The sequence below is a fragment of the Orbicella franksi genome, chromosome 6 (assembly GCF_964199315.1).
Source record: "Orbicella franksi chromosome 6, jaOrbFran1.1, whole genome shotgun sequence".
NCBI lineage: Eukaryota > Metazoa > Cnidaria > Anthozoa > Scleractinia > Merulinidae > Orbicella > Orbicella franksi.
Genome location: NC_138150.1, coordinates 237,181 through 375,537, shown reverse-complemented (window position 1 = coordinate 375,537; position 138,357 = coordinate 237,181). Strand labels below are relative to the sequence as shown.

General features: G+C 39.1%; 19 protein-coding genes across 22 annotated transcripts in view; 13 read left to right on the top strand and 6 right to left on the bottom strand.

Moving 5' to 3' along the window:
• The window catches only part of LOC145489958 (stabilizer of axonemal microtubules 3-like), a 4,413-nt gene extending 3,464 nt beyond the window's left edge, over positions 1–949 (top strand). Inside the window, exons 6-7 of the mRNA XM_081469050.1 lie at positions 60–166; positions 274–949. Of these exons, the coding sequence (XP_081325176.1) occupies positions 60–166; positions 274–368 (202 nt within the window). The 3' untranslated portion in view covers positions 369–949. The remainder of the gene's footprint in view (positions 1–59; positions 167–273) is intronic.
• A 146-nt stretch (positions 950–1,095) lies between these two features.
• Positions 1,096–6,640, bottom strand: LOC145489954 (E3 ubiquitin-protein ligase TRIM45-like). The gene is made up of 5 exons (XM_081469045.1): positions 5,383–6,640; positions 4,209–4,851; positions 3,855–4,052; positions 2,851–3,408; positions 1,096–2,570 (listed from the first exon to the last, which is right to left on the bottom strand). Exons 1-5 carry the CDS (start codon positions 5,986–5,988, stop codon positions 2,326–2,328), a joined length of 2,250 nt encoding a protein of 749 aa, XP_081325171.1. The 5' UTR covers positions 5,989–6,640; the 3' UTR covers positions 1,096–2,325.
• Positions 6,641–6,650: 10 nt separating this feature from the next.
• On the top strand, positions 6,651–11,186 carry LOC145489956 (neuronal acetylcholine receptor subunit alpha-7-like). Its single transcript, XM_081469048.1, has 9 exons — positions 6,651–6,858; positions 7,283–7,437; positions 7,884–7,928; positions 8,307–8,416; positions 8,766–8,967; positions 9,334–9,583; positions 9,961–10,163; positions 10,294–10,414; positions 10,886–11,186. The coding sequence occupies exons 1-9, from the start codon at positions 6,798–6,800 to the stop codon at positions 11,146–11,148; spliced, it is 1,410 nt and encodes a 469-aa protein (XP_081325174.1). The 5' UTR covers positions 6,651–6,797; the 3' UTR covers positions 11,149–11,186.
• Positions 11,187–11,244: 58 nt separating this feature from the next.
• Positions 11,245–15,517, bottom strand: LOC145489957 (skeletal aspartic acid-rich protein 1-like). The gene is made up of 4 exons (XM_081469049.1): positions 15,252–15,517; positions 13,104–13,648; positions 12,579–12,848; positions 11,245–12,356 (listed from the first exon to the last, which is right to left on the bottom strand). Exons 1-4 carry the CDS (start codon positions 15,295–15,297, stop codon positions 12,120–12,122), a joined length of 1,098 nt encoding a protein of 365 aa, XP_081325175.1. The 5' UTR covers positions 15,298–15,517; the 3' UTR covers positions 11,245–12,119.
• A 2,650-nt stretch (positions 15,518–18,167) lies between these two features.
• LOC145491229 (neuronal acetylcholine receptor subunit alpha-9-like) lies at positions 18,168–22,921 on the top strand. Its single transcript, XM_081470382.1, has 9 exons — positions 18,168–18,282; positions 19,110–19,258; positions 19,519–19,563; positions 19,897–20,006; positions 20,670–20,805; positions 21,146–21,434; positions 21,855–22,072; positions 22,174–22,330; positions 22,525–22,921. Exons 1-9 carry the CDS (start codon positions 18,231–18,233, stop codon positions 22,740–22,742), a joined length of 1,374 nt encoding a protein of 457 aa, XP_081326508.1. The 5' UTR covers positions 18,168–18,230; the 3' UTR covers positions 22,743–22,921.
• An 88-nt stretch (positions 22,922–23,009) lies between these two features.
• Positions 23,010–32,960, bottom strand: LOC145491232 (harmonin-like). The gene is made up of 21 exons (XM_081470385.1): positions 32,805–32,960; positions 32,615–32,682; positions 32,046–32,129; positions 31,640–31,699; positions 31,426–31,493; positions 30,431–30,504; positions 29,399–29,507; positions 29,226–29,250; positions 28,970–29,036; positions 28,676–28,782; positions 27,803–27,887; positions 27,647–27,706; positions 27,364–27,420; positions 27,045–27,255; positions 26,541–26,640; positions 25,809–25,905; positions 25,030–25,083; positions 24,653–24,740; positions 24,425–24,534; positions 23,935–24,044; positions 23,010–23,535 (listed from the first exon to the last, which is right to left on the bottom strand). The coding sequence occupies exons 1-21, from the start codon at positions 32,871–32,873 to the stop codon at positions 23,517–23,519; spliced, it is 1,722 nt and encodes a 573-aa protein (XP_081326511.1). The 5' UTR covers positions 32,874–32,960; the 3' UTR covers positions 23,010–23,516.
• Positions 32,961–33,048: 88 nt separating this feature from the next.
• LOC145491233 (protein ILRUN-like) lies at positions 33,049–38,391 on the top strand. The gene is made up of 6 exons (XM_081470386.1): positions 33,049–33,283; positions 33,414–33,423; positions 35,336–35,480; positions 35,707–35,904; positions 36,854–37,101; positions 37,767–38,391. The coding sequence occupies exons 1-6, from the start codon at positions 33,129–33,131 to the stop codon at positions 37,905–37,907; spliced, it is 897 nt and encodes a 298-aa protein (XP_081326512.1). The 5' UTR covers positions 33,049–33,128; the 3' UTR covers positions 37,908–38,391.
• A 990-nt stretch (positions 38,392–39,381) lies between these two features.
• On the top strand, positions 39,382–49,895 carry LOC145491228 (uncharacterized). The gene is made up of 2 exons (XM_081470381.1): positions 39,382–41,103; positions 44,470–49,895. Exons 1-2 carry the CDS (start codon positions 40,976–40,978, stop codon positions 46,043–46,045), a joined length of 1,704 nt encoding a protein of 567 aa, XP_081326507.1. The 5' UTR covers positions 39,382–40,975; the 3' UTR covers positions 46,046–49,895.
• A 70-nt stretch (positions 49,896–49,965) lies between these two features.
• Positions 49,966–53,209, bottom strand: LOC145491230 (arf-GAP with SH3 domain, ANK repeat and PH domain-containing protein 3-like). The gene has a single exon (XM_081470383.1). The coding sequence runs from the start codon at positions 50,985–50,987 to the stop codon at positions 50,319–50,321; it is 669 nt and encodes a 222-aa protein (XP_081326509.1). The 5' UTR covers positions 50,988–53,209; the 3' UTR covers positions 49,966–50,318.
• A 498-nt stretch (positions 53,210–53,707) lies between these two features.
• On the top strand, positions 53,708–56,034 carry LOC145491231 (uncharacterized). Its single transcript, XM_081470384.1, has one exon. The coding sequence runs from the start codon at positions 53,866–53,868 to the stop codon at positions 54,325–54,327; it is 462 nt and encodes a 153-aa protein (XP_081326510.1). The 5' UTR covers positions 53,708–53,865; the 3' UTR covers positions 54,328–56,034.
• Positions 56,035–56,107: 73 nt separating this feature from the next.
• LOC145490275 (uncharacterized) lies at positions 56,108–59,114 on the top strand. Its single transcript, XM_081469402.1, has 3 exons — positions 56,108–57,328; positions 57,798–58,317; positions 58,594–59,114. The coding sequence occupies exons 1-3, from the start codon at positions 56,211–56,213 to the stop codon at positions 58,906–58,908; spliced, it is 1,953 nt and encodes a 650-aa protein (XP_081325528.1). The 5' UTR covers positions 56,108–56,210; the 3' UTR covers positions 58,909–59,114.
• Positions 59,115–59,711: 597 nt separating this feature from the next.
• Positions 59,712–64,376, bottom strand: LOC145490019 (uncharacterized). Its single transcript, XM_081469108.1, has 3 exons — positions 62,867–64,376; positions 61,438–61,957; positions 59,712–60,878 (listed from the first exon to the last, which is right to left on the bottom strand). Exons 1-3 carry the CDS (start codon positions 64,006–64,008, stop codon positions 60,543–60,545), a joined length of 1,998 nt encoding a protein of 665 aa, XP_081325234.1. The 5' UTR covers positions 64,009–64,376; the 3' UTR covers positions 59,712–60,542.
• A 2,255-nt stretch (positions 64,377–66,631) lies between these two features.
• On the top strand, positions 66,632–68,186 carry LOC145490959 (uncharacterized). Its single transcript, XM_081470079.1, has one exon. The coding sequence runs from the start codon at positions 66,912–66,914 to the stop codon at positions 67,380–67,382; it is 471 nt and encodes a 156-aa protein (XP_081326205.1). The 5' UTR covers positions 66,632–66,911; the 3' UTR covers positions 67,383–68,186.
• Positions 68,187–69,619: 1,433 nt separating this feature from the next.
• Positions 69,620–74,125, top strand: LOC145489232 (uncharacterized). Its single transcript, XM_081468176.1, has 7 exons — positions 69,620–69,705; positions 70,052–70,116; positions 72,014–72,262; positions 72,648–72,800; positions 72,981–73,208; positions 73,516–73,665; positions 74,043–74,125. The coding sequence occupies exons 1-7, from the start codon at positions 69,695–69,697 to the stop codon at positions 74,096–74,098; spliced, it is 912 nt and encodes a 303-aa protein (XP_081324302.1). The 5' UTR covers positions 69,620–69,694; the 3' UTR covers positions 74,099–74,125.
• A 2-nt stretch (positions 74,126–74,127) lies between these two features.
• Positions 74,128–83,199, bottom strand: LOC145489233 (uncharacterized). Of its 2 annotated transcripts, none has more exons than XM_081468179.1 (6): positions 82,870–83,199; positions 79,830–79,919; positions 78,644–78,703; positions 77,070–77,231; positions 76,185–76,269; positions 74,128–76,020 (listed from the first exon to the last, which is right to left on the bottom strand). In XM_081468179.1, exons 1-6 carry the CDS (start codon positions 82,900–82,902, stop codon positions 75,740–75,742), a joined length of 711 nt encoding a protein of 236 aa, XP_081324305.1. In that variant the 5' UTR covers positions 82,903–83,199; the 3' UTR covers positions 74,128–75,739. The 2 variants fall into 2 exon arrangements, with proteins under 2 accessions (XP_081324305.1, XP_081324304.1); XM_081468178.1 differs by lacking the exon at positions 82,870–83,199 and adding an exon at positions 80,486–81,515 and having other exon boundaries at positions 74,155–76,020; positions 79,830–79,938.
• LOC145489234 (myosin regulatory light polypeptide 9-like) lies at positions 81,527–82,825 on the top strand. The gene is made up of 2 exons (XM_081468180.1): positions 81,527–81,970; positions 82,398–82,825. Exons 1-2 carry the CDS (start codon positions 81,530–81,532, stop codon positions 82,500–82,502), a joined length of 546 nt encoding a protein of 181 aa, XP_081324306.1. The 5' UTR covers positions 81,527–81,529; the 3' UTR covers positions 82,503–82,825.
• Positions 83,200–83,235: 36 nt separating the features above from the next.
• On the top strand, positions 83,236–87,735 carry LOC145489231 (uncharacterized). The gene is made up of 2 exons (XM_081468175.1): positions 83,236–84,160; positions 87,395–87,735. The coding sequence occupies exons 1-2, from the start codon at positions 83,252–83,254 to the stop codon at positions 87,716–87,718; spliced, it is 1,233 nt and encodes a 410-aa protein (XP_081324301.1). The 5' UTR covers positions 83,236–83,251; the 3' UTR covers positions 87,719–87,735.
• Positions 87,736–95,902: 8,167 nt separating this feature from the next.
• LOC145489229 (uncharacterized) lies at positions 95,903–106,623 on the top strand. 3 transcript variants are annotated; one of them, XM_081468172.1, is made up of 10 exons: positions 95,903–95,935; positions 96,910–96,971; positions 97,939–98,015; positions 98,217–98,391; positions 101,019–101,168; positions 101,976–102,218; positions 103,203–103,352; positions 103,509–103,742; positions 105,002–105,166; positions 106,247–106,623. In XM_081468172.1, the coding sequence occupies exons 2-10, from the start codon at positions 96,932–96,934 to the stop codon at positions 106,312–106,314; spliced, it is 1,302 nt and encodes a 433-aa protein (XP_081324298.1). In that variant the 5' UTR covers positions 95,903–95,935; positions 96,910–96,931; the 3' UTR covers positions 106,315–106,623. The 3 variants fall into 3 exon arrangements, with proteins under 3 accessions (XP_081324298.1, XP_081324300.1, XP_081324299.1); XM_081468174.1 differs by lacking the exon at positions 106,247–106,623 and having other exon boundaries at positions 105,002–105,171; XM_081468173.1 differs by lacking the exon at positions 95,903–95,935 and having other exon boundaries at positions 96,356–96,971.
• Positions 106,624–110,270: 3,647 nt separating this feature from the next.
• On the top strand, positions 110,271–118,859 carry LOC145489905 (uncharacterized). Its single transcript, XM_081468985.1, has 10 exons — positions 110,271–110,343; positions 110,929–110,988; positions 111,465–111,553; positions 114,296–114,470; positions 114,633–114,782; positions 114,983–115,222; positions 115,525–115,674; positions 115,892–116,125; positions 116,445–116,609; positions 118,598–118,859. Exons 1-10 carry the CDS (start codon positions 110,286–110,288, stop codon positions 118,699–118,701), a joined length of 1,425 nt encoding a protein of 474 aa, XP_081325111.1. The 5' UTR covers positions 110,271–110,285; the 3' UTR covers positions 118,702–118,859.
• The last annotated feature ends 19,498 nt before the right edge of the window (positions 118,860–138,357 follow it).

The window sequence follows — 138,357 nt, the reverse complement described above, 5'->3', positions numbered from 1 at the left end:
GCAGTTAATACATGGTGGTACATGGACATGCATAAGTAAACGTTTTTCTTTATTTGCAGAGGAATGAAAACGCTGATGAGCGAATCTTACACGATGCCTCTTGAGAGAAAGAGATGGGAGCTATTTAGCTTGAATGTTCCAAAACCCTGGCACGCTCCTCTAGAAAGTAAGGACATACAGTGTATGGTAGACAAAGCCAAACAAAACCAATCCCCCATTACATGTAAAAAAAAAATCTATGGCTTATTTTTAAATTTGTTTGTTTTTTCTCAGGCCCTGGTCCTGGCAAAGGCGAGACTTTCCAAGTTCCACGGATGTACAACACTGAATATCAATTCTACGGTAGTGAAAAACCAGTAACAATTTGAACATAGAAATGACTTATGAAACTCTCACCAAGTACTTTTTAAAACGGAATTGTTCTTGTTGTCTCCTTTCAAAGTCAGCATAGATTTTAGTCTTTGCGGTCAGTAACTTCTGGAACGGAGCAGGGACAAACACAAGGATAGATGACTTTTAAATTTTTTTAAGAGACTTGAAATATGCGAAAAAAAAAACTTCATATGTCTTGGTTACAATTGGGTTGTATGTGTATAAATCGTCTTCATTTTTGGTCATTCTTACATTCAGAAATATTTAATTAATACCTGATATAGATAACAAACAGAACATACTTAAAGAAAAATTAAGTAGAGTTGTTCTGTTCACCCGTTCACCCTCGGTGTCGCTCAACTTGGAAATGCTGTTGAAATCTGTAACAAATTCCAGAAGGCAGCCTACGGTAATGAAAAACTTGATTATACTACCCAAGACACAGAAGACAGGGTCAAATATAAGTCAAGGTATCGCTCAACTATCTTGCTCTTATCACTGGATATAAAGGACGATGTTTTAAAACATTTTATTGTAAATAACATTACCAAGGAAAGAAACACGAATATAAAATAAAATAAAAATTATTTACAAGCTGTGTAGATTATCCGTTTAGTCCTACGTTCATCTCGACATAGTAACCAGTCGGATCATACAACTACATGTACATTTAGCCCTAAAAGGGTGTATACCCATATGTAAATATTAAACAAATGGTGCCCAGTAATCAATTCAGTTGACCGTTGTATCAAAATTTCCCCGTGGTTTCATGGAATCGAGAAAAATGGCAATTTACAGTACTACATCATGTACGCACCAAATGAACAGAGTGCACAGTGTATTGGAGTGTTAGTGTACTGTAGTCTTCATTTCGTGATAGGATACTAGCCCTTTCTAGTAACTGACGTTAGATGCAATTTATCCCCCGCACCAATCAGAATTTGAAGAGAAAATATACGTCACGGTCTAACTCGCGCAAAGGAGGTCGCGATTGGTTTTAAGGGACAGCATGTTTTAGAGCTGGTAGTATTAATCAATGCTCTATGTATAACTCGGTCACAGGAACTGTTTTCTCTCCTGTAGAAATAGTATAGTATAGTACCATCAGGCCTAACGTTTTCGCCGCCACTCTGCCGTTGAGGAATAGAGAGCAGGAACAAAAGTCTGGTCATTAGGTGCTGGCGATGACATTCATTTATCAGTTCATGTCAGTTTGTTTAGCTCAGAACTAGAACCTTACACGATATTTTAATTAAGAGCCAAAAGTCAATGGGTTAAACTGTCGGGAGCCAATGGAAACTAATCAATTAGGGGTTAACGATGTGAATACTAATTTTCCCGAAAGTTAACATGTATTAAAAAATGTAGATTTTCTGTTATGATAAATGTGGTGATACTAACAACATTATAATTTACAGTCAAATTAACCTACATTTTTCGATAACATATTATTTTTTACAAAAACTCCAATTTACAAGGATGGAAGTTCCGACAAATTATGGAAAATACGCTGGTAGGATTTTGCCTTGTCATAAAAGAACGGGAAATAATTTGAACGAGCCATCCAACCACGAAAAATCGCACAAGCACTTGCTTTCGTGCTGTACAGGCCCGTACACGTGAGTTTTTTTTCCTATTGGTATTGAGATGTTCGAAGATTAGCCTGAAAGTCGACACTTTATTCTTCAGTATGGAATTTAACAGTTCACGCTTCATATGTTTTATCGCTGACTCGGAGAGTTCATTATCGTTCGCTTGTATATCTGCATCTCTTAAATCTCAGTAACTAGGATACAATCTAATCTACCTTTCTTCAATAATTTGACCACTTTACAACGTTGCTGAATATATTGTTGAAGTTGCTGAAGCTAACCATAGACCTGACACTTTATATCAAGTCCAGTTCTCGCCTCAGGGGCCGGGCACGCCTCTCTTATAATCAGTTCAGTGTTTCTAGAAGACTTGTATTCTGTTGTTCCCGCTATCGACAACAACAATGTTGCCCTCCTTAGTTACAGCGATACCACAAGGATTTTTAAAGCAGCCTTCATCTTCGCCAAACGTACCAAACGCACTCACAAATTCGCCATTAGTATCAAACACTTGAATTCTGTGGTTGTGGTAATCGCACACTAAGATGTTGTCTTCATCATCACAGGCCACGCCCTCGGGACCGTCAAACAGGCCGTTTTGTGATCCTGCAGGTTAGAAAGGGCGATGCGATAGCTATTGGTTAAATTAACTATAAGGGAATGCCTAATTTGATTACCAGGGGCCTTACGGAAAAAAGAGGGGTCCATCGGAAAGGGGATGAGAACAAGAGGTTCGCCCTGGTCAGATATTTAAAAGGTAGCTCTTGTTATCGATTAATAAAGGAGAATGGCTGCAGCTTATACTAGAACGGAGAACTTCACGAAGAAGGGCGAGAAGCCTCATAATAAACATTCTGTTAACGCTACTGATGCATAAAATGTTCACCTTCCTTTCCAAAGTCGGATAAGTATTTTCCCTCCATGTCAAACACCTGTACCCTATCATTCACGCAGTCAGCGACAATGATCCTCCCCCGCTGGTTCACACACACGTGATGCGGGTATATAAACTGCCCCTTAGAAAAGCCCTGGGTTCCAAAATGTCGCACTGGCTCCCCGTTCATGTTAAATAACTGCACTCGATGATTATCCTGTTCCGTCACTATCACCAGTTCCCCAGCAGTGGAAAACACGCCGCACGGATGGTTCAACAGGCCTGGTCGCTCAACCCCATACACGCCGAATTTCCTGATGAATCGACCGTCTTCGTTGAATACTTGAACTCGATGATTGTTGCAATCTGCGACCATTATATGGCCGTTACGAGCGCGGGCGACGCCTTTCGGGTTTTTAAACTGACCCTTCTCCGTGCCCTCTGAGCCGAACTTGAACATGAAGGTTCCCTCAAAGTCAAAGACCTGCACTCGGTGGTTATTACAATCTGTTACAATCAGGTGATTGTTTTCATCATCGATGGCGACGCCCCAGGGCATGTTGAATTCACCTGTAATTTGGAGGAAACAATCAGCAATCAAGCCTTAACATTGTTAAGAAAACATTTCACACTAACTAACTGACAATAAAACGTTGACAGTCCAACTTGTAACAGTCTAAACATGTGGAAAGATCCAAAATAGAATGACAAACAAATTACGATTTGATGTTCTAACCAGTGACAACCTAGAAGCGCAGGACAATTTAAAGCATGTTTAAGCGTTTGCGAAAACAAGCAAACAAACAAACGAATAAATACATAAATAAATAAATAAATAAATAAAGAAAGAAAGAAAGAAAGAAAGAAAGAAAGAAAGAAAAGATGCAGAAGGGCTAAAAGTAGATTCTTCTCTAGACCTGATAGTGAGAGCACTAAGCTCTAAATCAAGTCAAAGTAACAGGTGACTTGAGATTTTAACTACTCCTTAAGGTTTCTGCAGTCCCATTATTCCTTACCTCCTCCAGACCCCTCGCAGCCAAAGCATGCCAGGACTTTCCCAACCTTAGCAAAGTCCATTCTTCCAGTCACGTTAACAGTGAAGGGACTGCCGTTGATATTGATGTTTCTCATGGTGATTTTAATCTGGTGTGCTCCCCGGACTATTGGTTGGTAAGATACCGTAAAGGTGCCATCTTCGTTGTCAATTACGTACGCTATCAAACAATTAGAAAATATCTTTTTAACGTATTTCGAACGATTCTTCATACCAAGCTCATAGCAAAAAAAAAAAAAAAAGCTTTGCAGTAAATTTGGCAAGTTGTGTGAACTTCTCTGAAAGCAACGAAAGTGAGAAACTGGGCTCTACTTACTTGGTACGGGATCTCCCTCGGGTGGGGCAATCTCCACGCTGATTGGTTCGCCTTTGCCGCTGTAGATCTCGTTCATTCTGTCTTTAGTAGTAACAAGAAACACTGCTTCCAATCCAGATTTGGCTCGATGAATTCCGACACCAGTGGCAAAACAATATGGCGGATAAGCATGATAAACCTTCACCTCACCGATATGCTCAATAGCCTTTCTAAACTCGTCAGCAGAGAATGTGTAGTCGATGAGATCATCCTCTAATGGCAAGTGCTCTAGCTTCGTGTTGTTCAAATCTTGCAAACGTTGAGTCATTTGCTTTTTTACAAGCATGACTTCAGCCTCGTTGCCGTGCCTGAGGAGACTTTCGGTAAAATCAATACTGCTGTTTAGATTCCCCAGCATCATCTCTAGCTCATCGAGTTGGATTTCCAGAGTTTTGGATTTCATACGGTAGATGTTGTTTACTTGTGTCAGAATTTCTTCTTCTCTTTCTGAAACGACTTCTCTGCATCGCTTGCAGTTTTGCATCACTTGCTGCCGAACTTCCTCCAGTTTACAATCGAGCTTCTGTTTAGTTTCGGCTACTTTTTCGATGGCCTGTTTTAATGGACCGATTCTTTTTTTCGTGTTCATGACGAGGACTCCAACCTGGGAAAAATATATAAAAACAATTAGCAGCAAACAACAAAACAAAGAATGTCAACTAACAACTTTAAATCATGTTTTAAATCTATGGGAAAACAAGCAATAACTTCAACTACCAAGTGAACATAATTTACCCAAAACCCAAAGGTGATTTCACATTTTAAAGTTACATGGGAATGCTAATTCGAGTCGAATTTAACAACTGGGGACAGATTTAAATTCAAGCTCCTGCTACCTGCTTACCTATTTTTCCTCAGTTAACTCACAATTTCTTTTTACTGGTGATATGTCAAAAAGCAATCTATAGTGTGTATATATTAGAGTCCTTGGTTACCGGCGTTGCATGCGCTTTCGGACGAAAGATTACAATATTTCACAACTGAATGCGTAGTTAGATCACGCCAGTTATTACATTTCCAAGTATTTTATGCGGAATAAAATGAAGAGATTCAGTTGACGCCGCTTAGATATGTACTCCAGTTATGGAGAAATATGAAATATTCTTTTTTATCTACTAAAAACTGACCATCCTACCTCGGAGCGATGTCTCTTATCCACATCTTTCAAGTAACCATAATGATGCTCTCGATGATCGATAATCAGGCACTCGCGGCAAACAGGCTCATCACAGGTTTCGCAGAAGTACTTCAACACATCGCGCTCGTGGACGGCGCACAACAGAGGCCTGTGAAGCTTCTCCTGGACTTCTTTTTGCGCTTGCAAGTCACCTAAGGCAATAACTTCATGTTCTTTAGTCATTCGAGTCCTGCGATGTGCTGCCACGCACTGCGAACACAGGAACTCCATGCATTCGATACATCTGGATGTCGCCCTGTTTTGTTCCTCGCAGTTTGTGCAAACAACTGGGTTCGAGTTACTCTTCGCAACCGAAAGAAAGTCCAGCATGTTGTTGATGAAGAAGTTGGTCGATAGTGCACCGACGCCATCTTTGGGCACGGAAACCTCGCATCGACACGTAGGACATATAATGGTGTTTTCTCCACTGTTGATTAGTCCTTGTAAACAATGTTGGCAAAACGTGTGCAGACAAGGAAGAACCTTAGGCGTCGTGTAGGTTTCCAGGCAAATTGGGCACTTGAGAAGATGCTCTGATAGTTTTTCGACCTCCACAGATGCCATATCCAAACGAAATAAACGACTCTTTACAATACGTACCACGGAATTACCCAGAAATTCTTTAGAGGATTTCGCATTTTAAAATTTCTTTCCTGGTCGCTGTCTTTGGTACTTCGGCGAGTGTGTAACACGGGTTCGTTCAGGCGGAACGATAACCACACGTTTATAAGTGCTACCAGGGAAGAGTTTCATACGCCCTTGACAAACAGGTTTATAGCGCAGTAGATACACCCGTAGAAGGAAAACAAGACGTTTTCGTTCCATTGCCACCTGCGGGGGCACCTGTTTTAGACTAATTCGCTGTCAAGAATCAAGTGAAGTTCGGTACCAATCGATAATCTTTCGGACTGGTCTGTAAAACTAACTCGTCAGCCAGTTGTACGGTACATAGGTTAGCCTACGAGCAGGCTACGCCGCGCGCACTTTTGCTCCAACGTGAGCCCGCTCTCGGGCTATACGTGGGTCTCTTAAGCTGTTGAGAATTTAACATTTAAACTCCAAGATTACAATCGACATCAGATTATGAATAAACGACAGAAACCATTCACTAAGTGAATACTATCCGTGCCAAAAATTTCTCTGAAAAACATCATTTTAACTGTATGTCGGCCAGTAAGGACAATTTATATACTGAACAATTTACAGACTGGCAGACAAGTAAATACTGCTTTCAATCACGAGCCAAATCATTATCACTGAAGGTGGCCCACCTGTTAGCCTGGCAAGAGTCCAAATGCGCGCTGCATATTTGAATGAATTGGGAGAATATACCTGAATATTTATTTTTGTCGTAATGCGAACGATCGAGTACCATGGATGCTCGATTTGTACAAGTGCTTGTTTTAATGTTGTTGTTTTGTTCTACAGTCAAAGGTAAGCTGTGCTTGTCTACTGCAGTGTTCTATTGAAAATACCTGCCCTGAAACTAAAGAGTTACCCTGATACCCATGCTTAGTTTTTGTTTTTTGTTTTTTCACGTTGCTGAAGTTCCATCAGGCGAAAAACATTATTCGAATTGTTATTTAATATCAAGGGATATAAGACAGTTTTTGTGTAAATCAATGTTGTACAAATGCCAAAAAATTACCAGCGTAGAGAAAAGGTCTAGTTCATTTGATAAATATTCGTTTTTCTCACGATCTGGCGATCCCCCTTCAACTGAAGAACTACTAAGAGCATTCATCCCTATCTATGGCCTTGTTCCTCAGAGCGCCGCTTGAAGACACAAATTAGATCGCCGCCTCCAAAAATGTAGCCAAACCATCGCCATGATTTAATTGAATGTTATTTTTTGCAGGTTTTGAAGCAGCAAATGCTACTCGTAACAAGCGAACCCTCATAGAAGACTTGCTCGACGCTAACAAGTACAACAGACGAGTTAGACCCGTCCTTAGGAGCGAGGACGCGGTTATCGTTACGTTTGGATTAGTTGTCAGAGAAATAGAAGATCTGGTAAGCAGCGGTTGTCTGTGTTGTAGTCTCATTCCTAGCTCCAGTGATTGTGTTTAGAACATGCACTGATCTGTGCATGTGTTCGTAACTCGGACGCAAAAATCGCTAATTACTGACAATATATAATCCGGCCTAAATAAGGTACTTGGTCAAAAAAATTCGAACAAAAAAAAATAATAACAAAGAAAAAGATACAAAAATTTTTACTAAACTAAAACAACGACCCACTTGTGGCTTTATAACAAAAACTTTCAAGCCAACTGATAGTCTTCTCATGCAAAAAACAATTTAAAGCCATCATTTTCTAACACATTTTTAACAAAATTGCTTAAGTAAATTAAAATACTTGTTTGCCTTCAAACTAAGCCATAATATTAATTGAGAGGTTTTAGAAACTTGTCTAGGTGGCATCATATTAAAACTTTTGTTTAAATTTACGTTTACAGGATGACAAGAACCAGTTGCTTATCACCAGAGCTGAAATAAGAGAGGTACTGAGATCTAGAACGACCATCACGTGAACAATATCTTCAGATTCAAGTTCACTTTCAGTTCTGTCAGATATAAACTGGTCTTTGATTAAATGAAACCTCACTTTAAGAGTCCAAAATGAAAGAGATCCTACGATACAATATTGACTCCTTAGACCGGCTTATGGAAATTGTAGAACGGACATTGTTCAGTATAGACCACCAATTTCTCAGTTGTTAAAGACGATACCATTTATCATTACCGTTTTTTCTTACCCAATTGAGTCGTTTGAGGCAATATCATTTAGTGAAGTGCCTTGCTCTTGACCAAACCTTCTTGCTCATTGACTGCACAAGAAGTTAATTATAAATTGATTATGAAATTCGATCTTTATTTAGTATTGGGTGGACCCATTCTTGAGGTGGAATTCTTCAGAGTATGGTGGAGTGAAGTACATCAGTGTTGATCCAAAAACGATTTGGATCCCTGACATTGTGCTTTATAACAAGTGAGTGAATTTTAACATTCGGTAGTTTCAATTGACTTCGCCTGTTGATAGTCTTTTCAACCTAGTGTTGTACTGTCAAGATTGGTGTCTATCTGTACAACGTAACTCCTAAAATGAACGAACATTCTAAAACTATATATTTCCAAATACATTTAAGCGCTCACCTTTTACTGGGAATTTCGCTGTTCATGAAGTGATCTTAAAGGCCCAGTTTCACCCTTAATGCATTGCGCGCCTCCCACTTCACTGATGAATTTTGTGCAGTCGAAAATTATCCGTGAAGTGAATCACTCCGAAATCCATTTTAATCCTGTTCATGTCTGTCTTTATCCATCCAATCATTTTTCAGTGCTGGAGAAGGCTTTGGCAACGGCATGACACGAACAAAAGCTGTTATCAAAAACAATGGTCTGATCAGCCTGAACGTGCCCACAATCATTGAAAGCAGCTGTAAGATACGGGTGGATAATTATCCGTTTGACCAACAGAACTGTGAGCTTAAATTCGGCTCCTGGACTTACGATGCAGCTGGAATAGCCCTGACCTTGGAGGTAAATTACCCAAGTAAATGCTATTATGTTTATTTAATAGATGTAACTTGAGAGAGAGAGTTTCCCTTAGATTAGAGAGGACGAAAACACTCTTGCAAAATAGGTTGATTTTTACATAGGTTTTGTAATAGATTTTTGATTACTGTATATTTTGGAGGAACACAAGTTTATTAGTTGTATAACTATTACGTGTTTTACCCTCTATAAACAAAGATCGATTGATTGATCGATTTAATTAATCTCTGAATCAGCGTTTAGTATATGCAGGATCAAAGCCATCTAGCCAGGAATATCGCCTGTTGTTTCACAAACTGTTTGATATCATAACCGGCTTAAAGTGCCATATATCATTTCTTATTTTGTCAGAGTCCGTCAGCAGACCTGACCGAGTACTCTCCCAGTGTGGAGTGGGAACTATTGGGGGTCCCCGGAGAATTTAATTCCATTATTTACACGTGCTGTCCTGACCCCTATCATGACGTCACCTACAGAGTGCAGATTAAGCGGCGGGCGTTGTATTACGCCATGTATTTGATAATACCCTGTGCCATGATTTCTGTCTTAACATTGTTGGTTTTCCTGTTACCTCCAGACTGCAACGAGAGAATGACAGTTGGTAAGGCTGTGCTGTGTAGTGTGTAATGAAATGGTAAATATGTAACGTACACTTTGAGTGGCTGCTCAGTAGCTTTATTGAAGTTTTATTGTGTATGGCTACGTTTGACAGCAATAAAAAGAAACTTTGATCACATTGTGTTAATATAACGTTACGCAAACACACGAGGGAGTTTGAAAGAACTGATAAATACTCGAGTTCATTACAATCTCTACACATGAAAGATTATTTCGCCAAGAAAATGTTAACGTAAATGCACCATAGACATGCGATTTTATTGCAATGCCACCATTATTACGAAGTGATGGTGTATTGCAAATGATTGTCCTACATCAGAATTGCAATCAGTTTGATAATGATCTGTTTATTAATCTTAGGAATGGCGATTCTTGTTGGCCTGAGCTTCTTCTTTCTACTTGTGGCTGAAAACATGCCAGCCACATCCGAAGCAGTACCGCTGGTGGGAATGTATTACACTGTGACAATGATTGAAGTGTCTTGTGCATTCTTTATGACGTGCTGGGTTTTACGTTTTCATCATCAGAACCCAACTGAGGGAGAGGTTCCCAAGTGGGTCAAGGTGCGTTCGTGGGATAATCTTGTTCAAAGGACCTAGCTTTTTCTTGAGATTTAGATTACTAGCATCGCCAGAAATTGCCTGATGCTCATTGGTTTACATATTTTATTCATTCTTACTCTGTAATCCACAGGTCTATCTTCTTGGTTATGGAGCAAAACTGTGTCGATTTAATTTCGGGAACAGTAGTTCTCAAAGCGATGCTTCACAGGAAAGTGACGTTTCTTCAGCAGAAAGTATCACCGGTCAAAAACGTAATTACCTTTTATCCAAATAACCATGTTAAGAAAATGCTTAACTCTTCTGAGCCAAAGAAGTGTGCACATCCTCGGCAGCTTACCAACACTGAAGTAAATTCTACTCATAATATGCACCAGTGAACGCAAAAAAACGAGTCGTGTTTTAATCTACCACGCTTTTATCGATTTTACTTAATATCTGTTGCTTTAAATAAGGAAAGTTGATTGCATGTAATATGTACAACCGTATTTTTTGCACTTCCTAAGCTCCTTATGTGCCACACAAGCCCTTACAATGTGATTCAACGTATGAAATAACAGAATTTTGTTCTTCGCAAATAAAAACTTATCATAATTGCCTTACGCATACATTTTTCCGTGACTGACAGCATTCCATATCGTTTGCTTTTGCAATATTTGTTTAAAAAACGATCTGCTGTAGCATTGTGCCAACCTAATTTATTACCAATGTAATTTACTTTCCAGTGAATGATAAGGAAATCCTGGTTGCCAAGGAAACAAACGGAATTAACCAATCAAAAAGCAGCAAGAACGGTGGTCACGTGCCAGGGGACAAGAAAAGCGCCAATAGGATCCTGGCTGATAACGTCCGACAGCAAATGATCCTGGAAGCGAGGCGGGACGAGTGGAGGAAGGCAGCCCTGGTGTTGAACCATATCTGTATTTGGGTGTTTCTCTTTGCTGTTGTCGTATCGTTCATGGCCATATTTTTTCAGGCTCCGTTGTAAAACAGAGAAGAAATTAAACGCTTTCAAGTAAGCCTCGGCCAAACTTCCTTAATAGCAACTGACTCAGTTGAACATTTTGCCAATGAACAGGGCTTGGCAAAAAATGTTTTGTCGATAAAAAAGAAAAATTTATTAAGACGAGCAAATTTAGGTTTGTTTCGAGAAGGAACTCATGTTTTCAAGCTAACGAGGCAAATATAAAGCCCTAACATCTCTGATATTTGGAGATTTTCTCATAAGCAAAAAACAGCACAGCTAAGTTAGAAATGTCATGAAATTATATTTATCATATGATTTGTTTTACATCGATACGCCGCTCAGTACTTAATATAAAGTAACATGAGCCTCAACTCTGTTTTGTATGCAACAGGCGATTCCCTTTTTGAGTTTAATAAAAGACCTGTTAACAACTTTACAGCAGATATACCGAATTGAATACTTGAATAATGTAATATGCATGGATATAACAATAATAATAGTGATAATAGTTACATTCATAATGTCATTTATTGGATATTTATTAAGTCTAACCATGGCATTTTCTAAAATCATAATTCCGATATAGCACTATGAGCCTTAAATATATGTGATGCCTAGGTTATATAGTTCTCATCAACTTAGAGTCTTTATCGCTAAGTGCATCGTTGAGGGGACTTAAAATTCGTTTCTACTAAAATTTCTACCTGATCCCCGTTGACATGTTTTTTTTATATGTCATACTCTATATTATAATTGCGTTTCTTCCGTGTAACGCAAGACGAAATTCCTAATAAGATATGCCCTTATGAGAAGCCCAAGTGTATAACAAGAGAAGCGTTCACCTTATGTTGGAATGCTTCCAATGCTTTTCGTGAATATACTGTTTTTAGAAGCGGGAAAATATTATCAGCCAATCAAAGAAGCACATTTAACACGGCGATAAAAAATTCTATGAATATGTTACGGACTAAAAGGAATTCAAATTCTTCGAGTTATGAAATAAATATGAAGTGCAAACTGGCAGTTAAACCCAGCAACAGCGCCAAGCCAGTATTAAGCTGCGACCAAGAGGCAGCGCTTTTACTTCTACCAACATTCACGCTTGGATCAACCATGACGTTCTGGTTGAATTTAGGAATGCGGAAAACAAACTTTTTCTCGCCATCCTCGAACTCAAATTTTGGGAATCCCAGCGGCATGGCAGTGTATTTATCGTCATCGGTAACGACCTGGAAAAAAAAGAGAGAAGAGAGGAAATAAAATTGGCGCTAAAACATAATTTTTAAACTTTTTGTCAACAAAGCTGGGCGTTACCAACACAAAAGTCAATTTGAGATAACTCGAACATATTTCAGCGAAGTTTAAGAGGTCTCGGACTGTGTGGACACGAATCCAGATTATCATCACTGCAATACAGTAGAAAGAGCCTTTTGCACATGCGTTCATCCTACCCATTTGTTAAGAACCATTTCGGAGTCTCCACCAATGTCATATATTGCTGGGCAGTCGTCATCATTATCACTGCTATCCTTTTGATCGTCAGCATCATCATTGTCGTTGTCTTTACAGATTGCTGGTTTAGCTGCCTTTTTACGGTCCTCATCGTCTACCTCTTCTGGTGATCCTTTGCTCTTTATTTTTAGTTTAAGATCAAGAAATTCTCCAGTTTTGCCCTCGCTGCAGTCTGCAGGCGTCCCGTCACAGAAATCCCAGTCACTAATCTGTCATTAGAAAGTCATAGATGTAGTGGTGGTCTACTTCGAAGTGACTAATTGCTTTTGCTTTCATGAACAACTTCAGTAGACAAAGATATTACAGAGTAAGAATGTAGGTAGGAAGAAGCATTTTGAGCAATGTTTATACATCCTGAGCCCTTAACACTGTTAACAATGAACGTAATCAGAAAATGAAAATCATAGTATCATAGGACGTATCACATATAACCCATGCTAAGATCTTGAAGTGAGAACACTTACCTTAATGTTGAACTTCACTGTTCCACTCTGCACTGCAAAAGTCTCGCTACCAAAGGTGATACTACCACCACGACGAAACAGGTAGACTATCAGGTCAAGAGTAGCCATTTGCTCGACAAGGAAAGCTGACATATTGACATTAATAGCAGGCAGTCCTTGTAAGCTTGACTGGCTGTCCACTTGAGAGAACGTAAACTTCACATCGTCGAGAGAATCCACAAAATGTTTCTCCAATTTACCAACGTCCATACCATCTACGTCTTTCTCTTCTATTTTTTCCACTTCAAATGATAGCAACTCCTCATTGCTGTCACTAAAGTCTTCATCGTCATCTTCGTCGTCATCATTATCATCATTATCGTCTGTGTCGCCATTATCATCGTCGTCATTATCATTGTCGTCATCATCGTCATCATCATCATCACGAACCATCATGATTTTGCCAGACCGAGACAGCATCCTAGTCGAGACATCACTTCCTCGGATTGTTTTCACTTCATCGTCTTTGATAACCTCGTCCGCCAAACATACCATCAGAAATAAAGCTGTTGAAAGAAAAGAGATTTACTCAAGTTATGGTTGTAGTAGCATGATTATGGATTCCTTAGGTCAACAACAGTTTAATTTATAAGCACTATACATTGACAAACAAGGGCCAATCTACATTCCATTCTAAGGCTAGTGTAAATATCTTTTAACGGTAAATTATTCAGTGCTGAGTGACACAAATTTGTTTCATGTTTACTCAGAGGAGGATGAGAGTGGGTTTTTTTTCTTCATTCCCTTCAGCTTCTGCTTGCGGCAATGTTTAAGAGCAAAAGAATATCGATCTTTTAAAAAAAATTAACAGTTTTAGATCTAATTAACGAGAATGTAGTATATTATAAACATCCGTGATCGAGTTTGTTTTGTTATTCTGTGTTTCCCATTTCCTCGACCATTTCCTGTCTATTTTTGTTTTATTTTCTCGTGATCCACAAAACAAAATCGACATCAAAATTTTAAGCAGCTGGCCAATATAAGTTACTCAAAAGTAAGTCATAAAATTACGACAATTTCAGTATTTCAACTTTTCTTTGCTTGTTCTACACTCTTCACTTTCCCCAAAGATTTCTCTGCTGATAGCGGTCTTCAGAATGATTGATGACAAAACATCTAAGGAAGTTCCAACGCTGTTGCGATAACAAAGGTTGAACTTTTCTTACCTTAGATATTAGCAACAAGAATTTATAAAATTCAAAAAGCAGACTGGACGACTGAAATATTTCCATGGAATATTGATCATGGGATAGCATCAGTGTCATTATTGATACAGCTTTTGTGATTTCTTTTTAAAATTCACAGCTGTTCTTAACGCTTCCAGAACCTACACCGCTGAGCGAAAAGTAACAGAAAATTTGCTAAGGTGGCCTCTAGTAATTTGACAATATATGAACTCTCCAAAACAGAGACCTGTGAGATGATTCCGGTAGTTTAGTCGAAAAACAGTGTCAGGATTAAAAGTGGATTTTTTTTTTTCTGCGTATTTTAAGTTGTACCGTTAATATATCTGCCTGGTTTAGCTTTTGATCAACAAAATTCACGGACCTGTTAATAGGAAACATTCTTAGTTCAAGCTTTCTCCACCGATCATTTGTAGAAAGACGTTTACCATCTGAAAATACTAGTTACGTTACAATACAACAGTTGCTAACTCAGACTGGCTGATCCACGTGGACTTCTGTCCTCCTCTAGTCTCTCTGTGTCCAGCAGCTTCTGTGTCCCATTTCATCGACGTTTGTTACCCTAATACCGAGTTCATTCGCCACAATTCTTTTCTTTTGTTCACTGGAAGCCTCAAAATAAAGTTGCCGATAAACCTATTGTGAGAACACTGCGTTTATATTTATTCGTCAAGCGCTTAGAATGAGTTCTTTACACAGAGCAAAGATGAATGTTAACTCTTACGATATGCTTCAATTCTGCTGTTAGTTATTTTTTCAAAAGCGAGGTAAATATACTTAATGCTAGGTCGCCGTTCAATTCGTTAACTGAAAGGAACAAAATATCCTAATCGTATTTGATGTGATACCTCTACTGTTACAAATTTGATCGAAACTTTATACCATCGCTCTCGACTTTTGTGTCAGTGCTACTAGTTAAACTTACCAATACACAGAAACAAACTGCTGCGGAATCGCTGAGCCAAAGCCATGACAGATAGGGTGAAATAAAAGGATGAGAGTTACTTCCTTTTATAAGAGAAGAACAAAGATAATTAGATTCGCTTTTGTGATGTGGAATTAGCATATGATATTAGACGACAGTTTTTATTTGCCAGTATAGGTCTTTCGCCACAAGTATTATTTCCGCTGCTCCCGGCTTGCTTGTAAAACTTGAAGTGTGTAGCGATGTGAAGTAATAACTGCCGCTGCCCCTGGATATTTCTGATTCCGTTCTCAGGATATTTCGCTATCTATAATCAATGTCTTACGGATCAATTCTTCGCGCGTTTTGTTTTTTTTGGAAGGGGGTAGGACTGGGATAGCTGTACAAATCCGATCATTAAAGAAGTTCTTTTAGTAAGCGTTAACCAAATGAAGTCCCCTCATTTAAAATATTGTAGATGTGTAAATGTTGTCTGTGTCTCTTGCGGTCTTTTTGAACCTTCAAGTGTATATTTTGTCTTTGTCGCAATTTTGGGCAAACACTTAAGGTTGCTTAGCTCCTGTTGCCAACGCAACGCTTCCGTTTGGTCGCTGTTTACAAATGCTGAGAGACATGAGGTGGAAACCCTTACTAGCATGTGGCGCAACATGTAAAGAGTGCTCTAAGAATGTTGATGCATTGTGATTATAAAGATAGAGCGCTTGTACAACAATAGGAAGTGAAAGTTAGGTTAATCGAGTGACAAGCTTGAACTGAGCAGTCCGCCAAACTTTTCAAGAACTTTATTAATTCGCTGGCGATTAGAAGGTGGTATAAGAAAAGAAATCATCTACAGAGGATAGCATTTTAAAATACTTACCACCAAATTTCTTAAAACTAATATGAAAGAATGCGCGAAACAATTTATAAGAAGAATTTACCGCGAATCTTGGCACTACTGACTGTTATAAGGATAAAGAGAAAACACAACAGAGTGTTGTTTACACGAGAGGCCACTAATTTTAGTTCTCGCTGTATGTGATGTTTTTCCATTCCCATGTCAACTGTTGCCAAAAAACAATGTAACGTTAATTTTAAATTACTTCCAGATTTGGACAATTTTTATCATCTAATTGAGGAGACTGAAAAACTAATATTGAGGCCCAAAACGGCTTGATAATTGTCAGTGCGTTATCAAAGAGACTTTCCTGGAAACAAACACTGTTTTTTTTTAACTCGATCAACTTGACGATTGATATCTTTAGTATTTGATATTGGATTAATTAGCTTAGTGGGTAGCTGTCATTGTATCGTATTTTTCTGTGCTAAAATTTATTTTAGACCGTTACTGAACGATGACCTCGAAAGAAATCATTGCATGGGGTTTTTTTACTTTCCTTTGCCGAAAACTTGACGTTATATTAACATTCGACTGGCATACCTCATTTCTAGAAACAGATAAAATACACATTGACAAATATCAATTGAATTGGTTAGACCAGAACTAAGTTATTGTGTATACTGAAGGTTCGCAGGTGCAATAATTCAAAATAAAGGCAGTCCATTATATTTTTAATCCTTTTCAATTGGAGCTTGGTTAAGCTTAATGTGGAGCTTTTTTTTCGGACGGTAGGAATACTTAGAAACCTCTTGAGCTATGAACGTGATAGCCCTCGGTTAATTGTTTGATAACATGACACAGGAGATGAGTTAGCCCATCAACAACAACAACAACAACAACAACAGCAAAAAACAAATAAGGATGTTAAAGATTGGAGAAGATTGAGTGAGAAATTATTACAAATGTCGAATTAATCTATAATTAAGGTCAAAGCTGTATACATTAACAGTGTATGATTTGGAACTTCGAATATCACGAACATTTTGTATTCCGATGAAAACAGCTAAGGTATATCAGTTTCTATGTTTTCTCTATAAGAGTTTTTATTGGGTAGATTTTAATTCCGAAAAAAATAAATTTGTCCGTTGCTAGATCCTTTGATTTTCAATGTATGATGCAATTATTGAATTAACACGTTTCATAATTTGCTTTCGCTTCTAATAAACAACAACAACCAACCATTTTATTTTGCCAGATTTCTAAGAAAATAATAAAAAAACAGCACAAAGACAACTAATTTGATTAAGCAAACAAATTACTCAGAATAGTAAGAAAACTAAACAAGCTGAGTAGATAGAAGAAAAAACTTATTTGCTTTACTTCGTAATGGAACGAAAAAGTTTACAATATTTGCAATAAAGTATCATACGGAGAATCGGCGAGAAATTAAAAAGCTGATATCTGGGATGTTTCATTGAGTTATATTAATTACATCGTTGGATGAAGAAGTTGACCTTGAATTTCATGGACAAACGTTAGTTTGAGAAAAGTACGTGCCAAGTTTCACACATGTCAAACACCGACGAAAAACAACAACAGATTAAATTGTTACCACGGCAACGTTAACGGGAAAGCGGATTCTCGCCAACCCAACTTGGACACTGACGGTTTAGAGAAGCTCAAAACACATGGAACCTGGCCCAACAATAACAGTGTTTATTTGGGAGAACGGTTATATATTTGAACACTATCACATTGGGAAATGAAGTCGGCTATCAATTCCTAGGGTAGACATATGAACATGAATTACACAATATACAGAAACGAATAGCTTAATGTTTTTAATTTGGGTTTAGACAATGATTATTCAAAGATGAAGGCATTTATATTAAGTTTTAATTAAATAAATGTTACAAGCGATGGCAGAGTACGTTGAATATTTAAATAACAAGTTCTAATCAATAATAAATCGTGTTTTCACTCGTTTGGTCGTTGCTATTTATTTGTGAACCATAATAGTGGCTTGCCACCTGCACTGAACAGCTCTCTCGAGCCATTCTGTTCATTAACATGCGGCGTTGAGCAATTTCCGTAACACGACTGTAGTAAAATATGTTTCATTCAATGCTTGTGTTTTTGGCGGAATTCTTGAAGCAAAAATGTACATTTTCACCAAGATGTATCCGGCTTGGCTTGTAATCGTCTTCCAAGGTAAGCGTGTTTTTACTGTTAAACTTTGTCCATCAATATTCATTCTTTATTACAAAGCCAAGATAGTGGTTTATTTCACGCACCCTGAAACAGCAAGCGAAAAATGTCTACTACCAAACATCTTTTCCTTTCTAAGGCTGACTACCTTAACACCAATCAATTCGTCATTGAGAATTTCACTAAACCGTTAGCAAGGAAGGTTGATTAATTTCCATATGCAATAATGACAACGAATTAACATGGTGTAAACCTGTTGTCAAACAGTAGAAAGGTATGTTCATATAGAGAGTAGTAACAGCGCATGTGACTATTCTTTTTAAATATGAAGGGATGGCATTTTCATTTCGCGTCTTATTCATATTTAGCTATGTATCTGTTGTGACGTCACATAGCAGCCATGATGACTAGCCAAATAATTGCTGCTTGATCATCCCAGATGAATACATGATAACCATTTTGAAAACTTCACTTAAGCTTGAAACTTTCAATTGAATGAGTGAGCAAAAAATCGCTTGAAAGCCAAACAGACCAATCGATACACAGTAAACCGAACTGAATGCAACAAAAACCCGCTCGGGGCCCAAGTTTTCTGCCTGTTACGAGGAATGAGAACCATAAACAGTGAGAGGGCAGTATGAGCCAGCTAATGAGTTGAGTTTGTACCGGGGAGCCACACGTTATCACTGTGTACTTCCTTCATATCATCGCGACTTTCGATTAATTGGCGATAAATTAACACTTGCTATCCGCGGGCCAAATAAAAAGAATATAAAGAAAGAAAGAATATAAAGATTATTGTTGTTATGTCCCTTTTGTGTGCTTTACAGGAGTGCTATGTTGCTACTGTCAAGAGGGAGACCTAACAAGATATCTTCTGAATACTACACGTTACAGCAACAAGTTTAGACCGGTTTTAGATGATAATGACACCATAGAAGTGAAGCACAGTTTGATTCTTCACCGGATTGTTAAAGTAGTAAGTAAAGCGCTCGAAGTCTCACTCTCAGGAGTAATTTCGCACCAGTCTCCACACGTTTGATCCCTTAGAATGGCCAATAGCACATGACTGACTTACTGGCTGGTTGGCTGATTGGTTAACTGGTTGACCAGCTGACTGACTGTCCGACTAACTGACTGACTGTCCGACTGACTGACTGACTGACTGGTGGTTTGATGTGATGTAATATTTTTGCTTTTGCTAATCAATATTATTTTTATTTTATCTCTGTTCCTTAGGATGAAAAACATCTGAAGATCGATTTAGATGTAAGAATTAAAATGGTAAGTTTTTTAACGTGTGTAGACCTGTTTATTCGAAGCCATATGAACGTTTTCTCTTTCGTTTAATATGTTATTATAATATGTATTATAATATGGATGTTATTATAAGAGGACAAATTAATTAACGATAAATGCGATTGATTTTCTTTTTTGGCTTTTTGCTGATCGCAGTAAATACATGATCAATTTATCTCATGTGTGTAACCATTGGCTTAATTTGCTTTGATTGGAAAGTGTTTTTATATCATAATATAATTTACCAGACATTACTAATCATTTACAATGTCTTGTGGGATATTTAATATTTCAGTTCACTGTTTTTTTTTTATTTAGCATTGGAGAGATATGCATCTGAGATGGACTCCTTCAAAATATGGCGAAATAAGACAGATTAACATAGATGATACTGATATATGGACACCGCGTATCATTTTATACAACAAGTAAGTTGAGTTTGATTGGGTGCACATGACAAACCCATAGGCTGATGATGGTGTTTCTTTTTGTCTTTTTCTTTCATGTATAAAACGTTTCAGCTACTGAGTAGCTTAGAGTAGCCAGACCCCACTCACTGTAAATAATCTGCATCGCACAGGTTATGACTACAGGCTTGATTTGGGTTCGAGATCTTGTTCCAATTTCCTTGTGACAAATTCTTTTGTTATTTTTCTCTTGGAAAAATTAGCATGTATAATAGCTACTCTTAAATTCGAGAAAAAATAAAGTTTATGTATGTGTATGTATGTAGGGTAGTGTGCCGATCTTGTGACTGAGATCACGCACTTGCTGTTGATCCTTGAAACGTAGACTGACTCTTAGGACGCCGCTGTCTTCGCTTGAATTTCTTTTACACCCACTTAACTTGTTCTGTATCTATTCAAGCTGACGCAAGTGAAGTAGAAGTTTTATGCACCGCATTAACGGTGGAAATTAAAATATGGCTTGAGGTATCAACTGAATAACTTAAGTGAATACAGTACTTATCTATATATCAATAGCAACTTTTTGCACTCGTTTCTTTTGACACCAGGAGAAACCGGAATTTTCCAACCAATCTTGCATGGTCAAACCCAATAAAGACTTTAGATTTAGTTTTTCTTCTTTAGTGCCGACTTTGATGATTCGGACACAAATCCTTTCAAAGCTACCGTGACATATGATGGGAATGTTTCGTGGGTTGTTCCCATGACTACTATGAGCTCCTGTCAAATAAGCGTGGAGAACTTTCCGTTTGATGAACAGGTTAGTGACTTGACGTCATATACACTAGTCAACAAATCAAGGATTGCCAACCTCAATGACTGAATGACAGGCAGACAGATAGACAGACACACTAACTGACTGACGGACGGACGGACTGACTGACTAAATGACCGACTGACTAACTGATTGACCGACTGACTGACTGACTGACTGACTGACTGACCGGCTGGCTGACTGACTGGCTGGCTGGCTGCCTGACTGACTGACTGATCAATTGATTGATTGACTGACTGACAAGACAGCTTCTTCGACGAAACTAATTTTAAAATACTAAGAAGCAGTAAGAAGCATTGACGGTTAAATCAAATCTCTTTTTCAGATGTGCAAATTAACATTCGGATCATGGAACTACGACATTACCAAGCTAAACATTAACGCAGCTAGTGACACTGTCTCCACTCAGCAATACCTTGCTAACGGAGAATGGCAGCTGATCAATGCTCGATCTGAACAAAGCCTCATGTCGCATTTCTGTTGCAAAGCGATGGTGTCTGGAGTGTCGTATGTTCTTCACATCAGGCGGCTGTCTCAATTTTACGTCACGAATTTCATCACACCGTGCGCACTGATCGCTGTGTTGACTCTTCTAGTATTTCTAATGCCTGAAGGTTAGGGATGTTTCCTCATATCCACTGCCTGCATCAGCTCCTAAATAGTGTGCGCCACCTTTCTGATAAGTCAGTATTCAGCCATACAACCAGTAAGCCAATCAGCTAACCAGTCAGTGAGACAGTAAATCAGTGAGTCAATCAGTCAGAGACAGAAATCAGTCAGTCAGTCAGTCAGTCAGGCAGTCAGTCAGACAGTCAATCATTCAGTCAGTATGCCAGTCAGACAGTCAGACAGTCGACCAGTAAGCTAATCAGCCAACCAGTCAGTCAGTCCGTTCGTCAGGCGGTCTGTTAGGCAGTGCGTCCGTTCGTCCGTCAGTCAGTCAGTCAAGCTAACTTGCTAGTCGGTCGTATAGGCGCTCTTTTGTTATTTTGGGAGCAAAGGTTTGTAACGATGTCATTCAATTTCAATTTCAGATACTGGCGAGCGGATGGCAGTCGGAGTAACAATTCTGCTCTCTCTTGCGGTATTTTTCTTAATGGTGGAGGAAAAAATGCCAGTTTCTGAGAACCTTCCACTGATTGGTAAATACTACTGCTCCACAATAATAGAGGTGTCCCTGTCACTTGCTGCAATGTGTTACGTGCTGCGATTTGTCCACAACCGGCCATGCGCATTGCCAGTCTGGAAACGGGTGAGTAAAGAAAACAGATAATATACCAGTAATGGACAAGCATGCAATTCAAAATAACTACCAGTACTCCTCGACGGTTCACTCTTGGTATTCGTTTTCAGAAATACATACTGGGCTACTTGGCGCGAATTGTTTTCTACAAAACCGGACAAGAAAAGGCCGAACAAGAAACGACGTCACACAAAAAAGCACAGTCGAACCCTCGGAATGAAGAAAACGAGAAGGTTGCACGGAGAGTAGTGAACAAGTGGAGAAAACGTAAGATGCTAATCACTGTTTGTACAATCACTTTAGCATGACGGGGAATGATTGAAAGTCTCTTAATGGCGTATACCTTGCGTCCAGTTAAATTTCGGCAAATCGTCCCTGTGATAGATGACTTTTATCATCACCAGTTACTTACCGTCCCCAATGTAATCTATAGAACTGTAATTGTTTACTTTATTTGACAGCGTTGCAAGAAAAGAAGTCTGAACTCCCTGTAGCCGAGTCCCGCGCGGTCAAAATCCTAGCTGACAACGTCAAAGAACAAGATAAGACGGATGAACTTAGAGAGGAATGGGTACTAGCTGCGAATGTCCTCAACAGATTCTTTATTTGGCTGTTTCTCATCTCAGTCGTTATTACTCTTATCGCTGTGTTTGCAGTGGACACAAGATTTGGAACTTAAACCTGAGTAATTTATCAATTTATTGATTATTTGTAATTTTTTTTACTTATATATCTAGATACAGTCTGGATAGATTCAGTACAGGGGAGGGGAGGAAAGGGGATATTACCCAGATTTTCACGTGCTGAAAGATGACTTCCGCTCGGGTTGTCGATACATAAATCACCAACAACAGTTCTTTTCAGAACTTCCCTCGGCCAGGTGACCACACTAAACGAACCAGAACATGTATATATCAGCACTCCAGGAACCAAACAGTTCTATATGTTCTGTTGAGTCCAACCATTTTATTGACATTCAGACAAGAATGATAAATATAACTGTGCATAAAATCTCGATATACAAATGTTAAAAACAAATAAATATACTTGTTAAATATATCTACAACATATATCTCCTTTTGTCTTGGCAGGCAACACTCTTCCTCCAGTGTTTTCCAGTCTGAAAGTAATACTCTAGATTTGAAACAAATTTACTTTGTGTAATGGATTGAAAAGATACAACACCTATTTTCTGTTTGATACAGAACTTTACGAATACTCATCGGTTTAGCGGTCTATCTATTTCGAGCCAGGAAAAGACTTCTTTGTGAACAGTTCTAATCATTGTGAGAATTTTCACGATAATTTTGACAAGACTTAATGAACTTCGTGAGTCTATATCTTTCTTCAAAAGTGATAAAATAAGTAACAACAAGAATCTAAACTAAGTCTTCATTTATATTTCCTTTTCTAACGCTCTGTCAAAGCGTTATTTGTGCGACGGGAGAATTAACTAAAGCCATGTGTCATACCTGAAAGAAAACCGAACAGAAATATATTAAATGAATAAACTGTAGTTAAAATTATACTTCATAGCACCTTCATTATTACAGTTCTCAAACGTAATCAAATCGACAAGTGACGACACTTTTCTTGTGATAACGTGTATCAATCGACTGCGTGACTTCCACAGGAAACTATTAACATTCAGTCAAAAGATGGGTCAGTTTGTTACGTAAAAAAAATCAAGTGAGCCAAAAAGAGTTTCCAGGGTCCTTAAGTGAGGAGTGTTTTCTTATATTTCAAGGAATTTCTTCGCTTGTTATGTACGATCAAAACTCTGCTACTTGAGCTCAGCAACAACAGCTCGCAGTGTTCACCCCCTCTACTACCCCCCTGCGTCAATGATCCTAGCATACAAAACTACTTACACCTCCACCCCAGTGACGGGATCTCGTTTCCTCACTACACTGCCACTTCTCAGAACTGGCCGCCGGCTCGCTCTTTTCAAAGAAATGGCCACGACGAGATCGATATTTTCCTGAGTGCAGCAATAACAGCAAAGACACAATATTATTAGATCTCATACCTTCACTCTCAAGCTCGATAAATTATCAATTCTCCTAACTTGTTACCATGGATATTCCTCAGTGTTAGTTCTGAGAACTTGATTTGGCATCAAGATAATGTCCCTTGGTTGATTATTCTGCGTACTCTCATAAGTTACCTTCTTGACAATGCACTGGTATTGTAAGGTCAAATTAGTTATCGATCACTCAGTCCAAACCGAGATCCAACGAGAATAGGAAGATGACAGTTCCTTTGTCGCGTATAAAAGTCCGTTAAATTTAAATGCATTTGCCCCTCTAAAAATTATTTTCCAATGGCTATTTATGCAAAGTATATTACATACAAACTTACTGAGTTTCTGTTCATGGCCTTGTTTAACTCCTCGTGAGCTTGTTGCACACTGACTCCAAGGAGACTGGTGCCCTCCACATTTAGCAACTGATCTCCAGGACATACTCCGCCTAAAAGAAGGAGCTCATGAACAGAAAACTGGGGAAGAATAGTCCATGTACTCAACTGGGCACTAGTAAGTCATGAAGTTTAAACGTGATTGGATCAGCGAGGGAAACAGAAACGTACCGTGTACAGCCACACAGCCATGTTCTTGAACACCTGTCACGTAAATTCCGCCATCGCGTTCCTCCAACTCTAGCCCTAACTCTGACACCTGCAGTTTAAAACCAAGAAAGAAGAAAATGTCAAGACATAAAATGTAGAAAACTCACTTAGCCGACATTCTCACTAGCAAAAAGGCTTGGGACTACGCTCGAGTGACTGGTCACGATTCATTTCAGGTAGGGTGGCATAGGCTTGGCGGATATAAGTACTATTGAACCCTTAAAACCGTAGCCGCGGCATTGTTCCAAGTACAATAAACAGGATTTTATTAGAGATCTCAAAAGATAAATACACCGGTCAGAGGCATTAACATTTCACAAAGGTCAGCTATTATTTACCTTTTCAATTGACAAAAAGTGAGCTTCTCTCCCCTCAAGCACGTCATCTTCAAACTATAACAAAAGAAAATTCAAGCGGGAAATGATCATCATAGTATTAAACAATTCACTTGCTGTTGTTTCTGGTTGTTAACCGAGTTCTGTACTCTGAGTGAACAAAGTAACATAATCCGACTTAGTTTCTGGAATCCTCTTAATTCATTAATAATTCATCGAGTTTCGACAACGGAAATCATGACGGTCTTAATTAGCGTAGGTTTTGACAATTTTGTTTCTCTGTTGTCTCCCTAGTTTTAGTTTCGATTGAGAAGATATATCAAACACTAAAGACAGTGTTTGACCACATTTCCAAACACCTTGAGGTTCGTCAGAAATCAAAATACTCCACTGCGCATCGTATTTTCAACTCCCTTCTCGATGTTTTGAAATGTGGTCAAAAACGGTCTTTCGTGTTTGATATGTTACCGCTGGGTTACTTTTAGCCTGCGAGCAGGTTGTAATGCGCTCCAGCACGAGCAAAGGTGACGCAGCGAGAGACGAGTCGACGAGTAAAGTGAGCCGATGAAAATCAGAGCTCTTATTTTCACCGGCTCATCTCTGAGGGTTTGACCTTTGATTGTGGCGCAGTGCCTGAGCCTGCTTGTAGGCTATGTTACTAAGTTAGGCTCACTATCCTTTACAGTGTGACATGTGGTGTGAGTCCCCGGTCAGTGAACTTTCTTGTACGTTTATGTAAGGAACATTGTGTACCCTGCCTTTCGGTTGACTTCATATAATACCTGTACATTGCTGGGATGCAAAGACGCGGGATGCACATCACTGACCACAGTTTCTTCATGGTAGTTTTTACTGGTTCCTGCAACAACAACTTGTACACTGAAATAGAGAAAAAAGAGGGCCAAACTTGAAACATTTTATACCATCCTTTTTCAGAGGGTCTATTTCAAGGTGACCTGGTACTAAACTAAAAAACAGTGTTATTAATCAGTGTCAAGTTTGCGGGTTTGCATAAGTTCTTACAATGTCTGATTACAACCACAATGCCTTTTTGCGTTTCATTCTTAGCTTATGATGCAGTTAGTTTTAGGAGGGTAAAGGAGAATTCAGGGCATAATCTTCATTCATTGTTTGTTATTTTTAATGGTAGCTGCCGGTTTCGCCTCATAGCAAGTTCGCCCCCACCGAGTTCGCTCCCACATTGACTCAACTTGATCAAGTTCGCCCCCAACCAGATCGAATTGAATTCTTGGATGATAACTTAAAAATAAGGTCGCTTTCTGAGAGTGAACAGTTCTGTTAACTCACACTAAAAGTACTATAATTAATAATCCTCTCAGCATTCAGGAAACGACAAACATGAAACCAGTAGCAAGACCAAGAAGATAAGCCGCAGTTTGCGACTCACTGATGAAAAGACATCTCAGCTCTCATTCAACTGAATCCTTCAAGGGTCTTCAAGATGCATTCAAACTCGCACTGAACTGAAATGAAACCGTGACCAGAGAACTTACGTTTCTGAAAACGCTGCTCGTTTGTGACTGTTGGGTGTAAGCTCTGAGCACTGGGATTTGTTGGACAGCTGACTGACTTCTGCATTTTCTACTTCCCTTCCTGAGCAGAAAATCACAGGAAATTAACGAGAAAGACTTTTAAAACAACTTAACTGCATGTTGATTATTATTTTGTGTACTATCTTAGTCCACAGTTGGGACTTATTAACGAGCAAATGATAAAGATCTCTCATGAGACTCGCATTTTATAAATTGTCCATATTGTAATCTACATTAACGTGGAGTAATAAGGGAAAGATTATCTTTCAACTTGTCGCTCGACAACGTTGAAAGCGTCATAGCGTGTATTACTAGTCAAGTTGTTAATCGTGGCATCACGTTGCACAAAGTTCACACTGCCGCAACTTGCCACATAGCTGGTAGTTAAATACGAGCAAAGATGTTTGTCAAGTTTCAATGCAACAGTGTTGCAAGACAAGTCTGATACAACAGGTTTAACTGTACCTTCAGTTGCTCCCTTAGATTTCTCATGCCCCTGATCATCCTCTTCACGTTTTGATTGCAGCAGCTGCTTGAAGTGCATCTGTTCTTTGGCTTTATCTAATCTTTCTTTTTCTTCCGCTTTTCGAGTTAGCAGCTGAGTTTTAATGGCAAATTCTGGTAGTTTGTCCTTCTGCTGTTTAGCAATTTCCTCCATGATAAACTGTTCTGCTTCCTGTTGCAAAAAATGTAATGCTTGCTTGAACAAAAGCAATGTATTACACCACTGGCGAAAGACAGGCCCCTACTTAATGCTCCAAATGTAATACAAATTACCAGTTACCTTGTCATGCCGGAGAACAAGTTGTAATTCCTTGAAAGACTTCAGCAAGTATATCGCCTATATCAAAAAGAGAAAAGAAAAGAGGTTTGAACTGAACAAACTTAGGTGGGGTGTGTTTGTCAGGTGATGGGTTGGGGGTGGGTTTGCCCGTTTTAACTTGATTCTACTCATGCTGAAGACTGGAGGACTGTCTGTATTTCCTCATCCCCAATGTTCCTGGATGGCCTTTTTAACACACCCACTGGTGTGAATTTGTGAATAGTAAAAATCTCAGTGAACTTACCTCTGAGTACCTTAGTTTCATAATATTCTTTCCATTAACTGCCACTATTTGATCACCGATCTAGAAAAAAAATGTTTTTTTACTAACTGAATGTGAGCACCACAACTACCAGAATGTTCTATGAGCGAGTTGTTGTTGTTGTTGTTGATAACTTACCCGTACACCAGTCTTATCAGCTAATGAGCCTGATGTGACGGAGATCACGAACAGCCCTTCTTTGCCTGGTATGCCATTCCGAACACTAAGAGAATATGACACAGGACAAATCAGGTTTGCTCACAAGACTGATGCTCTACTCTAACTAAATGAGTTCAACTCAGGCACTGTCTTGTGCTTTGAGCAACATTTTGAAAACTGCAAAACAGGATCAAATTTTGTAGAATCTTGAAAATGACAGGAAACCCATAAGGAAAAGAGATAAAACAGAAAGGCAATTAGGATCAACGAAATTGGATATAATATCCCTGGATAACAAGGATAATACTGTAACTGCTACAATTATTATGATCTTTAATCTTTCCTTAATCTTTCTTTGAACATCGTGAAAATTCATCAGGATTTACAAATTCAATAAATATACCTTATTTATATCTATACTACAACTTAATTCTTATCATTACAGTTCATATAATTAAAAACAATAGGCTTGAAGTGCTTTGAAATTTAGCAAAAATTGTGCCATCAACACTTATCTCTCTGACCTGTTAAGTTGTAGAATGCATAGCCTGTCACTCATGTTGTAATGCCAGGAGGTACTGTACATGTACTCAATAACGCAATAACGTACATGTATTTACAATTAAAGTCAAAACTGATAAGGAACCCTACAATAAAAAAAGCCATTGTCGAAGGAAAAAATATAATGCGCACATAAAAGAAACTGTACAGTGAATTTTTATTCACACCACTAGTAGTCATGGGTTTTCTTATGGAATTTGACTTGTTAATGTCATATAAATGTAACCTCCCTTTGGTATGCATACATGTACCTTAAGACCTTGAATCAGGGGTGTTAGTGGCAGTTCTTACCTACAACCAATTCCTTTAGGTCCAACAACCAATGTCACTTGCTTGTCGTCTGGAGCAGGTTCAAATCTGGGTTCATCTACAAAGTCTCCTTCTTTGATGAGATAATCCTACAAGCAGTCAAGGCAATACATGATAATGTACTGATGGGCATGCAACTTCTCATGCATACGACTGTACTTGTATGAACAAGTCTACAGTTATACATGGGACTATTAGGCTATGTACGCATACTGCCAGTCAGATCTGTTTCACATGCACTATTTTGTTTCTTTATAGATTGTTTTAATTACTCACCAGTAAATCAGGATGATAATAAACATTTTCTTTTCCCTCTGCAGTTTCCCAGCTGATGATATCATTTCTATTGGAAAAAAATTATAATTAATAAGTAAACAAATTTAATAACTTAAAAGTCAATAAATAAAATATTATTATAAATAAACACACGTTTAGCAATAGCTAGTGAACAAAAAAGTAATAATATTAATATACTAATTGTCACTATAAGAAGCATGTAGAGTGATGAATTAATGGTTCGCCAGGCACTCACATTTTGCATGGTACTTTCCCTGTGGCTGTGAATAAAAGAGAATTGAACATCATCAAACTCACTGAGTGAGTAGTCTTCATAATAAAATAATCAACTGGTACATTATTAAAGTGGATATATAATAATGTTTTTAAATAAACTATTTGTAATGTGTAATCAAAGGAAATTCTTACTTCTAACTTTCACAAGAAGATTTTTTTGAGACCTCAAGATGTTGACTACCTCTCCATGAGTTGATTCTGCAATGTACAATCCATTGATACTTAAAATCTCATCTCCTGCCTAGACAGAACAAGAAAGTAGGAACAGTATACGTAAAGGGAATACAATCTGTGGTGGTTCAACTGATGGCAATGTATACAATGACTAACTAAGGTTACTCCAAACATTTGCGGGTGTCATCCGGAAAAAAATGCGCATGTGCCTTTTTTTTGTGATGAGATCCCCACAAACTATATATCAATAGAAGGGTAACGATATGTAGAATTCGATAATGTTATATTCTGTTTTGCAGATTGATTTCCTCCCAGTGTTCACAGTATGCAAACTTGAGCTTCACAGGAAAGCGATAGTGTTACAGTCATGTTTTAGGTGCACATGTTTTAGGCCAGTAGTCAACAATAATGCACAAAACAGAAGGAAAGTGATAAGCCACAAAACAAAACGAAACTGAGGAGCAATTGCTGAAGTGTGATTACGAGGAGTCACTCTTGAAGAGCATGAAATCTTGAATTGAAAGAAGTCAATATAGGATCTCCGGATTAAGCCGTTTTCCGCGTAAAGGTCACTGAGGAGTCCATGCCTTTTGGGGATTATGACACCTTTACGGTTTATTAATTTTTATTAACAAATTTCTTTTTCCTGATCTCTTTTTTTTTCTTTTCCCCCCCACGTTACAATATTTTATTTTCACTTTCTTGGAAAATGTTACCTTAAATAATGAACTTTAATTTCCTTGAAAAAAAGAAAATTTGGCAAATGTAGCCCCGTGAAGGTTTGGAGTAACCTTCACTGCCCCATGACAATAATTGTCATGGGGCAGTTACTCCCTTTTAGACTGGTGAGTGGTGAAATTACTGATCACCATGTAGATCAAACAGGCTAAACTTAATACACTCCAACATAATTTAAATACTGAAGTATTGATTACAAAATTTATTAAGACAAAGTTCTGATTTAGAGCGTACATCTGAGCAGAAAAGTACCTTTAGTCCAACAATGTCTGCCTGTGAACCTCGTGAAACAAGAGACACAAAGATTCCAACTCCATGCTCCCGCCCTGTAACAGATTAACAATAAGGAACCTATTAGCTGTTGTCAGATGTCACTGTTGTGTTATCAAGTATAAATATTATATACACGGTTACCACAATAGAAATGCTGTTAGCGTGCTACAGATCTATGTGTTAAATTACACACACATATAAATTCTGTTAATTGTACCAGAATGCTCACCCACACAAAACCAGTCCTAATTAGCTTCCTAGATCCCCTAACTACCTTGAAAGCATGTACAATTTGTACTGAAAGGGCCACAGCCATTTGGCCTAAATAAAAATTGTCATTTCATACAGTGTCTGTCCAGTACTGACACCTACATATTATACAACAACTATAATTCCACATGCACATTGGATGCGAGATGCTACCATAACATGTAGATGGCTAATGAGGGGTGTAGCTTGCCAACTTGGCTATAATCGTCTCATATCTAATAAAAACAAGACTAGCGGAATAATTGTTCTATTAAAAACACCCCACCCCCCCCCCAAAAAAAAAACAGAAAACCAAAGTGACAAAAAATAAAAATGCCCTAAAAATATGCCAGTCCTATGCTTTACCATATTTGTAGAGCATATTATAGTTGCTCATGATTATACATGATGGCTAGAAGCTAATGAAAACTCTTTAAACTGCATATATCCAAAAATTCACTTTTTAATCATAGCAAAATTTAGATGTTGAGAAATCAAATATCAAATACAAAATCAAAGGAAACTTATGAACATCTTGTTGATTTCTGAATGGGGGTAAAACTATAACTGACCATGCTACAAATATCATGCCTCAACTGATTGTATTGTTCTGTAAGAATATACGGATCTCCTCTACAGAGGGTTGTTTGGTATGAACTTAATACCCCCCCTCCCTCCCTGGTATGAATTTTTTTGTGAAACACACACACATAGGCAAATTTTACCTCCACGAACACTGAATCCAATGGCACTGTTTCCAAAGTGCTCAAGCTTAATGAGCCGTATTCCATCACTGAAAAAGAGTTACTGGAAATGTCACATAATGATGATGATGATGATGATGATGATGATGATGATGATAATGATGATGATGAATTACAGTTTGATCTTAGTTACAGGACAGACAGGACTTATTGAGAGTAGTCACACCCCACACACCTTGGTAACTTGGGAATCAAATTCAGGAATGCTGTAGTGTCAGCTGGCTTTATCAAATACCTGTCATAAGTTAGAGTAGATATCAGTCCTAAAAAATAAGTTATGCTACACTCAATTCCAACAGGATTTAGTATTTTGTTGTCCTTTAAACCGCATGCTAATCTTATACTTCATTGTTTCATCATGCATGTAACTAACCCAAGTCTACAGAATTGACATACAACACTACCAGGGGTTGATCAAATTCAGTACAGTATATCATACAATGAATAATTTATTGACAGTGCCAGTTGCACTGTTGTGTAAATTTGGCGACTAAGATCAACTTAATCAAATTCAAGGGAAGAAGTTCCCCATAAATTAAGTGGAAGCAGTCAGGAACATACATGTATCAAGTACAACCTACTTCACTTCTCTGAATAGTGGATATCTCTTGGGAGTGTTGATGACAGACTTCAGATCATTCACAAGTTTTTGGAGTGAGTTGGACCTGATGTGAAATAATTTTAATCAATAATTTATTTATTGCTTAATTAACCATTAATAAAAATAACCAGCAAAAACATGTGCAAACTGTGTATGGAAAAAATATTGTGTAAAGGGTCAGGTTGATAGAAATTTATACTCAAATGTTAAGCAAAAAATAATTAGTGGTATAAATCAGTTAACTAAAAACTGTTCTCATTCAAAATTGTAAGTCTCCGTCAGGTTTGATTATTTCCAAGGAAGACCTCCCTTCATTTAGCTACATGTATGTTTTTACGGATTGATTTGCAATTGCTAACTGATTGCCATAAATTGTAAATATAGATAAATGAATGAATGAATGAATGAATGAATAAATAAATGAATGAATTGATTTAAGAATGTCGTAAATGTGTGTGTCGATCTGCACTCCAAATTAATGCAATCAAAACAATAAAGCTTAAGTGTTTAAGCCTAATTAAATGCTGGAACAAATAACTAGGCGCTTACCCCTGATAGTCCTGGAGAGCCTCATAAAAGGCAACTCTTTCTTCATCGTTCTCAATCAAGACTTTAACCTTGAAGAGTAAAGGATTAACTAAGCTTGTACGTGAATTTGGAGATGAATGTTTTAAGTCATATATCATCTGATATACAGAGCAGTCCCCTCAAACTAAATCAAAATTACAGGGTTAGTTACCTTATTTTTAAACTCTGTAGCGTGTTTAGACAAAGTGTATAGATTCTCCTGCTCAAATCCTCGCCTCATACTTTTCGAAACATACAAAAAAACACCAAAAAATTAAGCGATTTTGCAAACACCATTTCAAAATGTGTGGCCTTAGCTCTTGAGAAAAAGGCCTGGGTGCTAATGTTTGAGATTTGTGAAACCTTAGTATTCGTGGTCAGGGATTACTACTAAAATGTATGACGTCATCATGCTTGGCTTTGGCCGTTCGGAGCTTTTGAAATGCGTTGTTTAGAATCAAATTTATGACATTCTTAGAGAATTAGAAGACTTAAAATGGACGTAGACTGCGAGTTAGATGGCGATTTGTTGACGAAATTTAGTTGTCTGGGAACGACTGATCACGATGTCCTTATAAGTGAACTTCAAAGATTACTGGATTTTCAACTCAACCCGACAGGATGTGCTTTCTTCTTAGACATGACGAACTGGTAATTCTAAATTCTAACTTAAGTTTATATTTATTTTCTAGCGAGTGAGGTTATATTCTTGTGGATATTATAATTTGCAGAAAGAGTAGCTAATGTGAGATTTTGTTTTTTCCGCCATGTTCGTGTCAAGGAACCTCCAGGTAAGCTTTATGTAAATTAAACTCCACTTCAGTTCAATAAACTTTAATACTTGAACTTACATGTTGATATTCACGATACATAAAATATTGCAATTGGCTTAGAATGAAGACTTTCAGTTCAGTTGGGGTGTTAACTTTTGGCTAAACTGGCTTGTAATGTATTAAGCTTATGTCCAGGTTTTTGTCTCCTCTAAATACTAGTACCGTACATGTAACAGCTAACTTTAAATAATTATTTTGTGATCTAATATCAACCATCAACCATCAACCAACCGCGTCATTTACCTTGGCTAGTGTTATGTGGGCTTGCAACGGGTATTTGGATCTTTTGACAGTAGGGAGACATCTTTTATAACATACATGTTGTGTGCGTGCTCATTTAATTGTCAATTTACAATACTGTGTACATATACAAAAATCATGAACTTAATATAACTGATTCATGGTTTTATTTAACAAATAAAGAAGCCTAAGCCATGTATTACACTGTGATAAACCATGATGGGCATTTGAGAACACGAGGGAAATGTAGAAAACACGAAAAAAAGAAAAAAAAAAGAAAGAAAGAAAGAAAAGATAAAACATGAGCTGTAGGTGAGTGTTTTCTACCTTTCTCGAGTGTTATTAAATGTCCGGAGTGTTTTATCACAGTGTAAGACAGGGCTTAGGCTTCTTCATTTGCTTTATGATATACAGGTAGAGTAGAAACAACAAAGTGCACAGATCAACAAACTGATGCAATTTAATACCACAAGAGTGCTACATGTAACAAATAAAATGTTTTTCGCCATCTCTAACAAAAATATTGACTCGAGGTAATGTGGCGAAAAACAATAAAACACGCTTGTTCTATGTTTTATACTCTGATAAAACATAGGTTTTTGGGCAATCAGAGCTCGTGCAGGGTCCTATCTATATTATATTATAATATAAGCTTACATGACAAGAAAATTGCTTTGCTTTCATTATTCATAAAAGTTCAATTTCGTAGCTGAATTATGTTCATGTATCATAGCTGTACATTGTATTATATATTGTAGTTCATTTTGTGTGGTACAATTTGGCATGTTAATTTGTTCTAGTGTGTGGTAATATATGATAACATATATAAAAACATACATTTCCTTTCATATCTACAGTAGATGAAACAAAGGAAAATGGCAAATTGTAATTTTGAACCAACCCATGTGTTTATGTTATAGCCAGATTACAGAAACGATTCTCACAAAATTAACGGAAAATATATGCATGCCACGTCTGTGCATATTATAAGAGTATTTTTTAATCTCTCTTCTTTTACTAATTGTATTTTCAGAAGTATATGTTGGGGTGGGATTGGGGTTGGGGTCAATGTTGGCATGGCAACATGGAGATAGCCTCTTTGACCCTACAGCTTGAAAGGTCAGCTTTCGTATTTCAAACAAGATAGAGTTTATTAATTCAGTGAAATGATCCTAACTGGTACTGACACTCATAGGGTTAAAGAGGCCATCCACTTAAGGTGTCCTAATCATGAAGAAATTCCTGAAGCATGGATACCAAATATCAAGTAGCACAACAGCCAGTCAGTAACAAAGTGAACTTATGAGGAAATGACATCTAATGGTCAGAGTAGTATGAGGATCAAAATGTAGCAATCACAAGAAACCAACAGGGTTCAAATAGTGACTTGAAAACAAGGAACTCATTGCCTAATGAAGGCTAACAGTATTTAATTTGAAAATTGTGTTCAACTCCTCAACAATGTAGTGTTCAATACTCCTATCCTGATCTCAACTTTAACATTACTCATCTGACTTTTTGATTGTTCAAATTTAATAGAACCGTGTAGAATACTTTGAAAGATACTATAAAGGTGTGAATTCAAAATGATTTATTACATATATTCAATCAACCTTTGTTGTGTTTGTAGGCAGCAGTAGGCGCATATTATGATTTCAATGGTTCTCAGGACAAGCTTCCAACTATGTCTTTTATCCGAGATGTGACAATAGGAGAAGGGGAATCAGTTCAACCAAATACAAGCTTTGTGAAAACCTGGAGAATTCAGAATAATGGTAAACATAATTAGAGAATTTATTCACAAATTGTGGAGTTTGAGATCATCCTGCAAGTCAAATGTCATTTTATATGGTGGTTAGTTTTTGTCATCCGACATACACTGTTGTTAATCAGAAAGTAATAGAAAACAGTTCAGGGTCCATGAATGGCGTTGTTAGGTGGAATAGATAGATATTTGGACAGTAAATAAACTGTTTAACACAACTTTATGTTTGTCTTTAGGAAATACTGCTTGGCCATCTGGAGTGTTTTTAAAATACACAGCTGGAGATCAGCTGGGTCCTGTAAATTTGGTGTCTGTTAAACCTTTGGATGCTGGTGAATATTACGATCTAAGTGTCAACATGATTTCACCTGGGAAACCAGGCATGTATCAGGGGCAGTGGCGTATGTGCCTGCCATCAGGACAATATTTTGGGGGTGAGTAAATTTTATGGTTCTGTTAAATGAATCTATTCAGTGTCTTTCTCTCCTTGCCATGGTTTGTTCATGCTACATGTATATTCTTTTTTGTCAAGTCTGCAAACTTGTCTTTATAGTTTGTTAATTTTAACTAATGTACACGTAGAAACTATAGTCATTAGTAACAGAACCAGAGGCTACGTAAGGAAAAGTGACCAAAATTGGCAAATTGAAATGCATCACAAATTTAAGATATACTTTACCTGGTAGAAGTGAAGCCTTGGTCAACAAATTTTGGCTCAGTCAAGCTCAACATTTCTTAGCTCAACTTTGAACTAAAGCCACTTTTTATGCTTTTGTTTCATTGCAAATATGGGTACAATCAAACCTCCAGTTGTGACTGCCTTTCGTAAGCAACCACCTCTCCTCAGCCACCAGTTTTCCAATTGAAAGTACCAAAAGTTTCGGAGTCAAATCACCATACATGTATTTGGAACCTCTTGTAGGCGACCACCTCTCATAAGTGACCACAACCGCTTTTAGAACTTAAAGTGTGACATTTTCTTTTCTTTTCAACCTCCCGTAAGCGACCACTTGACAGATAATAGAATGAAAATTGGATAATAAGTTGTTGTAACATTAACCCATTCCTGGGTAGTACAAGAGACAGAATTGTTTCAGTGGGAAGTACCAGAGTTTTCTCTAGATTAACTTTTCACTTGAATAAAACATGGGCGAGTCTCTGCTCTTACCATATGCTAATGAGGTAAAATTTTGACCCAGTATGGTCTATTAGCTCTTGTAAGCAACCACCTCGCATAAGCAACCACTTGGGCTTGACATTTTGGATGGTGGCTTATGGGAGGGTCGACTGTATCAACAAAGAAATAATCCACGCTACTGTTACTTTAAAGTTTACTTTGGTTGCAATGATGATCTTAAAAATTGTGCTGTTAATTTTTTGCAGATGTTATATGGGTTATTCTGTGTGTAGATGAAGGAGGACTTTTAGGACTGACACAGCAGTTGTCTACCTTAGGAAGAGAAATGAACTCATATCCAGGATCTAATCCTGCATCACCCTCTGCTAATCCCTTTGGACTTTCAACTCCCATTGGAACCTCTCCACAACCTATTTATTCTGTTCCCCATAACAGTCCTGCTAATGGAGTCTTACACATTTCACCAGCTAGGAGATCACTTTTTAATTCCATGGTAAGTACAGATAATAATGGAGAATGAAACTTGAATTTGTTAAGCCTATGGGCATACCAGTCTGTGCTCCATGTATAACAGTATTCATTGTACAGACTGTAGGTTTATATGAAGTGATCAGAATATTGTTTCTCCTACTTATGAATTGGATGTTAGTACACTTCAGTATTTGTCAGATTTATTTGGATCAATCTGCAAGGGATGCTAGTTGCTGTGAAGAAAAAGTATAAAATAATGTAACCAAAGAAGATTGGAAGTGACTCCACTCAAATCCTGGTTCATTTTTCAAATTGGAATGGAGTGCATTAATCATAACGTTCTTTGCCTCTTTCTAAATGAAAGTCTGAGTAATGTTGACTAAGAACTCTTCATGTGCAAATGTACCAGCATCACCAACCGAAGACCAAGGAAGGGCTCTTGACCAAGCTATTCTAAACCAGACAGGAGAATGTTTTGCCATGATTCACTTGCCAGACATGTCACCGCACTCCGTTTGAGAGTTCTGTTTGTTAGAACTCTATTAACTCTGTAATACAAAACAGTTCCCATGCTTGTCTGCTTTTTAACCTGATGACGTTGTACAATGTACTTACTCTATTGCCATAAGGTATTTAAGACTATTTTTCTCACAAACGTTGCCTTGTTTCTTCTTTGTTTCTCTACAGGTCAATGGAGATCATTTAGAGCCTCTTATTAGTCCTAGCATACAAGTTGGTTCAACATTAAATAGCAAAGAAGAGGAGAGTTTAGTAAATCAGTTAAGAGATGCATCACTTTTACAAGATTCAGACCCTGATCACTCATGATGCATTTAGTGCCACAGTTTGTAATTCTATTGAGTAAAATGCACCCTGCTTTACAGCTTTGATGTGCTGTCAAAGAGGAGTCAAAGTGATTTTTCACATTAGGCTGACTTGAAGCAGAAATTGCTGGTGGAACGAATCACATGGAGGTCGTAAGCCACCTTAATATTAATGTAGATTAGATTTTTAAAGTTGCACATATGGACTAAAAATTGTATTATAAAATAATGATGCAGATTTATCAGGTCTCCACATATTGTCTGAGGATGTCATGAATGTGAATAATGCTTAAAGTATTAATTTTTCAAGAGGCAATTTATTTTTTACTCAGTTATTGAGTGGATTCGTTATTTATGGTGCACTAAGTATGCATTGTTTTATCCATTGTGAACGTTTGGAGTGGATTGTGGAATGCCATCACGTATGTATCTTTCCTCACTCTTGGCTAATTGTCAGACATTGCTAAAAAATACATGTATCAAACTTTGGGAAAAACAGTTAATTGTTCACTAATCATGAATGCTCTAGTATCTGTAATACTCTGTAAAAGACGGTTTCTAACATTCTATAGTTCTGTGTCCATCTTAGCCAAACTTTGACAATTCATAAGTTTGTTGTATGTTCCTTTTGTCAATTTTATTATAGGCTTTCTTCTGGATTGCATTCATTTTAATGGCATTTTGTTGTTTCTTCCATGTTACATTGTACTGCGTAAAATTAATGTTATTTGATCATCCTGAATTCTATGGCACCTTTAAGAATGATCAAGAAATTTCTTGCTAAGTCAAGCAGCTGGTTAATTTTAATTTACAGCAGTGACCTTACTTGTACTTGTAGTTCATTCTTACATGTACTTTGCCCTCATATATTCTGAAGTAATCATGACCTCATGAAATATGTTTTCTCCTTCTGATAGCCCTTCCAAAAGCACATGCATTTCATTTTGAAATGTGTGTTTAGATAAGTTGGAATGAGGTCAACTGTTTCACTGCCTACCGGAAGGTATGAGACTAAAAATCTACCAAGCAAATCAGTGAAGTACGAAACATCACGTGAACCAAACTACGTGTTAGTTGCACGAGAAGGCAACCACGCCACTTTTTTTTTCCAAAGTCATTTAATGAGCCGTTTTTCAACCTTCTAGATAAGTGGACAGCTGGCTAGAAGGATTATTTCTGGAATAAAATCCTTGAATGTGCAAGTGAAGTGTTGTTTTTCAACCGTTCATGAGTGCACTGGTCTAGCCATGCTTTCGCTTTTTTTGAGGAAATGTTACATGGGCCGCCTTCTCGAGGAGGATTTAAACTTTAGGGGAAAAAATAAATAAAGTATATGAAAATGAAATCTTAACTGCTTTTCTTTCGCTTTTTGACTTTATTCCTTCTCTTTGTTTAAAAGCAATTTCTCTACTTAAAGTTATGTTTCTTTTGGTTATCATACTTGAGATGTTTTGACTAGGGCCCTGTCCACACGTATCCGGATATTTTTTAATCCGCAACTTTTTCTTTCCGGATATGGCTTCCGTCCACACGCATCCGACGAATATCAGTGAACCCGGATATTTTTTAATCCGCTCTCCAGTGTGGAAAAAAATAAATCTGCAACAAATCCGATAACGTTTGGACGGTGAATCCCGATATTTTCGGATCCGATGACGTAGCAAAATCGTGTCCAGTCTCTTACCGAACAATAAACCAATATGGCCGCACGACGTGAAGGCCCAGTTTCTCTACAGTGAATCACCATCGGATGCGTGTGGACAGGCGAATTCGATTTGAATACGCTACGTGTGGACGGGAAAATTTTTGAATCCGGAAAGAAAAAGTTGCGGATTCAAAAATATCCGGATACGTATGGACGGGGTCTAAATACTGAATCAAAGAATAAATTATTAAAAAATTGCAGGCCTGCAGATCAGATTTGACTTAACTCTGGTCAGCTGTGACGTTCAGGAGAAGAAACCTTAGAGCTATAACACTGCAGACATCTTATCACTGATAAACATGTACCAGTTGGCACCAAGTTGGAATTTTTCTCGGTTCTTTCATATAGACGTTTAACCCGTCAATGACCATTAGTTTATTCATTTTCCCTGGAAGCCTGCTGCTTCTATGTCCAAGGTACTTAAGCCAGATATTTTAAACTTATCGCCTTGGGATAAAGCGAAAGCTTTTACACGAAACTCCTTTAGCGAGTTTTGTTTTCATCGCAGCGTCACTTAATACCTTGCTTAGTCTTTTGTGGTTGTTGAAAATTGTGGCAACATGCCTCTCTTGGTCGGTAAACAGTTTACATATTTTTGTTACCTCGTAGCAAGCTGCTGCGGTCGCTGATCTTAGAATTAAACAATGCCCAGAAAAGGACAATATTTTTAGTCGAGCTAAAATACGAAGACAACTAATCGATCAAATTTAAAGGACATGTTTGCGTGACAAGCATAGTTGGTATTGTAAGCGTGTGACCTTGGATTTTACCAGAGTTGCTGCCTAATATAAGCGGAGAAAAACATGACAGAATATGAAGGTCCAAAGCATAACGTCGTTCTCATTCCTAGCTAAAGAAAGACTTCCTGGCTTAAATCCCGTAGATTTCATGTTCATAATTGTCAATGAATAAATTGACTCTGCTGATCTGTTTGCCTTGGCAATGTTTGGGTTCCGAAGAAAGTTTTAAGACAAAGAAACTAGATTCTTTAGATTGCTATGAATACTTCTCTTCTTACATTCATTTCGAGGCTAGCGTGGCAATTAACTTGATCTAGATTTAGAAATCACAAAAGAAAACTTGACTTGAAATGACATCATGTCGCTTGTGTCGTATTTTCTACGTCCTACTTGACCAAAACAAGCCAGTGTAAGGAAATCGGCTGTTACATATCTGAGCGTTCCTATTGGCTAGATCAGGCAAGCGGATCATCAACAACAAAGCATTCTTCAAGTATGCGTGTCAGCTTTTATCTGGGCGTGTTTGTATAGGCACTGCAGCATAAGAGCCTTGACGTTCTTGGCATTTTAACTCGGATCAGCACTGCACGAGTCAGACGGTCTCAATCTAGCTGTGAGAAAAAAATTATGGATCCAGTCAACGGTGATGCAGAGTTGTCAGAGGAGGGAAGCGTACTCCGTGATGGAGAGGATGTAGAAAGGAGTGCGAGTTATTGGGAAGAAGTCGATCAAGAAGAGATTGAACGCGAAAGAAGGTACGGTGAAATGTTATTCGGTTCCACCGAAACATCGCGATCTTTCTGAGGTATCAGTGGTAAAATTTGCAAATTGATGCCTGTGATGTTGACATAATAAAATGCTGACCGCACTACAAGTTTGTTTGAGCGATCGTCCATTCTTATCATGAACAATTTCTCTTCAGAACTGAATATTACTGCAGTTTGTTATATTTCTATGGCTATCTCATTTGCGTCGATGTTTAGTCGATTGGATATTGCCTAAATCGGTAACTTTTGTGCTTTTGTTTATAGAGTTAAATTTAGTCCTTGTCGGGAACTTCATACATTAAGTCGTGTCCCTAAAACAACCGATTGAGATGGCGAGGATCTTGTTTATAGCTTTTCTTAACTGGAATTATATACATTAAGCTAATTATCCTGGCTTTCACTGTATTTGTACGTGTTTACTATGGCCCAAACTGGATGCAGAAATATGTCTTCTGTGCAAACAGACTAGGAAAATGTTTGGACGACTGTGTCATATATACTGCCAAACAACGTGGTTTTTGTGACAACTTTGTAAGTAAACGACCCAAAAACTTGCCAAGGCTACTGGCTGAGAAGGTTCTGGAACTTTATACTGAAGCACACGTCGTAAAATTATATCGCGGTGTTCTTACAACAAAAATGACCTTTACCTTCATAGGAAAAAGCTGACTTTCTTGAGTTTTGACAGATGTTAATTTACGCGCGGAGAATCGTCACGCAATAACACAGACATGGATCACAGCCAATAAAAACTCTCGCGCCCAGCTGATTTATCTGGGTCTACGATATTTCGATGAATAACGCTAACATCTGATTACCACAGCTTGCTTTGTTCTGAGAACACTACTATCGAAGGTCGAGACGAAGCAAGCACTTGAATGAATCTCATGTCAAAATTAAGCAAATATGGTAATTTGGGGTAGCATATGGGAAGGAAGATGAAAAATGTTTGTTAGTCTTTCAAAATCCTCTTCTCTCTTCAAGCGATAGATGTCAAAAGAGGAAACATCTTGAATCGCACAGATATTTTGCCAAGTGTCGGTGAAAGGTCGGAATTCTTAAGATTTCTGATGAAAGAAAAGGCGTCATGTCCAACATTATCGAACGATTTTTTTTAAATTTTACAGTATCGCACGTTTTCTGTAACACAGTTTTAATCTTGATCTCCAAAGTAGAATTGTCACATAGACAAGCCGAGGCAATATACTGGAGATAACAGTATAGCATGTTATTTTCAAATCGTTGAGGTCATCTGTCATGGGAAGATGAGGGATCTTGTCACTTCACAGTCTCCATATATAAATAGGACTTGTCTCCGAAACCCAGCTTTAGTTCATACAAGCCTTGCAAGTTTGTCAGTAACAAGCCCAGCTTTCTATATTTTTCGAACTGAGGAGTCCTTTCACCGCTGTAAAACACGTCCAGAACGTTTTCAGCCCTCAATATCTGAACATGGTTGTTTAAATGGCTTTTCTACGGCCAAAACTCCTAAGAACCGCAAAATCGGAAGGTTTATCGACTGTCAATTTAGCTCCAAATAATAATAATTGTTAAGAAAATATGTTGAACTGTAATTGAAATTTATATGTTTTTGTAGAGAAGAATAACATACGTTTTGTCTTAAAGTTAAACAGTCAAGAAAATTCCCGTTTAGTACATTATAGAACGATTTCAGTGAGGAGAGGAAAAGAGTTCTCGGAATGGAAACCTGTCACGCTTTGAAATTGTAGCGTGACAGCCAGTGGGGGCGAATGCCAACAAAGGCGATGGGAAAAATCGCAGGTCTCCAGGAATTACTACGGAACTGTAAGAGGTGGATTAGGAAGGAACACACTTACCAGGCAGTAAATCAACAACTAGATTCTTGAGTGGCCATTTTCCATTTCTTTGATTTGGAACGACAAGTTTATTTTTTAACAAAAAATCTTAAAAGATATTCCCGCAAAGCGGGAATTTTTTTATTAATAAGTCTTCCATGTGTAAGTCATTAGGACATTTTATTGTATGGTTGAAAACTCGCCAAACAACGGCGTGAAACACTGGAATATACAAAGAACAAAACGAAAGGGCCGGGATACAATGTCGAGCATTACACGGTGGATCTCGCGTGGTGTTTCATTGATAACTTTATTACATTATCTCCCGTCACCTGCTTCCTTTAGTTCAGTATTTCTTTAATCTTTCATTTACCCTTTGTTGCGAACTGCGAGGAAAGACTGGAAAGCACTTTGCCATTAAGTCGTGCCTTAATAAGCTGTTTTATGAATGGCGTGATGGTATTGGTTGATTTATTGTTGTTTTGCTGGCTATCACTTAAAGCGATACGAAAGTCAAGGTGGCCAAATGCTGCTATCGTAGTTCATTAGAATTCACCACCACGTCGCGCCTGCTAGAGTGATTTCAGTTGAGTATTCTAATCAACCGGTTAATTTCGCTTCACTGCTGAGGTATGTGTTACTGCCAGTTGCTTTTGATGTAGTTGCAAACCAGTTTTTGGTCTTCTCGAGCGATAATCCGTCTTCTACTGTATCTGTGGTCGCTTAATAGTACAAAGCTCAAATTCGGTAACGCGTCTTTAATAAAAAGCGACAATGTAGAAACTTCTCGCTACAAACGAACCATCGTCAGGCCTAAAGGGATAGAATCTGTTTCTTTCATATAACAGAAGAGCATTGTGTATTAAAGTGAAAAATGAAAGCATCTTTTTCAATTTTTTGGCTCTTTTCTTAATTAAACCAAGGATAGAACTCTTGGTTGAGAAATGTTTATAATACGTATGACAGAACACTACTCAACTCCACTGTCGCGTCGATTGTCGCTGCACTTACACCGACGATAAAAATCTTCGAGTATGATTCTTTTCCTCGAATTTAAGTTTTGACTGCGAATACGCCTCGCCTTTGGGCGTACATTTTGTCGATTTGATGCGGTTATTATGCAAGTTTTGGCGAATAAAGCCGGCAACTGTCTGGCAAACAGGATGTAGACTTCTGTAATATCTGAAGTATTGGTTGAAAAACTCATTGCCGGATTATCGGAGCAAAGCTTAGTGAACTTACGTAAAAAAGTTGATTTTTTCACTTTCCATCAGTGTCAACACGTTCAGAAACGTGATTATTTGTGGAAAATTAGTGAGTTTTGAGCTCCTGCCATTTGCTGTCATTTTCTACATTTAATCTTTCTCTCTCTCTTTCCTTAGGAATAAATTAAGCAGTAGAAAAATCAATTTAAATGATTATTACATGTAAATTCCCCCAATCACTGTTGAAAAATGTGTTGTCTAAGTTTTCCTTTAGTCAAATCATATTTCGTGTAACTTACTTGAAGTGCCCTCCGTCTTTCCTACCTTCAAAGGGAGCGGGAGCTGGAACGTGAAAGGGGAAAGATTGCAGAGGAAGAACTACCAAAAAGTGGAAGTGCGAGACGAGCTAAGGACCTTTTTGAATCTCAGCCTCAAGAAGCGGAAAAAGAAACGCCGGTTGATTTGCAAATACTGTCTGGTGTCACTAAAGCAAGTATGAAGAGGTACCAAGAAAACCAAGCTTCAAAAACTCCTTCACAGCAGCGAGAACTTGAGGGCCTTGATGAGATCCAAGGTGGAATAGCCGCCTCGAACAGAGAAGCATTCGAGAAAGGAACGGCGCGCAACGTAGATAGCAAGAAGGAAGATGAAGAAGAGGAATACTTACCTGCCACAGGAATTGCATCTAAAACACGTGCAAGCATCGAATCTGGTCAAGTTATCCGCGCCGAAGATAGGCACGTACGCGAGACGAACAACTCCGAGGAAATGCCTTCAGCCGGTGCTGCGTCTTCCGTGCGGCGTAGATTTGAGCAAAGAAACGACGATGAAGGCAAGGCACAAAGGCGCTTGAGTTATGAACCAGACAAAGGCGAGGCTAAAGCCCGGACAGCGATGTACATGCAGAGCGTGGAGGTTTCATCACGAAAGAATCAGTCTCAGGACGAGGAAGATGCCCTTCCGCCCCCCGGCAGCACTCGTGGGGTCAGGCAAATGTTTGAGCAGGATAAAGTTATTCACGCCGAGTCAAATATTCAGGATTCTTGGAAGGAAGAACTTCCTCCATCTGGCGTTGCTCACGCAACTAAAGAAGCACTAAAAGCAGCTGCTGCCAAAGGCTATGAGAAATCACAAGTCGAGGACGAGGCTCTTAACCCTGGCAAGGCTTTGGCAACCAGAAGTCGGTTCGAAAAGGGAGAATTTGAAGACCAGAAGACTGTGGAGCGGGAGGAACCTATTGTGACACCTGGATCAACCAAGGAGCAACTGAAACAGTTCCAGGAAGCAGCCCAGAACCAAGGTCCGAGAAGACGAACCATGGATAGCGAGCGGGAGGATCTGGAAGCTGCCCGCGGTGTAGCCCTAGCGGTGAAGTCAAGCTACGAGAAGGAAGGTGCGCCTCATATAGAAACCAAAAGAACCATTTCAGATGAAGATTTCACAGCAGTTCATGGCCGTACCCAGGAAACCACTCGAGAAATTGAGTCGGGTGCTCTCATCAAACAAGCACCGAAGATGGTTGAAACTGAGGACTTTGGTGTGACTCAAGGAGTCACAAAACAAACAACTCAGCAAATAGAAAAAGGAGAATTAATGAAACACGCGCCTAAAATGGTTGACGAGGAAGATTTTTCAAGTGTGTCCGGCCGTGCCAAGCAAACGACGCAGCAGATTGAAAAGGGCGAGTTGATTAAAGAGGCACACAAGATGGTGGATGACGAAGATTTCTCAGGAGTTTCGGGCGTTGTCAAGGGAACAAGAGAGCGCATCGACAGCGGAGAAATGGTTCAACAAACACCAGTCAGTAATGCCGACCAGGGCAACTTAATGGGGATGCAATCTGTGACGAGTAACCGAGCTGTGTTCGATCAAAATGGACTGGAGTCGAATTCTGTTCATCCGCAATAAGACCTCAATGATCAGGTGTGGCAGTTATATCATCCTAAGTTCAATGCCACTAAAAAGTAAACGAAACAATTTAAGAACGAATTTAAAATCCTAAGGATGAAATAATACGGGTTATTTGAGATTTAGATCATTTACTATTTTAGTTGATTACGCGGTAAAGAGCTTTGTAGCAAACTTTAAACAAATCCTGAAAGATAGTTTGATTTTGCGTGCTACCGTTTTTAAAATTATATGAACCCAGACCAAATTGCCCGTGAAGAAAAATACAACTTAAATTTCAAAGAGCGTAAGATAATTAATAAAATGCTGTAGTGTGGAAGACGGTACTGTATAAGCTAACCTGAAAATTCTTTCACAAGAAGTTATTGGTATGTTTTGAGTTTTAAAGTCCAGGATATGAACAAATTCTGGTCATAACAAGCTACTTCAGTAAAAGCTGAAAGTGCTGATTTATCGAAGCTCCTGTCATTATTATTCAAGGAGAGGTGATGATATGAACACTAGCAAATAAACTTGGTGTTCATCCGGGTACTGGCAGGATCAATCATCAATATAGTCTCATTCAGATGTAAATATGTAATAAAGCTGCCTTAAGCCAGCACTAGAAATAGGTCCAAAATTCCCACAGTCCAATAGATTGAAGTTTATAATGTGTAGAATAAAGTGCTTTGAATTTTCATCCGCGTTGTTTATGTAATATTTAGGAAATATTAAAAGTAGTCTCTTATCTTTTCCGCACTGAAATCGTCAACACGATTTGAAATCGCGAAATGTGGGAGAAGACAATGCTATCACTCCCCATCCCGAAGAGTATTTTTCATCTCTCGCCAGGGTCGAGGAATGTTTCACTCACAGATTATCCAGTCTATCCCCTCCGATCTGATCTGAGATTTTTATATTATATTACAGCTATGTTTGAATATTGCCATTGACCATTTGTTTTCAATTCTGAGGCTTCTTTGGAACTTAACTTTCTTCAGACTTGTTTATTTAAGAGTTTAGGGACTGTTTATTTTTTTACGGGGTAGCGAGGGGAGTTGAGTGGAGGGGAGGGGCTGGTCGTGAGCATTAGAAAGAATGAGTTGCGAAAAAAAACTTGCTTGAAAGTGGGCGAGAAGGGTTTACGGGAATTTTTTTAATACAATTTGGAGATATTAATTAATTGAGCACTGAAAACTTTGAGAAACAGATGTGATCCACCTTAAGATTTCTGTGAGCCGCATGAGAAGTAATTTACCGTTGGCGGTAAAATAGCCAACCTATCGGCCACTAACCGTAAGAACCACACTCCAACAAAGAGCCTCGTTACATTTTACTGAGGAAAAGTTGACCATCGACTGAAAGGCTTTCGGAAGGCTTGGGAAATGTTCAAAAACATCGCAAACCGTCGCGAAGCACCTCCGAACCTAGCTTTGGAAATTCTCGTTAACGATAAAGGCCGATCAATTGCGCATTGCTCATTTAAAGATGGCGTGGCTATTGAACGGTGTTTTTGTTTTCGTTTTTGTTTTCCTTCGTACGAAGGCTCGAGTTCATATTTGCAAATTGCTCATATTTGTTTAATCTCACGTTGTTCTAAGAACAGTTGTGAGGGATCATTTCTGGTGCACTGAGAGGGAACCACCCCACGGGCATTTTCAATTGTTCCATCTAATGACTTACAGTGTGGCACGAAAATTTTGCAGCAGCTTAATTTTGCCAATAGGCGAATTTTTGTATTTTGCGGGAAGCAATTTTTGCGATTGTGAAAGGCTGTTTTTTGGAGTTGCTTTCTATCCTTTCTTCAGTGCTGGGTATTAATTTTTGCGATTATCACAAAGGAAGTCGAGTTTGCTTCGATTATGACCTTTTGTTTTGTTTTGTTTTTTTTTTATTGAAAACTACTTGCAATCGACAAGTGAAACAACATGAAGAGATGTAAAACACGGTACTCAGAATCACTCCATTACAACTACATCTGGCTGATTGGGCCGAGGGCTACGGTACCTCTTGATGTATACCCCTTGAGGTTTGTTTCTAAACGAAAGAGACGTTTTAATTAAATAAATGGGACCGCACCAAGATTCTGCATGTGTTGGTTTTATGTATAATATCGGTAATGGTAATGGTATTTTATTTATATTTATACATGGTAAATCCTTCAGCAAAGATTATAAAATGATAAAAGATCGACTAATTATCCAACTAACCTAAACTACATACTAAAAGCTGCGTTAAAAGGATGCCGTGTTAAAACTCATTCTGTGGTGACGTATGTTAAGTTTAAAATCCGTAAAGATGTTGCCTGCACGACGGTCACTGGATAGGCTGTTTCACAACCTGGCTCCGCTGTAAGAGAATTCTTCTTCAAATAATTGGTGCGGGGCTGCGTAAGTGCCAATTTATTTTCAGTATTCCTTCATCGATATGATGTTATGTGTTTCGAAACACAAATTTAGAACTCAGATACTCAGGGGTCATCCCATGTAAAGATTTCTACATCATAAAGCAGCTGATTAAAATCCAGTTGATATGTGAGTTTACGCCAAGCCAGTGCCCGGAACAATTCATCGATATTAGCGTCATAATTGGCCCACATTAAAATTCGGGCTGCCCGATTTTGGAGTTTCTGAAGCTTTTCAGAGAGACCACTGCCACATGCAGTTCATATTTCGGTCGATGTGCAGACCAAGATATTTCGTAGGTGACACTTGCTTCACTGAATGGTCATTTATACTGAAAGAATTAGGAATTTTAGGAAATGTTGATAACTTCTGTCTTGACGTAACTAACATGAACTCAGTTTTTGTTAAATTCAAGGTCAGTTTATTGGCTGATAGCCATTTATATACCCTGTTTAAATCGTAGTTAAGACAGTCATCAGTATGTTTATAATCTACGCTAGCGAAGGTGAGGCTGGTGTCATATGCATACATTCTAGGTTGTGAAAAACAAAGGGACAATCCAGCAGGTCATTAATATATAAAAGAAAAAGTAAAGGTCCTAGAATTGTTCCCTGGGGGACACCACATTTGACAAATTTTGGAGTAGACATAAAGGAGTTCATTAGACAAGTTTGAGTGCGTTCATTAGACAAGTTTGTGATCGACGGTGTCGAAAGCCTTTTTTAAATCTAGAAAAACAACGGCATTGACGAAACCGAGATCAATATTCATGGCCCAACTATCCATAGCTTCGAGTAGCGCAGTAACCGTAGAGTGTAGAGAACGAGATCCAGATTGATAACAAGAGAGAATACAGTTTCAGTGAGATAGTGGGGTAACTGGTCATACACAACCCCTTCAAATATTTTAGCCACGACTGGGACTATTGATATTGGTCAATAGTTTGTTGGATCATTGCGTTTTCCAGAATTTTTCGCCACTGGTATAAGTTTTTGCGACGATTGCGGGAACCCGTTTTTTCGCGTGAACTTATTTTTGCGCAAAACTGATTTCCGAGTCGTGGCACACGATTTTAGTGTGAGTATACGCTTTGCCATTAAGAGATGTTGAGAAGCTTTTGCTTGATGATCATTCTTAACGGCCTCCCTACAGCGGAGATTGTGTGTTCTCGGGACTTGAAAATTTAAACTCATCATGGAATAAAAGGAAACTGTATTCAGATTAACCGTGATTTCCAAGCAACGTTAGCTCAGTGTGGTTCTCAGCAGGCGACAACCTAATCCTGATAACGTTGTCTCTTTACATATCTTTAAATTGATTCCGTAGGCAAAGATATAAACAAGAACAGACCTATTCTTAGTTAGTTTCTAGTTTTGGAAGTGTTTCCCCTACGGCCAATTTCTCCATTTAAATTTGGTCACTAGAAAAGCCCGTTATGTTAGTGACCAATTTGTTTTCATTGGGTGAAGTTTAACTAAGAAGAGAAATTATCTTACTCAGTGTGTTAAATATGAGACAGTTTATACCAAACCTGAATTAATAAAATGTTTCAATAATTTATTAAATATCAACATTGTTAGCTAACAAAACATTTCAATTGTTTAATGTCGCAAGCCTCTAGAGAATCCTTGGAATTTCCTTCCCCCAACAATTGATTTTCAACCCAGAATTCGTTTCTACTTGGAGGCAGTAATAGAAACATTGATATATACCTGTTGTCGCGATTGTCATATTTACATGCATTCAATTTTTCACAATTCTTTAAAACATTCTTGATCATCTGGGGTTAAATAATACTAAAAATACAATCTATACTGACAAAATAAACTTTAGAAAATGTAAGACTTTTAGAATAACTTAGCGCAGTTGTCATTCTAAGTTCGTGTACCTCAACTACAGTGATTTAATTTCACTGATGTTAGCATGTGTTTATGACACTCGAGGTGTTCGTTCTCCCACGCTATAAGCAGTGGAGTTCTACCTTGCTTGTCAACCAAGTTAACATTCGCTCCTCTTTGTACGAGTAGTTTAACACAGTCTAAACTTCCTTTAGCGGCGGCCTTGTGAAGAGCGGTCTCTCCAGACGAACTCGGTTTATTAATATACCAAGGCTTTTTATCCAAGAGGTCTTCCAGTTCAGATACAGAGTTCTGGCTCGCAGCAGTAAGAATCAAAGCATACATGGAAAATGTGACACGTCTGCAATTTGGAGACGGAGTCGATGGTGAGCCCTGTTGCTCTCGACGAAGACATGATTTCACGGGTAGTAATTCAGTTCTTGTTGTCCTCACAGGACCAGTGTGTTCAACTTTAACAGTTCTTCGAAGAGTCCCGCAACTTGCGTCATTCTGTTCTTCCTCTTTGCTTCTTCCTGTCTTATTTGTGTTTGTTAATCGCAGCCACTCGCCGCTGAAAAGAAAACTTTCTGAACAAGCTCTCCGGAGACTTTGCCCTTCTCTTGTTCTCTTCCAAATAAATGACATGCCTTCTTTGAACTTCATGATTTTCGGATTTTTATCTTCAGCGCACAGATTATTAAGTCCGTTTGCCTTCTCCATGAAGTTTACAACTGCTCGGTCATGCACAAGACTGTGTTTTCCTCCAGACAAATCAACTCCTACGCGTTACGAAAGATTCACGACTTTCCACATGGGAGGTTCCTTTGTTTGGAGTGCTTGACGTCCCGTCTTTTGTTGTTCAGGTCATACATCATTCTGTGGTCTATTGTTTAACATTCTTTTCAAGGAATTCATAACCCCGTCAGCTGTCAATTCTTTTGTGTTAGATCATTCACGTGAGTTCTAATCAGTTCTTTATTTATAGATTTGCGTTCACAAATTTAGTAATACCTCTTACAAAGCGTCCAGGTCACGCATAAAACGGCTGGTTTTGGCTCGGTAAGTGAATCCTCCGCAAAAAAAAGGCGGGTCATGTGATGTCGCCATGTCACGTCTTTATGACTGGGTGGTACTTGTGTTTCTAAGGAAGGCAATCTGAATAATGGCTTGTCAGTACACGACATAGCAGTGGAATGTCTCGTACTAATGGACCAATGTTCGCTTCTAGATCTGTGTGGCAACACACGTCATCATGCGTTCCGTACCAACAGGTCATAGATTTCACTGCAATCAAAAGTGTAGAGATTTGTAATGTGAAGGACGACTTTTTTAATCGACAGGGTACATCTACAACAAGATTTTACTGAAGTGAAATAGCAGCGATAATTCTTTCGAGCAACGTCTTTGCATGACATCAATATTGATTATTTACATGGTTACGTTAAATACGTTGTTATCCTTAAGTGCCATCTGCCACTGAACTTCCACCTTCTTGTGCTGTGCCCTCGACAGAAGCTGGGATGTTGACGGTGATTCAGTTATATTTTTGCTGATGAAACTCCCTGTGAGCATTCAAATGGAAATTATCGAGTAGTACTTTTCTGCGTCAGGTAAAGTTTGAACCTTGCCTGATTTTTGGTGGGTAATATCATCGAAGCTTGCAGCGCGGGTCGGCTTTGAGTGTTGCAAGTCTGCATGTCCACAGAATTCAAGCCAAATGGCACGGCTTGGTTTTGTGCATATTCATCGCACGGAGTAAAACTTCCTGAAAACATGCTAAGCTTTGCTGTTCAATAAGTAAATGTGCCTAGCTCACTGAACTATTTGTCTTAAGAGATTGAATAGTTTAAGGAAATTGTTTATTGGTAACACTGATCTTGATTGGTGGTAAATTGTTTGCTATACTCATCTTCAGCGTTGTCAAAATTGTTTATTGTAAACAAAAGTTCATAGCCTTAGTTTCCAAATCAGTGGCTATGCGACACGTGCGTTATAAATCTTTGTACATTTCTTAGCCGACCTCTGTAAGACAACAACGTGAAATGACCACGTTCTACGTATTTTGGAGAACGCGAACGAGGGCGGCTAAATTTTCGTAATTTCCTTTGGAACCGACCGGTGGCGTTACACTTTTAGCTTGAGCAAGCTTTGAGCCCGACAGGCCCACTCAACAGGTCTAGACAATTGCGAAATTGGAATGTAAAATATAAATTCATTTTTACTAGCCATTGTCCTCGGGGTCGCTGTTGTCATTGCTTAAGCACCCAATTCAGTCGACGTTGTTTAGATGAAGGAAAGGTGGAAAACATGTTATAAACTTTTTCATAATATAGATAGGATCCTGCGCGCGCTGTGATTTGTCAGAAACCCATGTTTATCAGAGTTTAAAACATAGGAAAAGCGTGTTTTGTTGTTTTTCGCCACATTACCTCTGTTCCTCGAGAAATGTTGTTCTCAAATGTCCGTCGTTTTTTATCACAGTGTAATTCACGGCTTAGGCTTCTTTATTTGTTAAATAAGCTACGGTATATTATTACGCTTTTCGGTACACACCACAAGTTTAAACGTAGAATTGAGATTCTTAACCCAGCATCATTTTGGGGCCGCCTTTCAGTTACTAACACATAAAGACGCTTCTGAAGTCCTCAGTTTGGCTGCATGTTATCTGGTGTAGCTATACTGACTGGACTGTCTTCCGTTTCTGTTACTTTAACACTATACACCGAATTCTTCAATCGTTTTGCGATCCGAATTCTGACAGATTTTCGCTGGAGTATCGTGCGCCTCCGTCATTCAGTAGAAATTAAAAACGCAAATAATTTGATTTTTGCTATTGCCGCTAGAAAGATCATTACTCGGTAACAGCTTGAATTTCATTGTTTATTCACTTAAGCACTGGATCGCTATCGGCAGCAGATATCCTGAGACTTTCTCGAATGCTATACCACCTCTTGTCTCAGTTCTCTTTTGAGATTTACAATGGACCATTTTATGAGAGCACGACAATCTGCTTTGTTACTTTCAGTTACATTGAACAACGAAAGCGGAGTTTTTTTTCTTTAGAGTTTAACAAAGAAACACAAAAACGGACGTCACAGGGTGGTTATTTTTGCTCGAATGGAGTTTGATGTAAGTCTAAAGCATTCTTAAGCACGTACCGACCCTTGCGCATGGTATGAGTGTAGAACTTTCCCAATCTTACTCCGTGATATTTGTATGTTTTGTGTTATTTCAGAAATTTAATCATAAATCTCAAGGGTTATTGACAAAACTCATCAGAAAACAAAGGTTCAATCTTGTTTTCTCGTTGAGCAACTGACAAAAGATCTTCTCACGCATCAGTTAACGTCAGTCATTAGTGAACGGTGGGTTAACGAACACTTTATCTAATTAACAGTTCTTTAAATTTTAACACCTCGACCCTTTCAGAGACCTCTAAGTGACGTGTACCTTTTCTATAGCTTTGTCTTAAATCAAGCAAATCAAGCTTGTTCCACAGAATTTCTCGTGTGAATATTGATCTTTGAAGGCTTGACATCAGGTAATTCGTTGCCATGAAGTTACTTCAAACTCATTTCACCCGAACGAATATTCTGGTATGCCTTTTTCCAGACGGCTGAGTAAGTCAGAAAGGTCTTTCAGACAATTCCAGTGTAAATTTCAAGAAGAAGAAGGAATCATTGATGGGCCTAACTTAGAACAAGACCTGGCCAACAGTAATCATTCACCGAGCAAATCGGATCCACCGAAGATATACGTGGAAGATAATCCTTTAGACGTAGGGCTGGATGGGCTGCCGAGAATTCACCGTGCGGTCTCAGAAGGAAATGTAGAACTGCTTAAAGAGCTGATAGAAAACGGAAACGAAGATGTAAACATGCCTGATTCGGAAGGTTGGCCCCCTTTACATACAGCTATCAAACAAGGCAGACTTGATTGTGCAGCGTACTTGTTGAAGAAAGGAGCGACAGATTTTTACGAGAGACAACAGCTAGAATACCAAAAAAGATTGGGTGTTTCAAACGGTATCGCGAAATACAGGGCAAACTCGTATAAGTAGTGCCAGAGAGTTTTGTTTTCCTGGATAACTCTTACAGTGGTATATCAATTTGTAGTAATAAGATTTCAAAATGAAAAGCCGTGACGAACACGACGCAAGGGCTCGGATGAGTTCTTATCCACGAAATTATCGAATTAATTACGGTGTTTGAATATTTGCTGTCTGCATTTCAGGCTTGCATTTCGTTTATACTCGTCTAGGTATTGATTTCTCTATTGGTTGTAGTATATCCCGCAATATCCTTTGTAATCTTGTCTATTGTGATCTTGCCAAGTTCTGAAATGGTTACCACACCTGAAGTTGTGCACATTTGATTTCCATACCGTACAAACTTTTCCACATTTTGTATATAGGTCATTTGCAATCGGCTAACTAACTAAACAAACAGGTTTATCTTTAGCAGGTTGTTGTCAAATTTTAACACCTTGCACCGACCTTAAACTGTAGCTATTAATTGTAATTTGACTGTGAAATTAAACACGCTGAAGCGAGACGAGGTATACGGGTATGTTAACTTAGTTTTGAAAACGCAGTGTTAAGTGATATGTACGTTCTTGTTGTAAGATTGCTGTTGACTACGATATATCACATTCCCTTGTAATTATTGCTTCTGATTATTTACTCTCATATGCAAATAAAAGTATACTTGGCAAAGGCAAATCCGTCGCCTGTTCCAGCTCTCGAGTCCCATTGTTTATTCGGCCTTGTTAATTTCTCTTTTATTCCCCTGAGTGCGCCAAAGTAATTTAGTCAGCCATCATTACATGCCGTGAACATATAGAACAGTGAATATACACCTGCACTAGACTACTCTCACACTGCCTCTTGACTCCATTCTAGCTTTCACATGGCAAATTAGTCTCTCCTCAAAGTGTAACGACGGCTTAACTTTCACCTGAAGCTGATTGTAATTGAGTAAGAATAAAATTAATTCAGGCTCTGTAACACTAAGAGACAAACAATTTAGAAAGGGGAAGGTAAGTGAAGCCTAAAAGAATATAGCCTGAGAGGACTCAGCCTATGAAAAGCATCTCTTTTCGTGTGTAACATGACATTCTTCTGCAAAAGCCAATACAAAAAACAGATTCAACAGACCAAATTATCATTGTCCCCGGATGGATGACTCAGAGGGGGGCTGATTTCGATTTGAAGTCACTGTAAACTACAACATTTACAAAGGACCTCGAGGAAATAACGAATAAATTGCCTTCCACTCATACAACAGAATTCATCGACACTATACGTAGCTATTTTTGTTTTAAATCAAAATGCATTTAATTTTATTGACCCCCTAATATTGATCACGTTGATTCAGTCAATCTCCCAGTAGAAAAATATCAACTAACAGTAAACTAACTCGAAATCGTGCCGCATGAACTGAACGTGTGTATTTTGTACACCATTTTATCTAGCGTCTACCTTCTCTGTTGTCAGAGCTTGCAATTGTTTTGCCGAGATGAGACACTGTTACCCGGGTAACTGACTGAACGTGCTATCATTCAAAAATAAGGGCGTGACTTATTTATTTAGTTATACTTAATAGGTCTTCTTCTGCTGAGTATGCGAGGAATACATAATATATATGTAACTAAACTGAATAAAATAGATTAAAGAAATATTTTGGAATAATTCATCCGTCATTGCTGATTAGTCCTAACCGACAAGCATTCATACAACGGTTTAGTTACTGCTGGTGTTCATTTTATATATTTTTCTCGACTAGCAACCGTTACTCCTTGGTTGCAAATACAAAACACTCAATATTCGGTGACGGTTTGAAGCTGAGCTAGTATCACTGTTGCTCCTGTGATTTTCGATCGACACTCGACATTCGCTACTTCGCTTCAATCCCAGCTGATAATATTGCTTTTTATCTTCACGAAATGAATCTTTCAACGTTAAAGTTGGCGGTGGTTGTTGCCGTAGTTGTTGTCTGTTTTGGTCTAATTTTGACAGATGTTTGCCTTTTTGGCCGGCGAGAATGTTTTCCAAATCCGACAAAACTCAAAAACAGTTTGGTCGTTTCTCTAGAGCGGTTGTCTTTCTTGGAAGATACAGCCACCGACAAAGAGGACAATGTGCTTCACTCACCGAAGGGATTAAACCACCATGTTTGGGAAAACAACTGCGTAAAGACCATTGAGACACTTTGTAATTTTCCAGTCTTTCCAAAAGCACCGGATAGAAGACAAATCATTTTTCGAACCGAAATTATAGCTCCAAAAAATCGTGGCGTGGATGGGCACCGACTTATTGGTTATTTGCTTCCCAATTTATCTGGCGATTATCATTTCGCTGTTGTTTCAAATGGTTTTTCTGAAGTTTGGCTCAGCCCGATAAAGAGTTGGAGGGCAGCAAAGCAAGTTGCTTATATCAGCCCGCAAGATGTACCATCAACGATCAAGAAATGGGACTTTGAATCTTTAAAATCTCAGATTTCGACGAGAATTTATTTAAAAGCGAGGAAGCGATACTTCATTGAGATAATATATTCTGTTGGCGCTCGAAAAACAGGCGAGAGCTTTCTTCAGGTCGCTTGGAAAAGACCAGGGAAGTCTATGTTTGAGATTATTGAAGGCGAGTCGCTTTCACTCTACACAAATGACAGCGAGAAGGCACAGTACAAAATGTTTGACGATGAATTACCAGAGGCTCATTGTTGTGCCAAATATCGAAAAGGCTACGCCAACAAGTACATGAGGCCACCGATTTATCCCAGTTTAGAAAATAGAGCGGTTAACAGGACGCTAGATTTTTGTGATTACAGACCGAGTTATCTTCTCGAACCTGATAATTTCGATAAACTATCTAAATTCCAAGTCTATAATGGCGTGACAAAACATGTCCATCAAACGACAAGCTTCCCATATCCAAATATTGATGGCGTCGTAAGGAATCAAAAAGCCCATCCAGTTTTCTGGGCTGAAAATCCGTTAGAAGAACAAGAGGCGTGGTCTGTAGTGGAGAGATACATAGAAGCTATTGAGGAGAGTTACCCTGGGTAAGAATTTTGACATTGTTACAGTTTTGAAGCTGTCCATTCTACCAAAGATTTTCGTTCTAATTAGGTAATTATATAGTTTGTTTATTTATCGTTTTATTGGGGGATTTATTTGTATATTTTTCATATATTAATTTTGTCATTTACACAGATAAGTACCGAGTTTGGGTTTTTGTTACCTCTTTTTATTTGGCTATATCTCCATTCTGTTAATAAACAATTACGAATGAGTTTTCTCGATATATCCAGAATACTCAGGTAAAGTGCAATCAGGCGATGCAGATGGCACTGACAACACTTACCTTGATTACCAAAAAAAAAAAAAAAAAAAAAAAAAATTAAAAAACGCTTGGAGTCCCCTGAGTGGGGCGTGACTGCTTTGTACAATGTTCGCGATTGGCTGAAAAAGGATTCCAAACCCAACCGGTTTTGTTCTCTGTTTTTCTCAAATTCTACTTTTGCTCTACAGGAAGTACGAGCTTAAATCCATTATTCGCGTTGAGAAGAAAGAAGATCCCAAAAAAGGAAGCAGATATTTTCTTGAACTTGAAGTTAAAGATCTAACCACTGGTGCGAGCTATATATTGGCAGAATACGTATTCCAACCAAAAGGTGAAAACGCCCGTTTATGCTATCCTAAGGGCCTGCAGTGGGACAGGACAGCGGATGTTTATCTTATCCTCACGGCCAAGAACCTGGGTCGATGGGTTCATCATTTCATCAAGAACGTAGAACAAATTGTTCAAGAAACGAATGATGAACATTTACATGCGGTCATTTTTGACTTTGATAGCCCCGATATTGATCTAGAACAGGCTTTCAAGAGGAGCACTCTGAAGAACTACCATTTTATCACACAGCCTGGAAACTATTCTCGTACAATTTCTTTGAGTAGGGCAGTGCAGTCCATACGGAAACCTGACGCCATATTTGTCACTGTCGACCTACACCTAGATATTGGTAGTCAGCTGATTAACGATATACGCAAGGTGAGTACATAGCCACCATTCCTGTGCGGCAATGCCGATATCAATGACAAGTTCTTATTTTCCCTGATAAGTCGAAACTTTGTCGACTGGTATCCAAAATAATAAAATCGCTGCCACGTGTAGATGGTGCTAATTCCATTCTAAAGAGAGTCGCACATCTTAGCCATTATCAATTGTGTTGACTTCTGACTTCCATCTTCTCTTCAGATTATACACTTACATTAACGTTAGCTGAATCATTCAACTACACTACTATCTTTTTATTTTTCTCTCCAGCACTGTTCTAAAGGAAAGACGGTGTATGCTCCCCAAATCGTCTTTCTAAATTGCGGTGGAAGCAGCGCTTTACCCAGAGGTGTCTGGTATCACTACAGTTATGGAACAATAGCAATGTACAAAGAGGACTGGCAGAGATTCGGCGGATTTTCAAACCGTTTTGCAAACAAAGTTACGTGGGGAGGCGAGGACTGGGATATTATTGACGGCGCGGTCAAGAGTGGCCTGGAAATAGAGAGAAAACGTTGCCCCTGGGTCTACCATTATTTTCACACTAAAGCTGGAATGTGGTCTAAAGGATCAGGACACCGCTAGAGAAACGTGACCCTGACATGCGCAGTTCGGACACAAGGTAGCTGCTTGACGTCTCATGAAAGGATTAATTTTAACCATCACTGAATAAAATGAAGTACACCAAACAGCAGAAGTTGTAATCTCACATCAAATTTATCGCTTTCAGTTAATTTCAAGCTTCTTAAAATAATTAGTGGAGAAAATCAAAAAAGCTCTTGTAGGTGACGTCTACCTGAGACTGGAGACTTGGCCTTTTTATAGTGCAATCGACTTCGCAACGACTTCTGTGAAATGCTAAAATATGAAAAATCTACTCGAGGCAAGAATCCGAAATAATGGCAAAAATTGCACTTTGTCAGCGACTGCGTTTAACGCAAAAAAATGGGTAATAGGGTGGAGAGGTTTTCTGATTTCTGAAATTATGTATATAACCATACAGTCAAACTACAAGCTCCAAACAAAAGCCTGTTGTAACCCAGTCTGTTCAAACTAGTCTTTTACTAAGTCCGCTAATATTAACAATCTCAAAATAATTTATCCCATTAGAGGTTTTCATAACTAAACAAGTCTGCTTTGACCTTAAATGTTCGATTGGTTGGTTTCCATAGTTTTTAATTGCTCATCAACAAAAAAGTAACATTGAGAAATTAACATTTAGACGACAAAGGAAAAATTTTGGTCGTTTTTGTGCGCTTGTGTAAGAATCCTAAGTGAAGGCAGGGTCTCTTGACCTCCTGAATTAATGTTGTGAGCCAATTTAATCAATCAATAAATTACCAAACCATGTACTGTTTCTTCGTGCCCCTGCAGAAAACACAGCACATAATCATAAACAGGGTTCCGTTACAAGCATCCTTTATTTCATGCATTATTCCTAACTGCGGCAATTTATTACGTCTCTGTCAGATTATGCGATGTTGTTTGATGATCACGAGAAATTTGGCATGACTGAGATAAAAAAGCATTTTTGGCCAAACCTGTTATGTGAAAGCGTTGTGCAACTGTCATGATAGTTTAAGCAAGTTAAATTGGACGTGAAGGTGAAAGAGCTGACGATGAAAGAGCTATCGTTTGACTGAAATAAACGGAATACGGAACACGCCAATATCACATCGATCACTCACGAAACCAGAAACCAGTAGGAATGCTTTTTTATGCCTAACAAAACGTAGTGGATGGGGCGGGAAGGGTATTATCAATTGAACAAAGAATTCTATAGCTTAAATGACTTACTTGACACGCACTTTAGACGAGGACTTAGGAAGTGTTCAATCACTTAAACAGGTTTGTTAATGATGACAATCCTATCAAATGCGAATGACCCTGTAACCTGGTCACACTAAGTGACATGGCTCTGCAATACAATTAAATCATCTCGCAAGTTGGTTGTTCACAAGTCTGATCTCCATTGAAGGAATTGCAAATAAATACTGTAAAACCCTTTCTTTTGTCTATCACTTCGTTTATATGACCGCACCTTGTTATTTCAGTCACTACTGGTTTGACTGGGTTTGACTCGTTGGAGAGAATTAAGTGGCACGTTAATGGACGGACAATAGAGGTTCCACTGTAAATTAATCATCTATCTATTTTACTATCTAACGAGCTATACCTCCACTGAATTTATTACAAATGAGACAATAGAGTCCCTACTCTTATTTTTTTCCTGACGTTCCTTTAGTAGCCCTCTTTGCTTTCAGCCACATTCCTGCTTTGGTGTGATAATAATGGTAAACAGCTGGAGAGCGTTTCCGTTCTATTTCCAAGCCACCCTTGACCGCACCGTCAATTATGTCCCAGTCTTCACCTCCCCACGTGACTTTGTTGTCGAAACGTGTTGAAAATCCTCCAAATTTCTCCCAATCTGCTTTGTACACTGCTACTGTTCCATAGCTATAATGGAACCAGTGGCCGTTGGGAATGACACTGCTTCCGCCACAACTTAGACGAACTATTTGAGGAGCGTACAGTGTTTTTCCTTTGATGCAGTGCTGAAAAGTCAATTACAAAAAAAAAAAGGAAAATGAATGACCAAATCTCTGGACAAAAAGTGTCGCAAGAAGACATACATTCTTGTATGCACGAGCACGTATGTTTACTTGCGGCATCCAGCATTTAGTTGTTATAGAACCTTTTTTAAATGGCTGCCAACTTACCAATTATATGTATTAAAACCTCGTTTCGAGTGAATAATTCAAAAGAAGTTTGACTCTTAGTCATTTATGACAATGTTCTTTAGACCTTTAGTAGAATTATTGATGTTTTGGCTGCAATTTTCGAACTTGCCAATCCTGGCAACGGAAGATCGTTTTTATTTTCATTAATCACTTAAACAATAGAGTACTTTTCTGAATTTCCTAATGATGTGCATACAAACTTATACTTTTTTATAAGGCAGCTCTGAATAAGGCAACCCTTAGGGCTGGGGTGTCCCTGCCATGTAAGTTATTCCTTTGACCGCGTTCTAATCACGCTAGTTCCTTTTGCTCTCTTCCTTAATTCCCGGACATGTTTTACCGAGTCACCTTCTCTCCCTTCCCCACAAGTTACCTTACGTATGTCGTTGATCAGCTGACTTCCAATGTCAAGATGCATGTCTATGGTGACAATAATGGCGTCAGGGTTTTTTATCGACTCTATCGCTTTGCTAAAGGAAACTGTACGAGAATAGTTTCCAGGCTGTGTGATAAAATGGTAGTTCTTCAGAGTGCTCCTCTTGAAAGCCTGTTCTAGATCAATATCGGGGCTATCAAAGTCAAAAATGACCGCATGTAAATGTTCATCATTCGTTTCTTGAACAATTTGTTCTACGTTCTTGATGAAATGATGAACCCATCGACCCAGGTTCTTGGCCGTGAGGATAAGATAAACATCCGCTGTCCTGTCCCACAGCAGGCCCTTGGGGTAACACAAAGAATCGTGTTTACCTCGCGGTTGGAATACATATTCTGCCAAATTATAGTTGGTGCCATTGATAAGATCTCTGACTACAAGCTCAAGGAGATATCTGCTTCCATGTTCAGGATCTTCTTTCTTTTCTACGCGTTTAATGGACTGCAGTTCGTATTTCCTGCAGAAGAAAGATGACTTCAGAAAAATATAATATTACTTTTAATTCTTAAAAGAATTCTCCAGCTGGCGTGCGCATGACGGTTACTATTTCCTTTGTTTCAGTGAAGCAGTTTGCACTCAGTTTAGCAATCTAGCGTGCGCGTATGTAAGTTGAGCGTTGTTGGTTGCCTTCAGGAGCTTCCTCGCATGTTTTGTATACCGTCCCTCCTATTTTCTCGTCGTCTTTCCTTCCAGACCTGATACTTTTCTATTGTTTTGTTGTTGTTGTTGTTTGAAGAAAAAGGCATGATACCAAGACTCATGCTATCTACCAAAATGCCCCTCGTACGATAGGATCTCAGTCTAAACACCTTGCTTCTGATTACATAAATTATTTAGTTTATCTAGACTTACAGAGCGAAATACGTTGTAATTAAAAAAAAAATAAGAGGTTCTGATGGATATCATTGATCAGCACTTGATGACATCATAGGGTTATTCCCCGGGCGGTGCTCCCTATAATGGCCCACACGGGGAAGCTGCCCACGAAAGGGGTATCTTTTTCAGGCTTCAGGTATATAAAAGGACAGGGATTTCATAAGTTGAGGCTAGGTATACGAAAGGGTAGGGAAATCTGTCAGTTATGTTTTTAAAAGGGCCTTTAATTAAGATACATTTCGAACAGACACACCTTGTGGCTGTATCCGGTAATTTCTGATGTTCTCCCGTAAAATCGTTCATCAACTTCATTCCAAGGGTTTAGAAAAGGGATGCAGTGTCTAAATAGCATACAAACGAATATGGGGTTGAGCCCCGGAGCGCGGCCTCCCCTTAAAAAGCTTTGCAGAGATCCCCCGGGGTTATTCTCAGCATGTCATAACTAAAACCTTTCACCGGACTAACGCAATAGTCTCTGTTTTTCACTTACCTGGAATACGTCCTTTTCATAACATTACAGTATATGCGTACAATTGACAATGCTTCAAGATCACTTAACGGCAATTCAGCTAGAAACGTTTTCCTGACTGTCCGCGCAACCTTTGCACTCCGTAACACTCCACTTATGCTTTGAAATGGATACGTGTATGTTTTTTGAACGTTTTTCACACCGTGGTACAGTTTTAAGTCACGCGGCAAATTCGCAGGATCAAGAAGATAACTTGGTTTATATTCACAGAGTGGTAACGTCTTGTCCACTGCCGCTCTTGACAAGTAAGGAAGCGTGTCTGGCCTCATGTACTTGTTCGCAAATCGTCTCCGCAGTTCCACACAAGCAAGGACATCTGGCAACTCTTCGTCGTAGATTTTCAATTTAGCCTTGTCACTGTCCTCTGTGTACAAAGAGAAATACTCTCCCTCAATTAGTTCAAATTCAGTTCTGTCTGGTCTTTTCCAAGCGACTTGAATTAACTGTTCGCCACTTTTCGTATCAGTTTTAACATATATCACTTCGAAATAGTATTTCTGTCTGGCTAATAAACTCACTGTCTCCGAAATCTGGGATTTCATTGCTTCAAAGGACAGTTGCTTTAACGTTGATCTTAGATGTTGAGGCTTGCCATAAGCAATTTTCTTAGCGTCCTTCCAGTTCATGCTGGGACTGAGCCAAACTTCAGCAAAGCCATTTGTTGTCACCAAGAATTGATATTCTCCTGTTGCATTTGGTCGAACGTAGCCCAGTAGTCGAACAGCGCCGTCAACTTCGTTAACCGTAGACATGATGTTAACATTCTGAACAAAATTCCTTTTATCAGGCGCTTTAGGAAAAATTGGATAATTGCATAGTTGTTCTAAGCCGCTCTGACAGTACCTTTCCCAAGTATGCTTGTTCAAACCCTTCAGAATATCTTCGAGCTCGAAATGTCTGTTAATGTTGTAATGATCTTTCGACCGGCTGCTCTCTAACAGGTCAACAATTGTCCCACTTGTAGATGTGGACTGATTTTGAAAAGACGCCACATTAGGAATGGTTTTCTGACGGCTAAACAGATAAACGACGACTAATATTACCCAAAGTCCAACCGTAAGAACACCAATGACAAATGCTTTCCCTGGTTTAACGCGATTCATGGTCTATCAGTTCGTAAATAATATTTTTCTCATCACAAAGGCGTTATATAATCTGTTTATTGGGCGACGCGACATAAAGTAGGGTGTCACGAAAGCTTAGACCCCGAAAACTCAGACCTCAGACCTCGGACCTGAGACCCCGAAAACTCAGACCCCGAAACCTCAGACCCCTCGAGATTAAAAACTCAATTGTTATCACCTGAATTGCTTTACGGCCACAATGGGGCGAGATTTTTATCTTATCCGGTCTATGTGGTCGCGTCGATCGAACAGTGAAAAACAAATATTTAACTTCTCAGGATTATCGCTCTCGCGTCGGTCAAACGGTGAAACACTAACAAGGTTTAGAACAGCAGCCGACACTGTTCTTCAAAACAGACCTTTTTTATGTAATCGTAGGCAGCAAAAAAAATTTGTTGTTCTCTGAAACATACTCGTTTGAGCTTAAAGTGAAAACACGGAGATTTCATTGCAATCTGCTTTTTGACTTTATGTGCGTTGCGTGACTGTCGGCACGCAACCCGCAGAAATTAACAAATTTAGAGAAAAAAAAAAAAAAGAAAAGAGAAAAAAAGAGTCCATAGAGATAGCCATGTTTGCGTTCCAACTTATAACGGGAATAGTGAATATTTCTTACAGGAAACAGTAAGTTTAAAACCAAACACTTCTATTTTTTTTTCTCATGATACCGCCTGGTTTAGTTTATTAAATCTGCCTCGCGGCGGGGCCTTCGCGCCAATTTTCAATTTTCGTTCGCTCACATTTCTAGACCAGACATGGCGGTTCAATCGGTTCGACCTTTACGTGTTTTCTACGTGTTGAATTTTTACGTGTTTTTACCTTTACGCTCCAGCGTGGCTGTTGCCTATTAACATTGCGTGACCGTAGAGCAATTCAGGTGATAACAATTGAGTTTTTAATTTCGAGGGGTCTGAGTTTTCGGGGTCTGAGGTCTGAGTTTTCGGGGTCTGAGTTTTCGTGACACCCTATAAAGAAGGGATCTCTAACGTGACATGAAGAATTTCGTTGACATTCTGTGGCCAGCGAGGAATTTTAAAAGATAAGATTACATTTATGAGTAGTATTTTGTCGTTTAAGGTGGCTGACAACAGTTTGATGCTCTTTTTATCACTTATACTAGTTAAAATGAATCAGTCGGATTATGCTACAAAGTATCAAGCAAATGCCTAATCATTGGTAATAGATTACCATAGCAACAGTGTAAACTTTTCAAAATACCCTTACAAAAAAACAAGCCTGGTGACACCTGTTTTAGTTTTGTAATTGTAATTAGGCTGTGGAGAGGGTTCAGAGCCATCTTCATATATAAGGCGATATTTTGCTCATATTTAAACCATCTTTGGTTTGACGAAAGGCTGGTTTTCTCTCATCAGTTTTGGCCAGTTAGGCCGGTTAGACCAGTTAGTGTAAGAACCGCAAATGACTGACATTTTGGGTCAAAACACCAATGTTCATTTAAGACATTTTATGCACGTGTTTGCAACTGGAAAACAGCACAGCCGATATTGTCATAATGATCGTCACTGCAAATTTCTACAGACCTTTAGAGTGATATCCCGTGAGGCAAATGCCTCAAGAAAAGAGAATGAGCAAATTTCAGTTAGATTAACCAAATTGTAAACAGATCCGTAAGTACCAAGATTAGCCTGTTATACTATCAATGAATTTTCGATTCTTATAGCAGTTAAATGGGAAGGTCACCTGGTAAACGCCACTTATTGCCTATCATCTTCGCATTAAGCTTTATTTGAATGGCGATAACTCTTTTCGCAATACCTTGTAGCAAAGCTTTGTGTGAGCCCAGCAGGGAAATATTTGCCATTCAGTAACGTCACTGAATGAGAAAATTTGATCGATTTGACGATTTTGCTTGTTCTGTTCAGTTTTGCATCGGTGCCTGACGGGAACGGACGTAGGTTTTTGAACAAATTTGTGCTTTAACGTCTATTTTCAATCAGAGTTTTCAATGAAATTTTTGAATGCTTTTGCCTTTGTTCGATTGTACTTTTTCACGTATTGTATGAAGGTAACGGAAGGTAAACAAGTTAGCGAATTTATGAGTTGTTATGTAAATGCAATGACAGACTGGAGTGAAAAAAGATTTATTGATGCTGTCATTATAAAGCCATTACTGACCAGGCATACTCCATGCCCGGCGAAGCATAATACAGTAACAAAAAGTACCTTTGACAAGTCATAATTTTTAATCAGTTCTTTTTTAAAACGATACGGTTGGCAGCTTATATATTCGGTGGTAAATACAATATTAGATATGTTGGATTGTTCAAACTGTTTTTGAACTGTTGTGATAATTGGTGAGTATGAATGCAATCAACCCACATGCATTGCAGATTTGATCCCATATGCTTTGTTAATGTAAGTCCTTTCTTCCTTTCATCGTGGATAAGAAACATGCACTTACGTGCCATTCAGTTCGTGATGGCTCTGTTCTTTAAAAGCATTGCTTTGAAAGCTCGAACACATCTCATGGAACACTACTAGTATCCAAATGTGTGCAATCCAACAAGAGCGAGATTCGCTAACAAAAGTGTTCGTCAAATCATTAGCACTTGCAACTTATTAGACGGGCTAATTAGCTATCATGTCCCACGCACTTAGAGATTAAGGTCCTCTGATTTATATACTGATTGGCGACGAGTGTGTTGTGTTATGTGTTAGAAGAACCAACCAAGTTCGTGCTGTTGTTCAACGATTTTTTTCTCTATATATTGACCTTTTAAACACTATTCATTGCACCATGGTGGATCTTCATGCTCGTTTTATCAGGTTTTAACGTGGTCAGTTGTTTAGTTGATTGTGATTAGTGCTATATTTGTTTACACAAGATCAAGTGAAGTTTGCACAGCGGGACTTATTAATATATGAACTTGCTGCCGCACAATATGCAGCCTACACGTAAATTGAGTTTACCAGACGAGAGCCTGATGACAATGTTTCGCAGACGAGCGCTTACGGACATTGTAGAGCACGAAGAAGGTAAAGTAGATAGTGATAATAGTGAAGAAGCGAACGCAAGCATTCCACACCCTCAAGGTCGTCGCAAGGAAGACGAAGAGAAACAAGAATCACAACTTCCACAACTGCATCAAGTTGTTTTGGATGGTAACTCAGAATTGCTGAAAGAGCTAATTAAAAATGGCGCAGATATAAACGTTTTGGATGAATCTGGTTGGCCGCCCATGCACACAGCCATTCGAGCTGGCAAGACGGAATGTGCCGCTATACTTATCAAGGAAGGTGCCGGAGAGTTTTACTACAATAAACAGAAACAGGACTATCTTAAAAGACTTGAACGTTCCCAAAAGGGACGCAAGATATCCTACTGGAGGTGAAATAACAAACTACAATACTACAGGAAATATTCAAGGATGTAGATTCGTGTACTTCAATGTAAATAATAAATTCAAGATTTCACTGACGGTGACCAGCAGTAATATGTGCCGAGTCGGTTGTTGATAAAAGGCACCTGAACTGAGTTAAAAAGGTACCGGGAATCTCTTAAACAGCTGTTATTAAAACGAGTGCCCGAAAACTGTGCTCTGTGTGCAAAGTTACTAATTATTTTAAACAGCTATAGAATATTTATTCATAAACAATGACAACAGTATTGGGTCGATTCTGTGTTCCGCTCTTGATCAGTGTAACGCGCAAGGATAGAGATGACTGGAGTGCAGTTGATTCAATTTGGTCATAGGTAACTTACGTGTTGCCCGGGCGTGTTGCCTTGATATTCAGAGACAGAATAATATTTTTCGAGGTTGTGTAAATGTACAATGAACTGGTCAAACAGTTACCAGAGTGTGACATTTGTAAAGTTAATGTGTAATGTTCGTGTAACATCACTTTATGCGTCATTTGACTGTAAAACAACTGACCAGGTTCCCGAAGGTCGCTACTGATTCAGTGAACACTGAACTCCCCAACGTACGTGTCAAAAGAAAATTGTTCATATTTTTTGTTGGGCGCCTGACCTACAGAGTGGATGATACGAGAGAACGGTCCTGCTGATAATCTGTACGAATGAGGAGTATTTATGCGGCTATGTTGCTATTTATAAACTATATAGTTACAGAGATTAACGGTAGCTGTTTATAATAGAAAAGAAAACGTTCACGGAATGCTTGTAGAATATTTTTGCCGCTGATTCTGTAATTAATCCTGTAATCCAACTTTTTGAATTTGTAATACTTTGTGATTAAAATAGTTTGCATCACAAAGACATAAATGTGTAAAGGAATTTCATTGTGTTATCTTGAGTTATTTGCTGTTCAAGCTGAGTTAATCATTAGTTTTTTAAGGTACAATATTACTGTACAAAAATATTTAAGAGTGTGACCTTTGAGCATTACTTTCTTTGTGATGACATGATCGATCATGCGCAGCAAAGTTAAGGATATTACAATAGGGTCCAGCCGGAGAGCAACGCTTAGTTCGGTGAATATTTACACAAACTTCAGCTGTCTGAAAATATTGATTCAGACTTAAAATTGATTGTCAGTTAAAATTGCTCATTGAAATCAGCGAAATGACACATAAATTATAATGCTCGCGCGCGAGCTGGCGTGAACTGCGCAAGGAACGAGTGGAATTCAGACCGAGTTCCACGTACCCTGGGTACCAGAGGTTTTTTATCGCGCGCAGCAGACGAAAATACTTCGCGCGGGTCACAATAGAGACATGATCGACACCGGAAACCGCGCAGGAAAAACCTCTGGCACCCAGGGTAATTTCCACGAGACTTCTCCTGTCTCTGAAATCCGACCCGCGACTGCGTAAACCGCTGATAGAAAGTTAAGCCAGGTCTGATTGATTAAAACAAACAAACAAACAAGCAAACAAACAAACCAACAGACATAGAAACTGATTTGTGAGAATCAGTGATTGTACGTATAATGAAATATTTGGAGTTTGCAGCCAGAATTTCTTCAAGATCTTTAAGGTGAAAACGCCCTCAGATGGAAATGTTTTGGTCCGCAGCTGAAAACCAAATAGAATATTAATGTCGACGCGGCTATCCGACTTACTGTTTGTCATGGCAGGCATGAATTATTGACCGTTCTCTTTGCTTGGGCACAGTTGATATTTTTCATCTTAAGTGGTGCAATATCGAAGGGTGTCGGTTTCTGATGAGCTGATAAAGCGGCGGTCCTGAAGAGATCCGGCTCAAGTCCGATTTGGGCGGTCCTCGTCTTGACTTTAATCAAAATAATATTTAATCAAGATATTATTTAATCAAAATAACATTTAATCAGAAAAACATTTAATCAAAATAACTGCTGCAGATTGAACTTCGATACAAAGTAATCCGGCATCCTGTTGATTACACGGTTGCCGCTTTATGAACAAATTTCTTTTCCCGGACACTTATATATTGATAATAAAGTATTTCACGGATTTTAATAATCGCGGCAAGGATAATTGTCCTTTGTTTTGTTGGCCTTGTTTACCAGTTCGTAAAATTGTTCTTCATTTATTTATTCCCAGCTCGTATGATAGGCAAATCCTCCTGTTATCTCCTGAAAATCCAATAAGTTTTGGGACGAGCTGTAGCACGTCTCGTCTACCAGCGTGTATAAAATGAACATACTCGCCGTGACATTCTGCATATATACTGGGCATATAACGAGTCACATATCACTTAAGGATGGTACTAAGGTATGTAACTTTCTTATGTATATCTTTCGTGATATTTTGTACCAAAATTAATGGTACAAAACTGCCGTGGGGTCAGTAATATCGCTGTTGGCTTTTATTACGTCAATTCTAGTTTGCGTGCCTTGTTTCATTTTCCGTCAGTGGACAGGGAGCCGAAGGGGACAAAATTCAAATGTTTTTCTCTTGATTTGGCTGAAAATATTGGGCAAGAATAATATCATCATAACCAAAAAACAATTCTATGGATTTCGCATAATTTTGTTATGTGTCTTCACATGAACAACACACGCAGCAGATTTAGAAGATGTTAGTCTTGTCTTCTAAGATATTTTTGTCTTGGTTTTAGATTGATGATGGTTTCATTATGTGTGACGATAATACTTGTCTACAGCATCAGTACAAATTACGCTGGTAACATTTTTGGTTTATTGCCATTATATCTGAGTTTAGGCCTTCCTTTAGTCTTATAACATAGTGAAAGTGAAGAAATAAATTCCCCAGATCTAGATTGCTTTAAGCTGTCTATGCCATGACAGTTAACTGACTACATGTATTGCTGCGTTATGTTTCAATGCAGAGGCTGCGTTTCAGCATTTGATTACAATGTATCTCTTTACAAAATCAGTCTGCTGTGAAACTGACTGAAGTTCTTCCGACAAGTAATAAGAATAAGCAATAATAGTAAAAGTGATAAGAACAATAGCATCAAGAAATGCAAACAAGGTTTATCAAGCAATCAATTAAAAAATTGACAATGAATTGAAGCCAGCTGCTGGGCGTCCACTCGACTAGTGTCGAGCAACAGATCTCTCATTGAAGGATGTTTAATTATATATTATACATTATGCATTATACATTATACATTATACGTTATACATTCTACATTCTACATTATGCATTATGCATTATGCATTATGCATTATACATTATAAATAATGAAAAATGTCTTCTGCTCTTCCCCGCAAATATAAGTATTTTCAATGTACTGTACAAATAGCTGAAGACAGACGGCAAAAGTTTCAATTTTGCCGTTTGAAGGTTGACGCAACGTCATGCTTAAGGTGGTATGGTACCCTCAATATGGACCAAAAAGTTTGTTTAAATATGGTGAAGAAAGAACAATTGTGTGCTATTGCACTCAAGAAGAGAAATTAAATTTCTAGAGTTTTACTCAAAATGGTTGCTATGGAAACCAGCCACAGCCTTTTGAAGTAGTGTTTTATAGTATTGACGCCAACACTTCCTGCTCTTTTACAAAACAAGAATTGACTGTCAAATAAGCATATCCTGTAAGTTTCTGTTTTGTTCTGTGATATGAACCTAAGTTTTGACAGTTAACTCTTATTTTCAGTGCTTTTTACAGCTTTATTTGGAAATAACCTTATTTTTTACCACACCCAGTGGACAAATCATCTCATGTCACGTGACAGACCTGAAAATGTTACGATTTTTTTGGTTTATATCATCACGACACTATTGGTCTTTGATGAGCCCAAGTTTCAGAAATTCTACTTTAAAAGCTTGCAAAGTAGAAATGTTGGCGCGAAGTCAGTCGGTACAAAAGAAAACTTTTGAGAAAAATGCACTTTAAGTTTTTTACACGAAGAATTAAGCATTTAACGAGCCACAAATAGTGGGGGGGGGGGGGTGCAGATTGGATCTCGGGGGAGGGGGTGCAATGGTTGTTCTATTTTGTAAAAAGTTACCGCGGTTGTGGGAAATATTCCTTGTCATAAGGGAAATGAATGAGCCTGTGATGGCAATTTGAGGCAAAGCTTTTCACAAATAATTATACCAATCGAGTTGTGCATGTCTTAAACGTTTTTTCTAAATAGTTTCGTTCATATAAGTTAAAAAATAATCTATATTTTTGGTCACGTTCTTATAGTAAACAGTCGTTGCTATGGCCGTTGCCACGTGAAAAAACTTATACCACTGTGTACTTTCCTTAAATTTCACACTCATCTGGAAGGAAATTCGGCAAGATCGTTTCAAAATGTTTTTGACCAGTCCTCAAGGGTCTTAAGTCTTGTATTTCCAAGAAATTGAATTTTTCATGAACATCGCCATATTTTAGGGTACCATATCACCTTAATTAATCTGTCTGTTAACTGTTGTTTCTGACGCATGACCTAGTGGCGATATATATACTGTATTACGATTCTATTTCATTACGATATTTTGTATCGCAAAATTTAGATAATTTTTGAGTATTGCTAAAAAATAATTAAGTACAATCAATAAAAATTGAGCGTTGAGTAAATAAATCAGGCACCGTAGCTGATTATTTTCTCTATGGAATTTACAGCGGTCAATCTCTGTGAGGATCCGGTCGACTGTGATGTATCATTCAAACCACTGGGTTGCTTTAAAGATAATCAACATAAGCGAGCACTTCCGTATTACATCTACAATGAACGAGACAAATCTATCGCTAATTACGGCGGGCAAATGATCAACTGGAACGATTGGGAAAACTATCTCCCTGGCTTTATCTGCCGCTGTGCCAAGAAAGCGAAAGAGCACGGTTATGACTTGTTCGGAGTACAATTCTTTGGTAAACGTTTCTTCATCATACATTTTCTTCACTTATGTTTTGTTTAGTGTATTTTTTGTGAGGTATAGTGAAACTTCTACCCTTGTTTTCCGATCATGTGCAACATCAGCAACGTAAACCGAGTTATGTTAACTTGTTTTACTTTGCAACCTTTTATTTCACAAACTATAAATTTGTCGAAAACGTTTAAAACTTAAATCTTGATTTTGTGTCCGTCACTGGCTATGGAAAAATTACATGTTCTCTCTTTCTAGTTCAGGTTGGGCTGTTAATCTGTTTCTTGGCTTTGCCACCGCTTCGTTGGATGCCTGTTAAGCGAAAACTATTTTAAAAAACTTTAAGATATTACGACTAAACCGTCCGACTCCATTGTCTTCTTTTGCAGGCGAATGCCATGCCGGGATTAGCTCGTCACATCATTATGACAGGCATGGCCAAGGGCGTTGCAAAGATTGCATTGGAACCGATAAGAACGATTGCAACGAGCGAAAATTTTGTGCAGGAAAGGCATGGCGTAATATGGTTTACAGGATTGTTGGTAGGTACAGTGTAGAGCAGGGAATAGTACAGACAAAATTAATGTCCAGTTGAATACAATGAACAGACCAATAAAGGACGGATGAACACACTGAACGGACGGACGGACGGATGGGTGATTGACACAATTTGTAAGGTTACGTACAGCTAACGTGTGCGTATCTAATTATGATTCATTTAGATTTCTGCAGTGTCAGATTTGAGCGTATTGGCTGCTTTAACGATAAGAAGGACTCACCGCGTCTTCTGCCATCATACCTGTTGAACGACAGAGATAAACAGCTACAGAGTTTCAGCGGTCAGTTGATAGACTGGGAAAACTGGTACGAGCATCTGCCAAATTTCGTCTGCCGCTGTGCGAAAAGAGCGCTTGAAAAGGGCTGGAGACTGTTTGGAATTCAGTTCTGGGGTGAGAATTATATATTCACAGCAGGTTATAGGACCGCAAAAAATCTATATTTTACCCTTGGACGATCTGAAATCCCTGGCAGCTGTTGATTCGCCCATAATTACCCCTACTCTGGTCTCTGATGGACTTGGTAGTTTCTTCAGTTTTCACTTCTTTGTTAAGCCATCTGGGAGAATTGGATCTCCGTGTTACCAAACCAAAAGATTGCAAAAAAAAAAAAAAAAAAAAACCCTTCCATCTCGTAAAACAGTAAAAATGCTCTTGGCTCTGTACAAGGGAGATCATATATTTTGTTCGTTTTATTCAGGTGAATGCTGGAGTGGTCCTGATGACTCCGCCTTCTATCTTGAAGGGCATGCGCCGCTTGAGGGATGCGCAGACCAGTGTATTAACGACTGCGCCTACTCAACTAGGTTCTGTGCTGGAAAGAACTTCACCAACGCTGTATACGCTATCAGTAAGCATTATGAAGTAGCTAGGCTGTAGGAAAAACTGTAGGAAAAACTGAAATCATAATTGGATTGTATACCAAAATGTCATATTTCGCATCCTATCACAGAAAGGGAATGAGTTTTGTTGCAATTGTGGCCAGAGAATCCCGTCAAACGTTCATTTCCTCGAGCAAGAACTCAAAATTACAGTGAACAGAAACCCAGACTGGATCCCCAAGAAGGTTAATTCTACAAAATCAAATCTGATTCCGCTTACTGTTTGCTCCTGTTTTTTGTTGATGGTGGAGCTCTGTTTTTCTATAAAACCTAGTACTGATATATTCTGTACTAACCTGACAAGTGATTCTCATTTACTAAACGCTGGATTGCTGTCTTTTCCTAGGAGAAGAGGTTAACGAGGGAAGTGCGATGCCAGACTATGTGAATATCATTGAGTAACGAAGTTACAAAGGGATTTCCCCTCCAACCAAAACCACAGGAATACCAATATAAGAATAGTCTTTAGTGTTGTAGTAAACAATTCTTGTTGAATTGGAATATTAAAAATAAATGCTACGCACAATATTTGTGACTCTCTTCCATTCATTGTTGTCTCTCGTGCGACATGCATACACTGTAATGAAATGGGCTATTCAAAACAATTAATTTAAATCAGTTAATTAATTCAACTTGTTGCCTCAATTAGTTGAGTCGATGATGTAATGAATCAGTGAATATTACAACGCTGAAAATTGAAAAAACATGGATATATATCCCAGTGTGACACCACGCCGCTGAAATTAATTATGCAGGGTCTTGTCCGTTGACCGGCCTCAATAAATCATCTGTTGATGTAAGGCCCATATTTTAAAGTCCTATCTCTGCCGCCGTGATGATCAAACCTAAAGTCTCATTTGACTGAATCCAGTAACTTCTTCAGCCATATTTTATTTAATGGCGAAAAACTATTGCAGCGTGCGTACAGTCTCCTAACTAGAGCTACCGAATACAAGGAAAAAGATGGCTCCTTACGCTTTCATTTTCAGTCAGCTTCACTCCTATTGGTATTTTTATATTCATTTGGTAGATAACCCGACTGAGACAAAAATAAATGCATGTATATTGTTACAAAATGATAAATGAATGAAAAACATAATTGTGGAGTTTGGTTGTGAAATCAAACTTTAAGACAGATTTTAAAAACAGCAAATGAAATTTTTCTTGCCGAATATCACGGAACAGCGTAAATTTTAAATCGACTATTTTTCAAGCCAGCAGTGTATTGAAAGCGTTCGGTTATGATTTCTGGAGATTTTATTATTGCCAATGCGAAGCTTATTTAAGCCGATGTTTCTGATAAAAGACGAACCTTGTCTTAATTGCATAAAGCTTAACAAGTAGGGTATGACAGCATGGTTAGTTAAAAATTCCCGATTACTGGCAGCAAATTTAAAATAGTTTACAAAAACAAATTTGCTAGTCAAGTAAACTTGCGTTAAGACATCACATTTCATTTCATGGCTGGTGTTTCAATAATATCAAATGACAAGAACGATAAGTGAAACCAATTAAACCAGCTGTATTTTAGCATGTGTAACACGAAGCATAATATGCCGATTCTTTGCCTGAGTAAAATGGGAGCGAAAATATCTGTCAGTTTGCCCGTATGGTAACTAAAGAAGCCATCTTGTTTTCTGAAAACCTTTCAAAGAATATCACAACTGCTCACACGAAGAAGCTGATAATGTTTAAAAGGGGTAAAATCCTAAAAAGGGCGTGGCTTGGATACTTTCAATTTTAACGGAAAACCATGATTAAATGTTTTCTCGAAGGCTATGCACATTTCTCCAGTTTCTTCTCCGCTTCATGAACCTTATTACAAACTAAGGGCTTGCCTAAGATCTCCCTGACTACTGGTATATAACGCACGTTTGTTATGCCACACAACAAAAATTGTGAGTGCGAATATCCTGCATGCACATGGGGCAGTGCGAGGATCCATGAGCATCAACTTGACAGTTGGTGACGTTTGTGTTTTCCAACATTTGAAGGTGACGAATTAAATTTATAAGTAATGTGCAATAATCTCACACACGCATGTCACTGAATGTTTACTCTGTTGAACTCTTGAGTTTCTGCCAATATTTCTGTACCATTTCCGTCCAAAACTCCCCGACTACAGACAGAATATGCAACAGTTTCGGACATTATATTTAACACAAAGACGCGCGAATGCTGTTCAGAAATACGAATTATATTGGACGCTGTTTGAAGCTTCTCGCGAATCCCGCCGGTGACGTCATGATGAAGGTTTGATGTCGCTATGGTAACATTCATTTGTCCATCTGATTTAACGTACACTTTTCGAAGCAACACTGAATCTAGGAGAGGAGAGATAAATTGTGATTGTGAAATGCAAACTGACCACAAACGTAATAATTACCAACAATAACACATTAATTCATCTTAATACAGTCAAACGTCCGACCAAATTAGCGTTCCACGTGAACTGCAGCAAAACTTCATCAATGAACAAGGCACTGACCTTCTTTTTCAGGGGGTTTGTCATATATTCCATCAACATCTGTCAAAAATACAACTCTTTTTGGACGAAGCTCTTCTGCTAACCTCTAAAGAATAAAGAAAAAAATGACTATTATTGTTGAAATATAATAAACAATTCAGTTTGAAGTGTCACTCTAACTGGTCGCCGCTACAAATAGTAGCGAGGAATGTATTGTTAAATATTTCAGAAGAATTGAGGTAGAGTTGATCGGAAGACAGTGATAGTTGATTGATCCAATCAAAGACCGGGAGGTTGAAATCGCCAACAAGAAAGATTTTTTCTGCATTAAAGTTGCTAATCTGTGAAAGAGAATATGCTAAATAACGAACTCCATGTAAAGAACACGGATTCTGCTCTTTGTCCAACATTAGGACTTTGTAGCAGACAGATACTTTTTCTGAAGGATCTCCGCTATGCATTTGATCCTTGAAACTTCTGGAAGCACATAAGATGTTCACTACAATATAAGTAGACATGCATCTCAGCTCCGTCAATGCCTTTCACTATGACAGTAATTGACGGGCATACTTAAGTCGCTGGAGTCTTGAACGATGTTATTACTAACAGTATTTTATGTCTGGCAACAACAACTATTACAGCAAAATAAATATAGCCTTTCAAGCAACCATATTTCTTAAATGGTTATCACGAGTAATGTTTGATGGTTTTTTTTTTTCAATAAGAACCTGCCTGCTTCTATTAAACAACAACAAACACCCTGCACCATATACTCTTGAGCTTGTAGTATTAAAATAAAGAGATTTGTCAAATAGAACTGTACACTGTATGGACAGGAGCAACTCAGTTTCCTTGTTATGGGGCTGTAGGTGTTAAAATCATTCAGCTTGTAGCAGCTCAATGTACCTGAATAATTTTGTCTCCACTTAGTATAGAGCAGCCCTGAACATCATCCAGTACACAGTCACCATGCAAAATTGGTACAAATCCAGCTTCCAATAGCTCAACAATTGGAGTTACCGCTGACCTGGTGACCACACCACTACTTGTTAACCAGGATCCACAGGGCTACACATAAAAGTTTGTAAATATTACCAAAATGTGAAAGGTAAAATTAAAATAAAATTCATTTCTCAGTCCAATGGATCATTTGCAGAAGCCTAACATTTAGAGCAATTTTAGCACTGTAAGCTCATTTATTATATTACTTAGTTACTACACCGCTTTGATTGGTCAATTTATCTGTACTGTACAGCCTGCTAAAATTTAAAGCTGTCTTATTGTCAAAATGTTTCGTGATATATCACTAAATAAATATTAACTTTCATGGGAAGCAAAATTTTATAGATTTTCAATTCTCTATTCAGATGTTAATTTCCTGCAGACAACATACTGGAGTGATTGGTGATTGGAACAATCTGCCAAAAACATTGTTGAAGCAGGAATCCTCGAACTCTTTAAACTAAGACTTGAATCATTTTTAAAATTGTAAATTATCAAACAGAATTTTTCCTTCTTTCAATAATTTTATACATAATTTTAATTGTACTTTTTATTCTTTTTTTTTTTTAGGGGAGTTTTATTATTAGGGTTAACCTCTAAACTCCCTTTTTGAATTATGTACACTTTTGCATATTTTATGAATTTGATCAAATAAACATGCATTATTATAATATTATTAATACAACTTATTGGATTTGGACTTAAAACAATCTCCTAAAAGTGACTCAGTCCAACTGTTTGTGTTCATTGTGGGAACCATCAATTTACAAAAAAAAAAAAAAAACAACAACAACAACAACAACAACAAAAAAACAAAACAAATAATATGGCCAAATATTATAACTGTAAGTTACAGAGTGGATGCACAAATAACATCTCATTTACAAATTACTACTGGTATGCATAAAATAATAAACATTTATTAATATATGAAAGTTAGTGGTATACCAAGTGGTAACAAATTGATAAAAATGGTGTCTCCACATGTGAGGATATCATTTTTATCCACATGTGAAGATATCATGATTATTTTTGATAACATTTTTGTCCCTTTAACTGAACTTAAATTTGTTGGTGTATGATCGAAACATCTTCGAATGTTCTTAGGAAGTCTTTGGCAATCTTTGTTTATCTTTGGAAATCTTCAGACAACTTCAATCAGAAATTTTCAGAAAATGTTTGGAGAGTTCGGACACATTTTGGAAAATCTTCGCAAATCTTTGGAAAGTGGTTGGAAATCTTTGGAAAATCAACAAAAACTTTGTTATGCATTGTGATATAATAAAAAGAAAATTACGTGGTTGCTTGGAGATACCAAATTTCTCTTCTCATGTTAAAAATATTTCATGCTAAAATATTTTTCAATGCTTGAAGATAAATTTTGTATCTCTGCGAGGCCATGTAATATCCCCTATATAATTATGATAAAACTTACGAACAGCATTTTAGACAACTGGAACACCTTTACGGATACTTACTGAAATTCCCAATGCTGGAATACCATTCTCAAGAAACACTGCTGTGATTGTGTGTTGTAGCTATCAGAGAGGAACAATAAACAAGGTATAATTAACAGTTTAATTGGACTTACGTCAATATTTACTTCAGAATGATTCACCTTCTTAACCTTCTGCAGAATACAGTAATTCTTTTCAATTATAAAAACAATATAACAAAAAAACAACTTACAATAATGATAATAATGACAATAATGATGATAAAATTACAATGGTACCAATGTTCTTACTGTACATAGAATATATATCTAAAAATACACAAGTAATACACATGTTAAAAAGCTGCACATAATGTGACCTCTCACGTGAAAATGTCACTAACGGATATCCATTAAATGGTCAAAGTGAACGCCTGGCGAACAGCTAACAAATGGATGAGAAATGGATATTCCAGCAGTTCAAAATGGTTTCAAATACCATTTGAATGGCCACGGAAAAATTTCGAACAGATGCTGGAAACGTTCGAAGGGCACTAACCCTTAAAATCAATAACAATTTACCAGAAAAGTGATGGGTTAGCACAGTCTAAATTATTATAAAATAAAAAACAGACTCTAAGACATTAGGCTGACAGTTCACATAAGAAGACTATGAAGTAGACTGTAGTAGACACCTACAATCCTTATGACTTGAACACTTACACAACCAAGGACTAACTAAATACAGAGATGAGTATAATAAAAAACCCCATGTAAGAACCTAAAGTTTTTTAATTCTGGCAAAATAGATTCTTGCATTTTGAGGCAATTATTGGCAATTTAGGCTAAGTAGGTTCTTAATTTCTGTGAAGGACATATAGTTGTTGATTACCAGAAAAATTTGTATACATGTAAACTTGGGTTTGGTTCTTGAAAATAAGTATGTAGAATTTATTCACAACTGTATTATGTATTTTCTTGTAAAAAAAATTTGGAATCTTGAAGTCACACTCCAAGGTTAAAATGTTTATCATAAGTTATCTGTAACGCACATACAAGAAGCTGCTTGACCTTGCTTGGCTAAACAGGTTTTGGGTATTAAAATAGTAAATTTCTGCCAGCAGGTTCTTAAACCACTAGGTTCTTATGAGCACAGGTTTTCACTGATTATATATATACCAAATGTAAGTGGAAAAAGGACACGAAATAAGCCACCTTTGATCCTATACCTTTGTAACTGAAAGTCTGGTTTTGGCAAATCCAATCCGACCGTTTAAAATGTCATTCGAGAAACCATTAGCTGTTCCATATTCATAAGCCTGAAAGTGTCCAAATGACCTGCAATTTAGGATAATAACATGTCCACAAGACATGGATGATAATATTGAAAGAAAGATCAGGATATATTGCTCTCTACATAAATTTAATGTGGAGTACTTTGAGATTAGTTTTATTTTTAGCTCAGATCAATGGCTAGATAAATTAATGTCTTGTTTAGGGTTTAAGCATTTATATGTAACATTTTCCACTGACTGATGGTAAATTGTACATTGTTAATTTTAATCTAACAATGCTAGTCAAAAAACGTCTCAAAGTACACATCAAGTCACTAATTAATCCTTTCATATTCCGAAGGGAAGGAACAGCTCATTTGTTTAAAGGTTGCCAAATGTGAACAACAAAAAAGCTGTATAATGTCGACAAATATTTTTCCATAGAGATCGATCCCTCTCTGGACCACGTTAGTTCATAATTCACAGAAGTTGTTATTTCTGTCCCTGCTCAAAATAAAAGGTGTTCCATGCAATACAATCTTCCTTCAGACAATTTCCGTGCAACTGTTGCAGGGAATACTGTGGTAACAAGATTTAAGGTTATTGCTTACCCCGCGCCATGGACCACGATACATTTCCCCTTTATATTTTTTACCAGCTTCGCTGCTGCTGCGATTGCGTCCTGATTAATTGTCTCGAAGGCATTTTTATGCGTAACTGCTGATCCTCCAAGTTTAATGATAACCTCCAAGTCGAATTTGCAGGCCATATTTAAGACAAAATCAACCAGGCGTTCCAGGCATCCAGTCGGTTCCAGATCTCTAATACTCTCACTCACCTCACCCCTGCCCCCGACCGCCCCGCCTCCACCCCCGGGGGACTTCCGTACGAAAAGGTGGAGGACTCTGGTCACACCTAGGGTGTTCAAAACGAAACGTCACAATTTTCAGCTGTGAAAGTATCTTTTTGGGTGCACTCGAAGACATAGTGATTGAAAAACGCTCTTATTTCCGTTTTTAGGCTTAATTTCCACGGGTCTCTCGACTCCTGTCTACTAGCGCGGGGTCCCTTCCTGAACACCGGCTAGTAAACGAGCCTATTCCGTTGTGAGTGGTATCTTTGAGGAGTCAAACAAAGCTCGCGCCCCGCCCCGATTGTTCTCGTTTCGGGGTTTAATTCAAATTTTCCGACCCTTCGTGTGATGTGGGAGTCCCTCCCCCCGGGGTCACCCCGTCCAATTGGCGGCTGTTGTAAAGGAAGGTATTTTAAACTTAACATATCTTAGCCTTTCCATACACCTTATTTCAAGCTGTTACAGAGCTGTAACAGCAATACGTCTTTTAATGTAAGTCATAGTGATGGGCAAGACTGATGACTGTCAGCTGCCTCACGAGCCATGAATATTAGCTGGGATATGTTGTTACAGTAACTATATGACATTTTGGGGCAAATTGATAGGTTTATAGTTTCTTTGAAATTATCCTTTGTTCTCAAATCACGACTCTCAGCAAAACAGATGTGCTTGTAAGCTATTTGAGTGACCACATGACAGTTTCCGTGATTTGTTCAAAGATAATTAGAAACTACATTCTGAGTGACTTTGGGTGCTTTTAATATTTCATTTCACGTGTTCGATAATAAGTCGCCGTAAAGCAATGGATTTGAAGCAAGCCAATATGTATCACACAGACGGTAGTAAAATTCTCCCGCGGCGCAAGTCTAGAAGGACAGGCTTGAGAACTCAAACAGTAGTGCATATTAACAAAGAGCAACTGAAGCAGCTAAAGGAGGCATTCAATTTTATTGATCAAGACCATGATGGCGTGATAAGCAAGGAGGATCTGCATACAATTTTGATCTCTCTTGGACAGAAACCAACGGATAAACAAGTGAAAGATATGCTCAATGAGGTAACAGGGAGTGTGGATTTTGCCAGGTTTCTGTCCATGTTTGCTTCCAAGATGGAAGCAGCTGATTCCGAAGAGTTGATTAGAAATGCCTTCACCTGTTTTGACGAAGATTGCGATGGATTTATAAATCTCGACGAGTTCAAAGAATTGTTGATGACGATGGGGCTCAGGCTTACGGAGCAACAGGTATACACTACGGACTTAATTGTGCGCCGCACGCTTTAGTAAATTTCTCAACTTTCTTTGTACCTTTATCAGTGACTCGTTTATTGTTAAGCTTCAATAAATAATAATAAAATGGTAAAATTCTCGGAACTTTCTATTTTCAAGGTCATAGTTATTGTTAGCATGCGTTTAATACGTCAACAAAAAATTGAAGCATTTTTGAAGCACTACATATAAAGAGGGATGTTATACTTCTGAGGTCAGAGTTAACTTGAGTTTTGATACCTAGAAAAATTAATAAAGGATCAAAAAAACTAAACTTTTACTTAATTGAGTGGAAAGAGAGCTTTATTTCGAAACTCCCAGGCTCCAGGGTAAAGAACTCCATGTCAACTCCATGCCAATCAACAATATTAATTTTGTTTTTACTTTGATTCAACATCTTCAGGTAGATGAAGTTTTTCTTCATGGAACACTGACTGATGACGATGGCCTATTTAAATGCGAAGACCTCGTACGACTGTTAAAACACGGAGAAGGAAATAACGACTAGTAAAGACTTCAGCCTGACAAATGTTATCTGTCAACTAACAGTGCTCTCGAAGCCAAATTGAAATGAGTCCGAAGAGTAAACTTGAAGTTTGTGACTACCACGCATCAAATAAACAATAATAATAATGGTAATAGTAATAATAATAATAATAATCATCATCATCATTATCATCATCATGAAAATAATAGATTATTACAGCCTTTTGTCTACGATTCAATGGAGCTAATAAGATTGTATACCTTAAAACGTATAATTATGAAAATATCGAAAATATTTGAATTGAGTTGACTTATATCCTGTCCAAAATTAAAGTAAGTACAGTAAGTAGTGCTGCATGCTAAATCATCTTGTAGGTCATACTAATCACCTGATGAATCAAGGACCTATCTCCAGTAGCCATGGTGTTGTATGGATGTTCGATGAGTGTTATCGTAACTTCTTTAATTTGAATACATTTGTCATTCTCAGGCAGCTGATAAAACAACAAAATATGTCATCAGTGAGAAATGACTGTATTCAAAGAGGAAAATGCCTTGTTTTATAAAGCAACTCTTGCTCCTTTTCACTGTAAGCTACTGTACAGTTACCAAGCACTGTCTTATTTGCAGAGTAGAAATGTAAGCTTCTATTGTATGAGTTACTGAATTTATGTTATGACTATGTTGAGATGACAAAGCGACAAACTCAATAGAACGCTTTGATTTACAAAGGTACACAATCAACAAAAGACCCAATCTCTCACATGATAAATGATCAGTTATTTCAGTACATGTGTACGACAAGAAGCAATGTACATAGTACCGCGTTCTTGGCTTAAGTTGTTTCTCTATTTCGCATTTGCCTTGGCTGGAATGTCAGTGCTGTGGCTTTTTATCCAGGATTCAGAATCTCGGTCTGATATCTCTGATATGTCACGCTTAAGCATGAGATACGTGGCTGGAAATAGAATATTGAATAATACAAAAGATGATTTAGACCAACACACTGTGACACAAGCGATTAGTGCTGAAGACAACCCCGCTAATAAATTTGGCAACAAGTGGATTAAGTTAGATTCTATCGGCGACAGGAACATCATCGAAATTGAAAATCAAAATGGCAGAAATGATAAATCGCAGACACCTTGGAAGATTTTTACCAATAGTATAAATCAAGACACAACAAAAAGGTTCTCACTTGAAAAGAAAAGAAACCCATCACCAAATACAAGCGGCGTACATCCGAAGAAAACATCAGTCGCTCACTTCCAACCCGCCACAAGAAATGTCTACTCATCGAAATCACCGAAGCAAAGTTCGCTTTATTTTGGCTCGCATCGTGCCAAAGAATATGGCGAACGCGGGTGTCCTGATAACCCATGGCGTAGAGGATTATCAGAGCTTGTCCACGCGTGGACTAATATTTCTACACAGCATAACATTGAGTACGTGTTGGCGTGCGGGAGTCTTCTGGGAGCGATGCGAGACAGTGACGTTATACCTTACGATTCGGACGTGGACATTCTCATTGACATTAATTATTACCCGATTTTAAAGAGGTTAGCAGTGGAACGGCGATATATTGCAAGCTCAGATGCAAGGATTCACTTAGTTCTTCAACCAGAGTTTACGTTGAACATTCCTGTAGAAACAAGAAAACGCTACGACTGCCAAGGAAAGGTACTATATTTTTTTAAATTCAGTATTAATTCAATAAGAATTTATTAGAATGATTTCACAAACCCCGATTCTTATATGCTAATGTGTAAGGACAATAGAGTCAGTACGTTCTAAAGTACACCGTTCTAATTTCCAGATGGTTTCTCGCTAACACAAACAACAATGCTTCCAATGTTTTAATCTCTGTTTATCGAGCAGAATCGCTTTCGATCTTATTTCAATGTAGGTCTCGCTTGAAACTTGAACCGATTTAGAAAGCTTAGCTACGTGCACCAAGCAAAACAGGTTCAAACAGAAACCATATTTTAGTGGTCAAAAATGCGTTAAACAAACCTTATATTAAACAGTTCAATTAAATAGCTGAGAACTGCCCGACTAGAATAAACATTGAGCAAAAACATGGCTTTTTTCTTCCTTATTTCTTGGCCTTATCTAAACAGGTATTCACTTTTGTGCGCAAATCGTTCACATTGTTCAGGGTGTCCATGACTTTCTGACACATTTTTTGATGGGCAAGTTGTGCTTCTTTTGCGCGATCAATCTTTCGCTTCTTCTCCTCGTACCTACCATTCTCTTTTTCCGAACTATCCCAATGATGAAGTGACCAATTCATTGTCAAGTTTTCTTTTAACAGCTTCCGCTTTTCGTTGACATGGAGTCATCAGCGTGGAATCAGTTTTACTGAAGCTTTTACCTTTATCCTGGTTGTTTTCAGAACGCACCGACTCTTCTCCGATTTCTGCATCCCATGGGCGCCATTTTGAGAAAAGCCCTGCTTGGGACTTCCTAAAAGGATGACTGCCAGCGCAAAATGATGTTTTTTTTAAAAAAAAATTTTGCATACGTACAAAATATGCAAATTCGTGAAATCACTGTTGTAAATAAAAATGGACGTGCAAGAGATCCAAGCGGTGGTGTTTAATATTTTGGCATTTTTGTTGCTTTTAATATCAGCACTATCACTGTATGAATACTCAACTAGTGATGGACAATGAAGGACATATCCGCTTTGTTCAGGCTGGATTCCTAGGGCCGGGAGCACGCACGATGCGGTTTCCTTTCGACTGATGGAACCTATTGGTTCGGAGTGTTATTTGGATCTACCACCCAATGCAAAGCTTCTGGCTAGATAAGGCGTATCCAGATGGTGGGTCACTACTGACACCCGTAAAAGCTAACCAGATGCCTGTATTAAATAACAGGGACAGAAGGCGAGCGCGAAGGTTTAACAAGCTTCTGTCTGAGAGGAGGGTAAAAAATAGAACACGTTTTTAAGGAAATAAAAGCTTACAAAGCGAGAGGCCAAATTTGGCGGCACCCACGATGGCTCAGCGGCCTGTGTGCATGAAGTTAGTTGCCCTTTTATCTGAAAGACGGGTGAGGTTCTTCAAAACAGTCTAGAAGATACGACGAAACGTAACTTCAAAAGTTCTCCACAAATGTCAACAAATGCGCACACGTTCTATTTACGTACTGAACTGTCTATAGACGCACAGTAATTTTGAATGCCAAAACGAAATTTGTTCTTGTTTAGGCACGTTTTAGCGTGTGCACGTAATCATCTGAGTAATTTCTTCTTGTCATCGAATAACAGACATATTGCAGTTGTTGAAGCTAAGCTTTATGAACGTTTCCAAGCGGCATCTGGAATGTGAACACAAATTGCTTGTAGATCTGTTCAATGAAAAAGAGTTTAAAAACATCGTGTTTATTTGTCTGTTGTAGGCGCACGTGTGGAAGTTTTATCTTTTTGTACACACTCATTAGCATTGGAGGATTCTAATTAGCATATAAGAATCGGGGTTTGTGAAATCACTCTACTACTCTATTATATGACAGAGAAAATTACTTCATTGTGATTAGCGGGTTAATTTTTAATTTGCACTGCAAATTAACGAGCGCGCGTTCGCAATTTTCTCAGTCATATACATGTGATAAATGGGCAATCTTATGAAGGCTCGAGCAATTAGGGATCTACACTACTCGTGCTGATATTTACACGAGTAATTGTACTCGTCTAAAGGGTCATGCAATTTTGAGAGAATTTTCGTTGCAAAAATCCCAAAATATTGTACTCGCATATTCTTACTATAGACGTTTTTCGCTTGGGCGGTTTGTTGTCCCATTACAGACCACGTGATATTCTCTAGAGAGTTGTTCTTTTATCCATCTAAAAGTTATTTATTCATATACACGCAACTATTTGAAAATTTGAAAGGAAGAATTAAGTAAGTAATTAAGAACTTTATTTAAGTGTCAATGTACTTAGCCCATATGGGCTAATTGGGGACACTGTATTAACTCTATCTAAAGATTTTTATTAATAGTATTATAAGATTCTCTTAAAAAAAGTTAAAATTGAAATATTGGCAAACAATGAAAGGAAATAAAAGAGTATATGTTGTCCTAACAAAGCCTTAATTATAATGTTATATTAATACTATACTAATTCTCAAGAGTATCATCACATGGTCTGAAATGGAGCAACAAACCGCCCAGTCGAAAAAGGTCTATTGCCGATGCTAATTTGTAAATACTTCAAAAGTCTTGACTTGTTATTTCTGATCATGGTTAACTTGCTGTTCATGTTGGTTTAAGTTTCTCTTTTTATCTTGGGGTTAGTTGACAAAAGTCATTTCAAATTATATGACAGGTTAATATACACAAATTTACCTAAATCACAACACAGCTGTCAGGTTACTCTCTTTGAGTTACGAATTGTGTAAGACTGTAACGATCGTGCCCGATACAATCAATTTATTATCCATCGGTTATACGCAGAGCACGTGCAAACACCCGAAAGGAGTTTGAATATCAGAGAACCAGTTTGACAGGTTGGTTGTAGTTTAGTACAAAGCAGTAGCTCCAGAGCGCGCGCAACTCAAAACGCAGTTCAATGTTTGGTTTTGGAAGGAGAAAAAACGTTGAATAGTAGCTTATAAACGTTATGAATGAGTAGCATCGCTGTAAATTTTAACTCGTCATAAGTATATTTTGAACTGCCTAACGGGAGCGCCACTTTTTAGCAATATCGAGCTACGAGGACGGAAGTTTTGTAGTCTTGGAACAAAAATTCTCAGCAAATTTTATGGAATTTATTCGCTCCTTTTGTTTGTTTTTACTCGGGATATCTTACTTCGATGAACATTACAAAGGACGGAAATATGATTTGATATCTGGGAGGGACTGGCAGCTTGATCACACTATGACTTTTTTATTTTTGTTTTTTCTCAGGAGACACCAGGTCTTGTCGATCAATGTTCTTTTCAAGAGCCAATGGGAAGACTTTTCAAAGGAAACCTTCACATCGATATTTTCCATTTCTACGAAAGAGTACACTATGTAGAAGACCCAAGCGAAAGTACGCTTAAACAGTATCAGAAAAAAGACTTCTATCCATTCAGACCTTGCAGTTTTATGGGCTTCGAGGCGTCCTGTCCGAACAAGCCTTGGGAAATTTTACGACTCTACTTGGATACTGACAACTTTGAACCAATTTACAAATGCAAGAATGGAACTTGGGTTGATAAGAATGGTCTAGCTGCTGATGTGTTTTAAATATAGGATTGGAAATATTAGGGAACGATAATAATAATAATAATAATAATAGTATAATCAAATTCAGTTATACAGCGCTATTTAAGATAAAAAAGATCAGTATAGCGCTTTACAACAGGTATAATAATGATAATAAATATTTACAGGAATAAGGTAAAAATATCTGCAAATATCTGCTAAATTAAAATGTATGCATAATGCCAAAAATAATAGTATATAAAATGTAAAATGTAGGGTAATCTAAATATATAGTTCACTAATAAAGCCGAAAAATACACACTAAACTAAACTTCGACTTCAAGAGAACGACATCGTGAAAAGAGGAGTTTCCAAAGCCGTCTTGAGTGAAAGATGAAATGGAACTACTGTATCGAATACCAAGTGGGAATGTATTCCATAGGTATGGCGCTGCCCACTGGAAAGAGCGACAACCAAGCGTATCTAGCATCTTTCTGGGTCAGTGGAGGCTGTACTAAAATTCCATTACTTGACCTTAAGCTATACATAGATCTTTTACTGTTATCAAGTCCACGATATAATGAGGCGCAAGGTCATGAGTAGTCTTAAATACTAAAAGTAAAATCTCGAAATGAATGCGCGCGTGGACAGGCAGGCAGTGTGATAAACTCATACAATGCAGGCGTAGTGTGGGAGTATTTGCTTAAATCAAGAATTAGTTCGTAGTTTAGCGATGTGTCCCTTGGAAATGCCGTCCAGAAGGCTACTACAATAATCTAACCTACTGGTAACTAACATTCGAGGCTATATATTCCTGGATAAAAATTTCTTGATTCTTCTGATGTTATGTAAGTAGAAAAACGAAGCTCTGCACATACTAGGTATGCGCAATGAAATTTGCAGGGTGTTATCCATCTAGCAGCCAAGATTTTTCACGGTAGAGCTAGGGTTGATTACAGAGCTGCCAACTGAAACATTGACTGGCTGAAGTTTGGAACGCTGTTGTCTAGTTCCTATCAGTATCAAGTCAGCCTTGTCATCATTTACTAACAGTTTATTATAGATCACCCAGCGTTTGATTTGCATAAGGAAGGCTTAGTGGCCACCCGGGGTGGGGTACTCATGGGTTATATAGGTATGTGCGGCCCCAAAGGGTACGGTTTTTCAGCCGTTTTGGTCATAAATATGGTATGGTTTTGGCACACTCAAGTCTCAGTGAATTGAATATGGAAATGCTTTTTAGAAGCAGCTACTTTTTCATCACAGTATCGATAAGCCCATCACCATAAATTATAGGGCAACTGTGCCAGACGCTAGGGTCATAAATAGGGTATCGAATTTTTGGACAGGTCATGAATAGGGTAGGGAAAGTCGCAGATTTTGGTCATAAATAGGGTAAGGGTTTTGGGAAGCGGGCCGCACAACCCCACCCAATTTTTCTGGGAGTCCCCCCCGGGAGTATGGAGGGGGACTGGGAGAAAGGATGATCCTTCCCGTTCTTTTTTTCTCCCTACCCCTTCCAAACCAATCCCAAACCAATCCCATGTTTACGGAACATTTCGCTTATTTGTCCCTACCCCAGAGAATTTGCCATTTTCAGATGCTAATGTCTCTTGGGATGTGGGGTGGGGTTCAAATCTGCACATTTCTTCGATTCGTGGCGTCGCCGAAAGTGAAGACAAGGCATTTGTATTTAAGCTTGATTTCCCACTTACCGTGTCATCAACAAGCTGGTAGGTACGATTTAGGTACGATTTAGCTTCATTATTTTCTCCTTCTCGATTTACGGTGTTCTTATCACACCATAGCTCTCTTGCTCACATACATGAGCTGCCTGGCTCCGTCAGCCCCTATGGCTATTCCAGACAGCTAGTACTCTAATTTTTACTTTTCATATTTTCATTGAAATTGTATTTTTTTCTTTAGCAAGAGTGAGTACAAATCAAGATTGATTGATTATTACAGTATATGCGAAAACTTTATACGGATAATTTCTTCAAAAAGAGCAAGCGAGTCTATACATGTAGGTTGTGTGATATAAATCTGACATGAAACTGTGGTCCGAATTGTTCTCATAGCAGCTTAGTCCCATCGATAGTTCTTTACAAAACAGTTCAGTATTGTCGACAACAATAGGAGTCGCACAGCTTATAGAATACTTTTTCTGTGCCAACAAAGTCATTTCAGTAGCAAAACTAATCCGTCTATTTCGCTCAATGACATGTTTAAAAGGGAATTTCCTAAACATACCTTAATTAACATTACCTGCAAAGCCGTGTTTCAAAGTGTATAGTTTATTTTTGTGTTCTCAAATGGTACAGGGTCTTTACCCTCGACCTGATATTTTCGACGCTGTAATAAACTTGTTGATTGATTGATAAGCGTGCATGTATTATTTGATCCAGACAAATGAATCCGCTATAAGCTTAATGTACATGTGTAGGTGCCAATGTGAAGGGCATGATTTTCAGGCATGTTAATCTGGGATGGGGTATAGAAATCAGACAGTTTTGGTCCAGAATAGGGCATGATTTACCTGAAAAGTGGCCAGTGTATAAATATTCTAGCCTAGGACAGGGTCCTTTGCCTGGTGTTCTATAATGGAAATTGAAAATCAGAAGTGACTTTGTAAGATACGTTAGGCTACGGTAGTTATAAAGTTTCTGTATAGAAAATAGCTAGTCTGGGATAGGGTAGGTTTTTTGGTGCTTAGTCTAGAATAAAGTTGCAAAATCAAGCTGATCGTGATCTATTATTATATATAGGGTAATGGCAGAGTGTCCCAATGACACACCCCTACCCAAAGGTTTACAGAGTACCCCCCGGCCTCAATTTTGGTGACCACTGTTTTTAAGGGCGTTTAAAGGTAAAGTCTGCATTCGAGCCAAGTGGCCCATCAGGCCGGAGCTTATTCCGGTTTCTGTAGCATGAAGCGACTAGGAGTATTTCTACTCCCCCCTGGATGGGATGCTAGTCCATCGCAGGGTTACTCCCAGCATTAAGTTCGCCGGTACCCATTTATACACCTGGGTGGAGAGAGGCACTGTGAGAGTAAAGTGTCTTGCCCAAGAACACAACGCAATGTCCCCGGCCAGGGCTCGAACCCTCACCGCTCGATCCGGAGATGAGCGCACTAACCATGATGCCACCGCGCCTCCCGTTTTAAGGGCATGTAGAGAGATAAAATTTTGAAGGTAATCCTAATTTTTTGATATAATATGCTATGTGTACACTAAACTGAACAGTGTAGGTAATACACAATACTATAAGTTGTGTAGCAATAAATGAAATAACCTCTCAGCTTGAGGAATAATTTTTCATCGTCAAGTGATACTTGGTGCAGCAAACTTGACTAGCAATTAATCATTTAAGATTGATAAATTTGGAAAACAGATATTTTGAACAATTTTGAGTAATTTGAACTGTTTGGTATTGGTATACATACTTCTCAAATTTGACTGACTAATTAATCAGCAGGCCTGATTTGAGCAAAGCTTAAGTATATACACCTGAACATGTAGCTGCCATTCACTGGATAGTGCAGGTGATGAATGCAGACATTCTTTTTTGGGTAGTTGCACTTAAGTGAGTTCCTTTTCTTGTGTATTTATGGTTATGGTTATGGTGATCATTTTGTTACACTTTTTGCAGGACTTCATTTTCACCAGTTTGTTTTAAAATCATATCTGTGACTGAGCTAACCTACCTGGTCGTCCAGGGGTAGATCCAGGAATTCCTGAAAGAGGGGGGTTGTACACCTTAACAACTTCCGACACCATTGGCATGGATTGCGAGCACTGCTGGTGCGAACTTCTATGGTGTTCAGAATGCCATGCCCCCAAAACATTTTCCTGATTTTACCAGTACCCTCTAAAACACCACATTTCCAGTATTGCTGGCACTTGACAAACATTTGTGATATAAAAATCTTGACTTTCACTTTTATCGACAAGAAAACCAAAAATGGTAAGATGCAGTCCCAAAATTTACATTATCTTTTCCTTAATTGTCAATCAGTCAACTGCTAGAAGTGAAACATCCACATATAAAACAATTATATTCTATTATCTTTATGATGAGTCAAACAAATGACAAAAAAATGCTGCTCAAAGGGGGTTGCAACCCCCTCTGCCCCTCCCCTGAATCTACCTCTGTCATCCACGTGAAAGAAAAAAAAAATTGTTTATCACTTGATCACTTCATTAATAAGTTTTGGATAGTATCATACACTGTATAGTTTTATAAACATGTCAATTTAGCATCGTAAGATTTTGTGTTAGTCAGAGGTTAATTGAGCTAACTTCTACATATCGGTACATGTAAATGTCAGTTGCCTACTGGCTAACTTTTTTCTATTTACAAACCTAGGAGCGTTCAGTTGAAACCAATTGCGTCTTCTCGCGGAACACTGAGGCTGCTAATAAGAATTTCACCATCTGCAAACAACCAGTTGCAATGTGCAGTGCTTCACAGACTGAGATTATTTTGGGCTCTGTATTGACACTGGTAGGATTGCCTGGATTGTGGTTCCCGCGGCAATTTTGGTGTACCACGGATGTACACCAACATGGCGTTTTCATACTGGGCTCTGTAAATTTCTGCGAACTGGTTTTCCGTGTGGGGTCGGGTAGCAGCTCGTATGAATGACCTGGTACCCTTTGAGAGGACAACAGAATGAACAACAGAAGGAATGCTCCTACCCCTACAACAATAACAGCTGCTACAATAATAAAACAATATCAGCTTACGAGAGCTGCCACAGTTCTGAGCTGCGAGGGCAAATATGTCAGTTTTAAGAACAACAAATACCAAGAGGCAACTATCAGACCGATAGTTCCGAGACATAAACACTCTCTTGTCTCAATTGTTGTTCACCACTAAATTTTTCCGCGTGCCAGTTCAAAAATCATTTTGAATTTTCAACGTTTTGAGATGAAAGGCGTGAAAACCAAATGCAAATTTGTAACAGAAAACAGGCAAAACCCATTAAATGCAGATTATTGTTTTAAGAACATCAAATTTGGGAGGAGCAACTATATCAGCCGATAATTCCTCGAAAGAAACACTATTGTTTAAACAGTGTCTCTCCCCCGATGAACACTATCGCGTTACGTGATCAATTTAAACCAATAAGAATCAGAGAAAATTTAGTGTTGAACTATAACAGTGATAGTTGAAGAGATCATAGAGAGCGAATACTCTAATTGTTTCGTTTTGGTTATGGAGAAACAAGAGATAATTTTAATGATATGTCACACAATATTGACAAAACCCATGTGAAACTTCAAGACTATTCTTTTGATTGTCTTTTAATGCGATGAGCGGTAGATAATGACTAATTTTAGCTGGGCGGCTTTAATGAAAGAGTTCACGCTCTAAGGGGCATTATGGGTAATTAGGGCAAATTTAAAAAGAAGCAAAGGCGTAAAACAAATGTTTATCTTTATATTTCCGTTCTGATTTCACATTTGGAGACGAAACATACACTGTAGACGGAGAAACCCCTTCTCTAGGTTTACCAGCTTTTTTGAGCCGATCGAGTGGTTGTTGTGGCGTAGGAATATTTATTTCGGTTAAAACCGACTGATTTGATCAAGTCTTGGCCGCTCAAGCCACAAAAGTAACATCTCCGTCATTCTGATAAGTAGGCTAATCGACTCAGAAACGCTAGTAAGGTTTCTCTATTTACAGTAAAAGTTTCTTCTCGAAAATGAAACTCAGAACGGAAATATGAAGAAAAACGGTTATTTTGCCGCTTTCAGTTGTTGGCAATCTTGCCCTGATTACCCATAATGCCCCTTGGAGCGTGAACTCCTCTATTAGAAAAAGTTTGAATGGTTTCATTAATTATAACGATTAAAGAAAGTAACATTGAAACATACGCCTACTGATGTGAAAGTTTTCTTACAGTAAGGCGCGCTTTCTCTCCGAGCTTTTGGAACGAGAGCAAAATTAGAAAATTCCCTAGGAAAGTCCAGAATACCCGAAACATAAACCAGGCATTCAACCGAGACCTCCGCAAATTCCCTGCGCAAAATCGAGCGGGACAAATTTCCGCGAAGAAATTTTCGAAAATGTTTTGTGCTTCGCGAGATTCGTTATCTTTTTCGGAGTATTTTTGCAAATTATTGGAGATAGTCTAAACTAAAAATGCTCACGGTTCTGATCTGTAAATTCGTGTAGCTTGGGTACCTGATAAATGAGCTGTGCCATTCAAGATATGATCGCAACGAGGGTTTTTTTTTATGACCAAACAAAAGTAGTAATGACCGCGCTCACGAGCTCTGAAGTGGAACTTAACTTATAACTTTTAAAAATAGCTATATATGTTTTGGCGTTTAATTTGGAGTTTTGTTGCATGTAAATGATAACGTATATGAGACAAAGGAATAAACCAAGGGCAATATTACACCACAATACATATTGGTAGAAGAACATGGCCTTTCATGGATCTTTTTAATAACTTTTAAAACACTCTTGTAATCATAGCGGTCAATACTCTAGTCATATAAGAATAAATAGTGCTTTCTGACCCTACAGCTAATCTTACTCAATACATGTACATCAACACTAAACGTTATTTTAAAAGCACAGCAAAAACGTACAACCGCTTTTTTAATAATGTCAGAAGGGCATTTATTGTGCGAACTGTTTAATAACCAAACCACAGGAAAGAAAATATAAAGAGGATCTGGCAGCAAATAACAGGCGCCAAGGAGATTCGTCACAAAGAATTCAAACTAAATCTGGATAATCAATGGTACGAGTAAAATCGTGGATGTAATTTCAAGCACATTTTATCAAACGTCGCATAACTTAGACAAAATGGAGGTGAAATTATATCCTAATTTTCCAAGTACTCTTTTTATTGCCTTCGTTGCAATGAAAAACAAATACAGCCAGCTAGAGAGCTTTGATTACTATCGCACTTGTCATTCAGTTTTTGTTAGGATTTGAAAGATAGCAGTGCCCACGACATTTTTCATATTCCGCAAAATAACAACCTTTTCCTCGACATAACTTTAATAGTTTCCTTTTCCATCTCATGAAAGTATCAATAACGTATTAGCGATTTGTCAACCTATTTTGATTCGACCGCATAATTAGAAGTGGTGTGACCGAATTTTGAAAGTCGAAGACTGTTTGAGGCAGGATTTGCAATTTCATTCATGAAATTACGTGTGGAGTCCAAGTTATTATTGATTCTAGCTTTAGGCGTAATGGAAGCGCGATGCATGAAGGACAAGGTCTCTGCTGAATTATGAATGATTTTAAAACGCCAACAAAACTGAACATCTAGTATACATGGATACTTTGACCAGTACACAGACCATAAAAGACTTCAAGCAACCACGCAGAGCGCACTCCCTAGTTCTGAAACCTCTTTTGAGCGTGTCAATCTCAAGTGGAATAACAACTAGAAATGGCAACAAATTGAACCTCCACTCTGAAAAAGAAAATTTATATCGTGCAAAGTGTTGCATTCCATGAGATTAAAATAATATTAAATTAATAATAACAATATTAATATAATATTAACAGGATAATAATAATAAGAAGAAGAAGAAGAGGAAGAAGAAGAAGAAGAAGATGATGAAGAAGAAGAGGAAGAAAAGGAAGAATAATAACAAGAATAATAATAATAATAATAATAATAATAAGAAGAATAGAGATTTCGCTGTATTTTAAGTATATAAAAACATTTTCAGTGTTATTTCGCTGGTGCCTGTAAAAATACTGGCTTGAGAAACAAGCTTGATATAATGAGGACAGATATTTTTACGACCGGAATAATTACTAAAGTTACCTCAAATATATTTTTTTAAATAATAGAATGATCAAAATCTCGTTATTCCACTTATCGCCTCCGATCTATAAATCTAGAAGTGTAAAGTCCTTAAGAGATATGGATATATATTAAATAGTCTGATGTTACCCAGATAGACGTAGAGCGGCATATTCCATATTACTGGCTGATTAGACTACGAGAAATTTATATTACACGAAAAGGCCACAGTCAGTTCGATATTCATCAGTTTCTCGTTAATCATAACTTTGCAAACTTTTATATTAATAACTTTTAATTACCACAAAAAAGGGAGCAAGTTATCGCGCGTGTAGTTATATCCTGTCCGATAGAGTGACGTGTTTCGCGGAAATGTCGCCGACTAAACATCTCTGTATAAATGTGCCAACATTTATTTCTTTTGCAACAAGAACTTTGCAGCCAGCTGACTGCCTCCTCCTTCGGATAAACTGGTGAGGTCAAGTTCGAGTTGTTATTCAGTTTTACTTACGTGTATTTTTTCCATTTAAATTTGTTTTACCTGGAGGATTAAGCCAATACGCATTTCTTCACACATACTGCTAAAATTGAATGTGCAATCGAATCAAATCAGTTTAAAACTGTTACAAAAAATGAAAAAAACAAAAAAACAAAAAAACAAACAAAAAACAAAAAACAAAATGCAGCGAGATCTAGGGAACAAATGATCAAAACTGTTAAAGACTGAGTGTGTATTAATTGGCCTTGGTCGCTCAAATAAGCATTTATAACGCTATTACTGGGGAAGTCACCATCTAGTGGATAATGTAGTATGCTTTGTTCACATTTATCCACATGATTATGTGCGATTTATCCGCTGGATACTGGGTCCTGAACAACACAATCATGAATTTTACTTTCCAGGCGTTAAGAGATATGAAGTTCGTTTATGCGTTTTACGGCTTGATGCTTTTTTTAAAGCATGGTGCTGGCCATGCGGTTAAATGTTTAGGCTAGCCTTGTCCAACCACATTTTATTTTTTGCTTTCCGAGACATCAATCGTGACACTTTGTCTCCCTGCGCCCCGAAACACGTGATGTGGCAATGCGTGTTTCGGGGCGCAAGTGAGGTCAAAGTACGGAACTTGATCTAGTGAACGGGTCATTTTGCTATTTATGTGCGTTAGCTCTTGGGCTGGCGTTACATATTTTCGCTACACAGTGTTGACGAGTCCCAATAAGGACGAAACAGCTGTCTACTGTTGCGATCCTTCTTTATCGGTTCTTGTCGTGTCGGTGTCTTGAAACGTCTTTCACGTAGTATCAGCCTTACAGTCTATGGTTTGTCATTTTCTTTTATAGTTCGATTAAATTTTTTAAGTTACAGTAACCAGCTCTCAAGAGCCGCAAGTTTATGTCGGATACGCCTAAACATATTTGTTTTGATTTCTTTTTTTTTTTCTTACAGAAGCTGACCTCCTGTCTTGAGAATGAAAACCTTGACTGTACTTCTGTGGTTGGCGTCTGTCAGTAAGTCGAAAAATCACCCTATCAAAGTTGAATAGTGACATAGCTGTACAGACACCTACGCACTTGGAAGGGGGGGGGGGAGGGGAATGATGACCCCATTGTCCGAAAAGAAATACCATGCCTGAATGCGTGAGTATTGAATTCAGAATACAAATGCACTCAAATTCCAGTAAAGAGAAAAACGTCCCCAATTCTCACGTCTAGTGAAACTTTTATAATTTCAAAAATAGTTAATTTGAACCCTCGCATACTCTATGACCTCGATCGACGGCATAGTAAAATCAGAAATTATAAAAGAAAAAAGTTATTTCTTCCTCGTATGAAAATTTCAAGAAAAAGTTGAAAACGGCTCTTTGGCGAGCCGTTCTAAACAGTTCTTTTTAGAGGCCCCACACAAAGCAAAGTATTCTTTGGCTTTGATTCTCTTGTCATTGTTTTGTTGAAGGTGGGAAATTGGAAATGGAAGTAATATCCATATCGTGTATTTTCTCGATACACATTTAACCCATTTGATGCTTTCCGAAACAGAAACAGGCAAGGAACACTGAGAAACAGGCAAGGCAAACGTCAGGGAAAGTAGCCAGCTAGACTTGAAATCTTTTGGAAGGTTACACCCTGTCGCTCCGTGTTTTGCCAGAAATATTTCAAAAATGTTCGAAACTGAGGTTAGGCTGCAGTCCCCCTCTCCGCTCCCCGGTCACTTTCAGCCCCTAAGCCTATGAATAATGGCATACGACTTGTTTCTCGCAGCACTAAAATCTTTTACTCGACTTTTACTCTAAGGGCTTAGATTGTTGGGCGCTTAGACACGCCAAGAAATTAAACGACAGGTTACTTTACTTACCTTCCAATCGAACCCGGGACCAAATCTGGCCATAGCTTTGTATTTAGCAAAGAAGCATTGTACTACTAACTTTCCAATTTTTAGACTAATATCTGTCATTTTTCCATGGTTTCTGCTCGATAGGTCATGTTGCTGGAAACCTCTGTCGTGGGGTGAAGTGCGAGGTCGACTTCACAACAATAGGATGCTACAAAGATACGGTATAACCCACATTAGACTTAAGATATAGCCCGCATTAGGTTCAAGTTAGATCGATATTACGATCAGAGATGTCCATCTTATAAGAATGGTAAATTATAGGTTCTCTTGTACTACCGTGTAGCTGAATTGGTGGGACGAAAGATAGGATTTGGTACACTAGACACGATAAGACAAAGTATGTGTGTCTCTTAAATTCTCAGTCCAACAGAGCTCTGCCCAATTACATATACAACGAGCGTGATCCCTCCATCAAGAACTATGGTGGTAGAAAGATCGACTGGTTTAACTGGAACGAATATTATCCGGGATTTGCTTGCCGCTGTGCACAGAAGGCGATGCAGTTAGGGTACGATCTTTTCGGTCTTCAGTTTTACGGTAAGTTTAATGATTTTATTTAACTAGCGTGCGTGCCTGTTTCAATGAGTGTCTCTTGCTGACAAATGCCCAAGTATTTAAAGGAGTATGTCAGCCTCAGGACGCGACGACAATTATATACATAAAAAAAGACTATTCTTTTCTCTAATCTAGTCAGAAATTTTGCATCCCTTTTTATTACAAAGTATAACGGTTTAAGGTGGCTACCTATAGTTTTACTATCGTACGCGCGCTGAGGACGAAAGCTCAGTAATTTGCGCGCGCTAGAAGGAAAACGTCAGTGTTTTTGGATATTTTCTGACGTCAACATGAGCACAAAAAGCAAAACTGACAGTGAATTTTCTCGCATTTCCTTCGGTGAAATTCCGTAAAATTTGGCAGATTGGTAGTAAATATTTTACTTCAGTCGGAGCTCGTTTTACCGGGAAATCTATAAGACCAGACTTTTTGCAGCAGTAAAAGACATAAATTTGAAAAAATCGATTAAACTGCCTTTACAAACCCTCCCTTTTTTCGTGTTTAAAATTCGCATCCCGCTGAAAGCGATGTGTTGTAAAAAGTTTGGAAGATTTCACCGAAGAAAATTCAAGAAAATCACAGATAAAGCCACACAAACAGTACAAAACACATTTGTTTGGGCATTTATAATTCAAGACTAAAGCCCAAAATTTTAACAGAGATGATAGCAAAACACTATTTAATCATTCGTTATTACATGTAATAAGTTTGAAAGGACTGGGTGTGAAAGCGAATGCAAAAACTGCATTCAAAACATAACACTGGCGAGCGCAACGCCATAAATGATTACCCCATAGAGCCACCTTAACTACATGCAGTAGTAATTTAAAAACGAATCGCGAGGCGGTCTTCAGTGGTGGTTCTCACAATTAGCGGTCATTGTCCCTCCATAAATTATAGCTATAACTAACTACCTTCCAGTTGTTAAAAGATCTTTCATGATGGAAAATACTTTGTGTCGTTAAAGGGACTCTGCGGATGGCTGCGATTTCAGAATTTAGAGATCTTATTTATTTTGAAGAATTACGCTAACATTGGCTAAGGCCTCACGTAAACACTATATCGGAGAGATATCATCCAGATTTGAGGGGTTTTTTAAAATTGTTTCACGACTTCTTTCACATGGTCAAGAGCGATGGTTGTGGTTTTATAAGTTCAAATTCAATCGAGAGTAGCAAAATTATCACAAGCAGTTGAAAATGAAAGTAATACAGGATTTATATACGTTTATATAATAATCAAATCTATGCGCGCGCTCTGACAGGTCAATCAGCTATGATTTATTGTGCCAATAAACTCATGGAAATTCAGCGTGTCTTCTGAATTATTATATAAAAGCAATAGACCACAAGTTTCTATGGTCTATAGGCTGATAAACCACTTGAGATGTTGAAAGAACACTCGAGGAATTCGTAAATCACGAGCCGCAGGCTAGTGATTTACGAATCCTTTTCGTGTTGTTCCGACATCCCGCGTGGTTTATTAGCCTATAAACCATAGAGACTTGTGGTCTGTTCCTTAATTCGTGCGTTTTGTTTACATGGACGTATTCCCAGTAGTTTTCTTCCATTATGTACGTGTTTTGTATTGCCGCGTGCACTCTTCTGTATTCATTATAACGATCACACTCAAATGAAATACGCTCTATACAGTAGAATCACTGCAAACAGACAACAAGCAGATCGTCACGTCATGAACACATGCACACTACATGCAGACCTACCATCACAGACTTGTCATCCCTGTTTATTTGGGCACCCCATAACTGGATAAAAATACCGTCGTATTGTGTAGGTTAATTTTGTTGTCTGGGATTTTGCCTGCGAATTAAAGGGTACGGACGCTGACTTCTCTCTCTTCACATAAGCTTCCCTTTCACAAAGAACCTTTTTCAAAGTTCAGTTTGACCCAGATTAGAAAATATTTTTCTGGATTCATCTGATCAGGAGCCCATGAGTCCTGGACTCCTTTCGTATCTGTATTTCTAAAACACTCCATCGAGTCTTCTAAAGGTATGTGAAAAAGAACTTATCAATAACACTCTTCATGATACTCTGTATGATTTTAGTGCACGTGTTTTTATGTTAATCAAAACTGTAACAACATTCTCGAACGTGATTGGCTATCAGCGGCCCGATTTGAGCATTAATTGGACAGTGTATACGCGTCATGCTTGTAATTAGACAGTACGCGTCATTTTGTGCGCGCTGTTGCGGTGCACTTTGTTGAGTAAACTGCTGTGTTTTTCAGCATTAATAACGACGTTTAATCGTTCAGCGCTTAATCGATGGTTTGTTCGTTTCTCGAATTTTGTCATAGTTTTGATTAATTGGTAACAGGACATCGTGTCGTCCAATTCAGTCTGTAATCATACTCGTGATTAACAAATCGGACTCCCGCTTCGCAGTCGTTCGATTTTGTTTATCACTCGTATGATTACAGACCGAATTGGACTCCACTCAGTCCTATTACCATTAGTAATAGTTGTTCCAGATTGTAAGAGGAAAGAAGAGAAACTTATTGGGAGCTCTTTCAACATGACGCCGTGTTTTACCAAATTTTCCCTTCTATTAAAAATTCAATGATCGTGTCACGTTTTTGGCAATTAGGAGAGTGTTGGGCTGGTAACAGTAATCAACATGACTACAAAAAGCACGGGGCAGATATGAAAGGCTGTTTACAAGATGACTATCAGGAATGCCATGAAGGGTCACGCTTCTGTATGGGTAAACAATGGCGCAACATGGTGTATCGGATTGGTAAGTATTATCATATTTCATTGTAACCTGCTTGAACATGTAAGTTCTTCTTGCTCGTCTTAAGCACTTTAGTACACCGAAGTGGAAGAGATGGGGAGGGTGATTGGAATAGTGGAGAGTGTAGGGTGGAGAGTGGAGAGTGGAGGGTGGAGGCTGGAGGGTGGAGGGTGGAGGGTGGAGGGTGGAAAGGTGGAGGGTGAAGGGTGGAGAGTGAAGAGTGAAGGGTGAAAAGTGAAGCTAATCAATCAATCAACCACTCAATCAATCATTTATTTTAACACGTTTCATCGAGGAGCTAAGAACTCGTTCAAAATACGAACGTGTATAAATGAGAACTATATTAATTACAGCTAATAATATTATTCTATTCTAGCTAATAATGTTATTCTATTTAAGCCAGAGTGTATTAGTTGCCAGCAAGGTAAGAGTCTCAAGCTTGCTCATTAGAAGAACACACGTAGACATGTAAGCTTACCACCTCCCTTAAAAAGATTATTCAATCTGCCTTGAACAATGCGTGAATGAAACTGCTTTTGAGCATTTCGCCTGTGGAGTTTAAATTCAATATATTCGCATGAACATATCTGACACAGACGTAAGCTATTGAGCGATTTTCGCTTGAGTATCGACAAATCATTGGTTTTGCTTTACTACGCTACATTCATGCCACTTTGTCATCCAATCAGAAGTAAAACCCAAGTCAGTTGTGACTTACTCGCGCACATTTTCCTGCGCTTAGCGTCAGCTACAAAATGTACTTATTTCATGGACACGTATTCAAGTGTGAAAAAATCTTTGTTGTTACAGAGGACACGAGCTGCCCTACGATTGCTTTCGAGAGGGTTGGTTGTTTTAGAGATCTCCACAGCAAATTAGCCAGACCACTGCCAGAATATATTTCCAACGATCGAGACCCCACCGTAAAAACCGGATTCAGTGGAAAGCGAATTGATTGGCGAAATTGGGATGTGTATGTACCGGATTTTGCCTGTAGGTGTGCAGCTAAAGCCAAAGCCAAGAATTACACCTTCTTCGGCATGCAATTTTACGGTAAGAGAAACAATATTAGCTTAAGAAAAATGCTCAATCACAGGTTATAAAAGCAGTGATCTGTGGTATTACTATAACAGTTTTACGTAAACAAATATTCCTGGAAATAGTCCTAAAATGTAAGGAAGTGAACTCGAATAAATGTGGAAAAGCGCAGATATGTTATGTAAATTAACATGCTGTATGACTCTAGGTAGGTCTTATGTGCCACATGACACGAAGAAGATAGGCAACATGACTCTAGGACTTCAAAGGGGATCGCCTCGCGAGTATGATCTCAGACCAAAAGGGAACTGCTGGGAAGATGCACTGTAGGCGTTCTGACAAAGACACACCATAAAATTAAGTTCAATTCAATCTAAATGAGAAACAGATAATAATAAATGCTGTGGACAAAAGTCCATCATTTATGAATATAATTTTTGACTTTGACTAGTTTTGAAAAAGCTACCGAAAAAAAAAAAAGGCGAAGTTATTATTACTAGTGTGTTCCTCTGCCATTTGCTACGGCAGGATCGATTCTGTAAGTTTGATGTGTGCCTTTTTTATAAGTAAAGGTTTTTTAAAATAATTTGAAGTGAAAAATAACGGTAAGAGCGCGCGACGTTTCGACCGAACTTCGGTCATTATCAAGCTTAACGTTTTTATGTGCAGCATAACCCTCACCCCTTCTTTTACTTACTTCTTAACTCTAACCCTTACCTCTTTTTTATATTTTCATACTTTACATATTTTTACTTCTTTGCTTTATATTTTTAAGGACGTTCGCCCTAATTGCTTCTGCGCATCCTTACTGCTCACAATGCTGCGCACGCAAATATCACAGGCCACGTCATGCATGAGAGCACGCGCCAAGCAATAAAATGAACAATGATAGGGCAGATGGCCATTGCTATAGCTTTGCCTGGATTTAACGATCTTGGACGTTCGGTGACACCTATTTTTCTGTTGATAGATCAATTTTCTCTACCGATTTTCTTACAGGAGAGTGCTGGAGCGGCCCAGACAGTCATCTGACATATTATAGAGATGGAATCAGTGGAAGTCGCTGTATTGACCAATGTTTCATGCCCTGTACCAGAAGCAGTCCGTTCTGCTCTGGGACAGGCTTTGCCAACTACGTCTATAGGATAAGTAAGAAAGACCATTTGATAAAACTCGGTATTCGTTTTTTCTTTCTATCGTGTAAAATAATTTATTTTTAACTCAGGTGACTATCGTCTCAGTTCTCGAGGTGGTCTGTCCGTAAAAAAGTACAAACCGTTTTTTCTCTAATTTTTTTTTCTTTAGGGGACGGCTCGTGTGAAGTAAATATCAGTCCTGTGGGTTGTTACAAAGAAAACAAAAAGAACCTCGCTATGCCAGGTATTTTCTATAATGAAGCGGCGCCAGACAAACCGAACTTCGCTGGAAATATGCTTCAGTTTAGTGAGAAGTATGAAGTGGACTTCCCAGAATTCCTCTGCAGATGCGCACGTAAGGCACAAATAAATGGCTGGGAGTATTTCGGAGTCAGGGAACTGGGTGAGTAACAGTCTCGCAAAAACGAAAGAATAAACTCTTCCTCGTCAAAGAGTTCTTTCCAATGATGCTGAATCGGAGAATTTTTTGGGTTTGAAATTTTCGATTCCGGTATTTTTTGGGGAGGAAAATTTGACAATGTTTTTTTTTTTGGTGCGGTTTGCGGGAGGGTGGCTTGGTTTAAATAAGGATTTTTAGAGGGTATTCAAAGCAAGTGAAAGGAGAATTTGTTTCAGCCCATTCATTTTAAGACCTCAGGGCTTCACGTGAACGCTATCAGTTCTCTTCATCGCTATTTAATTTGTGCAGTCTTAAGCAACAGCCAAGCAGGCTTCTCTTCTGTAAACCGTCAGCAATATCATCAGTACGATCGATGTCATCATTGGTCCATACGCCTTTCTTGATGGTCTGGACCGTTTCTGCCCTTCTGTCTGAAATAGGTCGAAACCTTTTTCTAATTATTCGTTACGATAAGATCTAGATTATCCCTAACTTTAAGATTATATTATAGCTATCTGCACCTTATTTCTATAAAGATAAGCTAGTTTCACAAAGTGTACACAAACAGGTTGTTCCACTCTGTTTAAAAACAACTAACCATCAATAGCCTTTTTCCCCGCCCCAAAGAGCGAGACGATCATGATTCTGACTGCCAGAAATCAGGCATAGTGTGCAAAATCAATTGCACACAGTGTAATTTTGTGTACTGTAGCCAAACAGAAAGATCATTGAAGACCCGAATTGCGGAGCACAGAAAGGCAATGGCAGGTTCTGACCAAAACTCCAAAGTTGCAAGTCATGTCCACCATTTCAACCGCAGCATGAACTTTGAAAACGTCAAGGTCGTTGGTTTCGAAGCTAATTACCACGAGCGACTTTTCCTCGAAGCCCGGCACTCTACTCTGGACCGGAACTCTGGGAACGATCATATCCTACGTCCAGAAGCCTACAAAGGCATCGCAAGGGCATGAATTACATGGTCACGCGCGCAAGCTTCGCGTTACGTTACTTTAAATAGCGTATTACAACGAACTTCGCTTTCATATCACTGATGAAGGCTTAAGCATTAGCCGAAACGTCTGTTGAAAAATATCAAGAGTCAGTGGCAAACCTTTTTCCATAGAACTTAGATTGTTTCAACGTTCGTTGAAACTTTATATCAGGTATACTTGTTAATGTCGTCACTAGTGACGACAACGATGTTGATATGCGGATCCTGATGACGATGGCAGCATATCCACTGTTCTTTTTATCTCCTTTAGGGCTTTGTGTGCGCAGTAGTCCTGACATAACGAATTACGACAAGTATGGTTCATCAGACAAGTGTTTTGAGGACATAAGTTCAACTCAAACGTGTTCCAGTGGTTCAAAATTGTGTGGAGGCCGGGATACGGAGGCCAACTATGTGTACAGGATAACCTTTCCAGGTTAGTTAAGATTTCTTGATTCATACTTTGCATCATATGACGCATAAAATAGTCCTTGCGTGAAGCATTACTCCTAAACCAATTCTGGTGTCCAGCAAGGTCTTAATTATTTATCCCATTACGAGTTTGACGAATTCATCTTATCAGAGAATATTTGGCGTATTTGGGATGCAACAAATACCGGTTCACGACCTATATTTTAGATATTATATCTTCCTGCTGGCGTTGATTGGTTTAGCAAATTGAGGTCTACGAAAGCTATGTCTTAACCCCATTCAGACATGGGACTGGTAGGTGCCCACACCGACTCAAACCAAACCTTTGGTGACTTTTGCAATATCTAAGTTAAAGCTGCCTAACTTTGCGACTTTTTCTGAAATTTATCTAGAAAAGTTAAGTATAAGATTTCCCTGTGTAAGGAACTTGATGTTTCTATATATTTTTCTTTGCAACCCTAATTTGACAGTCAATCTTCTTGTTTTCAGTGACAAGCCTTGTGTAACTTTGACGAATTTTTTTTCTACATTTTAGAACTCTACAGCATCTTTATTGATTTGGATTAGTTTTGTGTTATTGTTGGCGATCACACGTCATGTTGTTACTTCAAATGAAACAGTTTTGAACGTACTATATACGATCCGAGTTTCTTTATCATTGCCTATAGTAAATATTCCTAGCGCTACGCAGCTGGATCACAAGGAAATCCAAATAGAGAAGCCAGGTCTGAATAGGGCCTAATGTGTATTTGTATGCATACTGAAATATAGGCTTGTGTTTATACGGATAAATCGAGTCACTTGAAGGATATCGAAGACAGCTGACTCACGTTTTACTAAGACTTCATTTAAGATAAATATTATGATATTTTACGATTTGATCTTCAATAAATTAAGGTTTAGCGTTTTTATATGTAACATTTCGAGGCTATGATTGATTATTAATATATTCTGAATGTCCAAGTGGTGAAGTTTTGGAATTTCATAAGTTTGTTACGCTAAACAAAAGTTAATAGGGCTGTAGGGAGAATTCCGTCGTTGTTTCAGTATTTCGTAGCTTCATGACGTCATGTCTATTTGACAGGTGCTGAAGGAGAGTCGACTGGCAGTGGATCGACTCAGGACGAAGCAGAAGACCACAGGCATCATTGAAACGCCCATTTAGCCAAATACCAAATCATACAGGAATGGAAACGAACTGCGTAAAGGACCTCATCATTAAAAACGATTTAGAGACTTAAATTCGATATTTCGAGGCTAAACGGCTAAGGGGATAATTGTAAGACAGTTGAAATTGTCATGACGTAAGGGATTGCAAAACGCTAAGGCATAACCAAGGGAAATGAAGTTGACGAAATGCGTTGTTTTCCGTAGCTCTTTAGACATTTCAGATCATATATGTCATAGGGTTTGCATTGTAGACTGTATAGAATAGAAAATAACTGTAATTAAAAGAAGGTCCTGAAAAACTATATTCTCAAACTCATTCAGTCATGTAGGAGGAAAATGAAACAAACTGCATTTAGATCACGTGGACGATCCTTGATACCCCTGTAAAGAACAGAATGATTACATGCCAGTTTGGGAACAAACAAGTGAATTGGGGTATACAAACAAACGTATTAGAGCACTTGTTATTCAGCAGAAAAGCAAAAGCGCTCCATGAATAATGGCGTATTTTTGTAAGCGCTTTCAGTACTAAGATTGCAAGATAAACTATTCGTTACACGTGACATTTAAAAAACCAAGAGCATTTGGTTTCTTTCTCATTACAAACCACGTGATATTCTCTAGAAAATTGTTATTTTATCCGCGTAAAAATTATTCATTCAAATACACAAAACTGTTTGAAAATTTGAAGGCAAGAATTCTCATCTCATAGTCTTTAATGGGAGTACAAACCACTCAAGTCAAAAGGTCTTTTGATCATTCGACGCACACTGGCTCTTTGCTACTTCTTGAGAGCGACCTTCCCGCTATCATGGATTATCACTCACGAGGTTCGCCAAAGTTGCCATATCAGTGGATATGTATTGGTAGTGTGTCAGGTTTAGATGTAATATATTAAACACGAAAGACCGTGTTTGACCACATTTCCAAACATCGAGAAGAGAGTTCAAAATTCGACGCGTAGCGGAGTATTTTTGACGAAATTCGAGGTGTTTGGAAATGTGGTCAAACCCTGTCTTGAGTGTTTGATATATCTTCTCAATTGTAACTAAAACTAAGGAGAAAACGGAGAAATGAAATCCTAAAAATCTATGCTAAATAAGAACAGATATCCAAACACTGTCTCTGTCATAATTTACTTTGTTTTAACTTGATGAATTATGAATGAGTTTGAGAAGCTCAGATCTACAAATGAGAAAGACCCTACCACCAATCCCCTCGCGCCATACACAATACATAGAAAACTGAACTGAAAAAGAAAGTCACTTGCAATTGAATAACAATAATAATAATGATAATGATAATGACAGTGATAATGATAATGATAATGATAATGGTAATGGCAATGGTAATGGTAATGGTAATGGTAATGGTAATGGTAATGGTAATGGTAATGATAATGATAGTGATAGTGATAGTGATAGTGATTGTGTGAACGTATAACATAACATTACTTTAAAATACCTCGTTGGATAAAAACGCAGAACGATAATAATAATAATAATAATAATAATAATAATAATTCAGAAATAGAATACATACATAAATTTAAAAGCTTCTTTAAGCAAGGATCAAAATTAAAAACTTTCCACAAGAAAAGATTTTTGATTGCAAAGTGTTAACCAGGGAAGAAAACAAAATTTCTGTCATTTAAAAAGTACAAAAATACCTCATGGTTATTGTTAGATTATAATTTTCAAACTCCAGAGATCAATAGACCGCACTTTATACCGAGACTCTTGTGCTTTCCCTGTCCACTCCTTCTTAAAGTCGTTTCTTAACCCATTAAATCTTTAGGATTTTGTATCGCTAGATGTTCATAAATCGATATCATTTTTGTTATTCGGAGTTTTACGACTTCTCACTCATTCACGAGAAAAATCAAATTTCTGATTGTTTATCCTTAGATATAACTGTCCAAGTAAGGTTTAGCCAGGGAAAAAAGGTAAATTGCTTCTTTTCCAATGGAAAACTTGCAGCGAAGGTGAAACACATGTACTTAACAAATAAGCCAGACATGAGTAATTCCAACGTTAAAGTAACTAGACTCAGACACGAAAACAAAAAATAGAAATGGTATGGATAGTGCTTTACTAAAACGTTTCCATGAAACAGAACTGGTTAATCGTGTAATCGAGCTTAATGCTTCACATCACGAAAAATAAACTTTAAGTTGAGTTTTTTCCCTATAGTTTGGCAGAACGTATGTGATAACCTTGTGAAGCTTAATGCGACAATGCTTGCTTCGTGGCTTCGCTATCCCTGCAGGGTGATTTTACTCCAGGAAGCCAGACGTGACTAATGGTGACTGTTATCGCTGTTAACGTGCGATAATGAAACACCCAACATTTACCAAGAGATTAAATTTAAGAGATGAGCTTTGAAACAACGACAGATATTTAACGACAAGAATAGTTATGACGGTCATTATGAATCGCTTAATGAGATGATAAAAATTTTGTTGTTTTCCCTATTGCGTTCGATCAGTAATTAATATAATTGCACATTATAAAACAGAATAAAGATCAAGATATTCAGTTCTCTACGAGGTGATTACCATAACTTCCGTTTTCACGTTACCTAGGAAAATGCTTTTCTAGCTTAGTTTGAACGTTCCGTGTTACAATGAGTGATAAAAATGTTCCTTTTAGTAAAATGAAAGACTTAGATCAGCCTGTTGGAACTCATTGTCCAATAACTGAAAACTCACTCGCCTCTGATAAGCTGACAAATCAGGTGGGCAGTAGCCAACGAAACGTTTGGCTGATATGATCGAAAGAAGGCTGTGATTACAATCATTTGAATTAAAAAACAAAAGAAAGGAAACAAAGGAACACGCCCTCGTATCAACGCAAAACGTGACAAGAAGAGAAAGGGAGATACGTTGGAAACTTCATTGCGCGTCTTCCTTAGCAAGGCTCGTCTGCTGTTTTTATTGCACAGTGATACTTCTTAGAACTCTTAACTCAAAAGCTCATGACTACATACTGTACCTAATAAAACGTCATGCCAAACAAATTTCCTTGAATTGTGAAATACTCCATGGAATCATCTGCATGACTGTTAAGTCAGGCCTTCTGTGCGTAGCAGGGCAAACAGCGGTTCAGGGCAATATGAGTTAACGATTCTCTTTACTCGTAGCAACAAGGAAAATAGATTAAGTCTGCTGTTAACGAGTGAAACGTGTTGGGCTCTCTGAAGTAAAAATCTAGAGTTTTGCCGAAGTTAATCTCGCTCAGTTTGGCTGACTGTACTTGTCGCTTCTTCATGTTAATTCGATTTATTATTACTCGGTTATTGGTCTAACTACCTGGCCTTGTGTAGTTTTGCTTTTACTCCACTTAGCAATTATACCAATGTTTGTTACCTCTAAACGTGTTAAGAACACAAAGTGATAGCTGATGAAAAATATTATCTAAGGCAATTAAAGAGCTACTATTGACCGAAAGATTATGAATTAAGATATGACCTTCGTATTGACAACAGATATTTTTACAACCGGAATAACTATAAACGTTATCACCAGACATAATGGCTTCAGACATAATGGTTTTAGGGGGCCCTTTGAAACTCTCTTCCGACTATCATATAATAATATAAATCCTACGTACATTAGATCCGAAATCCATAATGCTCAACTTTCAGAATCAACAAGCAGGACCTTATATCCATGAATTAGCAGCTTCCGTAATTGCCAACTGGAGTGATAACGAGGCAAACATGTCAGCGACGTTCCAGCATTCTAACTTAGATAAAAATTTAAAGGTTTCTCGTTTGTTCTCTGCAAATAGTTCTGCAATCATCCAAACTTAAATGACCGCGTAAAATAATGGCGAGTGAATATGTGTGGTAAAATCCCTCCCACGATTACGATAATACTTGTGATAATGAATTCGTATTTCAAAAATGTTGCTGATAAAAATCACTTTTTCCTTACACTATTCTGTATAAATATGCCCGATCTTTGTTTCTTTCTCAGTCAGCGCAACTGCTTCTTCCTTGGGGATAAACGTAAGTTACCTTAAGTCCTTTATAATCCTCTTACACGAGCAGGCTGGTTAGACCAAGCTATCTGAGACGATATTATGACACGCAACAGGTTTAAAAATTGAATTGCATCTAAATAACTGCTTTAAGTTATAGAAAAAGTTAAGCAAAATGCATCATAGAGGTAAATGGGTTGCAACAATCCGACCAAGCTTAGATTGAGACAATTGGCGTTGATTTACTCTTGATCTTTTAACTGTTGTGGCGCGTACAGATATAAAGATTAACTCTCTATGAACTGAGCGATCTTTGCCTTTTCTAGATCTGTATATAGCGGAACTTCCATCAGTAGACGAATATTTCACTATCATTTTTAAGCCTGCACCAGTTTGAGTGAAAAAAAAAAAGAAAAAAAAAATATATAGGTCAGTTGGGATAACCAATATCACACAACAAAGACAACAAACGACAAATCGCTTTTCCTGTTCAATAGCTTTTCATTTGTCATTCATTCGTCGCGCCCCTTTTTATATAGATACGGGATAGGTTGTGAAGCGGCAAGGCTACCGACACGTATAGAGCTGTTTGCTTTAAATTATTTTCCTACAGGAGGTGAAACACAGCTGAAAATGAGCCCAATAACCACGTTGTTGTTGTTGGCACTTGTCTGTGAGTTGATTCAGTTTCTAATTAACGTTACTTTATTTAAACCTTCAGTTATTTGTTTTTGAATAACCGGGACATTACAACCTGGTAACTCGTTTTTCTCAAGGGTTAACTATCCGTATGGTTGTGGGAAGGGTGGGCATCCTTGGGTACTCCTGCGAATGACTAAAATCCCATCCAGGAGAGAATAAATTAAATAATATAAATAAAATGCTTTACTTGCAAGTGAATATGAAAGATCATGTCTTCATGTGCTCCTCTTAGTTATGTTAATGTACAAAGAATGAAAACTGTTTTATTTCCGAATCAACTTGGGGATGAAGTTTGATTTCGTTTTTCGTTGTTTCGAAGCGAACAGAAACTTCCTTTCCAAACCCATGGGTGATGACACTGCTCACTGACAATGCTTTGAGTTGTACTTTTTATCGTACTCACTGGTATTATTAAAACATGTAAATTTAATATGTGTTTTTATTAAGGTGGCTCCATACAATATGTGACTGGAAATCTCTGTCGTGGAGAAAGGTGTGATGTCGACTTCAAAACAATAGGATGCTACAAAGACACGGTATGAACATTACACGTGAATGCTTGTTACATGACAATATGTACGTTTTCAGCTTAAATAATTAAATTTATACAAAGCTTTGCAGAAAAATTTCAAAAGACACAAGGTTGGGCTGTAACGAAATAAAAGATCTATACACCGAATGCAAATATGGCGGACCGCTCGGTTGGCGCCCGGGACGAGTCGCATGCAAGCGAGGCTAGTCAGGCTTTGTTGTTTTGTTTTGACAATGCTTCCCCAGAAAAGTCTTGCTTCGTCGTCGATCTGGTCTGTCTTTTTTTTCGCCCTTCCTATAAGTTGTTGTGTTCCTGAATGCCACCAGAACGAATTGCTGGTTTTCAGTGTCACGCAATTCAAAATAGATCAAAATAGAAATCAAAACTGGTCAATAGATAAAGTCCAGAATCTGGGAAATGAAAGAAGGTAAATATGCAAAGACTCTCGCCAAAATTCTGGTCACAGCAATATTTCTTATGCGAGATATGCGGAGAAATTTCTTACCCAAATTTATAGAGATTTGTATGGAGACGCCATGCTGGTGCCCATCCGTATGGGCACCAACATGGCGGCCGGAAACCAACAGAAACATCTGTCTCTGAGTATTGCTACAAAAACGTGACTTTATCCCTCGAGGACCTCTAAAATATTAAAATAATACTTGAACTGTTCAGATAGCCAAGTTCCCCGAAATAAGTCACTTTTTTTAACCATCATGACAGCTCTCTAGGCCGTCACGTAAATGCCGCGTCACGCAAAAGCTTAGAAATTCAAGCGTAGTGTATCACAAAACCAAAAACCCATTCGGAGCGAAAATTTGTATGAATATTAGTTTTCAGCTGCTCTAATTCATCATTTAAGTAAAATCTCAGTAAGATCAATAGTTTTGTAGTTCGAATTTTAGTGACGTCATGTGAAAAGCAGCTATTGAAATCTTCCACAGCGGAGAAAGTGATTTTTTTTTTCGTTTCCGCGGTCGCCTCTCAGGGAAAACGGACTAAGGTAAGTAGTTCACGATCGCCGAAGGAACTGTTAAAGTTTGTTCGTTCAGGCTGGAAGATCTTAGAAAATGTGTAAGCGACCGCATTTAGCTTTAAGTCGTTCTCATTTGGCTCAAAGCATTCACTGGATACAACGATGGGGCTGTTGAAGTTCATTCGCTTGGTTATTACACCGTAGTATTTGTTTCGTGCGATTCCGTGCGAGTGCACGCGAGGTCAACTTCTTCCTTTGAGACAGACGATGTTTTTCAAGAGGAGCTTTTCTTTACTTTGAGGAAGGTACTGGCCATGTAAATCGTGTTGGAACACCACCAGACACCACATAAGCTCGTCATTTAAACGATTTTTCTAAGATCTTCTAATGTGAAATGTAGCGAACAAACTTTAGTTCCTGCGGCGATCGTGAACTCTTTTCCTTCGTCTCAACGAATTCCATTGATCCACTATTTTCCCGAAGCTCAAGAGGCGAACGGTGGAAAATTTATATCCCTTCTCGTCGCGTTCAGAAACGCAGCAGCTCGTAGCCACAGGTAAATAAAACAGACCAGATCGACGACGAAGCAAGACTTTTTTGGGGAAGCATTGCCAAAACAAAACATCAAAGCCTGACTAGCCTCGCTTTCATGCGACTCGTCCCGGGCGCCGACCGAGTGGTCCGCCATATTTGTATTCGGTGTATAACCACCAGTTCAGATCTACTTTCATCATTCACACAATTCCTAAGTAGTAAAATCAGCAAGGATGGGAATTTACATGTAAGTTACTCTCAGTTCGGATAAGTCACTAATTAGTTCATGTTCAGGGCGCACGTTTACCGATCTAAGCCTAGTTCCGTACGATGAATACAGTCGTTCAGAAAAACTGAAAACGTCTTAGAGTTAGCATTATCGAGTCCTGGCTAAATCCTTAGGGTTGCTGGGTAAAGCAAGCTAAAACAATTTTTCTTTTCCTCGAGAAAATTCCTGGCATATTTCCGTGAAAAATTTACTTGAGAGATAGTGCTGTACTTTTTGCTTACTCTGTGGCTCAGCAGTGTATACTGTTATCACAACCCGTTTTAGATTGAAACCAGACAAATGCTGACGTTTATTTCATTATAAAGAGGGTCTCAGCGGAGTAAAACAGACCAGACAAATAGGAAACTGCGAATGTGTCTCAAGTCTCAAGATCTCTTGTCAAAGCTTTTCTGTGCCTTGTCTTGTGGTTTGGTAGGACAGGGAAAAGCCAGTAGACTTAGTTGTAACTATATTAGTCTACGATTCTTGTAAAGATACCTTTTTCAATCCCGGAATGCCTGGTCTAAAGACCTTAAATTTGTTTTATAGCAATCGATGAAAACTAATTTTAATTTTCAACCAACGGTAATTAATTTCCAAGAGTTATATTAACCGTAACAAAAATAAATTAACCGTGAGCCGTGAAAAAGACAAATTACTAACTGTTATCTGGGAAAGCCACCACCCTATTGAGACCCTCTAGGTTAAGTCTGGAAGTCCAGTCTCTAAGTCTGTAAGTCCAGGTATCCATCGTCGGTTTATGTGGCTTCCACTAGTTTATTTCTTTGATTTATGTTTAGTTTGGAACTTATTCTTTGCTTAGCCAGTGACAGCTCATCTCAATCAAAATCTTCAACATAAATGCATCAAGGCAGCTGGCCGCAGGATGTGCAATCCATTTAGCAATAATGTTTCTGTTAGTTAGAAATTATAAGAAGCTGAAACGTGTGTCGCCCTTGAATTCTCAGCACCACAGAGCTCTGCCCAATTACATATACAACGAGCGTGATCCCTCAATCAAGAACTATGGTGGTAGAAAGATCGACTGGTTTAACTGGAATGAATATTATCCGGGATTTGCTTGCCGCTGTGCACAGAAGGCGAAGCATTTAGGGTACGATCTTTTCGGTCTTCAGTTTTACGGTAAGTTTAAGACCTTTTCAATTACCTTTTCTCTATAGTATAAGCAGTTCTTCCAATAACAGTTTTGTTTCGTATCAAGAATTGATTGTTCTCAATAGGAAAATAAAAATAAACCCTATAAAAATAATAACAAATAATTATGCTACCTTTTCTTTCAACTAGGGGAATGCTGGGCTGGTCACAGCGACCATGACAACTATGCAAAGCACGGCGAAGATAAACATGGTTGTATTGAAGATGATTACCAGCCATGTCAAAAAAATACTCGCTTTTGTATGGGTAAACACCTGCGCAACATGGTGTATCAGATCGGTATGTATCATCATTAATCCCTGATCTCAGGTCATCTCAGTATGTAAGTTCTTCTTACTGCATGGTCTCTGTGCGCTTCTTACGAGCTTAAAACATACGATGGTGATCACACGGACTACCTTCGGTTTTATGCCCTTCTTTTCACACTCTTAACTTAATGCTTCATTTAATAATCTCGACATTCTTTTCATTGGTTACAGTGGACATCAGCTGCCCCCTTGTAGCTTTCGAGAAGATTGGATGTTTTAAAGATAACCACATAGTCTCAGCTAGACCACTACCAGAGTATCTTACCAACGATCGAGATCCCAGGCATCCAACATTCAGTGGACAGAGGATTGACTGGCGAAACTGGGATGTCTATGTGCCAGACTTTGCCTGTAGATGCGCACTCAAAGCCAAGGAAAAAAATTACACCTTCTTCGGCATGCAATTTTATGGTGAGAAATAGTTATTTTCTTTTTTCGTAATACAAGATTAGCAAAATAAAATGAACTCAAAGAAATCTGTAGAAAGCAAGTATGTTTTTTTTTTTTCATGCATAAACTCTCCTTACACCTGTTAGCCCTTTAGCAGGAACATACCTGTGAAGAAGTTAAAAAAAACAACAACAACAAGAGCGTGATCATACAAGTCACCAATTAAATTAAAAAAGAAATTTTAAACATATTATCAAAAAGATAAGCAAAGATAGAAATAACGAAATAAACCCATAGATAGATAACTGAGCATTTTCCTACAGGAGAGTGTTGGAGCGGTGACAGGACGCTAGCATACATGTATGATCGAGATGGTATCAGCTCTAGATGTACTAACCAGTGCTTCCAGCCATGTACGAAATACAACAAGTTCTGTTCGGGCAAACATTCAGCAAACTACGTCTACAAAATAAGTAAGACAGTCACTGTTCAGAAATTTCTCTTTCTGTCTGTCTGTCTGTCTGTCTTTCTTTCTGTCTTTCTTTCCTTCTTTTTTTCCTTCTTTCTTTTTTTCTTTCTTTCTCTGTCTCTCTCTCTGTCTGTCTCTCTCTTCCTTCCTTCCTTTCTTTCTTTCTTTTTTTAATTTCTTTCTTTCTTCCTTATATCTTTTTGATTTTATCTCTCCTACAGAGGATGGCTCCTGTGAAGTAGAAATCAATCCTGTGGGTTGTTACAAAGAAAACAAATACCACCTCGTCATGAAAGATATTTTCCATAATGAAGCGGCGCCAGACAAACCGAACTTCGCTGGAAATATGCTTCAGTTTAGTGAGAAGTACGAAGTGGACTTCCCAGAATTCCTCTGCAGATGCGCACGAGTCGCAAAACAAAATGGATGGGAGTATTTTGGAGTCAGAGATATTGGTTAGGGAATAATTCTCAATAGTTTAATGTTTAACGTTCAATACTACTCATGTTCTATCATGAAATTCTAATTTACAACAACGAACAACAAAAAGCACTACAGTCAAGCTTTACGTTTATGAATAAAGATCTTCTTTAAATAAATTTGTATTATTATTATTATCATTATTAAATTTAGGGTTAATGACAGTAATACCCAGCCAAGTTTAGCACATTACGGGTTTATCAGTTGGTTGACGTCACTTCCCGTCAGTAGCAGTATGCATAGTAAATAGGTGTATTTAGCATCATTTTCACATCGATATTTACCTCCCTTTAGGACTTTGTGTGCGCAGCAGTCCTGAAATAACGAATTTTGACAAGTTTGGTTCATCAGACAAGTGTTTTGAGGGCAAAAACGCAAGCCAACCGTGTGGTAGTGGTTCTAAATTGTGTGGAGGCCGGGATACTGAAGCCAACTATGTGTACAAGATAACCATTCCAGGTAAGTGCTTTGCTGCCATTCCTTAGTCAATACGGCCTATAGACCTATTAGAGATATAAGGGTAATTTATACAAACAATAGACTCCATTTGGGGCGAAAATATGCACGGATATTTGTCCGCGAACACGGCTTACATAAAGCACGAACTTGCCGTGTATACGGTACATTTTAACCCGTGCACGCCTTATACAAGCCGTTGCTTACATAAGCCGCGGCTTCGGTGAGACGAGGATTTTGAGCTCGGCCTAAATAAACCGCGGTTTATACAAAACGCCCAACTACTCGTATAACTAGTATCGCGGCTTGTTTGTGTAAGACGCGAACTCACACTGCGCAAGCGCAGGTTTTTCCCACGCTCATGAGGCCGCTAGCGCAATTCCGCGACTGCTATAACAATCAAAACAAAAGCGAGGCATTAGTCGCGAATAAGCCGCGAAACGTTTAAACGAGCGCCTCGCGTCTTATATAAGTCGCGCTCGTATAACTGTTCAGTTCGCCTGCGGGTTATTTTTCTTGTAAAAGTGGCTCTAGTGTATCTTGTCCCATCATTGTTACCATAGCTTTTATATAACATATTTTAATGTTATTGTTCAAGGGAACGTTATAGAGTTAACCTCGTGTTTCCTTTTCAAAGTGTATTTTAGGTATTTCTGTTTTCCTTTTCACATCTAGAATAAACTTATCAATGAAGTTGACACGCCTACCAATTTGATATATGTTCCAGATTAACATCAAAACAAACACCTTATTACCCTCCCTTAACTTCCCAATTACTCTGAATCTTTGAAAACTAACAAGAGGGTGAGAGTCTTAAAAGAATACGATCTCTGCTATAAGAAAATTACTCTTTTGTACATTACAGTAACTTCAAGCTAAAAGAGGTTAGCGGCAAATCGACGTCGCTCCGCTTCGAGAGAGTTTCATGTATTTTCTCTTGTTTCTTGATATCACACTTTGTTAAGCGAATAAGAAAAGGGAGTCATTACCAGTATTGTGTAAAAAATTGCGTATCATGATTTGCGAAATTTCACAATTCTTTTTTGTTTTCTAGCCTTAAAATAAATAGTTTTTACAAGGACAAAATAAAATAATACCCAATAAAGTAGGCTCTCAGCTCTCAGAATTACGTTCAAAAAGGAATACTGAGTGACGCAGCAAATTCTCAAGTCTTAATCTTCCCTTTATATTAGTATTTGTAATTGTTAATTTTCATGTTTTAGCGTTGCTGTTTTTTGCATTTTTATTTCCTCGTTCATGCTTTCATTAGTCTTTCATTAGTCTTCTCCCAAATATTCTGCTTTTTGTAGCTATTTAATGTTGAATCCCGACTGTATTTTTCTTTGTAAGACCTGTCCACCCGGCTAGGTAACTTACATCGATATCTTGAGGAGTATCAGCTATTACTATTGAGATATACTTTGCATGGTTTAACAAAACAAAAACGGATAAACTTATCTCAAATCGCCCAACTGTAAGGCCTATTTTTAAAACTTGCAACTTCTATCCACAATCGACGTTATATACAATCCAGAATCTCTGGCCGGGGGAGCAAAGTCTCTTAAATAAGTTTGGGTATCTCCAATGGCTTTATTGTTTCTTTTTTTTAACATTTAATAGTCCTCAAAGACTGTCAATTACTTCATCTCACTTGTAGTGACAGTATTAAAGAATTAATTGAGCTACATGTTGATGATTTTCCTTTTCTTAGTAGTAGAATTTGACATAATCTTTCACACTGAACCTTTTTTTGCATTGAATAATATTTTTTCATCTTCCAAGATACTAGCCTCAGAGATGTGATAATCTAAGGATCATTTTTACAGTTTAGGAGGTCTCGTTACATCCATTATTTATATACTCTCTTTAGTTATTTCCCTGCAGCGCTTTAAATTCCATTCACTCTATAATATTATCGGCGAACTTTTGGAGATGTTCATGACCTGGTTGTGTTGTCATGAAGAAACATTATTTTCATGTTTTTTTAACAGGTGCTGTTAAGCAGTCGAGTGACGTGGCCCATGATGGTCCAGAAGAGTTTCTAAACCTAGGGTTCTCCCCAAAAGACATTCAGCGAAGAAACAGAAGTCCTTAAACAGTGGTTCCAACCAAATAAGAGTATAAGATCTGCGCATGTAGGAATGGAAAAATAGACGAAACGCACCAATAAACTATTAGTTACAAATTTGGATAATATTTCCTGTAAAGAGGACAGACTAGTGAAAAGTATTCATTAAAGGACGGTTCGAAGAATCAAGTCTTCTGAAACTTATTATTATGGATGATGTAATCAATCATCACCTGAATACGCCTTCGTGTCCCAGCTAAGGAACAAAACACAACTGAAAATATAGCAAAACTTACAGTCTTTTCTCAACGTCATAATTCACGGATATCCCCAAACGCACTATGGTTTCAACTTCTCACATTTCACAACGTTTTCTTATTCTTTAATTTAATAGTTTAGGAATGGACGGCAAGTTCACCCTTCCTCTAGATTTTCTTTTTGAATTTCTACCCTATGAAAACTTATGAATATCTTTCTTTCTTTAATCATTATTTATACACGGTTAAAAATTCACCAGGTACAATAAATCCCGATAAAATGTCTAAGATCCTAAACCTCAAATTCTAATCCTAATATTATATTAGCTTACAGCAATATTCTACTTATAAACCTGATTTCTATGAATGCCTTGTGTTTAAAAATTATGATAGAGAAAGCGTTTAAATCGATTTAATGAATTAAAATCTCTAATGTTACAGTGTAAGCTGTTCAAAAGGGTTGCGTCGCTGTAACTAAAACTATTTTTCATATAGTTAGTTCTCGGAAAGGGAACGACAAGTTTGTTAACCGAGTCTGTCAGAGCATAATTTGTTTCATTTCGCGTTACAAATTTAGAAGTGAGATATTCAGGAACCAGACCGTTTAAAGACTTGAAAACCATTTGGGCTTTCTGAATTTGACGTTGAGATTGCAAGTCTTTCCAGCTGAGTATGTGAAACAAGGAATCGACATCAGCGTCATAGCCCGATGAAATTACTACTCCTGTCACAATTACCCCAGGCTAGGCTGCAGTAATCAAAGTCAGGTTGAACTAGCGGATTGTATATGCAGAGTAGGGTAGATTGAGGCTCAAATGGCTTAACACGCTTTATGGCTCCAATTGCAGAAGCGATCTTTTTACACAGTTTATCAATGTGGGAATGCTACGTTAGATTTTCGTTGATATATACTCCAAGTGATTTCACAGAGGAACTTGTTCAATCGGAACATTATCAATGGACAGTTCGAGTGTATCAGATAGAGTACTTAATCTTTGCCTGGACCCGATCATATCATTACTTCTATCATTCTTTTCTTGGCTCAAGTAAAGAAATTTTTCTGTTGCTACTGTATACGACTTCAGTTACCAAAATCGATGTGGCATAACATATTACACCAAAGCATCTAAAAGCCCGTTTTTCGACCCCTCACATCAAATATTGGCACTGCATGCCAGAGTGACTTCCACCTTGCACAGCAACCCCTGCCAAGGAACGTGTGCGGATACGTGTAGACAAGTGAAAACTGGAGTCCGCGATAATTAAAACCCCCAACTTTTTCAACGGGTGCACGCTTGAAACACATGCTAGGACAAAATGGCCTTTATTTTGGCCACTATACAAATCACAAAGCGAGCGATTACTTTTAGCATATCGATTTAACTTAAGGACAAGGTCTGTACAATTTAGGTCCAAGTTCCTGAAACTCGGAAATAACGTCCAAGCTCTTGCGAATCAAATGTACGCAGCTCGGTCTCTGCTTCTTTCTAGTGCCTCAGTAGGTCCAAAGGGCCTATGTTTTGGCCACCATGTACATAACCAACCTTGCGGTTATTTTTCGCTTGTCGACTTCAAGGTCTTAGCTAGTTAGTTTCAAGACCGTGGGACTCGAAAATATCATCCAACCTATTGCGAATCAAGCCTAAGTAGGTCATAATCAAAATGTGCGCAGCCCGGTCTCTGCTTACTTCCAGTGTCTCAGTGAGTCCAAAAGGGCCTGTCTTTTTCCCTTCATGCACGCAACAAAGCTTGCGATTAGTTTTCGTTTGTCGATTTCACAGAAAGACAAGGTTTTCTCGAGTGAGTTTAAAGTCCCTGACCCTCAAAAAAAACAAAAAACAAGACGTCCAAGCTCTCGGCAATAGAACCTTATGAGTTCAAAATAAAATGGAGCACAGCCCGTCTCTACTTCTTTCCAGTGCCTCAGTAATCCCAAAGGGCCTATATTTTGGCCACCATGCAAATGATTATGCTTGCAATTGTTTTGACCTTTGTTATTTCAAGGTGTTCGCGAGTTAGTCTGAAGTCCCAAAGACACGGAAATATCGTGCAAGCTCTTGGAAATCAAGCCTAAGTAGGTCAAAATCAAAGTTTGCGTAACCCTAACCCCAAGACCTTTGACGGTATTTCCGAGTCATAGGGACTTTAAACTAACTCAAGAGGACCTTGTCCTTCAGGAAAATCGAAAAGCTAAAAATAATCGAAAGCTTGGTTATGTGCATGCTGGACGAGATATAGCCCCTTACTCAGACACGGGAAAGAAACAGAGACCGGGTTGTGCGGACTTTGATTTCCACGTACTAACTCTTGATTTCCACGAGATTGGTCGATGTTTCCGAGTCCCAGGAACTTATTAAAACTAACTCGAGAAGACCTTGTCCTTCAATGAAATCGACGACATAAAAATAATCGAAAGTTGGTCATGTGGATGCTGGCTGAAATATATCCCCTATTAAACTTATTCAGACACTAGAAATAAGCAAAGACCGGGCCGCACAAAAATTTGACTTTGACCTACTTAGACTTAAATTCCAAGAGCTGGGACGATATTTCCGAGGCCTGCCCCCGCGCGAAGTCTAAAATAGAATACAAATTATTGGAACCCCACGAGAGTCAGACAACATAGGCGTTTTCTGAAAGAAACGGGAGGAAAACTGAACGCCAAATTTTCGTTTTAAAAATTGTTTTAGGAACACTTGCTTACGCGCTTGAAAAAGCGTCAAATCTTCCACCATTCCGTTTTGTTTCTTTAAGTATGTCTGAGTTATGACGTCACTCGCGCTCTTCCCTATCTAAGAGACCTTGTCCTTCGGTAAAATCGACAAGCCAAAAATAATCGAAAGCTTGGTTATATACATGCTGGCCATAATAAAGCCCCTGTCAAACTTACTCAGACACTAGAAATAAGAAAAGACCGGGCTGCGCCAATATTGATTTTGACGTACTTACACTTGATTTCCAAGAGCTTGCTCGATATTTGCAAGCCTAGGGGACCTTAAACTAACTAGAGAAGACCTTCCCCTTCAGTAAAATCGACAGAGGAAAAATAATCGCATCCTAGGTTGTGTGCATGTTGCCCAAAACATGATATAACCCATAGCTGTTAAACTTACTTAGACACTGAAAAGTTGCAGAGACCGGGCTAAGCTCACCTGGATTTTGACTTACTTAGACCCGATTTCCAAGAGCTTGGACGATATTTCCGTGTCTCAGGGACTTTAAATTAACTCGAGAAGACCTTGTCCATCACTCAAATCGACAGAGGAGAATAATCGCAAGCTTGGTTATGTGCATGCTGGGCAAAATATTGCCCCTATCAAACTTACTTAGACACTGTAAAAACGCAGAGACCGAGCTGCGCACACTTGGATTTTGACCTAATTCCATTCGATTTCCAAGAGCTTGGACGATATTTCCGTTTCCCAAGGACTTAAAACTAACTCGAGAACACATTGTTCTTCAGTGAAATCGAGAGGGAAAAAATAATGGTAAGCTTGGTTATGTGAATACTGGCTGAAATATAGCCCCTGTTAAACTTACTACTTACTACTTACCTACTTATGGTCGATTTCCAAGAATTTGGACGATATTTCCAAGTAACCCGAGAAGACCTTGTCCTTTAGGGAGATCGACAGAGGAAAAATAATCGCAAGCTTAGTTATGTGCATGCTGCCCGAAATATAGCCCCTGTTAAACTTAGTTAAAGACGCAGAGACCGGGCTACGCACACCATGATTTTGATCTACTTAGACCCGATTTGCAAGCGCCTGGTTAATATTTCCAAGACCCAGGGACTTTAAACTAACTCGTAATGGCCTAGCTTTTCAGTGAAATCGACAGGTGAAAAATAATTGCACGCTCCTTTTCGAGCTTGCTGGCCAAAATAGAGCACCTCTTAATTTTAACACTGAAAAAGTAGCGGAGACCGGCTAACGCGCACCTTGATTTTGACCAACTTCGGCTTGATTTCCAAGACCTTAGGCGATATATCCCAGTCGCAGAAACTGTAAACTAACTCGTGATGGCCTTGGTTTTAGCGAAATTGAGAGGGGAGAAATAATTGCAGGCTCCGTTTCGAGATTGCTGGCCAAAATATCGCCACAACTAATTTTAACAAGGGAAAAGTAACCGTGACCAGCTTACGCGCAAATTCATTTTGACTAACTTAAGCTTGATTCCCAAGATCTTGGGCGATATTTCTCAGTCCCAAGGACCCTAAACAAACTCGTGATGGCCTTGGTTTTAGGTGAAATTAAAAGGGGAAAAATAATTGAACGATTGGTTTAAAGCTTGCTACCAGAAATATAGCCGCTTCTAACACTGGGGCTCTTTTAGCCGAGCTATGGTCAACAGAAGGGTAGTCAGCGTTGCAGGTTCCTTTCAGTTTTCCCTGCAACTCGTCATGTACCTTCGCGAGGAAAGCCCTTCTTCTCCCTGAACTTGTGGAGTTTGTCGATTCATCATTGGTGTTTCTGTAGCAGCATAGCTTTTACGGGGTAGGGGTACTAACCCTACACCCAACCTTCCTCCTTTCTCAGCCGGGCTTAGGACCGTCCATGGCGGAGTTTTTTAGCCGAACTATAGCACCACTTAATTAAAACACTCAAAAACTAGCCGAGACCGCCCCACGCCCACCTTGACTTTGACCGACTTAGGCTTGATTTCCAAGAGCGTTGGGTCGATTTCCTGAAACTTGGGTGATACTTTCCAGTCCCAAGGACTCTAAATTAACTCGTATTGGCCTTGTTTTGCAGTAAAATGAAAAGAGGAAAAATATTTAAACGCTCGCTTTCGAGCTTCTAGACCAAAATGTAACTCAACTTAATTTTAAGATTGCAAAAGTAGCCGAGACCGCCTTACGCCCACCCTGATTTTGACAAGCTTTGAGTCGAATTGCAGGAACATGGGAGATATTTTCCACTTCCGAGGACCCCTAAACTAACTCGTGATGGCCTTGGAAAAATGCCTCACACTTGGAAAATTGCGCCAAACTTGGAAAAATGCGCCACACTTGGAAAAAAGTGCCATATCTCAAAAAAATGCGGCACAGTTGGTAAAATAAAGCAACCTTGGAAAAATGCGCCAAAAATTGGTCGAAATCACAATGCGCATACGGCAGTCTCGGCTCATTTTTAGTCTTAAAATGAAGTGGGGCTATATTTCGGCCTAAAAGCTCCAAACCGAGGGTGCGATCGTTTTAAATGTGTCCATTTCTCTGCATACCAAGGCCATCAGGAGTTAGTTTAGAGTCGCCGGGACAAGCAAATATCCCCCAAAACCCGGGAACTCGAGCCAAAGTTTTGTTAAAATCGCGATGCGCGTCAGGAGGTCTCGGCTACTCTTTCAGTCTTAAAGTGAAGTGCGGCTATATTTCGGCCTAAGAGCTCGAAACCGAGCGTGCAATCGTTTTACCTGTGTCCATTTCACTAACAACCAACGTCATCAGAAGTTAGTTTAGAGTCCCCGGGACTGGAAGATATCCCCCAATTTGCGGAAATACAATTTAAAGTTGGTCAAAATCACAATGCGCGTGAGGCGGTCTCGGCTACTCTTTCAGTATTAAAATGAAGTGGGCCTATATTTGGGCCCTAAAAACTCGAAACTGAGCTTGCGATCGTTTTACCTGTGTCAATTTCTTTGCAAACGAAAACCATCAGGAGTTAGTTTAGAGTCCCCAGGACTAGAAAATATCCCCCAAGTTCCGGGAAATCGAGCCACAGTTGGTCAAAATCACGATGCGCGCAAGGCGGTCTCGGCTACTCTTTCAGTCTTAAAATTGAGTCGGGCTATATTTCGGCCTAGAACCTCGAAACCGAGGGTGCGATCGCTTTACCTGTGTCCATTTCTCTGCAAACCAAGGTGATCAGCAGTTAGTTTAGAATCCCCGGGACTGGAAAACTTCCCCCATGTTCCGGGAAATCAAGCCAAAATTGGTCAAAAATCACAATGCGCGTAAGGTGGTTTTGGCTACTCTATCAGTCCTAAAATAAAGTGGGCCTATATTTCGGCCTAGAAGCTAAAAACCAAGCGTTTAAATACTTTTCCTCTGTCCATTTCACTGAAAACCAAGGCCATCAGGAGTTAGTTTAGAGTCCCTGGGACTGGAAAATATCGCCTAAATTAAAAGAAATCGAGCCAAACTTGGTAGAAATCAGAATGCGCGTAGAGTGGTCATGGCTACTCTATTAGTCCTAAAATTAAGTGGAGCTATATTTCGGCCTAGAAGCTCTAAACCGAGCGTTCAAATATTTTTGGTCTGTTTATTTCACTGAAAACCAAGGCCATCACGAGTTAGTTTAGAGTCCCTGGGACTGAAAAATATCTCCCTAGTTCCAGGAAATAAAGCCAAAATTGGTCAAAATTACGACTCGCGTAACACGATCTCGGCCACTCTATCAGTTTTAAAATGAAGTGGCGCTATATTTCGACCTAGAACCTCGAAACCCAGCGTTCAAATATTTTTCCTCCGCCCATTTCATTGAAAACCAAGGCCACCACAAGTTAGTTTAGAGACCCCGGGACTGAAAAATATCCTTCAAGTTCGTGGAAATCGACCCAAAGTTGGTCAAAATTACGCTGCGCGTAAGGCGGTCTCGGCTACTTTTTCAGTCCTTAAATGAAGTGAGGCTATATTTCGGCCTAAAACCTGGAAACCAAGCGTTTAAAATGTTTTCCTCTGCCTATTTAACTAAAAACCAAGGCCATCTCGAGTTAGTTTAGTGTCCCCGGGACTGGAAAATATGTCCCAAGTTGCTGGAGGTCGACCCAAAGTTGGTCTAAATCACCCTGAGCGTAAGGCGGTGTCCGCTACATTTTCGGTCTTATGACAAAGTTGGGCTATATTGCGGCCAATAAGCTCGAAAAAAACAGTGCGATCGCTTTACCTCTGTTCATTTCACCGAAAAACAAGGCCATCAGGAAATAGATTATATTCCTTAGGACTGGAAAATATTTCCCAAGTTTCGGAAAATTCAGCCAAAGTTGGCCAAAATCACGACGCGCGTAAGGCGGTCTCGGCTACTCTATCAGTCTTAAAATAAAGTGGGGCTAAATTTCGGCCTAGGAGCTCAAAACCGAGCGTTTAAATATTTTTTCTCTGTCTATTTCACTGAAAACCAGGGCCATCAGCAGTTAGTTAAGAGTCCCCCCAGAACTGGAAAATATCCCCCAAGTAGGGCTATATTTCGGCCTGGAAGCTCGAAAACCAGCGTTCAAATATTTTTCCTCTGGCCATTTCACTGAAAACCAAGTCCATCACGAGTTCGTTTAGAGTCCCCGGGACTGGAAAGTATCTCCCAATTTCCTGGAAATCGACCCAAAGTTGGTCAAAATTACGCTGCGAGTAAGGAGGACTCGGCTATTTTTTCAGTCTTAAAATGAAGTGGGGCTATAATTCGACGTGGAAGCTCGAAACCCAGCGTTCAAATATTTTTCCTCTGCCCATTTTACTGAAAACCAAGGCCATCACGAGTTAGTTTACAATCCCAGGAACTGGAAAATATCACAAAAGTTCCTGGAAATCGACTCAAAGTTGGTCAAAACTACGCTACGCGTAAGGCGGTGTTGGTTACTTTTTCAGTCTCGAAATCAAGTGGGGCTTGATTTCGGCCTAGAAGCTCTAATCCGAGCTTTCAAATATTTTTCCTCTGCCCATTTCACTGAAAACCAAGGCCATCACGAGTTAGTTTATAGTCCCCGGAACTGGAAAACATGCCCCAAGTTCCTGGAAATCGACCCAAAGTTGATCCAAATTACGCTCCGCGTCAGGCGGTCTTGGCTACTTTTTCAGTCTTAAAATGAAGTGGGGCTATATTTCGGCCTAGAAGCTCGAAACCCAGCGTTCAAATATTTTTCCTCCGCCTATTTCACTGAAAACTAAGGCCATCACGAGATAGTTTAGAGTCCCCGGGACTAGAAAAATGTGCCCGAAGTTCCTAACAAGCGACCCAAAGTTGATTAAAACTACGTTGCCTGTAAGACGGTCTCGGCTACTTTTTTAGTCTTAAAATGAAGTGGAGCTATATTTCGGCCTAGAAGCTCGAAATTTAGCCTTTAAATATTTTTCCTCTGCCCATTTCACTGAAAACCAAGGCCATAACGAGCTTTATTCTCGATCTTCTAGGTCGAAATATAGCCCCACTTTATTTTGAGACGGAAAAAGTAGCCGAGACCGCCTTACGCGCAGCGAAATTTTAATCAACTTTGGGTCGATTTCAATGAACTTGGGGGATATTTTCCAGTTCTGGGGGGACTCTTAACTAACTGCTGATGGCCCTGGTTTTCAGTGAAATAGACAGAGAAAAAATATTTAAACGCTCGGTTTTGAGCTTCTAGGCCGAAATTTAGCCCCACTTTATTTTAAGACTGATAGAGTAGCCGAGACCGCCTAACGCGCGTTGTGATTTTGGCCAACTTTGGCTGAATTTTCCGAAACTTGGGAAATATTTTCCAGTCCTAAGGAATATAATCTATTTCCTGATGGCCTTGTTTTTCGGTGAAATGAACAGAGGTAAAGCGATCGCACTGTTTTTTTCGAGCTTATTGGCCGCAATATAGCCCAACTTTGTCATAAGACCGAAAATGTAGCGGACACCGCCTTACGCTCAGGGTGATTTAGACCAACTTTGGGTCGACCTCCAGCAACTTGGGACATATTTTCCAGTCCCGGGGACACTAAACTAACTCGAGATGGCCTTGGTTTTTAGTTAAATAGGCAGAGGAAAACATTTTAAACGCTGGGTTTCGAGGTTTTAGGCCGTAATATAGCCTCACTTCATTTAAGGACTGAAAAAGTAGCCAAGACCGCCTTACGCGCAGCGTAATTTTGACCAACTTTGGGTCGATTTTTAAGAACTTGGGGAATTTTTTCCAGTCCAGGACTCTAATCTAACTCGTGATGGTCTTGGTTTTCAGTGAAATGTGCAGAAGAAAACTATTTGAAGGCTGAGCTTCGAGCTTCTAGGCCGAAATATAGCCCCACTACATTTTAAGACTGAAAAAGCAGCCAGGACCGCCTTACGCGCAGGGTATTTTTGACCAACTTTGGGTCCATTCCCAGGAACTTGGCGGATATTTTTCAGTCCCGGGGACTCTAAACTAACTCGTGATTGCCTTGGTTGTCTGTGAAATGGCCGGAGAAAAAATATTTGAAAGCTGGGTTTCAAGCTTCTAGGCCGAAATATTGCCCCACGTCATTTGAAAACTAAAAAAGTAGCCGAGACCGGCTTACGTGCAGCGTAATTTTGACCAACTTTGGTTCGATTTCCAGGAACTTGGTGGATATTTTCCAGTTCTGGGGACTGTAAATTAACTCGTGATGGCCTTGGTTTTCAGCGAAATGGGCAGAGAAAAAATATTTGAAAGCTGGGTTTCAAGCTTGTAGGCGGAAATATAGCCCCACCTCATTTTAAGACCGAAAACGTAGCCTAGACCGCCTTACGCGCAGCGTAATTTAGACCAACTTTGGATAAATTTCCAAGAACTTGGGGGATATTTTCCAGCCCCGGGGAATCTAAACTAACTCGTGTTGGTCTTCGTTTTCCGTTAAATGCGCAGCGGAAACTATTTGAACGCTTGGTTTTGACCTTCTACGCCGAAATATTGAACAACTTCATTTTAAAACTGAAAAAGTAGCAGAGACCGCCTTACGCGCAGCCTAATTTTGGCCAACTTTTGATCGGTTTCGACGAACTTGGCGGATATTTTCCAGTCCCAAGGACTCTAAATTAACTCGTGATGCCCTTGGTTTTCAATAAAATGGGCAGGGAAAAATATTTGCGCGCTCGATCTCGAGCTTCTAGGTGGAAATATAGCCCCACTTCATTTTCAGACTGATAGAGTAGCCGAGGCCACGTTACGCGCATCGTAATTTTGAAAAAACTTTGGCTTTATTTTCCGGAACTAGGGAGATATTTTCCAATCCCAGGTACTTTAAACTAACTTGTGATGGCCTTGTTTTTCCGTAAAATGGACCGAGGAAAAATAAGTAAAGGGTCGGTTTCGAGCTTCTAGGCCAAAATAAAGCCCCACTTCATTTTAACACTAATAGAGTAGCTGACACCGCCTTACGCGCATCCTGACTTTGACCAACTTTGGCGCGATTTCCCGAAACTTAAAGGGTTATTTTCCAGTCCCGGGGACCCAAAACTAACTCCTAATGGCCTTGGTTTGCAGTGAAATGGACACAGGTAAAACGATCGCACGCTCGGTTTCGAGCTTCTAGGCCGAAAAATAGCCCCACTTCACTTTAAGAGTCAAAGAGTAGCCTAGACCGCCTTACGCGCAGCGTTATTTAGACCAACTTTGGATAAATTTCCAAGAACCTGGGGGATATTTTCCAGTCCCAGGAACTCTAAACTAACTTCTGATGGTTTTGGTTTGCAAAGAAATGGACCGAGCAAAAATTTTTCAACGCTCACTTTCGAGCTTCTTGGACGAAATACAACGCCACTTCACTTTAAGACTGATAGAGTAGCCAAGACCGCCTTTGCCGCAACGTGATTTTGACCAACTTCGGCTTGATTTCCGAAAACTTGAAGGATAGTTTCCCGTCCCGGGGCCTCTAAAATAACTCCTCATGGCCTTGGTTTGCAGAGAAATGGACACAGCAAAACTTTTTGAACGCTCACTTTCGAACTTCTGGGCCGAAATATAGCCCCACTTCACTTTAAGACTGAAGGAGTAGCCGACACCGCCTTAAGCGCACCGTGATTTTGACCAACTTCGGCTCGATTTGCCGGAACTTGGGCAATATTTTTCAGTCCCGGGGACGCTAAACTAACCCCTGATGGCCTTGGTTTGCAGTGAAATGGACACAGCAAAACGTTTTGAACGCTCACTTTCGGGCTTCTGGCCCAAAATATAGCCCCACTTCACTTTAAGACAGAAAGAGTAGCCGAGACAACTTTAGGGGCATCCTGATTTTGACCAACCTCGGCTCAAATTCCCGGACCTTGGGGCATATTTTCTTGTCCCGGGGACGCTAAACTAACTCCTGATGGCCTTGGTTTGCAGTGAAATGAACACAACAAAACTTTTTGAACGCTCACTTTCGGGCTTCTCGCCCGAAATATAGCCCCACTTCACTCTAAGACTGAAAGAGTAGCCGACACTACCTTACGCAAATCGTGATTTTGACCAACTTCGGCTCGATTTCCCCGAAGTTGGGGGATATTTTCCAGTCCCGGGGACTCTAAACTAGCTCCTGATGGCTTTGGTTTGCAGTCAAATAAACACAGGGAAACTTTTTGAACGCTCACTTTCAAGCTCCTGGGCAGGAATAAAGCCTCACTTCACTTTCAGACTGAAACAGTAAGCGAGACCGCCTAACGCGCACCGTGATTTTGACCAACTTCGGCTAAATTTCCCTGAACTTGGGGGGATATTTTGCAGTCCCGAAGACTCTTAAGTAACCCCTGATGGCCTTCGTTTGCATTGAAATGGATACAGCAAAACTTTTTGAAGCTCACTTTTGAGCTTCTGGGCCGAAATATAGCCCCACTTCACTTTAAGACTGAAAGACTAGCCAAGACCGTCTTGCGCGCATCGTGATTTTGACCAACGTCTTCTCGATTTTCCGGAACTTGGGAAATATATTGCAGTCCCGGGGACTCTAAACTAACTCCTGATGGCCTTGGTTTGCAGTGAAATGGACACAGCAAATTTTTTGCAGCGCTCACTTTGGAGCTTCTGGGCCGAAATAGAGCCCCACTTCACTTTAAGACTGAAAGAGTAGCCGAGGCCGCCTTAGGCGCATCGTGATTTTGACCAACTTCGGCTTGAGTTGCCAGAACTTAAAAGATATTTTCCACTCCCGGGGACTCTAAACTAAGTCATGATGGCCTTGGTTTTCAGTGAAATTGAGAGAGGAAAACTTTTTGAACGCTCACTTTCGAGCTTCTGGACCGAAATATAGCCCTACTTCACTTTCAGACTCAAAGAGTAGCCGAGACCGCCTTACGCGAATCGTTATTTTGACCAACTTCGTCTCGATTTCGCGGAACTTGGAGGATATTTTCCAGCTCCGGGGACTGTAAACTACTTCCCGAGGGCCTTGCTTTGCAGTGAAATGGGCACAGCATAACTTTTTGAACGCTCACTTTCGAGCTTCTGGGCCAAAATATACAGCCACGTCACTTTAAGACTAAAAGACTAGCCGAGACTGCTTTACGCGCATCGTGATTTTGACAAACTTCGGCTCGATTTCCCGGAACTTGGGGGATATTTTGATGTCCCGGAGACTGTAAACTATCTCCTGATGTGGCTTGGTTCGCGGTGAAATGGACACAGCAAAACTTTTTGAACTTTCACTTTCGAGCTTCTGGGCCGAAATATAGCCCGAGTTCACTTTAAGAATGAAAGAATAGCCGAGACCGCCTTACGCGCATCGTGATTTTGACCAACTTTGGCTCGATTTCCCAGGAAATGGGGAATATTTTCCGGCACCGGGGACTCTAAAGTAACTCCTGATTGCCTTGGTTTGCATTGAAATGGAGAGAGCAAAACTTTTTCAACGCTCCCCTTCGGGCTTCTGAGCCAAAATATAGCCCCACTTCACTTTAAGACTGAAATAGTAGCCGAGACCGCCTTAGACGCATGGTGATTTTGACGAACTTCGGCTTGAGTTGCCAGAACTTAAGGGATATTTTTTAGTCCCGCGGACTCTAAACTAACTCATGATGGCTTTGGTTTTCAGTTAAATTGAGAGAGCAAAACTTTTTGAACACTCACTTTCGAGCTTCTGGGCCGAAATATACAGCCACGTCACTTAAAGACTAAAAGAGTAGTCGAGACTGCTTTACCCGCATCGTGATTTTGACAAACTTCGGCTCGATATCCCGGGACTTGGGGGATATTTTGATATCCCGGACACTGTAAACAATCTGCTGATGTGGCTTGGTTTGCGGTGAAATGAACACAGCAAAACTTTTTGAACTTTCACTTTCGAGCTTCTGGGCCGAAATATAGCCCCAGTTCACTTTAAGAATCAAAGAGTAGCCGAGACCGCCTTTCGCGCATCGTGATTTTGACAAAATTCGGCTCGATTTCCCCGAACTTGGGCGATATTTTTCAGTCCCGAGCAGTCTAAATTAACTCCTGATGGCCTTGCTTTGCGGTGAAATGAACACAGCAAAACTTTTTGAACTTTCACTTTCTAGCTTCTCGGCCGAAATATAGCCCCAGTTCACTTTAAGAATCAAAGAGTAGCCGAGACCGCGTTACGCGCATCGCGATTTTGACAAAATTCGGCTCGATTTCCCCGAACTCGGGCGATATTTTCCAGTCCCGAGCAGTCTAAACTAACTCCTGATGGCCTTGGTTTGCAGTGAAATGAACAAGGTAACACTTTTTGAACGCTTATTTTCGAGCTTCTGGGATGAAATATAGCTCCACTTCACTTTAAGACTGAAAGAGTAGGCGAGACCGCCTTACGCGCATCGTGATTTTGAGCAACTTCCGCTCGATTTTCTCGAATTTTGGCGATATTTTCAAGTCCCGGGGACTCTAAACCAACTCCTGATGGCCTTGGTTTGATGTGAAATGGACGCAGGAAAAATTTTTGAACGCTCAGTTTCGAGCTTCTGGGCCGAAATACAACCGTATTTCACTTTAAGACTGAAATAGTAGCCGAGACCTCCTTACGAGCATCGTGATTTTGACCCAGTTCAGCTCGATTTCCCGAAACTTCGGCGATATTTTCCCGTCCGGGGGACTTTAAACTAACTCCTGATGGCCTTGGTTTGCAGTTAAATGCACAAAGCGTAACTTTTTAAAGGTTCACTTTCGAGCTTCTGGGCCGACATATAGCCCCACTTTACTTTAAGACTGAAAGAGTAGCCGAGACCGTCTTACGCGCATCGTGATTTTGACCAACTTCCGTTCGATTTCCCGGAACTTCGGGGATATATTCCAGTCCCGGGGACTCTAAACTAACTGCTGATGGCCTTGGTTTGCAGTGAAATGGACACAGCACATTTTTGTGAACGCTCACTTTCGAGCTTCTCGGCCGAAATATAGCCCTACTTCACTTTAAGACTGAAAGAGTAGCCGAGACCGCCTTACGCGCATCGTAATTTTGACCAACTTCGGCTCGATTTGCCGGAAGTTGGCGAATAGTTTCAATTCCCGGGGAAGCTAAACTAACTTCCGATGGCATTAGTTTGCAGTTAAATGGACACAGCAAAACTTTTTGAACGCTCACTTTCGAAATTATGGCTCGAAATATAGCCCCACTTCACTTTAAGACTGAAAGAGTAGCCGAAACCGCCTTACGCGCATCGTGATTTTGGCATACTTCGGCTCGATTTCCCGGAAATAGGGGGATATTTTCCAGTCCCGGGGACTCTAAACTAACTCCTGATGGCCTTGGTTTCCAGTGAAATGGACACAGGAACACTGTTTGAACGCGCACCTTCGAGCTTGCTGGCCGAAATATAGCCCTACTTCTTTTTAAGACTGAAAGAGTAGGCGGGAGCGCCTTACGCGCATTGTGATTTTGAGGATCTTCGGCTCCATCTGGCGAAACTTGGGAGATATTTTCCAGTCCCAAAGTCTCTAAACTCCCTCCTGATTGTCTAAGATGTGAGTGAAATAGACACAAAAATTTTTGAACCCTTACTTTCGAGCTTCTGGAGTTAAATCTAAGCCCACTTTACCTTAAGACTGAAAGAGTAGCCGAGACCCCCTTAAGCGCATCGTGATTTTGACTAACTTCGGGTGGATTTCCCGTAACTTGGGGGATATTTCCACTTCCTTTAACGCTAAACTAAGTCGTGATGGCCTTGTTTTGCAGTGAAATGGACACAGCAAAACTTTTTAAACACTCAGTTTCGAGCTTCTGGGCCGAAATATTGCCTCAATTCACTTTAAGACTGAAAGAGTAGCGGAGACCGCCGTACGCGCATCGTGATTTTGGGCTATTTCGGCTCGATTTGCCGGAAAAAGGGGAATATTTTCCAGTTGCGGGGACTCTAAACTGACCCCCGACGTCCTTGCTCTGCAGTAAAATGGACACAGCAAAACTTTTTGAACGCTCACTTTTGAGCTTCTGGGCCGAAATATAGCTCCACTTCACTTTAAGAGTGAAAGAGTAGCCGAGACCGCCTTACGCCCATCGTAATTTTGACCAACTTCGGCTCGATTTCCCGGAACTTGGGGGATATTTTCCAGTCCCGCGGACTCTAAAGTAACTCCTGATGGCCTTGCTCTGGAATGAAATGGACACAGCACAACTTTTTGAAGGCTCACTTTCGAGCTTCTGGGGGGAAATATTGCCCCAGTTCACTTTAAGAATGAAAGAGTAACCGGGACCGCCTTACGCGCATCGTGATTTTGACCAACTTTGGCTCGATCTCCCGGGAAATGGGGGATATTTTCCGGTACCGGGGACTCTAAACTAACTCCTGATTGCCTCGGTTTGCAGTGAAATGGACACAGCACAACTTTTTGAACGCTCACTTTGGAGCTTCTGGGCCGAAGCATAGCCCTACTTCACTTTAAGACTGAAAGACTAGCCAAGACCGCCTTACGCGCATCGTGATTTTGGGCTACTTCGGCTCGATTTCCCGGAACTTGGGAGATAATTCCCAGTCCCGGGCACTCTAAACTAATTCCTGATGGCCTTGGTTTTCAGTGAAATGGACACAGCCAAACCTTTTGAACGTTCACTTTCGAGCTTCTGGGCCGAAATATAGCCCCACTTCACTTTAAGACTGAAAGAGTAGCCGGGACCGCTTTACGCGCATGGTAATTTTGTCGAACTTCGGCTTGATTTCCTGGGACTTGGGGGATATTTTCCAGTCCCGGAAGCTCTAAACTAACTCCTGAATGCCTTGGTTTTTAGTGAAATGGACACAGGTAAAAGGAGCGCACGCTCGGTTTCCAGGTTGTAGGCCGAAATATAGCCCCACTTTATTTTAAGAGTTAAAGTGTACACGAAACCGCCTTAAGCGCATCGAAATTTTTAGCCACTATGGCTCGATATGCCAAAACTTGGGGAATATTTTCCAGTCCCGGGGACTCTACCCTAGCTCTTGATGGCCTTACTTTTCAGTAAAATGGTCACAGGTAACAGGAGCGCACGCTCGGTGTCGAGCTTCTAGGCCGAAATGTAGCCCCAGTTCATTTTAAGACTGAAAGAGTAAACGAAACTGCCGTACGCCTATCGTAATTTTAAGAAAGTATGGCTCAATTTAACGAAGCTTGGAGGATAGCTTCCAGTCTCGAGGATTCTAAACTATCTCCTGGTGGACTTAGTTCTTAGTGAAATGCACACAGGTAAAAGGAGAGCACGCTCGGTGTCGAGCTTGTAGAACCGAAATATAGCCCCACTTCATTTTCGGAGTAAACGAGTAGCCGAGACCGCCTTACGCGCATCGTGATTTTGAGCATCTTTGGCTCGATTTGCCGCAATTCGGGGAATATTTTCCAGTCCCGAGGACTCTATGCTAACTCGTGATGAACTTAGTTGTCAGTGATATGTACACAGGCAAAAGGAGCGCACGCTCGGTGTTGAGCTTCTCGGCCGAAATATAGCCCCACTTCATTTTAAGACTGAAAGAGTAGCCGAGACCGCCTTACGCGCATCGTGATTTTGAGAACCTTTGGCTCGATCTGCCAGAATTTGGGAAATATTTTCCAGTCCCAAGGACTCTAAACTAACTCCTGATGGCCTAAGATGTCAGTGAAATGGACACAAGTAAAATTAGCGCACGCCCGGTCTCGAGCTTCTAGTTCGAAATATAGCCCCCCTTAATTTTAAGACTGAAAGAGTAGCCAAGACCGCCTTACGCGCATTGTGATTTTGGGCCACTTTTGCTCGATTTCCCGGAAGTTGGCGAATAATTTAAAGTCCCGGGGACGCTAAACTAACTCCCGATGACCTTGGTTTGCAGTTTAATGAACACAGCAAAACATTCTGAACGCTCACCTTCGAGCTTCAGTGCCGCAATATAGCCCTACTTAAATTTAAGACTGAAAGAATAACCGAGAGCCCGTTACGCGCATCGTAATTTTCATCAACTTCGGCGCCATTTCCTGGAACTTGGAGAATATTTTCCAGTTCCGGGGACTCTAAGCTAACTCGTGCTGGTCTTGGTTTGCAGTGAAACGGAAACAGAAAAAGTTTTTGAACGCATACTTTCGAGCTTCTGGACCGAAATAGAAGTCCACTTCACTTGAAGACTGAAAGAGTAGCAGAGACCGCCTTACGTGCATCGTGATTTTGAGCAACTTCGGCTCGATTTGCCGGAACTAAGGGGATATATTCCAGTTGTGAGGACTCTAAACTAATTCCTGATGGCCTTGGTTTGCAGTTAAATGGACACAGCAAAACTTTTTGAACGCTCACTTTCGAGCTTGTTGGCCTAAATATAGCCACACTTCACTTAAAGACTGAAACAGTAGCCGAGACCGCGTTACGCGCATCGTGATTTTGAGCAACTTCTGCTCGCTTTCCTGGAACTTGGGGAATATTTTCCAGTGCCGGGGACTCTAAACTAACTCCTTATGGCCATGGTTTGCAGTGAAATTCACACAGCACAAGTTTTTGAACGAACACTTTCGAGCTTTTAGGCCGAAATATAGTCCCACATCACTTACGACTTAAAGAGTAGCCGAGACCGGCGTGCGCGCATCGTGATTTTGACCAACTTTGGGTCGATATTCCGGAACTTGGGGGATATTTTGCAGTCCCAGGGACTCTAAACTAACTCTTGATGGCCTTGGTTTGCAGTGAAATGGAGACAGCAAAACTTTTTGAACGCTCACCTTCAAGCTTCTGCGCCGAAATATAGCCCACTTTACTTTAATACTGAAAAAGTAGCCGAGACCGCCTTACGCGCATCGTGATTTTGACAAACTTCGGGTGGATTTCCCGGAACTTGGGGGATATTTTCCATTCCCTTGGACGCTAACCTAGGTGCCGATGGCCTTGTTTTGCAGTGAAATGGACACAGCAAAGCTTTTCGAAGGCTCACTTTCGAGGTTGTGGGCCGAAATATAACCATACTTCACTTTAAGACTGAAACAGTAGCCGAGACCACGTTTCGCGCATCGTGATTTTGATCAACTTCGGCTCGATTTCCCAGAACTTGCGAAATATTTTCCAGTCCCGGGGACTCTAAACTAACTCGTGCTGGTCTTGGTTTGCAGTGAAACGGAAACAGAAAAAGTTTTTGAACGCATACTTTCGAGCTTCTGTACCGAAATAGAACCCCACTTCACTTGAAGACTAAAAGAGTAGCCGAGACCGCGTTACGTGCATCGTGATTTTGAGCTACTTCGGCTCGATTTCCCAGAACTAAGGAGATATATTCCAGTTCTGAGGACTCTAAACTAATTCCTGATGGCCTTGGTTTGCAGTAAAATGGACCCAGCAAAACTTTTTGAACGCTCAATTTCGAGCTTCTGGGCCAAAATATAGCCCCCCATTACTTTAACACTGAAAGAGTAACCGAGACCGCCTTACGTCCATCGTGATTTTGACAAACTTCGGGTTGATTTGCCGGAACTTGGGGGATATTTTCCAATCCCGGGGACTCTCAACTAACTCCTGCTTGTCTTGGTTTGCAGTGAAATGGACACAGCGAAAGTTTTTGAACGCTCACTCTCGAGCTTCTGGGCCGAAATAGAGCCCCATTTTACTTTAAGACTGAAAGAGTAGGCGAGACCGTCTTGAGCGAGTCGTGATTTTGACCAATTTCGCGTTTATTTCCCGAAACTTGGGGGATATATTCCAGTCAAAGGGACTCTACAGTAACTCCTGATGGCCTTGGTTTTCAGTGAAATGGACAGAGCATAACTTTGGAGCTTCTGGGCAGAAATATAACCCCACTTTACTTTAAGACTGAAAGAGTAGATGAGACCGGCTTACGCGCATCGTAATTTTGACGAACTTCGAATGGATTTCCCGGAACTTGGGGGATATTTTGCAGTCCCTAGGACGCTAAACTAAGTCCTGATGGCCTTGTTTTGAAGTAAAATGGACACAACAAAACTTTTTGAACGCTAACTTTCTAGCTTGTGGGCCGAAATATAGCCACACTTCACTTTAGGACTGACACAGTAGCCGAGACCACGTTACGCGCATCATAAATTTGATCAACTTCGGCTCGATTTCCCGCGACTTGGGGGATATTCTCCAGTCCCGGGGACTCTAAACTAACTTGTGATGGCCTTGGTTTGCACTGAAAGTGACAGAGGAAAACTTTTTAAACACTCACTTTCGAGCTTCTGGGCCGAAAAATAGCCCCACTTCACTTTAAGACTGAAAGAGTAGCCGAGACCACCTTACGCACATCGTGATTTTGACCAACTTCGGCTCGATTTACCGGAACTTGGGGGATATTTTCCAGTCCCGAGGACTCTTAAGTAACCCCTGATGGCCTTGCTTTGCATTGAAATGGATACAGCAAAACTTTTTGAACGC

Coding starts and splice junctions, on each gene's coding strand:
- LOC145489956 (XM_081469048.1), top strand. CDS start 6,798: ATGGATGCTCGATTTGTACAAGTGCTTGTTTTAATGTTGTTGTTTTGT. Junction 7,929..8,306: donor CCAGAGCTGAAATAAGAGAG/GTACTGAGATCT, acceptor ATCTTTATTTAG/TATTGGGTGGACCCATTCTT. Junction 9,584..9,960: donor CAACGAGAGAATGACAGTTG/GTAAGGCTGTGC, acceptor TATTAATCTTAG/GAATGGCGATTCTTGTTGGC.
- LOC145489905 (XM_081468985.1), top strand. CDS start 110,286: ATGCCCGATCTTTGTTTCTTTCTCAGTCAGCGCAACTGCTTCTTCCTT. Junction 111,554..114,295: donor TAGGATGCTACAAAGACACG/GTATGAACATTA, acceptor TTGAATTCTCAG/CACCACAGAGCTCTGCCCAA. Junction 115,223..115,524: donor CTTCGGCATGCAATTTTATG/GTGAGAAATAGT, acceptor ATTTTCCTACAG/GAGAGTGTTGGAGCGGTGAC.
- LOC145491231 (XM_081470384.1), top strand. CDS start 53,866: ATGCCTTTTTCCAGACGGCTGAGTAAGTCAGAAAGGTCTTTCAGACAA.
- LOC145491229 (XM_081470382.1), top strand. CDS start 18,231: ATGTACATTTTCACCAAGATGTATCCGGCTTGGCTTGTAATCGTCTTC. Junction 19,564..19,896: donor TAGATGTAAGAATTAAAATG/GTAAGTTTTTTA, acceptor TTTTTTATTTAG/CATTGGAGAGATATGCATCT. Junction 20,806..21,145: donor ACTTTCCGTTTGATGAACAG/GTTAGTGACTTG, acceptor TCTCTTTTTCAG/ATGTGCAAATTAACATTCGG.
- LOC145491228 (XM_081470381.1), top strand. CDS start 40,976: ATGGATCCAGTCAACGGTGATGCAGAGTTGTCAGAGGAGGGAAGCGTA. Junction 41,104..44,469: donor GAGATTGAACGCGAAAGAAG/GTACGGTGAAAT, acceptor CTACCTTCAAAG/GGAGCGGGAGCTGGAACGTG.
- LOC145491232 (XM_081470385.1), bottom strand. CDS start 32,873: ATGAGGCGAGGATTTGAGCAGGAGAATCTATACACTTTGTCTAAACAC. Junction 31,494..31,639: donor TTGATTCCCAAGTTACCAAG/GTGTGTGGGGTG, acceptor ACTCTTTTTCAG/TGATGGAATACGGCTCATTA. Junction 27,421..27,646: donor TGAAACTAAGGTACTCAGAG/GTAAGTTCACTG, acceptor TTTTTGATATAG/GCGATATACTTGCTGAAGTC.
- LOC145489954 (XM_081469045.1), bottom strand. CDS start 5,988: ATGGCATCTGTGGAGGTCGAAAAACTATCAGAGCATCTTCTCAAGTGC. Junction 4,852..5,382: donor ATAAGAGACATCGCTCCGAG/GTAGGATGGTCA, acceptor TATTTTTCCCAG/GTTGGAGTCCTCGTCATGAA. Junction 2,571..2,850: donor ATCCGACTTTGGAAAGGAAG/GTGAACATTTTA, acceptor TCTAACCTGCAG/GATCACAAAACGGCCTGTTT.
- LOC145491233 (XM_081470386.1), top strand. CDS start 33,129: ATGGACGTAGACTGCGAGTTAGATGGCGATTTGTTGACGAAATTTAGT. Junction 35,481..35,706: donor CTGGAGAATTCAGAATAATG/GTAAACATAATT, acceptor GTTTGTCTTTAG/GAAATACTGCTTGGCCATCT. Junction 37,102..37,766: donor GATCACTTTTTAATTCCATG/GTAAGTACAGAT, acceptor GTTTCTCTACAG/GTCAATGGAGATCATTTAGA.
- LOC145491230 (XM_081470383.1), bottom strand. CDS start 50,987: ATGGAGAAGGCAAACGGACTTAATAATCTGTGCGCTGAAGATAAAAAT.
- LOC145490275 (XM_081469402.1), top strand. CDS start 56,211: ATGAATCTTTCAACGTTAAAGTTGGCGGTGGTTGTTGCCGTAGTTGTT. Junction 57,329..57,797: donor ATTGAGGAGAGTTACCCTGG/GTAAGAATTTTG, acceptor TTTGCTCTACAG/GAAGTACGAGCTTAAATCCA. Junction 58,318..58,593: donor TGATTAACGATATACGCAAG/GTGAGTACATAG, acceptor TTTTCTCTCCAG/CACTGTTCTAAAGGAAAGAC.
- LOC145490019 (XM_081469108.1), bottom strand. CDS start 64,008: ATGAATCGCGTTAAACCAGGGAAAGCATTTGTCATTGGTGTTCTTACG. Junction 61,958..62,866: donor ATGAAAAGGACGTATTCCAG/GTAAGTGAAAAA, acceptor TTTCTTCTGCAG/GAAATACGAACTGCAGTCCA. Junction 60,879..61,437: donor TGATCAACGACATACGTAAG/GTAACTTGTGGG, acceptor TTGACTTTTCAG/CACTGCATCAAAGGAAAAAC.
- LOC145489233 (XM_081468178.1), bottom strand. CDS start 80,643: ATGGCCTGCAAATTCGACTTGGAGGTTATCATTAAACTTGGAGGATCA. Junction 78,704..79,829: donor CCAGACTTTCAGTTACAAAG/GTATAGGATCAA, acceptor CCTCTCTGATAG/CTACAACACACAATCACAGC. Junction 77,232..78,643: donor TTCCAGCATTGGGAATTTCA/GTAAGTATCCGT, acceptor TTTTATGTGTAG/CCCTGTGGATCCTGGTTAAC.
- LOC145489231 (XM_081468175.1), top strand. CDS start 83,252: ATGATCAGTTATTTCAGTACATGTGTACGACAAGAAGCAATGTACATA. Junction 84,161..87,394: donor GCTACGACTGCCAAGGAAAG/GTACTATATTTT, acceptor GTTTTTTCTCAG/GAGACACCAGGTCTTGTCGA.
- LOC145490959 (XM_081470079.1), top strand. CDS start 66,912: ATGAACTTGCTGCCGCACAATATGCAGCCTACACGTAAATTGAGTTTA.
- LOC145489232 (XM_081468176.1), top strand. Junction 72,801..72,980: donor TATGGTTTACAGGATTGTTG/GTAGGTACAGTG, acceptor TGATTCATTTAG/ATTTCTGCAGTGTCAGATTT. Junction 73,209..73,515: donor GTTTGGAATTCAGTTCTGGG/GTGAGAATTATA, acceptor CGTTTTATTCAG/GTGAATGCTGGAGTGGTCCT.
- LOC145489229 (XM_081468172.1), top strand. CDS start 96,932: ATGAAAACCTTGACTGTACTTCTGTGGTTGGCGTCTGTCA. Junction 98,392..101,018: donor TTTCGGTCTTCAGTTTTACG/GTAAGTTTAATG, acceptor TTTGGCAATTAG/GAGAGTGTTGGGCTGGTAAC. Junction 103,353..103,508: donor CAACTACGTCTATAGGATAA/GTAAGAAAGACC, acceptor TTTTTTCTTTAG/GGGACGGCTCGTGTGAAGTA.
- LOC145489234 (XM_081468180.1), top strand. CDS start 81,530: ATGGATTTGAAGCAAGCCAATATGTATCACACAGACGGTAGTAAAATT. Junction 81,971..82,397: donor TCAGGCTTACGGAGCAACAG/GTATACACTACG, acceptor CAACATCTTCAG/GTAGATGAAGTTTTTCTTCA.
- LOC145489957 (XM_081469049.1), bottom strand. CDS start 15,297: ATGGCTTTGGCTCAGCGATTCCGCAGCAGTTTGTTTCTGTGTATTG. Junction 12,849..13,103: donor CAGTGAAGTTCAACATTAAG/GTAAGTGTTCTC, acceptor TTCTAATGACAG/ATTAGTGACTGGGATTTCTG. Junction 12,357..12,578: donor AAATGGTTCTTAACAAATGG/GTAGGATGAACG, acceptor TTTTTTTTCCAG/GTCGTTACCGATGACGATAA.